General features: G+C 40.9%; 12 protein-coding genes, 1 long non-coding RNA gene and 1 other non-coding gene across 20 annotated transcripts in view; 9 read left to right on the top strand and 5 right to left on the bottom strand.

Moving 5' to 3' along the window:
- Positions 1–6079: 6079 nt before the first annotated feature.
- LOC117770472 (neurocalcin-delta B) lies at positions 6080–22179 on the top strand. 4 transcript variants are annotated; one of them, XM_034599971.1, is made up of 4 exons: positions 6080–6389; positions 17403–17835; positions 19558–19663; positions 20030–22179. In XM_034599971.1, the coding sequence occupies exons 2-4, from the start codon at positions 17458–17460 to the stop codon at positions 20122–20124; spliced, it is 579 nt and encodes a 192-aa protein (XP_034455862.1). In that variant the 5' UTR covers positions 6080–6389; positions 17403–17457; the 3' UTR covers positions 20125–22179. The 4 variants fall into 4 exon arrangements, with proteins under 4 accessions (XP_034455862.1, XP_034455861.1, XP_034455863.1 ...); XM_034599970.1 differs by having other exon boundaries at positions 6090–6389; positions 17400–17835; XM_034599972.1 differs by lacking the exon at positions 6080–6389 and adding an exon at positions 6909–6929 and having other exon boundaries at positions 17400–17835.
- A 564-nt stretch (positions 22180–22743) lies between these two features.
- Positions 22744–39794, bottom strand: grhl2b (grainyhead-like transcription factor 2b). Its single transcript, XM_034599968.1, has 16 exons — positions 39441–39794; positions 37228–37417; positions 36853–36920; positions 35744–36104; positions 34848–34906; positions 34491–34647; positions 33399–33510; positions 30097–30191; positions 27163–27321; positions 26199–26256; positions 25714–25853; positions 25387–25424; positions 25144–25235; positions 23976–24061; positions 23821–23885; positions 22744–23730 (listed from the first exon to the last, which is right to left on the bottom strand). Exons 1-16 carry the CDS (start codon positions 39458–39460, stop codon positions 23616–23618), a joined length of 1815 nt encoding a protein of 604 aa, XP_034455859.1. The 5' UTR covers positions 39461–39794; the 3' UTR covers positions 22744–23615.
- Positions 39795–47077: 7283 nt separating this feature from the next.
- On the top strand, positions 47078–50191 carry znf706 (zinc finger protein 706). 2 transcript variants are annotated; one of them, XR_004615438.1, is made up of 4 exons: positions 47078–47224; positions 48960–49105; positions 49278–49456; positions 49535–50191. XR_004615438.1 is itself a non-coding variant. In XM_034600412.1 (3 exons), the coding sequence occupies exons 2-3, from the start codon at positions 48971–48973 to the stop codon at positions 49371–49373; spliced, it is 231 nt and encodes a 76-aa protein (XP_034456303.1). In that variant the 5' UTR covers positions 47078–47224; positions 48960–48970; the 3' UTR covers positions 49374–50191. The 2 variants fall into 2 exon arrangements, 1 of the variants encoding a protein (XP_034456303.1); XM_034600412.1 differs by having other exon boundaries at positions 49278–50191.
- Positions 50192–53792: 3601 nt separating this feature from the next.
- LOC117770325 (14-3-3 protein zeta-like) lies at positions 53793–61632 on the top strand. Its single transcript, XM_034599638.1, has 6 exons — positions 53793–53951; positions 56096–56395; positions 57970–58087; positions 59146–59309; positions 59811–59906; positions 60120–61632. The coding sequence occupies exons 2-6, from the start codon at positions 56105–56107 to the stop codon at positions 60228–60230; spliced, it is 780 nt and encodes a 259-aa protein (XP_034455529.1). The 5' UTR covers positions 53793–53951; positions 56096–56104; the 3' UTR covers positions 60231–61632.
- Positions 61633–63903: 2271 nt separating this feature from the next.
- On the top strand, positions 63904–71605 carry LOC117770323 (polyadenylate-binding protein 1). Its single transcript, XM_034599635.1, has 14 exons — positions 63904–64619; positions 66322–66515; positions 67538–67653; positions 67974–68113; positions 68230–68324; positions 68413–68550; positions 68933–69028; positions 69419–69785; positions 69879–69989; positions 70110–70252; positions 70362–70446; positions 70673–70803; positions 71041–71140; positions 71271–71605. Exons 1-13 carry the CDS (start codon positions 64427–64429, stop codon positions 71131–71133), a joined length of 1902 nt encoding a protein of 633 aa, XP_034455526.1. The 5' UTR covers positions 63904–64426; the 3' UTR covers positions 71134–71140; positions 71271–71605.
- On the top strand, positions 68698–68832 carry LOC117771177. Its single transcript, XR_004615530.1, has one exon. It is a non-coding gene; the product is annotated as a small nucleolar RNA SNORA5 (small nucleolar RNA).
- Positions 71606–72834: 1229 nt separating the features above from the next.
- On the bottom strand, positions 72835–75513 carry LOC117770326 (type-4 ice-structuring protein-like). Its single transcript, XM_034599639.1, has 4 exons — positions 75432–75513; positions 74048–74116; positions 73826–73949; positions 72835–73230 (listed from the first exon to the last, which is right to left on the bottom strand). The coding sequence occupies exons 2-4, from the start codon at positions 74094–74096 to the stop codon at positions 73029–73031; spliced, it is 375 nt and encodes a 124-aa protein (XP_034455530.1). The 5' UTR covers positions 74097–74116; positions 75432–75513; the 3' UTR covers positions 72835–73028.
- LOC117770328 lies at positions 75117–89731 on the top strand. Its single transcript, XR_004615373.1, has 3 exons — positions 75117–75350; positions 79627–79641; positions 89722–89731. It is a non-coding gene; the product is annotated as an uncharacterized LOC117770328 (long non-coding RNA).
- lix1l (limb and CNS expressed 1 like) lies at positions 79417–88976 on the top strand. Of its 2 annotated transcripts, XM_034599636.1 has the most exons (8): positions 79417–79541; positions 79853–80455; positions 83318–83481; positions 84240–84380; positions 84896–84928; positions 85084–85179; positions 85440–85517; positions 86319–88976. In XM_034599636.1, the coding sequence occupies exons 2-8, from the start codon at positions 80113–80115 to the stop codon at positions 86568–86570; spliced, it is 1107 nt and encodes a 368-aa protein (XP_034455527.1). In that variant the 5' UTR covers positions 79417–79541; positions 79853–80112; the 3' UTR covers positions 86571–88976. The 2 variants fall into 2 exon arrangements, with proteins under 2 accessions (XP_034455527.1, XP_034455528.1); XM_034599637.1 differs by lacking the exon at positions 84896–84928 and having other exon boundaries at positions 79424–79541.
- Positions 89732–90210: 479 nt separating the features above from the next.
- On the top strand, positions 90211–94739 carry sf3b4 (splicing factor 3b, subunit 4). The gene is made up of 6 exons (XM_034599628.1): positions 90211–90324; positions 91231–91359; positions 91491–92033; positions 92631–92795; positions 93060–93212; positions 94417–94739. Exons 1-6 carry the CDS (start codon positions 90291–90293, stop codon positions 94566–94568), a joined length of 1176 nt encoding a protein of 391 aa, XP_034455519.1. The 5' UTR covers positions 90211–90290; the 3' UTR covers positions 94569–94739.
- Positions 94740–96380: 1641 nt separating this feature from the next.
- Positions 96381–110627, top strand: LOC117770315 (synaptic vesicle glycoprotein 2A-like). The gene is made up of 13 exons (XM_034599627.1): positions 96381–96557; positions 101751–102476; positions 102586–102766; positions 103732–103883; positions 104239–104372; positions 104501–104590; positions 104920–105027; positions 105754–105842; positions 105929–106093; positions 106182–106315; positions 108793–108999; positions 109090–109249; positions 110058–110627. Exons 2-13 carry the CDS (start codon positions 101867–101869, stop codon positions 110239–110241), a joined length of 2214 nt encoding a protein of 737 aa, XP_034455518.1. The 5' UTR covers positions 96381–96557; positions 101751–101866; the 3' UTR covers positions 110242–110627.
- A 4589-nt stretch (positions 110628–115216) lies between these two features.
- On the bottom strand, positions 115217–117481 carry LOC117770319 (cathepsin S-like). Of its 2 annotated transcripts, none has more exons than XM_034599630.1 (8): positions 117383–117481; positions 116901–117028; positions 116563–116685; positions 116236–116385; positions 115930–116154; positions 115674–115839; positions 115475–115577; positions 115217–115398 (listed from the first exon to the last, which is right to left on the bottom strand). In XM_034599630.1, exons 2-8 carry the CDS (start codon positions 117018–117020, stop codon positions 115299–115301), a joined length of 987 nt encoding a protein of 328 aa, XP_034455521.1. In that variant the 5' UTR covers positions 117021–117028; positions 117383–117481; the 3' UTR covers positions 115217–115298. The 2 variants fall into 2 exon arrangements, with proteins under 2 accessions (XP_034455521.1, XP_034455520.1); XM_034599629.1 differs by having other exon boundaries at positions 115918–116154; positions 117383–117479.
- A 715-nt stretch (positions 117482–118196) lies between these two features.
- Positions 118197–123283, bottom strand: LOC117770320 (cathepsin L1-like). The gene is made up of 8 exons (XM_034599632.1): positions 123186–123283; positions 122477–122597; positions 122270–122392; positions 120422–120574; positions 120118–120342; positions 119633–119798; positions 118745–118850; positions 118197–118621 (listed from the first exon to the last, which is right to left on the bottom strand). The coding sequence occupies exons 2-8, from the start codon at positions 122594–122596 to the stop codon at positions 118522–118524; spliced, it is 993 nt and encodes a 330-aa protein (XP_034455523.1). The 5' UTR covers position 122597; positions 123186–123283; the 3' UTR covers positions 118197–118521.
- A 2714-nt stretch (positions 123284–125997) lies between these two features.
- Positions 125998–126749, bottom strand: part of LOC117770322 (cathepsin S-like) — a 3331-nt gene continuing 2579 nt past the window's right edge. Inside the window, exon 4 of the mRNA XM_034599634.1 lies at positions 125998–126322. Within this exon, the coding sequence (XP_034455525.1) occupies positions 126257–126322 (66 nt within the window). The 3' untranslated portion in view covers positions 125998–126256. The remainder of the gene's footprint in view (positions 126323–126749) is intronic.

Below are 126749 nucleotides of genomic sequence, written 5' to 3'. Positions count from 1 at the left end.
GTGTGTGTGTGTGTGTGTGTGTGTGTGTGTGACTGTAGCATTTTGTTTGTACAAACTGACTCGCTTGCAGATTTCTGCTGGATGAGTTGATTTGTGAAGTTTCCCACAGTTTCAAGACATGAATCTGAAATATTCAAACTCATATGAGAAATGCCAGTTGAATAATTTAACCACTAGATGTCGCTAACGCATTGACCCGTGTCTTTGCAGCATGAAATCTCCTCATGTGTTTTGAATCTGAAAGTCTCCACAGCCTCCACTGAGTGTCCCAGCCCTCATGATCATTATATTCGCAGCAGCTCTTCACAAAAGAATGAGTGAACTCCATCAAATAGCTATAATGTGCTCGACAATGCCTTCTCATACTGTTTATAGAGTCTTGCAACAGGGAAGTTAAAACAAAAAGCCTGAGGCCACAACACTTTGGTGAGAACCTTTAAATTCTGCAATTAGCTAGAAGGTCGGTGGTTCGATCCCCACAGCTCCACTCTATATTTTCCGTGTTGTGATTTTTTTAATACTGGACCCAAAATTGCCCCTGGTGGCTGAACTGGCAGTGGATTAATGGTGTGTGATAGAAGAAAGGCCATGGACATGGAAGCACTGTATGAATGTGTGTGTGAATGCAACTTAAACTGTGAAAGTGGTGGATATAAGATTGGAGAAGTGCAACATGAATACCGTCTATTTATCATATTGTTTCCTGAGCTGTAGAGCTTTTAAGATTATTTTTAACTAATAGTTGTTTTGTAGACTTTTAGAGTATTATTTTAACTGTCAGAATTTTTTTGCAAAGAACATTTTTCATTCAGCTGCAAGAGTTCAGACTGGAAACCTGTTGTAGCTACTTTTCTGCCACTGTATCTTAGAACTCCCTTATATATTTAATGCAAGTGTGTGTGTGTCTGTGTGTTAGTGTGTGTTTGTGTGTTTGTGTTTGTTTCCCTGCAACAAGTCAAGGCATCAGGGACGGCCATATGTGCTACTGATCAGCAGCTTACCTGGTTTTCACTGTTGCATAACCTCGTCACCTTAACATAGGGCATCTACTCCTCCTCCTCCTCCTCCTCTCCTCCCTCTGTTCTTTGACTCTTCCTCGACACCTGCGACCGCCCATTCTCACCTCCTCCTTACCCCTCTCCCACCTGGACACTGCTGGCTCCTCTCCTGTCCTCCCCTTCTCCCTCCTCTCTCTGGATCTCCACCAGCTCTTCTCCACCCAGATATTCCTCCTTCTGCTATCTACTGTATATATGAGGCTGTAACCTTCCATCTCTGTGCTGGGCCAGGAGTCATTTAGGCCTCCATTAAGCCAGCTCCGGTCTCCAGCCAAGCTCCAGTTCCATCTGCCGCTGCGTCCGACAGCAGGTGGCCTTTTAGCAAAAGTGCTGACTCACGTGGTAGACTCGGCAATTATATCTCTGCTTCATTACACAGCATTTTGGATCTTGTCGTCAGTGCTCTTCCCTGATCAATAAATGAAAACGGAAGTGCAACCAAAGTCACATCAGGAGGTCAAGAGGGAGTTTTTTTCTATTTCAAAGACGAGTTTCGTCATTGTTTCCACTCAGTATTGTGTTGTGTTGCATGTCACACTGTCATGTTTGCACACAGGTGAGTGAAAAGGCCCAAAGTAAACTCTGGCTCGGACTCTCATAGATTACTGATGTAGGTCCACCAACTCATCCTGACTCAGCTTATTGACACCACACAGCTTCAGAGAGGAACAGGTATACCCACTCCTCTGAGGGGATCAAAAATAAAGCTCCAAAAACAATGGAGATGACTTTGCTGGTTTATAAGTGGTGTTTGTGCTGCGGTGTCACATCTACTTTCTTGTAATTTTTGACAGCAGCAAATTGCAGTGGGAAAACATGTAGTCAAGATCATGCAAGTGATGTTTAAAGACTCAAACAACAGGTTGCAACAGTTAAGATTCTGTTGAAGAAACCTGAACGGCACATTACTCATTATTAAGATCGTATCTATATAACACGGTCTGTGCTCGTAACCGTTAAAAGAAAAAACCCTGTGAAGTACAGTGCTTGAGAAAAATGAACTTTTCTGTTTGCTTTTAATTTTCTTTTATATTCAAACATTAAAACTTAGTTCTACATTTGTGTTGAAATAAAAATGTCAACACTGAAATCCTGTTTATATATATTGTTGTATTTGTGTTTGATTTTTGTGTTTAGCATGAATAATTGTGCACACATCATTGTTCCAACTTATTCCGCTTGAATCACTTTTCGGCTGAACTTTATCGGAGGATCGATAACAGGCCAGATTATGTGATAAGAACAACATGTCCCCGGTGACTCAGGCTTTCGTTTTTCTTGTGTACTGGTCCTGGACAAGTTCAGATGATTTCCCCTCCTGCAGGTGCTGTCGTGTTGCAGAAATACAGAAACAAAAGAGACCACGCATACACAGTGTTGACACCCGTGCCTCTCTCATGGTTCTGCAGAGGCTCAACACGCAACTCTCAGCATGTTCTTCTTGAGAATAAAGTCACCTGCTGGGTAATCCAGTCAGCCTGAGCATTAGTCGGCTGCTCATGACGCACAGGCCTGTGCTGGTAAGTCACAGGTCGAGTGTGGAGCTGGACTCGTTCTCTCAAGAGCTGGAAGATCACTTGCACCTCTCTGGTGTCCCCTGACCTCTGCTTTGTCTCATTACACAGGGAAGACTCACAGCAAACATGGAGACGTCTATAACCACTCGCTTAGAGGACCAACATGTCACATATTGATAGATGGTTTGAGCCAAATTGGAGAAGTAAAAGTTGTTGTGCAGGGATTAAAACATCATGGAGCATTCCCTCACAACACAGGTAACATGCACCCCTCTGTGTGTGACTCTCACTGGCTTTTTTCTCTCGATAATATCCTCGACCAGTGAATGGCTGCCAGAGAGCTTAGCTCACCTCCAAACTTTTGGCCTCGCTCCTGGGCAGGTTCAGAGCGGCACAAGGTTAGCTCTGTCAGGTTAGGTAACAGATAATCAGTAAGAAGAGGCTGTCGGTCCTCTGCTGTGTTGGCTCTGCGGCATCTCTCTCTCCCCCCCTCCCAGCGCCAGCTACTTAGCCCCTTCTCTAAAGCTGCTGTTATCTAATGACAGAGCCCGTGTAGAGCCATGGGCCGGCTGATTTAGAAGGTGGCTCCCTCAGTTCAAAGCCTCTTGGCAGTTGAGCTGTGGCAAACCAGGCCTGTGTGTGTGTGTGTGTGTGTGTGTGTGTGTGTGTGTGTGTGTGTGTGTGTGTGTGTGTGTGTGTGTGTGTGTGTGTGTGTGTGTGTGTGTGTGTGTGTGAAGAGGGAGTCAGAGATTGCTCTTCACTGGACAGCCATTCCGATCAATGTTATGCAAACCTATTAGTCAGAGGTTGCAGAGCTTGCTCCACTCGGTACTCACGGACTCTCCCTCAGGGTCAAACTCGCTGATGAGCTCTCTATTCTGTTGAGGGTAACAATGTTTGTCTGCTGGTTAAAGGCCAATAACAGAGAAGAAGAGCTTTACAACGCTACCGTGACACTGAGAAACTCACCCTCACACTGCAAAGTTTGTCAGGTTCAGCATCGCAGGCATCAGTGTTTCCTGTTGTTATGTTCAGTTTGCACCACCAGACTCATGATCTTTGTTTAATCAATAATGATCAATTTATTGATGTTCCATTGCAGTTTTCTGGTTTTGTACATTTGCATTGTTGTAAAGCCTGCATGTTTTCACATTGTTAATTCAAGGTTTTATGAAATTATTTATTATGATCACAGGTTGCATGGTTTTTTATCTTTATGTTGATTTGTTTTGTACCCGAGAATTAACATTTTATTTTATGGGTTATTTTATGTAAGATATATACATAATATTGCATGCTCAACAAAAATGTGTCCAAACCGCATCCAAATTTTATGTTATTTAATCATTGCATGCATCATCTTTGCTGTATTCAAACAAACCTGCATCATGCAAACTTTCATTTTAACCAACGTCAATATACAGCAGTGTCCACATCTGTAATCTAATTTACCATCCAAAGCACTCCCACTGAAATACAGCCTCTGTACATTTTTCATTATGAGCCATCAATTTGAAATCGTTTAAAAAAATTGCAAAGAAAAGTGCAATGTAAATTTGATCTCAGAGTGCAAGATGATGTCCTTGCAAGCCTGTGTCATTAATGCTTATCAAACATTTAAAACCAATCTTTTATATTTGCTTCTTGAGTGCAATGAATCACTGACCTTTCTATCTGTCAGTGTGGCTGGGATTCTGCTGAGTCAACCAGAGGACGGGCTCCTCTGTGTACTTTATAAGGCCATTAAGAAAAAGCTCCCAGGCACACTGGCTGTATTAGCCCCTGTGGCTTTGACTTCCACTAATCACCTTAGGCAAAGCATGGCTTTCAATGTGCCTGCATGGGAACACCTGTACTGGGCCACAGCAAATACTTGGTGGTTGTCATCATCATCATAATCTTTCTCATCATCATCATCATGCAGCACTCAGAAGTAAAGCAAGCTTATTATTTTGCCACTCTAGCAGAACATATCAAATGGTGGGCATGCAAAAGAGTGCAAAGCATGTCCACTGATTATTTGAAAGTAAAGTCTTTAAAATAAGATTTAATTTGATTCACCTCATTAAAACAGGCAAAACGGTGGTTTGAAAATGTATTTGCATGACAATAGACTTGCATTATAGCATTATCAGACGGGGATGTGGGTAGGTAAACCAAGGACAGATGCACTGCGAGGCTGCGCAAACAGCTGAGAAATATGTTTTTTCCTCTCCAACTAAAATATTTGAGATGCTTTTATTTGTTTTGTTTTTTTTAATCAGCAACATGTGTTAAAACCTTAATAAATTCTAATGACCAAAAATAGGCTGGAGGAATAAACTCCATCCTCTGGGGAGATGCTGCTGAAAGCGAGGTCAAAAAAAGCTCACTGCTTATTTTTTTGTCAAATAATGAAATGTTGTACAAATAAAACTTCATTGACTTCCCCAGGGCACAAAATGATAACAACAGAGAAGAGGCAATAACGAATTTAGATGTTCACCATTAAAGCTGCAAAGAGATAAGCGTACACATTGACTAGATAAATAAATATACAACAAAAAGCTACATCTTAAGTTTAATATTTTATTGCATATTTGGCTAGTGATTCAAAACAATAATACATTTTATAAGGGGGGGGGGGGGGGATCTGTGTTTTTTTACACTCACTGTTTGGTTTCTGAAATGCTTGAATTTCCCTCAATTATTTTCTATTACTGTAAATGTTCTGAATGTTGAAAGGAAATGATAACAACAGAAAAAAGGAAATAAAGAAATTAGATGTACACAATTAAAGCTATTAAGAGATACAAAAGTATACAGTGAACAGTGGAAAACATAAACAGCAAAAAACAAACAGATGAGCTCTATCTTATTGTTTTTATTGCAAATTTAGGATTAGGTTAGCCCTAACCCTCACATTCACTGTTTGGGTTGAAGTTTTGGGTTGAATATTGAAGCTTTGAAGAGTAAATAGAGGAGAAAATTACACAATTAAAAACAAAGATGCGATAAAAACAAATCATGAAAATCATCATCAAAATTACATGTTCCACACTCACTGGGTTTCTGAATCATAGATCTGTTTTCTTTTCTTTTACTTAATGATGCTCCGAATATTGATAGGAAACGATAACAGAGAATAGAAATTAAGAAATAAGATGTAAACCACTGAGATAGAGAAAGTTAAGAAATACTTTGGGTTTCTGACTCATAGAATTTTACATACATGAATTTCCAGATATTATTCTTTTTTCTCTCTTACTGAAATAGTGTTCTGAATGTATTGTTAATATAATTATTATATCTAAATATGGCCAGGCCAATAAAGCTAATTTAAAGCACTACAGACATAGCCCACTACCACATACCACAGTGCTAATATACAAAATAATATTGATAAGTCATAAAATAATAAATTATATAAAAATCCGTGTTTTTGAGACTTTACTCGTCAGAAAACAAACTTCGGTGTGTTTTTTTTTTTTCTTTCACACTAAATCGCCATTGAGACACCGAGTTCTTGTTGCCAGGACAACGTGGCTCCCCATTGGCCGCCGCCGCACCACGTGGCTCGGGGCCCTGACGTCACGGCTGTGGGGCTAAGCGGAGTGAGCGCCGCCGCTGGAGGAAACATCCTCCCCGGAGTTCGAACTGCGAGCAGCCGCCGGCGAACCCCCCCAAGCTCCCCGTGTGGCTCCTGCTACCTGTCGCCTCCCCTCCCTCCGTCCGTGAGAAACGTGTCCCCCCCCCCCCCACACACGGTCACCAGGAAGTAATGGGCCATTAAAGCTTCTCCTCGCCGGCCCCGTCACAGCAACTTCCCCGCGAGGTAAGTTGTCGCTGAGCGCTTCCCTCCCTCGCACTTTCTCCGCTTCCTACTTTTTTGGGGGGGTTTTGTTGTTGTTATTCCCCTCGCGTGGAGCTCAGGTGAGTTTCACACAGATTCAGTGTTTCCACACTACCAAACAAACTGAATCTGCCGGAGTTAAATTACACAGTTACTCCAGTTTTAAAAAAACGTGTCCTCCTCCGTAACTTCTACATTACAAAGTAGCACCACCACCATGATGATGCTGCTGCTGCTGCTGCTGCTGCTGCTAGCGGGCGGATGAAGCTTCAGCCGCAGTTCTCATGGGATGAAGCCGCTTCCTCTGGTTCTGCGTTGAGCCGCAGAGGAGAGGAGCTGGTTCTCTCTTTTTGTTTTACTTTCTCCATGTTTGAGCGAGGAACAGGAAATGAAAGAGGAGTTCTGAGGCAGGGCATCTCATTACCACACACACGCACGCACGCACGCACGCTCCGTCACTCAGGGGATTTAAAGCAGGAGGTGGATAGACTTCACTGAACTGCTGCTGCGTTACTCTGACAAGTGAGTGGAAATGTTTGTCCTGCTGTCAATGAATGTCTCGTGTGTGTGTGTACATTAGCAGCACACTGTAATACACAGTGTAACAGTACAGTTTTTGTTGTCGTTATCATGGGCTTCAGTGCATTTACATTTATGTACATTTATCTAGGGCTGGATGATTTGGCCAAAATGTATATCAAGTTAACCATTAATATCGACATATATCGCGATAAGTAATTATTACACATTAAATTATTATTTTCAAGTTTAAAGACTAGTTTAAAGATTTTTGCTCATTTGTGAAGGTTGTCTTTTTTTTCTCAATGAGCAGAGAATGACTAACATTTGTTAAACCGAAAGTGGAACATTTAGGTGCTGTACCTCGTCACTGCGCTTACACAACGCACAAGCAATATAACAATATATATATTGGACTTTTGTTCTGTTGCCATTGGCATGCAATAAATTGGTATGGTTTTATTGCCCAGACCTACGTGGGGAGGGAAGTAACAGTAGGAGTCAGGATTCTAGATCAGTTATGGAAGACTGCAAGAATTTGTCGATTCAGTAAATTGTCAGAAAATAGTGCAAACCAATTAGGACTGAGGTATTTAATCTATCAAGCAAGAATTTGTCAAACATTTGCCGGTTTCAGCTTCTTGGTTGAGAGGATTTGCTGCTACACCTGTTTTTTAGTGTTGAATATTTTATTTTCCGAGAATTCCAAGAACAACAGTCACATTATATATTTTGTGAGACATTTGACATTGGGGCTCAGCGATAAAACAATCTTGTTAATCATTGCAAGATGATTTTCATCTACAGCAATATAACAAAAGTTTAATACCCATCAATATAATGCTTATGCATTGTGGAAGCGCAGTGAGAAGGTGTAACACAAACTATTTACCTTAAATTTGTGTTTGTGATTCTTTGAGTTAAAACCCACAACCTTCACTCAGGAGCAGCAAGCAGCCTTGAAACGGTAAAGAAATAATGTGACATTTATTATGATATTTAATGATATCGACTGATATTAAAGTTTTTGGGCCTATTGTGCACTCCTTTTATTGTGCTATATAGAGTAGATCAATTATATCAATCAGTAAGGAAAATAGTCAGTTTTGCATTAAGTTGCCTTAACAGTGAACCCTGCTGGTTTCAGATTTCCAGCAGACGAGCAGCTAAAGTAGAACTGAGGATTATAGAGAATCAGGACAAGATTGCTGCTTCTCAAAGTGGCCTGTAGAATTAAGAGACCTGGCTTGTCCTTGTGCAAATTTACTCCTATTGGCCTGGTGGCTTGTGGTAGTTGAATGCCGTTGGCGTTGTTTGTTGTGGGACGTTAACAGGAACCTGTCATGGTTGGATTTCCTCTGTTGGTCCCAGTGAAGTGTTCAAGAGGTGATGGGGGCGTAAAAAAGACGTGAGTGGACACAGATGGAGAGAAATAAATAAAACAAATTCAGATGAAGGAGATTAGAGGAAAGAGGTTTTGCTTGCTGTTTAGGTTTTCCTGTCTTTGAATCTCTGTGGCTCGATTAGTTTTTAGGAAATGTCTGAAATGAAATACACCGTTCAGCTCCTCCTCTCTCCACGGCAAGAAACATTTAAAGACCTGTGTAGGTGCTGTCACAAGGGTGGAGTCAAGATAATAGCCCCCTTGGTGTCAAAGCCATCCCTCCAAACATTTCAAGATGCTGAGCGCTTACAAATGTTCGCTAAATTTGAACAGATGATCTATTTTCGAAGGCGTGGGTGTGTTGTGGGTTCATTCTGGGCCAGACTAGCCACACTAGCCACACTGGCAGCATCCTCTGTAGTTAGGCTCGTCTGAGATGCAGTCGATGCTCTTTCTGAATTGAATTAGACTTCTGTTGGAGGAAGCAGCCGGGGGAAAGTGGTTTGGAGAAAGCAAAAGAATGAGAGAAAGATGTTGAAAGAGCAAGAGCTTCTGAGACTGAGATATAAAGCGAGACGCACAGATAATGTCACGGAGAGAAAACCACATTTCTTGCGTGCTGCGCAGCAGATACCACTGGTGGAGTGGGTGGGAGAGAGTCATGGGAGAGATTGACATTTACATCTCTGCAGCATTTGTCTTTACAACAGGCTGTTTGTAGAGAAAGGCACATTTAGATATTCGGTGTAAAGCAAACAGCGCTCTGCCTGTGCAATCAGTGACAATTAACTGCAAGTGTCTGTGTGTGTTTGTCCAGCACTGAGTCTGTTCCGCAGCTCCGCCTGCCTTCTTGCAGTTGATGTCGGTGACACTAAAAATCTTGTTCTTTTTGCTGCCTCATAGTGGCCTCTCTGTCATGGTTGTGGTTTTGTGCAATGCGTTGACACACGAAGCTCCTCGGCTGACAGTGGCAGCTCATGTGTGCTGCGTTATGATGAAGTTGCTGCCTCAGGTCCCTCAACGACACGATGGTTGGGATTTCTAGTGAAGCTTAAAGAAATGAACAAGTGGTTTAAGACTGAATCAAAGAAAGAACACTTAAGAAAAATATCTTTAAATTTACATGAACTGTGGTTTATGTACATCCGCTGGACACGAAACACAAAAAAACTGGATTAGGGCTGCAGCTAATTCTTACTTTATTAGTTCAACCTTCTGATTTATTTATTGATTAATCATTTAGTCTACTTAAATTATCTCAGTTTACCCAGTTCACCTAAATCATATATGACAGAGGAAGCAGTAAATCCTTATGTTTGAGATACGTGTACCAGAGAAAGTTTGGCGTTGTTGTTTTAAAGATCCGTTAGTTGTAAAATATAAGTTGTGAAAATACACAATATAAGTTGGTTACTGCCAGTGGTCATTGAGCAGCGTCCGGCGGCTGAGATTCCTGTCAGAGGGCAAAGAGGGTGTTAACAAACTTGTTTTGGTAATTGTAAGCCAAGGACAGGAAGGTTTGTTGACAGTTTTAGTTACCAGTAGTATGTGACCAGCTCACAGTTTACTGGCAGAGTGAGTGAGTGTTGGTGCGGCTGCTGCCAGAGTGGAGAGAGGTTTGCTGATGATCCACAATTTGTGATTCAAAATAGATAATGCCAAAATCCTTTCATCAAATCTAATCCCTTCTCTTTTGTCGAGTAAGGAGAAGATCTTAATCACAGGATGAAGTTGAATCCATTATTATTACCAAAGAGTGAGCTTGTGGGAATCAATTAAAATATTTTATCGAGCAAGCGTTTAAAAATTTGCATCGGTGCCAGTTTTCGCAGGTTAAGTGTTTTGCATACTGTTGGTTTGGTGTGTTTTGTGTTATTTATTTGTCTCGTCCACGGTGTGTGAAAGCTTGAAGTGGTAAATCATGTGGCCTTTTAAAAAAATGGCTGAGGATCCAGATAGTTGCCAATTGCTTTTTGGCAATCAACTAATCAATTAGTCGGTGAGATATTTCAGTATTTCACCTCTAAACTCAATGATGTTTGTGCCTTGAAGCTGTCGGCATCAAACAAACCCCCAATGTTGGTGTTAACAAACAAACAGAGAATTACAAGTGTATTCGATGTGGCCCTTGTTTGTTAAAGTAGAACAAGTGTTAAGAAATTCATTGTCGCATTCGCTGTTTTTTTCATTTGGTGTAACATTAGTTCATTTTATTTACAAATCAGCAAGAACACTTCTGCTTTTACTTGTTTCACTTGTTATTTTAGCTTTAATTTAGCTTTGAGAAGCCTTTTTACCAAGATGTCTTGACTTAGTTGTAGTTCTAAGTTGTTATAACATTTTACTGACTGCCCAGTGCCCGGTGATGGTGTTTTCTTGACCGCAACAGAACGAAACCTTTAGCAGAGTTCCCTCAGACTACGGATCAAGACTGGACCAGCTCCGACCTTACACTAAATAAAACAGGAGATAGAATTGCAGCCAAATGTTCAAGGAGCCACCAAAGCACGCCACAGTGAACAGCGCTGATCATGATACTTGTAACGTGAGCATGGCTGCTCCCGGAGCAATGCCATGCTGCAGGAGCTTCGGATAGCCATCACATATTTGCAGATCAGGCATGTGATCACAACCGGAGCTGCAGCCAGAACACGAACAGAAGGAGGGAACAGGCGTACGTGGTGTGACTAGATGATGACAAGCGCTGCAGGTCATCAGTTTTAGAAATAGTCAAATTGGAGCCAAAGTGGCACAGATGAGAAAACCAGGAGGAGTCAGTTTGCAGTTCATATAGGCCACATTGCTAAAACTCAGATTATTAACCGCTTGTGTTCTGTGTTTCTATGTGTCTGTTGCACATATTGTACGACATCTAAGTTTGAGGTAGTAAGAGTTGTCTTGAGTCGAGTCTTCGATATCCTTTAAGATCTCACTCGTGTTTGTAGAAAGTTTGTCAGCCCATCAGTATCTTACTTTTTGCACGGTTCTTCAGTGTGACTGAATGACACTGATGCTTATCTTTTGAATGAAAGGTTGAAGGTCACACTTGTAGGCCGACGAGGTTGCGCTGCTAGGGTTTCATGGGACATTTTCATGCACCAAATGTCAGCACAGTTTGTCATCTACAGTAAAACAAATTGTAGAAATTGTAGCAATGGTGAAAGGCATGAAATGAGTTTATAGCGGCATTGCATCACTTTCAGCTACTTGAATGTTCTGTGTTTTCCCCTTTTTTTTTTTGGAGTATGAGCTGCTTCAACCCTCTGACGTTCACAAAATGTGGTTGAAACTTAAAATAGGTCTTTTAAAAATAAACCATTCATTACTCGCATATTTTACAGCAGAAAGTCATAACTTTCTTGACATTCTTGTAGAGGGGGAATTACAAATATATTTCAAATACAGCAAGTCCAGAGTCACAGATTTTGTTGTCTTATGTTTTTGTTACATGTACATTTCATTAAAAATGACCACATACCTTCAATGAAGATTTCTTTGCTAAAGTAACGTAAGAATTAGACTCTTAAAGTACCTCTGAAAGTTTTTCACACGTTTTGATCACGGTTTCTATAATGACTCTGATTTGAACCAACTTTATTGGCACTGACAGCATTATTGGAGAAGACCCAAGAACAACATATGAAATAGTTTTAACCAATAATAAAGCTGCAGATGTAACCCTGACTGTGGTTATAAACCAAACCCCTCTGAGGTCTTGCAAACTAAATTTCTAATGAATTACTCAGATAATCAGAGCGGCTGTGATGCTGCGATCCTCAGCATCATGTGTCTCTGAACTCTGCACTTTTTCCTCGGCCTGAACCAGTCAAATCTTATAAGGTTAAAGTTTTTAATACCGCAGCTGAAACAAAATCATTTCACTTTGCCCTCCAGGCGAATATATCATGTTACAAAACCTTTAGGTCTCATAACTGTTTGCCTGTTAGGTCGAGAATGCCCCCCCCCCCCGGTGACAGATGGATCATATTGCATTATGAATGTATCATTCATGCGTCTGTGATCGAGGCTCTTTGCAGCCATTGTGGTCCCCTGTGGGGCCTCCAGCCTCTCTTTGGCTCTCCCTGCTCTTGGATTATCTGTGGGACTTGTGTTAAGATTTACCTGCAGGATATAAATGGAGACAACTGGGTGTTATGTAAGTGGGCAACAAGATGTTCTGGAATGAACGCTGTGTGGAGGGCTTTTGATTCAAGTAGCAAGAAGGGGTCGAGTGCTGCAGTGCTGAGTTCTGTACAGAAATACTAAAGAATAAAAATATTGGCTACACAGTGTGGGATTTTACCTACTTCACTTTTTAACTTAACGTCACTAAAGTTTCATGGAAATAATCAATCAACAGCTGAACTGGTAATGAAAATAATTGTTTGTTGCAGGCTTATATATTTTCCTGAATGAAAAAAATCTTCATATTCACTCAATCCGCAGTAATGAGAAAGTATTCTTTGATATTGCCACCAAAACTCGTTCTCGAGTATTGATATATCGGTACTGGATATATTTAATATTTATTTAACTTAATATAGGTGTTGGCCTCCAATAATCCAGAACTATAGTTATTTTTTTCATGTGTTGTCAGTAGTTGTTGGATAAGAAGATGGTTTCCACTCTGAGCTTCTCTCTCTCGGTGGTTTCAGGAGTTAATTCTGTCTCAGCACTCAGCAGGTGGAATACTCAAATGGTTATGTTTGTACCTTCGGTATCATTAGAAACAGAAAGTGACAACCTGTTCTCTGCTTGTTAATACCTGACCACCCAGACGTCACCGCCTTTATCTCAGGCTTGTTCTGCTCTCAGACACGCCCAAGAGGTTAAACCAGCGTCCACTCACTTGTCCTGACCATAGGTCCTTAGGACGTGGTCAAGGTAGAAACTTGTCTCAACCACGTGACTTGTTAGCTTGTCAAAGCCTCAGTTATGTAATGGTGCCGTCACAGGTCTGCCAGCAGCAGCAGGTAATAGTCTTAGTGGTTAAATGTAGGCTGTGATCTCAAGAGAGCCAGAAATAGCTGAGTTCTTAGGGTGACTGGTCAAAGGGATGTTCAGTGGAGGTCTGAGCCCTCTTCCCATCATTTCTTATTTAATACTCTCATACCTTCTGTCAGAAAGGAGAAGAAATTGTGTGGGGATTGAATTAATTAAATTCTATTAATTTGCTGGGCATTCATTTTGGCCTAAATTGGTTTTATTTTTACCCTTGCGTAGTGTGGAGCTGGAGATCGAACGATCAAACCTATAATTAATAGACAACCTGCTCCTCAAGTGAGCTTAATATTTGGTTTAATTAAATTACAACCTTTTCCAAGATATCGCTGCAAACTATAGGGCTCAAGAAACAATCTAAAGCTTATATTGATCAGAGAACCATTTCCCTTCATATGATATCATGTAATAAGTGATGTCAGGAAGAAATCTAGAAGTCAGATAGAACGTCATGCATGGTTCAAATATTCATTTTTTCGAGGTATCTTTGCCTCCTTTGTGACTAAAGACTTAAATAGATCAAAAAATCATTTATGATCATATAGTACACCTGTTAACTGTTTACTATATTGTCAATTGTTGTCTGAGTGTACATCAACTATACATTTATAGTTACCCACCAACCATAACATATTTTCTTTATCAAAATACTGCTTCTAAATGCTAAATATGGAGACTTAAAATAAAGCGTTGGCTATTTATTAACAAAAATCCTAAACATTATTTCAATCATACTGATTTGATTTGCTGCTTTTCTTTGCTGGAGGAAACCAGGAAATGAGTCATATTGTTTTTAGAACTGAACAGTGAAGAAAAAGCAATTTTGTCGTCTTGTTCTTTTGCAAATTGCAATTGGGCATTTTTCTCAATGTCCTGAGATTTTATAGACAAAACAATTGGAAATAGATCATCCTCAGATCAATATAGATTAATATTTCCATGTTTCAAAAGTCAAACGTCTGACTAGATACATCCTGCACCTCATGTTGTTGTTGAGACCAACACTAATTAACCTTGTCTTCCTCATTTAGAATAATGGAGGAACATTTTACTCGGCTCTGTTTGTCCACACTAAACAGTCTGACTTGAGTCTGTGTGATTAAAACTGCAGCTAAAAGCAAACAAACAATTAATCAAGCCGACATGTTTTTCAGAAAAGGTTTTTGAATTCAGTTCTGACTTAAAGGGGCTATGTGAAATAATCTGTTTTTGTCAATAACAAAGCGTCTCTATAGTCCGTTGTCATGACAACGCAGCCTCAATAATCATGGAAATGCTCCAAAATCTATTAAGCACTTAAGAAGCAGTTTGCAGAGGATGTGACCGACCAGACAAAACATGAATCTATGAATGAAATAATCAATCACGTCAGCTGGTTGCTGTGGGGTTCTGTTGTTTTATATACACTTGGTAACCTCGGTGAAAACAAGGAACAGAAACAAAAACCTCCTACTCAATTGAAAGTAGCCACAGACATGTGTTTTACTGCAGAAGACAACTTCTTGTTTAATTTAAGAGACAAAGTTGTTTTAAATGATCTTTAATACTGCAGCAAATTTTGAAAAGTGTTAAAGATGCTTCGGAAGTGACACAACAAGGTCCTTTGTTGCTTCAGCAAATGTTTAGTGTTTTTGAAATGTCTTAAATTACATATTTATATTGTGGCTGTTCAATGTTGTGTCGAGTTGTTTGGGATGTGGTTTGTGGGGATGAATGTACAATGTTGTGGAACTGAATTTCTCCCCCTGGGACAAAAAAAAACGAACAAACTAAACCTAAAGTGGAGCCAGACCGAACAGATAATATTCAAACTAACCAAACTTTGAAGATAATTTACAAATGCATTGTGCCGACTCTCAGGTGACAGGCTCCGCAATTTTGTGACGTGGTAAATGGAAAGTCCCTGTGAACATTTTTTCATAGGAAAAAACTTAAAAAGTCACAATTCATATGCCTGTAACAGCTTCTTACTCCAGGATTTTACTTCGTCTATCAAATCATCAGGTCCAGACTGTTTTCATCGGTCTGATATAAAGACACACACACAGACACACACACTCTTATGGTTGGTTCACGATGGACGCTCGCTGCAGCTGCTGATGTGTTTAGTCTCAGTAGCGATGTGTGTAAACCTGTAAACATGTGTTAATCTCTTTTTCACGCTGCTCGAGTATTCACACATTAAAGTCAACTATAGGCAGCAGCATTAGAGGCAGCTGCCACATTGCTAGAGCCCATTGTTTACTCTGAGTTAATTAAAGGATTATAGCTGGCTGTTTATGGAACTTGTGCGTATGTGAGCAAAAGTAAAGGCACACGACGAGGCAGTTAGCAAAACAAATGACAACACAGGCAATTTAAAACAAACTGGATTCACTTCCTTACAAGTCTCTGTCACAGTTTCACTTAAAATGCCAAAGTTCCCTCATGACATGGATGATAATAATAATGTTAGAGTTTCCATTACCCTCCGCCTCTGTATTGATTGCATGGTTTTTGACAGTTCTGCCAAAGTGTTTCCTGAGGAATTTGCCATTGTAGCAGCACTTTTTTTATTAAAGTTGAATTAGTTTTTTATCGACAAGAAGAGCACATTTCCGCTGAAGCACCCACTTTGTTTGGAAGTAAACATGATGGCTCTTTCTTCAGTTAGCCTTGATCAGTCAATGGATCAGCTAAATGAATGAGTGATGGGTAACTGTCGACAGTTGTTATTTAAAAAGAAAAATACAAGTATGTACCTGTATGACTTTGGTATGGGTTACTAAACAAATGATTTGATCCAGGAATGCTTTGCTCAAGGATTTAGGCAATATTTAGTACATGGACCTTATAAGACAATAACAAATTAGTTTCTCTAGATTATATGAACCATCTGATCTCTTTCACATTTTCTTTGCACAAAGTAAGAGAAACTCAAGACACAGAAGTGACGGATGTCTACGTCCCTTCCTGGAACAGGCAAACACTGGTGTGATTTGCTTTGGCCTGACCTAACATTGCTGACTTTATCTGTCGTTATCCTCGGCTCATCTTAGAACAGTTTCCTTCTTGTCTTTCGCCCGGAGCGGCCGAGCAGCAGCTAGCGGTCCGACAGGGGGAGACTGCTAAGCACATTAGCTGCAGGGTTAGAAGATGAACTGCGTCCTCTGTTGAGTGTTAAGTTCAACTTTTGTTACAGAGGAATGTGATTCTTGTCAGACACAGACACACACTGTTAGATCAGCTCGAACAAACAAGGCTGAGAATTGACTATGATATAGACTCAAATGAGGTCAGTTTACCACCTTGACTATTTATACAGAGGATGTAGATGTGTGTGCATCAGTGTTCCTGCCGGAAATAGAATCTGCAGCTGCAGAGATGCACGCACAGATGATGTAGCATGCATCAGGGTTATCAACAGTGTGTGTGCTGCACTGTAGTGTAAGTGTGGGTGTGGTTGTGTGTCTTAGTTTTGCAAAAGGAAAGCATTTGGTGGTCTCCTGCTGCAGGTGTTTGAGAGACTGAGCTTCATTCTGCATTTGCACAAGACCCAACGCTCAGTTTATATCAACCTGCTTTTCCTTTATCTGGCGTATTGTCATTATTTTTATGATAATGTTTATTTGCATTTGTCATGAAACGGGAACAAACAAGATAAGAGAAGATAAGCCCAGATATTTGAATTGTCAACTAAGGTATAGCCTAGAATAAAAGAGGGTACAAAGCAATTAAATACATATTTCAAATAATTAAATATGTATGAAACAGGACTTTTTGTCTCCTAAAGTTTTTATAAATGTGTTTGTTTTTTTATGAAGTTGATTCTCCTGCAGGAACATTTCATCTAATTTCTGAAAACAAAGCGTTCCAGCTGTATTGGCGTTTTTCTTATGAACAGTAACAGCATACTAAGAAAAACAAAAGTGATTCAACAGGTATTGGTGTCCTTTATGACGGAGGTTAATCCAGCTATTTTACATGTTAAATGTGTCTGCACTTTTCCCCCCACTGTGACATCACTCTCCTTCCTTCCTTTCAAAATAACTCCGGCCGTTTCAGATGATTTCTAACAACCCTTTTCATTCTGTCATTTTCCCCCTCAGCAGTCAAAAGCCCCGCCGCTGTCGCACCTCAGTCACAGCCTCAACACAAGCAGCGACCATGGGCAAACAGAACAGCAAGCTCCGTCCTGACGTCATGCAGGACCTGATGGACAACACGGACTTCACCGAGCACGAGATCACCGAGTGGTACAAGGGCTTCTTGAGGGACTGCCCCAGTGGCGCGCTGTCCATGGAGGAGTTCAAGAAGATCTACGCCAACTTCTTCCCTTATGGAGACGCCTCCAAGTTCGCCGAACATGTCTTCCGCACGTTTGACGCCAACGGAGACGGGACTATAGACTTCAGGGAGTTCATCATTGCCCTGAGTGTGACCTCGCGTGGGCGACTGGACCAGAAGCTGAAGTGGGCATTCAGCATGTACGACCTGGATGGGAACGGTTACATTAGCAAGGCAGAGATGCTGGAGATCGTAACGGTGGGTGTGCTGTGGTGATCTCTCTTGTTCTTGCTTTCTATCTTTATTCTCCTCCATCCTCTGTTCTCTCATCCGTTCAGACTTTCTGCTCCTCCAGCTTTATGTAGCCCTCGGGCTGCCAACAGCCACTGCATGCCATCGTAGTAACACCATGCTCCCTGGTCTTTAAACTGCTCCTGCAGTGAAGCAACATTTTGCTCAGCCATCCACACCAGCTGCTCTGTCATATATCCATATGCCTCTGTGTTCTACACCATTTGACTGCCCGCAGCAGGGGGAACAGATGCCGTGTAATTTTAGAAACCAGCAGTAAGGACCTCTCGGGTCCAGAGACGTCCCTAAATAAGACTCGGCGTGTGGTGTATTTCCATCAGGGAGCGTCCCTCTTCTGATCCTCAGAGTGACTCAGCAGTACATCCAGATAACGTGTGGTTCTTGTAATAGGTCTCCTGCATAGTTTCCTCAGCAGCCACAGAATAACTAATGTTCTCACACAGGCCCCAGGCTCTTTTAGGTTGATAAATAGATTTTAATTCTACAAAAAGATTTCCCACAATCCAACATGACTTCTCAAATTTACAGATTTTGTCCAAATCTAAACAACGCTCAGATTTAATTGATTTAAAACACAGACAAGTTAATCAACTTATGTCTCCAGATACAGGATTATTTTTCTGATTGCTTAACCGACATTTCTGTGATTGTTTTCCTAATCATATCACAAACTAGTGTCAAAATATCAATAACGTCATTTTAAGATAAGCATATGTATACATGCCCCCTTACCAATATGTAAGGGGGCATGTTAAATTAAATGCAATTAAATGATTACGATTCTGTGGCTGCGGATCAGACCTTTATTTTATAGATTAAGTGATTGATCAACTACTTAAAAAATCAATACAGTAGCTAATTAGCTGATAATGAATGTAATTAATGTCTGCAGCTCCTAATGACTGTTGATGGTGGTGCTTGTGTGGTGGATGCAGATTAGCACAGTTGTTCCGGTGCGTGTGTTTGCTGTGTTGAAATAGAAAAACTTTTCAGTGTGCAAGCTGTCATCAGGGGAAATTCTGTTCTGAGGTTGGAAACTCTGGCAGACAGATTGCAGGAGATCAGTGGACGAGGAGTGAAAGCAGCGAGGAGCGATAGTACAGGAGTGACGGGGCTGAAAATGAAAAACTAGTTTTCTGTTGGTGCGGCTCGTTCGCTGTTTTTGTTTTTTTCTCACAGCCAGACATCGGGTTGAATTATAGTTCGCAGCAGCAGCTTTCATTTTGAGATTGAACACAGATGTTTACTGTAGTTATTGAATTGTAAAGCTTTTGAGTATTTATTGAATTGGATTTGAAAAATATTTGTTTAACAGCTCCACAAACACAGACCAGGAATATTCAAAAGTTCTATCCACTGCGGATGCTTTTAGACAAACTTACTTCCTGTTGGTTTCTGTGCAGTGAAACAGAAACAGTCCCTTCCTCTCAGAGGAGTCAGTAGATTAGATTAATGGATATATTATACAGTTTATATGTATATGTAGAATGTTTTTTTTGCACTTTGCCAGCTAATGGAACCTTGTATTTGTGCTTCTGTCAGAATAACTGATGTAAAACATGGTCAGAGGAAAGAAAACAACTCTGTCATGAATGGATAAATAATATTACAGTTTCCGGTAAGAGTCTGTGTCTCTGATTCCTCTGCCTCTGTTCCCTCTGTCTTCAGGCCATTTACAAGATGGTCTCCGCTGTGATGAAGATGCCTGAGGACGAGTCCACGCCTGAGAAACGCACAGATAAGATCTTCAGGCAGATGGACACAAATCGAGATGGTAGGACTTCTTATCTGCCTCTAGTAAAAGTAATCGTTACAAAGTCTAGAACTTCTGGATCCATCAGATATGCTCTGCTGCAAAATCTGGGCTCTGCAGTATTTAGTCACTATAGGTAAAGTGGCACACTTAAAATGAATCGCTATAAAAAGAATTTAAAAGAACTTTGTTGGTAAAGTGGCACTTTGCTTTTAGGAAAATATCTGCTCTTCAGCTATTCTTGATCACCTTAGATCATGTTTCTCTCTCTCTCTCTCTCTCTCTCTCTCTCTCTCTCTCTCTCTCTCTCTCTCTCTCTCTCTCTCTCTCTCTCTCTCTCTCTCTCTCTCTCTCTCTCTCTCTCTCTCTCTCTCTCTCCTCTCTCAGGTAAACTGTCTCTTGAGGAGTTTGTGGAGGGAGCGAAGAGCGACCCCTCCATCGTGCGACTGCTTCAGTGTGACCCCAGCAGTGCTGGGCAGTAGAAAACTGGACATTTACCATCACATTTTTATTATTTTAACAAAGGTTCAAAATCTCTCCCAGTTGACCAACCTGAGATTATTGACATAGTAGCTATAGAGGCACATGCACACACATAAATGCACACAGACTCACAAAACATACAGCAGTACATAATACAAATACCACTTACTCACATGCACATGATGTACATGTGCCTCTATGCCTGGTCAAAAACTGCAGACATCATGGTTCTCATATATACGGTACAAATCTAACTCAAGGGACTGAAATCCCATCAAGGACTTGTTAAACACTGAATCAGAGCTGTGCTGTCTCTGTCTGAGAGGACGGCCGGTGAGGAGGATCCACCAGATTGATGAGGTACATTGAGCCGTTTGCTGTTTCTTTTTTTATTTCTTTTATTTGATGTTTTTTTGAAAGCATTTGTCCTGATTTTAAAAGGGATTTGAAATGTTCATTTTGCTCATCTGTATCTGACTCGGTTGTTGCGTGACAACTTAAAATAGTATTCCAATCTAACTCCACGTCGACACTGGACGAAATGAAGAGCGCGAGTCTGGGACTACGAGTGTCCACAGCTTACATCATGGCTACGCGTGGCTAGGAGACCTGGGAAATGTAGTTTTTAATCAGAGGGATTATTGAAGGGATGAACGATTTCTTTATATTGTATATTCAGGAGGAACGTTACATGAAACCAAGACTCAGATTTCAAAATGAAGGGGGATATTCTGACCACAGATTCACGCCATCTGTTCTTCGAAAGTGACTTTTTATGCCAAGTTTTGTGTCCACAAAAAATACGCACACACACACACACATTTTACACAACATAGACATTCACACATTAATTTCAGTGATGAATACATGAACTTGACATATGTACGGAGCTGTGATTCTCTTTCTTCATTTATGGTTCAAACAAGTGTATAAGCAAAAACAAAAAAAGAGGTTAGATGTTATATGAATATATAGTATGTGCTTATATATTCTTTTACTCTGTGATAATATTGTGGCGTTTTGCTGCAGTGGAAGAGATTCACTTTAAAAACAGATGATTTTTGACGTATAAATTATTGCAATGTCATGATTAACATTTTCTTTTCTTTTACGTGACGATATGAAAGAAATATTGTACTGTATATTCACTCATATTTATGCTAGGGATGTTTTAAAAAGAAACGAGAGGACCACACATATTGCTATGCATTCAACTTCGAACATCATCAGCTACATTTAGTTTAAGTCTTTTTACTGTTAACAGAGAAAAAATAGCGTCTGATTTTTAAAAAAAAATCCTTCCTGAACCCCTCCCCCACCCCCCCACTGCTGACTTCATGTTTCCCTGGAAGCCATTAAAGGTTTGCAGTCGTTAAGTTTAAAAAAAAAAAAATCCTGTGTGATAAATGTCAAAACAACACAATCAGTGGTAATGTCTGAAAATCTCACGTTTCAGTGCAAATGTGACATCTCGTCTTTTTCTGCCATCTGCGGAACAATTGGACAAATTGTGTAGTTTTGTGCTACAGCGATGATAAAGACGCCAGAAATCTTTACCGACGACCACGCACAGTAACAGACACTTAACTGACAGAACTAAAACACTGCGGTTGGAGGCAAGTAACAAACCAAAACCCCCTGTGTCTGTTTCCAGGATTTACTGATAACTCTTTACTGCTTCCATCCTGTTTATTTTACACCTGCTGCTCTGAAAACAACATCAGATGCAGTCAGTTTTCACAGGTAATGGAATAACGACTTTAGGGGGAAGAAGAAGTCGCGATGAGTACTGTGGGTTTCTGCACATTTCAAGTAGGTGATCAGGGGCGTCAGTCCCACCTTTCACTTCAATAGCATCTTGTGGTCAAGTGCCAAATATAGAGGAGTAAATAAAAGAAAAAAACACAGTATTGTATCCATTTACACTGTACAGTTGTTACCTGTCGAACAAAAGAAAACTTTGTCACTGTATCATTTTGTAGATTTTGTATTGTTAACTTGCTGTGTAGGATGTCCATTTTGTTATTTAAAATAAAGACAAAATGGGAAAAATGGTTGATAGTGTTTTATTTTTATTATTGAAGCATAACGTGGATATAATTTACCACATTAACGGCGTAACTGGAGTGATGACATTGTTGGTTTGTCGGTTGGTTGATGCCATGAAATTTATGACGTTCATGATCCCCAGAGGATGAAATCTTAATGTTTTCATGGATCCCTCAACTTTTCATCTACGCCACCATGACGTTCACATTTTGTTTGATATATTACCATAAAATTGTATTCACTATTCATGTTCTCCACAGTGTGACTCGTGATAATTTAACTGAACTTTCAAAACCCTCAGCCCTGACTTTTATGAGGCCAACATTTCTCTCTCTCTTTGTCTAAGACTTTGCGTAGGAGGCCAAAATTAATTCCATGATTTGTTTTGAAAAACGCAAAATATCAAAATACAGAAATGTGGAATTTTAATGAAAAAAAGTTAGGGGCTTGGAAATTCAGTTTGATAACTAATGGAACAGTTGTTACATTTCTATCCATCTATAATTGGAATAATAACTTTCTATCAGTTTCACAGTTTGTTGCTAACTTTTATGACAGTACTCACAATCTTGTTTTACCCCAAAAATTACACCTATTATATCTTTATTCATTTTTCATCACAGCCGAGCACATGAGACATACGCAAGTGCCATTTGTCACCCCTCAGAATTTGTTTTTGACTCATTACAACGTCGTTTAAAGCTCTACAAAATAAAAACTTTGGCTATTTGCTAACATGTAAATATTACAACATGGCTGAGAAATACAGAAAAACATTTAAAAACTCATTGAGGACTCTTTTCTTTTTCTTAAAAGAGGGTGACTGTGAAAAAAGTCACTGAAATGAAAAGTACTTGAAATTCTTGGAAATGAATTGTTAAGGAAATGCAAAAATGTCCATTAAAAGCATTAATAAATAATAAAACATCGAGCGAAAGCAAAAAAGGGCTGGCATGCAAAAGAAGCTGCTAAATTACTGAGGACCAACTATTTCAAGCTGTGGCTACATATCAGGCATTTTTATGAGGCTACTCCTGATGGGGTGTTTGGCAAAAACACAATGTTAACACACTGTACAGAATGAGAATAGACATACAAATTCTTTTATACAATAAAAATATTTAAGACAAAAGGTCGAGGACAGTGATCTGTACTCGATTATTTCACCTTAAAGCACAGAAGAGGAGTAAAACGAGGAGGTAAATATAACCAGTTCATGTGAAATGTCCTTTTTTATGTATTTATGTATTGTCCGTAGAAAATGCGACTTGCTTCATTGTGTAACAGTGTGGGAGGGGGGGGGGCAGGTGGGTCTCAGAGCACCACAAACAGGCTGTCTCCATGTGTCAGTCAGCTTATCAGCCGGTCCATAGCAGCCTCCAGGATTTCAGCCAACCAGCAGTCTCTGTGCGTGTCGCCCTTCGGGGCCGCCGGCGAGCCGTCAGATCTCCGTCAGCGTGACCTTGTAGGCGTCCGTGTGGCTCTCGATGTTCAGGATGAAGGTATCCTCGTTGGAGTAATGCTCGATGATGTTGTCGTCCATGTTCACGAGGATCCTGACAACAAAAGTCACTTTTAGTTTCACATTCTAATCTAATCGGATTGGATGAAATAGGGAAAATGAAAGACGTCCTTCTGTCACTCACCCTTTTTTACTCTTCTTGTACACTTTGGTTGCTCTGTCCGTGGGCACGCTGTACTTCTCTGATATCTGCGAATGACAAATTCAAACGGTCTTTAAACGGCTGCTCTCCTCCTCCTGACGTCGCTTTCACGCACAAACGGGAAGACATTCACTCACAGCGTCCATCAGGCCTCTGAGCGTGGGAGACTTCAGCATCAGGGCGTCAAACACCTCGTCGGTTTCCTTTCTCACGTATAACAGCACTGCGGAGAAAAGAGGAGGAAGTTTATATTATTCCTAGAGGTGATTTTGGAGCATACATATATGATATATTGTGACATGACTCACAAAGCCTCAGCCGTCTTTCTGGATATTTGTCACATTTATGCTCTGAGGTATGTGGCTTTGATGGTAACTTATAAATATCTATTTTCATTATGATGTAATATTTTGATATTGGTTTCTTTTAATGGATTAGTCTTAAAACCTTCATACAGTCAGAAGTAATGAAAAATAAGCTACAAGTTCTAAACCAAACAGTTGATTCATAAATGTGCAGTTCTATTTTGAAAAAGAAAAACTTTTTTCTCATGCATGACTGAAATTAAACAGTTTTCAGCATCTTAAATGTGCAGATTTCCAATTTTCATGACTTGTGTTGAGTTTCATGCATCTTATGACTATTGATCTGAAAAACTATTAAACTTTGGGTAGTGAACAGTTGCAATTGATCACTTTTACTGATGACAAATGGGCAAACTCTACCAACTACCACATTATTTTTATGTTGCACATGTATATTGATATTGTAGCTTATACATTGTCGCTATTATCGATTCTGTTTCTAGTCTTATTTCAGTCTAACTCACATTTGAAATGTTTCTTGCAGCAGCAGATCATAAATTTGAGGCACGTTACGTGATCAGAGCAGTGCAGTTAGAGTTGACTGCCTGATTGCTCCATTTTATTTCTTATTACGTTTCCCCTTGTGCTCCGGTGTCAAAATGTAATTTCTTACAACTCACTTCCCCTAATCTCCCATAGGAATGTTGTGTTGTTGAATAAAAGTATTTGTCAATAAAGAAAATAACAGTTCTAGCCCTAATGTATAATGAAAATCTATTGGTCCTTTGTTCAGGCCTGATTTGTTACACATGATTACCATTTCACTATTGACAAATCATTAGAATTGTCAGTGTGTTGTTGTGTTCCCTTATTTCCTGACAGATCGAGGCAGGTGTTTCTCAGCTAATGGTCCCGCTCCTCTTCTACTGTTCGATTTCTTAGAAGATAAAAGAGGGGGAAAAGGGCACAGAGAGAAGAAGAGGAAGCTGCCATCTTGTACCTCTCTTGTGCGTCTCCTCTTTGATCTGTTTGTGAGGCGACGAACACAGGTCTTCGTCTGACGGCCTGAACATCCTCTTCACCAGCACGCCCCTGAAAACACACACAAACAAACATGTCGTGTGCGTTCCCTTTGCATATGCGGTCACGCGTGCTTCCTCCGCACGAGGAATTTTGCATGCTTTATATTTGTGTGACCCGATGTAAATGAAAATGCACATTTCCTCCTGAAGCACACACTCACCCATCTCTCTCTATTTCCTCCGTGTTGAAGGTAAACACCTGGAAATGAATCCAAACAAACACGTTTAAGTGTGACATTCACGCACAGATGACAAATGTTTCTGGTCACGTCAGGAAGGAAGAAAGAATCAGCTCTCGAGGAAGTTTAAAACCAGAAAAACTCGTTGAATTGCAGCAGGTCATTCTGATACTGACTCCAGTTTTACCTCAGAGCGCCTGCACTCAGCTGACAGAAAACTGGTTGTGTGTGTGGGTGTGGGTGTGGGTGTGTGTAGGTGTGTGTGTAGGTGTGTGTGTAGGTGTGTAGGTGTGTGTGGAGATGACGCACCTGTCCGGCCCTCTGCAGGTTGCCGAAGTGGACGTCAGGGATGAAGAGGACGGGCTGAGACTCCAGGTCGGTCATGGTCTTGAAATACGTGGCGTCTGACTTTTTGGGGGCAGATATCACACCCACACCTCCGTCCTTCCCTGGAGGTGAATGAATAAAGAAAAAAATTACAAAAGGTCCGATAAGTTTTCACAGCAAAAAAGAGGAAAAAAGTGATCATGTTGTCTGTTTGTTTGTTGATTTGTTGTTTGCGAGCAAGATTACGCAAAATCTATTAAACAGGTTTCCACGAAACTTGGTGGAAGGATGCAGTAAGGGTCGGGAAAAATGTACAAACATCTAACATGTGATTTGCTTTAACAACAACTTGATGCCTTCGTAGGTACAATTATTTACAGGAAGAAAATATGTATATTTAAAATGATTTTATATAAAGAACTTTTTAGACTTCGATATAAGATAAAGATTTCTCATGCAGCTCAAACCTTTTGACTTCTTACGGAAAAGTTTTCTCTCCTCGTCCCTTATTTTCCTCTCTGCGCCCTAAAAAATAAAAAATAAATAAAAACAGTTGACTAAAGCCTGTGAATAAAAACAACCAGCACACAGTAAATACAGTGAACACTGTGTATTGCGTTATGTTCAGCAGAGGCTCAATGTGCAGGTGAGACCACTAGAGGGAGGACTGATGTCATTATTTAACCGCCTCACTCCACCTCCCTGCACACACACCTACATCTGTCACACCTTTATGATTCAAAGCTGAGTGGTGACATGTGAATATCTATGGTATTTAAATAAAGGTGAAAAACGTATAAAGTGATTCTCACACATATCGCAAATAATTACAAAGTTTGTAATTGAAAATTAAACTGAGGATAAAACTGCACGCTAATAAAACTCAGCATTAAACTGTGTGTGAGGCGGAAGTTCCATGTACGAATTTTGACCCTGTTCTTTACACCTGAATCTGATTGGACGATCCATGCGGTGGTTAACGATCCAATCACAGCGTCATTAGAAGAAGCTGCGCAGCATCATAAGGTGACGGAGCCACCTGCCTTCTGATTGGTCAGTGTCCAATCAGATTCGGGTATAAAGACGGCGTCGAAATTCAAACCTTTTAGGTTCAGCATCAAAAACAATGAGTTGAGTTTCTTTGGTGCACACGTGGTTCTCAGTATTATGTTCTTGTTTGGGAAGTTTTGCTTTTCCTCGGTTTATGAATGAAACAATCCATATATTGACAAAATAATCAGGATATTAATTAAGTTCAGCTCTAGTCACAACTGAGCGTTAGTTCTTCTTTAAGATGACACATTTCAATCTGCTTTAAAAAATATCGTTTCACAAAGACAACGGAGAGCAGTAACTCTCACCACCGGAAACTCAAATGATTTACTGATAAAAAAGATTCTCCAGATCGGATCTTTCTAGGTGATTGCTCACCTTGTCACAGAAGACCTTGATCTGTGAGTACGCCCTGTGCAGCGGCTTGTTGCTGCGGTTGTTGTAGCTGTACGTGTCGATCTGGATCATCAGGGGAAGACCCTTCACCCCTTTCTGAGAGGAGAAGTCCGTACTCAGACAGTTGACGGTGATGAAGATCTGACAGAGACACACAGAGAGGGGAAGACGGTTATACAATATAAGAAATATAGTAGCTGCAGAAGAAAGTTTTCATTGTGCAGAGTACAAACAGCAGCTGGTCAGTGAACGACACTAAATCTCTTTGGATGCTTTTCAGTAGTTGAAGACTTGTTTCCTTTTGAGACACGTCTTCCTAAGTTAATGTTTCCTTTACAATCTGTATGTGTAAGACTCAATACTTCATGACTACTTTCACATAGATGAAAGTCCAAAATGAAAAATGTCCATCGAGACATTAGTGATATATCTCAAGAGATTTGAACCTTGCGTCTGCTGGAATTTGGAACGCGTTCTTTTCGATGCTTTGAGCTGCACAAACAAAATTCCTTTCACCTCTGTTGCATTCGGCTGAAGTCAAATGTTGAGATATCTGAAAGTCCTGGCAGATACAAATCAAACCGGCGTGTGAGTGCACGGTTGCATAGCTCTGTCAAAAAGAGAACATGTTTTCTTGTGATTTGTTTGAAAGATTCTTGTGATGAAACAGTGTCTGCGTTTCTCCTTCTTCTACACATCACAACACGCGTCACCATCAGTCTCTGGGTTTTACTTTGTTTGCAATGCGCTCACCCAAATGAAAGACAGGGAGGTTGGTCATTAACTTGAGCCATAAAAACTCTATTAGCCGCAGCAGCCAAGAGGAAAGCCTCATTAAAGTGTCTCTCAGACTGTGTGTGGGGGGGAGACGGCTAAAAGTACAATGTAAGAATTTAACGATGCGATCAGTGGTTAAACAAGATTTTTTTGCCTTTTATTGTTTTGCTTTGCTTTGTTTAGATGCATAAAAGTATAATCCTGCAGTTTGTAGATGAGATCAAATGGACAAACTTCTCTTTATGATGGATCTTTCCTTCCCTTTTATTAATAATATGTACGTATATGGCTATTATTTAGATTTCCTTTGTGTCTGCATTGTTTTTACAACATGTTGTCTCTGTGGGTTTTCCTGTTCTTGAGAACTACAGATGCTGTGAGCTCCATTTCCCATTTACTTGCCCAGTAAGCTTGGGTGTGGTCCACTTGGTGACACTGGGATCTCTAGGATTACCTCCATACAAAGATGTGCTTGTGATTGAAAAGCTCGACTTAATCATTTATTTAACAGTGGCCTCTTCTCTCTATGTGTGATTCTTTTGGACTTCTTGAAACTTGGTTTCCACTGCCAGGACTTATCCTTTCCACCACGTAGAAACAAAAACCACTGGTGGTGCATTAACTCAACACTTTTCTTCTATATGTACATGACGTTCTCTTTAGTTTTGTGACGATGTATCGACCATTACTCCCTGTCTACTTATATAATTTTGGGCTTTCTCTCTGAAGATAACCTCAGCCTTTCTCCATATATGTGGGATTTTTGTGAGAGTTAAAATCATTTTAGTAAAGCAGATGCAGAGTAAAGCTGTGTCTCACAGGATGTCCTTCTGTGTCCCAGATGTAACTGTCTATGACGGAAAAAAGCTGCTTCCTCAAAACACACATACAAACACAGAACATACAAACACAGAAGTTACAAACACAATAGATCGTAGAGCTGGGTGATGTGGCCAAAAATAACATCAAAATAAAAATGTTAATGTCATTAGATATTGATAATTATCATGCTAAATGTCACGGGATTTATTTCTTTTTAAGTCTAAAGACAGGTTTTTGCTCCTGAGGGAAGTATTGGTGCACTCGCTGGGAATTTAGCATTGCTCTCAATGTACTAACATTAACATTTTAGTCATCCCTGAAAACGTAATATCCTAAATTACTTCACATGTTTTTTTAAGTTGCACTTTCCCTCATATATAAAACAGACACGCACGAGCTTGTAGAAAACATGATGTTTCCCATCATATCTCTTTCAGGTGTCTTTTTCATTCTGACACTTTGCCAACGTCTAGTTTTCATTTGTAGAAATTCAAGAAGATTAAAATATCTCTTTCACCTCTTCTGTTTTTAAACCTGCCCCAGCAGCAGCAGCAGCAGACTGACTACCTGGTTGTTACACCTGCTCCTGCGCTGCCACAGGTATATTCAAGCCTAACAGTGACACGAATGAGGAGAAAGAGAGGGATAGAAAAAGAAAGAGAGAGCGAGGAAGATGTATAGAGAGAAAAAGAGTCAATATTGGCCCAGAGGAGTGCGCTTGGATTTCCTCCAGCAACGTCTTTGTCCCCAGGCTGATGGTAGAATGAAAGAGCCACACAACACACACACAGAGCGCAGACTGACTCACGCACACAGTCGCTCGCATTCACACAGAAATGAGGGCAAAACAAACAACAGAGGGTGGGGACCGGGATCGGTGTGTGTTGGCCCTTGGGGGCCTCTGGAGTTCAAACAGCGACCGGACTCCATTTAAAGGAGCGGCCACAAAAGGAGTGGGCCACACAAGGACAAAGAGGACAAACAGAGGAGAAAAGTACACAACACTCGCCCATATGTCGGACGCTCCACGACGCGACGGGTCGGCTGTGAGCGTCCAATGCTCCTGTTATGAAAACATTTGTACGATTTCATTAACTGCCGAGCTCTGCAGTGTTTGTGATGTCGACAGGCCACGGAGCTTGCATCACACTCGAGAGCCGGTTAATTTGTCGAGTGAGTGCGTTTGTTTGCCAACACCTGAATCATCACAATAAAAAAGAAAGAACCTGTCCCGCTGCTTTTTCCACCCGTACGACACACCTCCCAGAGTAAACCTGTCCCTGGGAAAATGACAAACGTAATATTTGTGCAACGAACCTTGGCCTCTTCATTCACGTCCCAGGTGAAGGAGATGGCGTTGTAGGCGATTTCTTCGATGTTCCCGATCGTGTTGAAGCTCTCCTTGTAATCGGCTGTGAGGAGAAACAAGAACATGATTTACTCACGTGATCTCGACCACCTACAGGAAGATTCTCATACATTCATCAAATCCTCTTTAGCAATTTGGGCTGATATCGCCCTCCAAATAAATCTTTAAAACCCCCTGTATATACAGCACAGATTGGTCAATAAATGACACAAGCAGGAAGCTATTGTTGGTTGAGATAAGCAATCGAATGGCACGCTTCAATTTTATGAGATAAAAGCTTATCTGCCTGAGCAAACAAACTCTCAGGCTTCAAAGACCCGGGAGGAAACACAGGAGGCTATTCTGGCTCCGAGGACTGAGGGAGTCAGAAGAGCACGAGACCTGTGTGGCTGCAGAGGTTGAGTGCTGGCATGCTGGGGAAGAGCCTCTATACAGTTTGAATGGAGGTTTTTTTTGAATGGAAAGAGGTTCAGTAGAAGAAATAAACCCCAACATCACTGTAAAGGTGAATTAACAGATTTCATTCATAAGCTGCAGTTTAGGAAAGTAAATGTAATGAGAATTTTCTGTCTAACTTATTGGATGACCCTTGTTTGTTTGTTTGTAAGCAAGATTGTACAAAAAACGACTGAAGGGATTCCCACAAAACTTGGTGGAAGGATACAGTACGCTTCAGGGAGGGGCTCATTACATCTTGGTGCAGATCCGGATCAGTGGGCAGATCCTGGATTTTTTTCTTTTCTTTTCTTTATCATTGCGAGAATTTGCATTTTCAAAATCTTCAGAGTTTTCCCGGGGAATAATTCATGGAAGAACAATCACACGCATTTAATGAACTGATATCTGTGAGTGTGTGGAATTTGGTGCAGCTTAATTGAATTTAAGGAGGAATGTAAGATATTTAAGATAAAATAAGGACTGTCCCGATTCTTGAATAAGTGAGATTAAGAAGATATATGTATTCTAAAAAAAAAATACATTTTTAACCAATATAGTACTTGCTATTCTAGGAAACTACTGGTTTACTTTTATAAAAAAGTAAACCAAATACATATTCAGTAGAATCGCTACAGACAGCAGTGGGAAGTCTTTCCTGGGATTTGCTGACAGTTAGAGAATTAAAGCTTTAAGCCATCTGACTACTTCCACTGATGACTCCAGAAGAAGCTGAATTCATGAAATCCCCCCACTCTACTTTTCACCCTGGATTAAAAATATCTCAGATGCAGATCTGATGAGACACAGACATGAACCGGACCGATTGTCTTTGCAGGAGAAACATCTCTGCTTGTGAGCGTCGTCCACTAACATCTGACCTCCTCCGTCTTCCTAACAACGCTGCAGCGACACTTCCTGGTTCTCCGGCAGGTTCACGAAGCAGCAGGACAGGCAGCAACATGCCGGTCTGCCAATACCCCCCCCCCCCTCGCTAGATAACCCCATTCAAATGATCTATTCACCAGTCCCCTCCCCCACCCTGATAAACCCTCTGCCGCTATTCAAATCAGCTCTGTGGACAGCTTCAGGTTACAGGTTACATACAGCTACAGGCCCACCTGACTCTGAGGAGACGGGTGGAGGGTGGTCTGTCATTTGACCTAAAGACATGTTTGAATGGACAACCCCCCCCCCCCCCCCCTTCACAACGCTACACACACAGACACACACATAAACTTGTCCAGTATTTGACATGCAGACAGTGAGTGTATATATAAGCACATATAGGTATCTGAGTGTACATGTGCATGATGGGAGTATTTCAAGTCCTCTGGGTCGAGCTCTAGAAACACGCTGTCCATCTACTGCATGGCACACACACACACAATCACACAATCACACACACACACACACAATCACACTCCTGCAAACACACACTCATCACAATGGGAAATGCCAAACAGGATGCCAAAACAAACCACGCTGGAGCAGATGACACACTCCCTCTTATATTATATCTTGTCAGTTTTAATACAAGATATAACCTAAGACACACATAAGCTGCCAGAGTGTCCAATTTTTTTTTAAGCACAGGTGATATGTTATTGATATGATAATACATGATAATACCTTCTCTACCTCGTGAGGCATAGCCACGATCCCAGCCTGTGACCTTGACCTTCGACTGATATGAAAAAAAATCAATAGGGCAGTTCCTGATCTTACCCTCAACCAACGTGCCCAGTTTAATCCAAGTTCAATTGAAACTTCTCACGTTATCGCTGTGACAAACAGACGGAACTTTGATTTCTCAGATTTCCAAACACAGTGTTTATCTCACAGTCTTAAATGTTGGCAGCCAGGTTGGTACCAGTTGTTCTGTACGAAATGAAGACGTGTTGTCAACTGATAAGAATTTTTCTTAGTTCAAGTAAATATAGAAATTAAAAACCCAGAGCTAAATTGGGCAAGAATCAGTTTTAACAGACCAAGACCAGCTGAGGAAACAGTGTGGCTAGCATTCCTCTCCCTGCCCCAACAAGCTGTGTATAAGTGTGTGTGTGTGTGTGTGTGTGTGTGTGTGTGTCTGTGTCCCATCCACCCCACGTCTCTCTCACATACCTCTGACTCTCTGCCTCTGTTGACAGGCCCCGGCTTGTCAAACTCAAACTGCCTACAAGCTTCTCACACACACTTGTTCCACGAGGCATAGAAAATATTTTGGTTCACATTCAAATACATCAACCGAAAAAAACAGCGACAGACAAAAGGTCAGAAGTGCTAAGATCACATTCGTGAGGCTGCAGATCGGCACACGCACACGTTCGCCCGTGGGAAATGCCGCGGGAGAGAAAGTCTGTCGGATTTTCCAGTTTTTCTTTTTCCACAAATCACTGTTTTGCGCAATCGTCCAGGCGATGTAGGGGAGATTAGAGGATTTGTGTTGAGTGTCTCAGCAACACCTAGAGGTGTGTGGGTTACTGTGTGTGTGGGTGTGTGTGTGGGTGTGTGGGTGTGTGTGTGTGTGTGTGGGTGTGTGTGTGTGGGTGTGTGTGTGTGTGTGTGTCTGATGGTAGAAGGTTGTGGACACCTGAACAACCCTCAGGCAGACAGTTGGGTGGGGGCTTGTTTGCTCTCCCTTCGGTCATGCCTTGTTTATCTCCTGAGCGCATTCCAGCGATTGCAATGACATAAATCTGTCACCGCCTTTTCTTTCATCTGTTTTCATTCATTAATTCAGCTGCTCAGCTCCGACTTTGCCGACGCTAACACGGGAACATGGAGGAAGGAGCGGGCGCGATAAAAATCTCACCGATGTCGAGGACTCTCTGCTTGGCCGTGTGCTGCCGGGAGTGCCAGTACTTCCAGTATTTGAGCTGCTCGTCTCGGTTCTTGTCCTCACTGAACACGACCATGACCACACTCTGAAAACAGGGACGAGACAGGAAGCAAGTTCAGATGAATGCAGGAGAAGATCCAGTGCTTGAATTTGGGTTAGTGTCAAATCCCAAATCCCATCAGAGGCTACGTGCATTCTAATAAGTTTCCGTCCAAATCTCCGTCCAGGCGGTGATTTTAGCTCCTTGTGAGTAATAATTTCCATCCAACCAAGAAACCTGACAACACATATCAAATGCCCCTTCACGTACATGTGCTGGTATAAACAGGAAGCAGACTGGCTTATCTGCAGTTGGTTGTGTAGTTACAGAAAATACAATGAACAAGATGCGACAGTGGTGAAAAATACGAGCTGGGATTTATTTTCTTGGACTGGTGTGGAACTGGTGGTTAAGTAGTGAGTGATACGAACCAATCAGGAAGCAGATTTATTTGTCATGCATTTCCTAATGTCTCAGTTTCTGCCCGTCTGCACTACAACCCCAGAGTTTTCAAACTAAAACGGCACCAGCTGCATTTCTAAACTTCTCCGAAAACACCGGAGTAGTGTGGACGACAGGTGTGAACATAGCAACAGTGAAGCCTTTTAGCTCTAAAACGTAGTAGCGTGGATGATCTCTTCTTCTGAGTCTTTTCATCCAGTTCCAACTTGAGTCTTATCTACGCACTTATAACCACTATTCATGTCAGTAACAATTACTCATCCAGCTAATTGCTAGGATCTGAGATATTGCGAAATAGAAGTCTGACAATCGCACACAGGTGTTAAACCAAACCCAACCATAGTCAGAACACCATGTTGAAACCATGCTATTGTGGATTTTAAAAGGAAAACAATGAGCTTAAAGAAGCTAAAATGCTCTGAGGAGATGAGGTGAAACGCTTCTTTCACGTGCATGTTCTCATCTGATCCGTTGTGAGCATGAAAACACAGGAAAAAAGCAATAAAATAATAAATCTTATTCCTAATAAGGTGAAGGAGCGGAGGTGGGACTGAAAGGCTCACCCGCACTTTGCTGATGGGGTGACGGAGGCGATTGTTGGCGCTGAGCTCATTGAGCGTCACGGCGTAGAACTGGCCTTTGTTCAGGTAGGTCATCGGGCCCTCGCCCTGCTTCTGACGCAGCGAGCGAGTGGCGTCCAGCGTGTACCGGAAACTGTCACTGTGCAAACACACACACACACAAGCTAGGGAGTGAGATGTAATTACAAATAATATGGCAGGACGGGGGGGTTTGCATTCCTTCCTAGATCACTCCCACTCGTATTATTATTTTACTGATTATTATTTTTAAATGGCAGATCGGAATCTTTACACTGTAATAAATATTGAGATGGAGTTATTGACTTTTCAGTGACTTACACTCTCTCCTGATGGAATATGAAGTCGTCTGTAGCCATAGAAGAAGGTGTGTGGTACTTCTGTTGTAAAAAAAAGAAAAAAACCACGAGTTAAGTATTTGGACACAATGAAAAGTGAATTTTCTCAGAGAGGAACTGGTTAAACAGGAAACATTCAAATGCTCAGCAGTGGCATTGTCATACACTCGGATCAGGATGACGATGGCGTTCTCAAGAAAACAGAAAAAAACCATCAACGTCCACTTGTATGTTCTTGTTCAGGTAACAAACCTTTGCACTCAGTGAATCATATTTAAACGTCTCTCTGTCTGAACGTAGCATGAAAAACGACAACTCCACCCAACACACACTGACTGTTACACTTCCCTACATTTCCCACGGTGCCCGAGCGAATGTCAGGCACCTGTGGTTTGTAGAAAGTCAATGCTGACATATTCTCTTGAAGTAAAACCTGCTTTGTGAATATTTTCGCAATTGTGCAACTGAGGGTTTGAATTTGAGGCCTTTATGATGGATTTCTTGACTTTTTATTGCTAAATATCAAAAAATAAGTTATTTATTTGTCTTATTATAATGTATATATTTGGAAAGTAATCTCCAACAATATTGTAAAATAGAAAACTGATGAAACTGACCTAGAAATGTATGGAACAAAGGTTATTTTTGAACAATACTGCTGTTTGTCTGGTTTCCCCTTGGAAACAAAGCCGTGTCTTTGTGTGACCTCAGTTTTAATATGTCTGAGTCGTTAAACCAGTTGAAATGGGATTTCTCCTTCCTGAATTCATTCATTTTAATAACTTTAATTTAGATTTCCCTCCGTCAGGTTGTGAACCACCATGTTAGTGTGTATTGTTCCTTTACAGTCACAACAGTGTCTGTTGTCTCTTTCCTCACCCCGTCTCTCTCCTCCTCATACGGGCTGTCGGGCGGACTCTGCTGGTCCTCCTTCACGTACGAGCTGTGGCTGACAGTGGTCACCTCGTACGGACTCTGTTCATATATCACCCTCGCCGGCTCCTCTGCCTCCACCCTGTAGTGAAGGCCCGGCGCCGTCGTGAAGACGGACGTATACACCTCGGCCTTCACCACGGCCCCCGACGCCACGGGCCCACCGCCGCCCGTCGAGTTAGTGAAGTGCTCCCGTTTGTTCTCCTGGTGCTCTGTGTTCAGCGAGAGGTTGACGGGGACGGACTTGAGGACCTGAACGCGATTGTCCAAGGTCACCATCTCGCTTTGGCTGCTCGGCAGCGTCGACCTGAACAAACAGGTGGATTAGAAAAGATGTATTTTGGCAATTTCTTCTCTACACACACGTATTGTAACACAAACCCTGTCAATCTTACATAAACATAAATACTGACTTGTGCATCAAATGTGTATTAATCCGCAGCTGAAAATAGTCCCCAAAAAATGCTTCAATGAATGAATGATTTTTGCTAAGGACTACTTTTGTTTAGGAAATCTATACAGCTACTATCACTTGTGTTTTTAATAATTAAAGTCCTATTAACAATAGTGAGCATGTCTGTAATTCTCACAAAAATTTGCATCTGCTATTAAGAAAGAGAAAATGTTGGCGATGTTGTTTTTTCTTACAAACTGCAAAATGGTACAGACCAGTTTCACTAACTACACATTAGTTACACTTCTTAAGAGGGAGATTCATATCATGAAATCTTCTGTCATTTATCAAGAGGATTTTTTTCTGGAGCCTGAGCCGAAACAAAAGTCACTCAGCTGTGATATTTGCCCACATACACACAAAGTGCTTGTCTTGTTATCTTCAGCTCATAGTTCTGCGTCATGATGAGGATTCTTTTTATTTCTTAGCCTTTTGTATTAAATTGTTATATAGGTCAAATACCATTGTTATTGAACTCAGTGATTTAATTCCACACACACACACACACACACACACACACACACACACACACACACACACACACACACACACACACACACACACACACTTTCCTGTCTGTGCATGTGTAACCTTGACTGACCTCTTCTCCTGTTCCTCTGTCATTTCAACAACTTTGGAAACTGGCAGGAGCCTCTTTTCTTTCGGCACCTGAAAGGACAAAAAGACGACGTCATTCAAAACTAAAACAGGAAGTAAAACATCTCTTTATTTGGTTAGATTAAGTCACAACATATTCGATCAATTAATTTCATTAAGTTGCAGTAAAAAATATAATAATGAAAGCAGATTAATTTTAACGTTTTAGATGCTCAGTTCTCATCAGAAATGCATTGCACCACAAATATTTGGAGCATCTGAGTCCATCTCTGAACCTGCTTCACTAACATGTTGCTTCTTTATACTTTTTAAACCACTGAAAACAACATATGTTCTGGTTTAGACTATGGTTCTGGACCTTGTAGTAGTCGTAGAGCAGGCCCAGGGCGTTGGCGCTGTCCTCGTCTCCGTTGATGCTCATCATGGCCTTGGTGGCGGCAGTCAGCGGGTTCTCCAGGTACGTCCGCCATGCCTCGTCCTCGCTGGTGTAGGTCCGACGCACTGCGGGGAAGGAGCTCTCGTTGGGGACCACCACCACCAGACGCTTACTAGCAATCACATATAAAAACACTTGAATTCAAAGGTGACTGTGTATAGATGTTATCACTCAATCTACTGGGTTTCATTAAAAGCTTGTTTCCTATTATGTAAAATAAGTTATCTTTTGGCCTGCTGATTGACAAGGCAGAATTATACAGTCAAAACTCTAAGATCTGTTCATTTATCATTATTTTCTATATTAAATATGCAATCAAAAATACTGCTGCCTCATTTTTCCTGCCTGACAGGTGCGGATCCTTCTCTTTACACTGTAGGCCCACTTAAGTCAAGATCACAGACCAGTTAAACACACAGTGTTGTCACAACATTTATTTAAACACAGGCGGCTCTGGATGTGTCAACTGTCACTTCGTAAATGAGTGACGCAGGTATAATGTCACACCTTTAAGAAAACAATCAAATACAATACAATACATTATGTTCATTATTATACTAATACAAGCTCCATTGTCCCCAGTTGTTTATTTGTTTGAGTTTAGATCAACTCAACAGGAAGTGAGAATATGGAATATTTTCTTGCTGTATACGTACTAGAAATTTTTTAAATAGATTCTCCGACATCAGAAAACTATTTCCTATTGCTGCCTGTCAGGTTCACCTGCCAAATAGAACACACATGTCCTGCCCCCAGTCTGTGATGTCACACTGATGCACAAGAAAAAGACGTCGTGGAGGAAAAGAGGTCGTAACAGAAAACAACACCCAGGAAATAATCTGCTCCACCGTGTCGGACTTATGGATCATCACGGCTTTTTTAAAATGCTCATCACGTCATATGTTTAAATCTCCTTCACCAGCAACTAATCAAGCTGTTTCAATATTTCATTGATCGTGTATTTATCACAAATCTTGGTCAACTTCTCTCCATGGCAACCACACAGCAGGGATATACATTTTTGTTTTAATAAGTCCACAGGCAGACAAGACATGGAGGTGATGATGTTTATGATGTGACCAACTCTACTCTGGTGGATCCGACTAAATGTTACCACCGTGTCATAACAACAGCAGACACCTGTTGTCACAGCAGAGCTGATGCAGGAAACATGAAGCAGCAACGCAGAGTCTCTGAGAAACAAGCTGCGCACATTTACACACTTACAGAATTAGATTTTGTTAATAATTTGGCAAACACAGCCCTTCTGACCCATACACAAGTATGGCTGCATTGACATTTATATACATATGACTGTATTAATGCCACATCCTCTACTGTTACTAATACTACTACTACTACAAATAAGAAGAAGAGGAAGAAGAAGAAAGCTATCACAAAGTTAGAAACCTCTAATCTAGCTTCTTATTGAAATGTCTAATCATAACTGTATTAACATCATTCAAATTAATTTATAATACTTTTAAAATAAAAATGAAATCACAAAAAAATGAAATAATAATAGAATAAAAATAAATTATAAAAGTTTAAATTTTCTACATTATTGGTTGGATTAAAATATAGCATATGCTCCTTAACATTTTGAGATGTTTTCCTCCAATGCAAACCGTGCTATTTGTAATATTTAATAAGATTAAACATGAAAAATTAAGCAGATTGGAAGTTTTGCTCCTAGATATTAAAGAAATTAAAATGATCGATTGTTAGTTGCTATAAGTACAAAGTGAGTTTCTAGTGTAACACAACATCGCAGTTCAGACCAACAAGCTGCACAAACTCCTCTGCACTTTGCAAGATCCCCCCACCCCCCCACCCCCCTCCCCATCAGTCAAAAATGGCGAATTCAGCTCGAACGAAATCCACGGAGCCAAGTTTTGCTTGACAACTTCTCCTCCAGGGCCTCAGACATTAAATGACTTCTCCTTCACTATTCAATATTACAAAAGTAATGAAACAAGAAAAAGAAAGATTTCCATCCCTGAAATAACAAGATTCTGATAATAAAAGCAGCTTTTTTCTCCCCCTTATAGGTAAAAGTCTCTATAATGAGAAGGTGGTTTGTCCTCTCATGGCAGAGATGATGGGAGATCCTCTCCTGTGGCTCGATCACTTACTTGTCTGGCTCCTGTGACATACTTCGATCCTTCCTGGAGAAACTGGACTTTCAGGTCGGAGCAGGTAACAGAGTGAGCGAGTTTCCAGAAGTTGAGCTACAGGTAAGGCGACTTTTCCTCCGCCTTCCCCCCTCGGAGCGGCGGCCTCTCCCCCGCGACACCTGGCAGGTAGATCCGCCTCAGACCTCCTCCTCCTCCTCCTTCCTCCTTCTCCTCCTCCTCCCGCTGCTCCTCCTGCGTCTCCTCTGGAGCAAGATGGCGACAAATATCAACACATCCCGCCGCTAATATCACGTTTATTTTTGCGTTGTAGTCGCTTTAATGGCCGCGCGGCAACTTTGCGCTGGAATTCCTGCGCTGTGGGTCCAGGGCGAGGGCGAGTCTGGGGACGCTGATTGGCCGCCGCGGAGCCGAGCGGAGCCGCGATTGGCTGAGGCCGGAGCGAGGCAGGTAGAGGGCCCGCCTCACCTGCGAGCGTAAAGACAGGGATGACAGAGAGAAGCAGGAAAACACAGGTGACTGCTGAGGTTCACACAAACACACCTATTGGATTTTACTTTTGACTATTATCACTATTATAGAAAAGAAGAAAAAAAAATCAATTAAATCAATTAGGATCCAAGGTTTCTAGTGATGGAGGGGAAGGAGCTCTGAGATGACCCCTGACCTCAGGTTTTCTTCACACACTTTAAATGTATCACTGACCTGTGTGTGTATGTGTGTGTGTGAGAGTGTGTGAGTGTGTGTGTGTTCCAGGTAATCTCAGAGTGAACAGACAGAAGGCAGCCAGGGAGGAGCCCTGTCATTAGCGGACGGGGCCATTGTCTCCTTAATGAAGCCATTGTATGAGGAGGAGATACCAGTGTTTGGGACTGCAGTGCCAAAGCAAACAGACAACAGTGTGTGTGTGTGTGTGTGTGTGTGTGTGTGTGTGTGTGTGTGTGTGTGTGTGTGTGTGTGTGTGACTGTCCCTAAATAGCCTTATTTGGTTACCCCCCCTTAGTCCTTTAGTTGTTTTAATTATTTTATAGATAGATACATACATACATACATACATACATACATACATACATACACAGAGAAAAATATAACATTCGACGTTAATGTATTCCAGCCGAAGTGAGATTTCCTGTCTAAACATCTTAAATAGATTAATTGTTTGAGTGGCCCAAAGATGTAAAATAATGTAATATTTTGTAAACAGCAACAAAAAAAGAACCAGAAATAATACAAATTTGTATTTTTATGATTTTATTCTTCTTTACTTTCAGATTAATCATTTAGATCATTGCACTAAAAAAAATAGTCCAGCTTCAAAAATGATATGCTACAGGAATTAACGTAAAGGTTCTGCTGCATTTCAGAGGCAAACACACTCAACGTAGAAAATATGATTTCCAAACTGGTTTGATGTCTTCTCCAAGAATTTGCATGACAAAATTAAAACATTTTGCTTAAGAATGCCTTCAGGCAGCCTCGTATGGAAATGTAAAAATGATGTTTCAGATTCAGTTTAACCGTCAGTGGTGTTTTGTCTGTGTGTGTGTGTGTGTGTGTGTGTGTGTGTGTGTGTGTGTGTGTGTGTGTGTGTGTGTGCGTGTGTGTGTGTGTGTGTGTGTGTGTGTGCGTGTGTGTTTGCGTGCACTATGGATGATGCCATCCTCCCTTTCTGTGTGTGAGTTTGTTTAAATGGAACTAGAATAAATACAGGTGGGGTCATTCTCTTCTCACAACACACAGATAGAGAGATGAACGAGAGAGACGACAGACAGGGAGGAAGAAGATTTCCTTTAAAGTCGCAGAGGAAGAATGTAGAAAAGATGATTTGCTGATGAATTTCGAGCACAGTTATATTATAACTTTATTATCCCTTTTCCCAATGAACATGGCTGTATTACTGAACAGGTCTACCTGTGTCAAAAGCCTTGAATTCAAATTTTTGTTAACATTTACAGTTGAAAAGTTGGGCAACAAAGAGACACAAAACTATCACAAAGACACACAAAACTACCACAGAGAGACAAACTACCGCAAAGATGCTCACGACTACAACAACGAGACTCAAAACTGCCACAAACAGATAAAAACTAACACAAAAGAAACAAAACAACTATTAAACATGTGCGAAGCTCCTAAATATAGTTGCAAAAACTACCACAAAGATGCTTATAACTATCACAATGAGACACAAATAGATGCAAAACCACAACAAAGCTTGTATGCTCACACACAAAGAAGAGACACAAAACTATCACTAACACACAAAACTACCACGAACATAAACTACTACTAAAAGATACAAAACTAACACAAATAGATCCAAAACTAACACACACAGAAAGACAACAAAAACAAAGAATCAGAATCAGAATCAGAATTCTTTTAATTGCCAAGTATATTTACACATACAGGAAATTGCCTTGGTGTGGTTGGTGCATTTGGACATAAAAACAACAATCGGACATAAAACAACAATATATACCGTAAGAACAATATATACAGTTAGATTCTGAAAACTACCAAACAACTACCACAATGACAAAAAAAAGTGCGCAACTACTACACAACATTTAAAAAGAGAAGTAAAACTACCACAGAGACATACAGAAAACACTTTGTGTGTCTGACAGTGTTGTGTGTTATACCCACATTATGTGTATGCAGAGGGGAGGGACTTTGTGAATGCACAGGATGTGCCAAGGGCCCCGTTGTCTCATGTAATGACTGAATCATTTATCATTGACTCAAAACAAAGTGAGAAGTGTGTTTTTCTTGCCTCCATCACAATAATGGTTATGTATAAACCTTTCTCTTATCTGTACATCTTCCGTCATGACCTGTGTCTGATGGAATGTCTGCCATGTGACGCTCTGACAGCTGAAATAGTGCGAGGGCCACTGTACAAGCTGCCACAAGCACACTGCAGAGTCAGGGGCCGAGAGCCGCAGAATGCCTGCCTGCCTCTGTGTGTGTGTGTGTGTGTGTGTGTGTGTGTGTGTGTGTGTGTGTGTGTGTGTGTGTGTGTGTGTGTGTGTGTGTGTGTGTGTGTGTGTGTGTGTGTGTGTGTGTGTGTGTGTCCCAGTCTGTGAGAGAGGTGAAAGGTGTATCCAACATACCAGGAGTTTTTCTGTGAGGAGAAGCAGCTTGTCAGGACTTGGCCAGGATTAGGTGTCTGAGTCGGAGCTGTATGAGCACAGGTTCCTCTAATTTGTCATCCAGCTGCATTAAAAACAACTGATACAGTCAAGTACATTTTAAAGATGTTAGTCAAAAACTGGGGTTCAGGACCCACCACAAAGGAAAAGATATGAGGAAGAATTTCAGTTTTTTTATGTGCATTGCTCTTGGTAAACTGCAGAGGAATATATCTTGTTTTCTGGTTATATATATAAACATAATTTTACGTGTACAGGGTTTACATTTAGCATTGTATATTTTATAGTATAATTAATATCTTTTAGTGTTAATACTGAGTATTAAGTTGACTGGGGTGAAAGGTCATTCTCGACCTTGGCTGTTATGGTCCTTGTCAGTGGATAGAGTTGCCATGGAGATAACCAAATTACCAAACTACTTACAGTAAAAGCTATATGTGGCCTTGAATAATTTTTTTTGCATATGTAGTATTTTAATAATTAGTCATCTTATTAGTATTTTCAACTTTATACCATTTGCTGTGGCTCACGAGGTGGAGCTGGTCGTACACTAACAAGAGGGTTGGTGGTGAGATCCCAGTCTCCCTAAAATCTAGTGAGCAGACATCACAGCAGCAAAAACATTCATAATATTAAGTTCAATAACAGTTGCTTTTGTTTTAAAACTGACTTTCGAGCCCGTGTTATTGATTCTCTGAAGTTGGCCCGAGTATCAGAGAGCTGCTGTTAGTGAGGTGAGTGAGCACAGTCACCACCTTCACAATCAGCCTCTGTCTGCCCGACCCCAGACCTCACCTCTCTCCTTCAGCAGCAGCAACCGTGTGTGTGTGTGTGTGTGTGTGTGTGTGTGTGTGTGTGTGTGTGTGTGTGTGTGTGTGTGTGTGTGTGTGTGTGTGTGTGTGTGTGTGTGTGTGTGTGGGTGGGTGGGTGGGTGTTTGTGTGTGTAGGTAAGAAATTAACCTTTTCTTCCCCTGAAGGCATCGTTTGCCTTCTTGATGGGATTTCTCTGAGTTTCTCGGGGTCAGTTTTAAAGAAACAATGAACAAGAGCATTTGCAAAAAAAATAAAAAATAACCCTGAACCTTTGAGTTTACTTTTAACTTTTTCTCCCTCGGAGCGTTTCACATTAGCAAGTCTGCAAGTCATAGTGGACAAACACAAGCTCTCTGATTGGTCTATTTTCCAGGCAATAGGTCAAGTGCAGAGATGTGTGGGATATTAGTGGTTTAATTATTTGTGTTATTTCATGTATTGTTCTCTAAATACACACAACCGGTACTCGCCTGTGTTGTTGTGTGCATGTCAAACAAGTCACGTGTCCTCTGGCGGCAGCAGTGAAAGTTACCACCAGCATGTGGATGTGTTGTGTGACGGTGTCGCGGCTTGTGTACAGCCCGACTGGTCCGGCAACATTGTGGCGTGTCACAGTGGAGAAGCAGCATCAGCAGTGGACTGTGGCAAAACCTGTTGGTTTGGACAAAAAAAAAAAAAAAAAAGGGAAAGTGTCGGGAGGGGTAGCCGACAGAGGAAGTGACTGATGGGGAAGATGAAAATCCAACTTCCTCTTCCCTCAACAGCCTCCAGAGAAACAAGGAGGTCACACTAACCCCCTGAGAGCTGATGTTTCATCCCACTCTGTGTGCAGTTTAGTTGCCCGGCGGGTTTTCATGAGCCAAACAAAGTCTTCACCCTGAGCTGCTTGATCAGAAATCCACCTTGACCCCTGGTTTAACATGTGGAAAAGTCTCTAATTTGTGGTTCGAGAACAAAAAGATCATAAAAAACATCGTGGCTGAGCCGAGAGTGAACCTGAAAGCCCTTGTGGCAGGAGAAAAGGACCCAAATGGCAGGGGAGGGGGTAAATCTCAGGCTGTCTGTGGCAAACCCCTGCTCATTCACATGCACAATGGACAACCAGATAATATTCTCCTCTCCTATTGAATCGCTGACACCTGGAAGATTTGCTTTCACGCAGGCCCTCGGGCAGGTCAACCCCACCCCAAACTTAAGCTAGCAAGTCCCTGCACACCATCCTCCAGGGTGGGGGGGGGAACTTGAGCAATGCATGGCTTTTGTCAACCACCGCCACCCCCTCCTCCTCTCTTTCTTTCTTTTACTTTTTGCCCCCCTTCTGAAGGCATAATCACATCCTTCTCTCTTGAGAGATATTTCCCCCCCTTTTCACAAAAGACAGGAGGGATTGTCTCTCTTTTCTTATGATGAGGAGAGGTGTAGGGGGGGGGGACACTATGGCTGGTCGGAGACTTTTCTCACAATGATAAGATTTCTCTGAAGGAAGTCGTGACGCCCGACGGAATGAGTGCTGCAGTGTCTGCTAGTGAATATAAATAGACATATATAGACGCCACCCTTGTTAGGACTTTGCATTGACTTCCATTCATCGTGAACAGCCTAACCTGATCCCTAATCTTAACCATGACCTCACACACACACACACACACACACACACACACACACACACACACACACACACACACACACACACACACACACACACACACGCACACGCACACGCACACGCACACGCACACACTACTCTCTAGAATTCTGTTTGACTTTGACCGAGTTATTCTTTCTAATAAAGACAAATAAATTAAGGCATCTCACAACCAAACTAGATTAGAAACTGTGATATCATGATTTTCTTTCGGGCGGCGCGGCGATACAGTGGTTAGCAATGTTTCCTGTTGGTTCTCGGCTCGAATCCCACTTTGGCCAGGGGCTTTTCTGTGTAGAGTTTGTGTGTTTTCCCAGTGCCTGTGTGGGTTTTACCCCAGCTTCCTCCCACAGTCCAAAGACATGCAGACTATAGGGTTATGTTAATTATAAACTCTTAACTCTGGAGGTGGACAGAAGGTGTGAATGATTGTTTGTCTCTGCATGTCAGCACCGTGATGGACGGGCAACCTGTCCAGGCTGTGACCCGCCTCTCATCCAATGTGACCAGGGATTGCCTCCATCCTCCCTCACGACCCTCAAAGAAAGGATAAGCATTACAGAAGATGGACGGAGTATTTTCTCTAGAGACTGATTAATGCTGTGGATCCATTTCTGGGTCCTGTGTTTCTATCCCGATGGAGCTGGAGTTGCATTTAATTTACATATTAGCTGAATTTAGTCAAATACCGAGCAGAGGAGAACAGCTCCACTGTTCCCACCCCTGAACCACAGTCACAGATGGGAAAGATAAGTGTCTGCTGCAGGCCCGAGAATCACATTATGGTCTGCACAGGTCACACCACTGCAGTGTTTGTAGAGCTGAGATTAAAAATAAATGTTTATCAGTGAAAATGTTGTGTTAATGGGTCAGCGGCACATAAGTAAGTCTTTGAATTGAGGTTATTATAATACAAATTGTTTTTATATTTCAACATTTATCAGTATTATAGTGTATATCAGTATCAGCTTGTGCCTGTGTGTTGCATTTGTCATCGTCACACTGTGAATCTTGACAGTGGACATATTGTGGATGCTGGTGGCACTGAGACACTAACATCAGGATTTAACACTCAGAGCACACAGGGGTCCTCCTCCACATCCTGCCACCTAGTGTTAGCTCTGAGCAAACATTTTCTTTTCTATCATTTGGTGAGATGCTGTGCATGCATTATATACAGACAGCTAGAAAATGTTCATTCAAAGAAAAAGTGCAACAGGGGAGGTGCAACGTGAGGATCTGTGAGGTGCAAAAGGTTAAAACAATAGAAATAAAGAGCACAACTAAAAAATGTAATGAGCTAACTTGATCTGGAATGCAAAGATTTTCTATGAATTGCATTGATCACAATATAAAAAATGCATGCACCGGTTAAGCCTGGCAGACTTTTGACTGCACATCATCAAATATCATACAAACAGGAATAGTGAATTATGTGGATAATTGAAAGCATATCCAGGTATTTTGCATCACAGTATCTACAGCTGTGAGGGGAAAAAAGAGAAGTGCAAATGCTCCTTAATGCTCTTTTTAAAGACACATAACCATGGTCAAAAATATATATAAATAATTATTGGACACAACTGCATTTCTCCACAGATAAAACAAATGTGTTCATACTGACATTAATAATGAAACACCATCAGCAGTGTGTTAGTATAGTAGCAAATAAAACTGAATAAAGTTGAGTTGATCATCATAATAAATAAACTAAAATATATTGTAATTTGGACCAATGTATCATCCACGTTGTAATAACATGTAATAACCAAACTCTGCCGGCTGGGGGCAACGTTGTCACCGTCGTGTATACGCAAGCATGGCGACTTACTGGTGCATTCACTGACTCCTCCTATAATCGTAAAAGCTAATATCAGTTATGCTAATAGGTGATTTGTGCTATGTTGTTATCCACTCAAATCAGAGCTCGGCACACCACCTCTTAAAATATAACCTCCATCCACTGTTGGGTTGGTTGAGTTTGAAAAACCGATTGAATTGTGTGTTTCGTTTATACGCAGGAAACTGTGTATTCTATAACGAAGCAGAGTTGTAACGACTGTGGTTAAACGCAGCATTAGCATTGGCTAGCCTCTGAACACAGCAGCTGTCACATTTGTGTGGGCACCAGGTGGACGCGCAGCTCACGACACGCACTCCCATCTGAAGAGGTGAGACTTGCTGTGGTTTCGTACGTATTGAAATGAGATATAAAAGCTACCACGCGTCGTTATCGTCAGCCACAGCCCGAAGGTCGTATTCATCAGGTTAGCTAGCCGGTTAGCCGACGAGCTAGCCACAGGGAGCTGGGGCTAGCATGTGAGCTAACCCTGTTTGAGCTCGTTGACGCTGGTGGCTGAGCTCCGGCTAACAGCTGGATTAGTTCAGGACAAATCCAACTGGCGTCGTCAGGTGGATGGTAAAGATCCAGATGTGGTGTATCATAACAGTTCAGTACACGAGAAACCGGAGAGGAGACGACGTCTGAGAGCAGAATCAGTCAATGCTAACGTGCTAATTCTGCTGTATTTGCTCCCTGACCCTTCATCTGAAGACTCACATCTCTGTAATTATTAATAACATTGAATGCTTCGGGCACCAGCACTGATAGAACAAGTGTTTGAACCAGCTGTGTGACATATGGGTCTGATACAAGCTAACCAATGCTAACAGCTGGCTATTTATAGAAGCTACTGGTGAGGAGGGCTGGATCCCCAACAGGGCAAGATGGGAAACTGCCCCAAAGTGTGTGGACCTGCAGGGGCCCAGGTTGCCTCAGGTTTAATCAGAGTGTGGCATCTTCATTAATTAAACAGATGTCCGAGTATATGCTCAATTCAACTCAAACTTAAATAAGGGCATTAGTGTGGATGCTGCATTTGTATTTAATACTCAAGTTCAAGGGGCCCAAAGCTCCAGTTGCAGTAATAAGTTTAGTTTTTTGTAGTTTCCCATTGTAATTGAAGTTTTAACCTTTAACCCAAACCTTCATTTTCATCCATTTAACCCTTCATCATGAATGGATCTTATTTTAAATGCCATCTGTGCTCTAGATGGGAGAAACTAGTATTTCTGTAAAAATGTTGTCAGTAAAACAAAGTGTGTCTCCGCTATCACCCACATTTAGGATAGTATACTGTTAATATACATTTGGAACTGGAAAAGTTCTTTAAAACAATATAATAACAATTTCTCCTTGACTTATATTGAGGTAGATGTGGTCAGAAGTCCCAGTTTCCACGAGACGTTCAAACTTCATTAGCCCAAATCTCCCTTAATTAGGATTCCCAGATACATGGTGTTTCAGTGCCACAGGTTTCCCAAATGACCAAATCATCACGCAGAATTTCATCAACATCCGAAGTCCAGATAACTCTGTAAAGCTGCTTCGTGGAGTAGGTCCACGTTCAGCCACTGCACTAAACATTTCTAATGTTGTTTTTGTTCCCTCATCCTCAACGCCTGTCACGAATTGCACAATCCCCACCCTCATGCATGTCGAGGGTTTATGAGCCTGCTTGTGTTTCACCTGCAACACATGCATTTAAGTTGAGGTAGGACTGGAGTTTTATCTTGTTTGCTCTGACTGTGACCCTGGCTGACTGGGAGTTCTTGGCTGTTTGTTTGCATTTCAGAGTCTTTGTTTCCATTTAACTACAAAAACTAACTACAGGAAACTAGCTTCAAATTTCCTGCCTCTTAAACCATAATTTGTAATTGTTGGTCTCTTTCACCATACTTTACCTTTGTTATCACAGTAATCTGGCGTAATACAACTGTTTTCTGTGATAACAAAAATAACGGTCAATAGGCTCTTTATTAACAGACTTATTCATGGTGTTGATGTGTATAAAAAGATAAGAGTGTTTATCAGTAAACATGAAGCCCTGTGTCCTCCTCCTCTAGGCTTTGCGGCCATGGCACGTGGGCATCAGAAGATTCAGTCTCAGCAGAAAAATGCCAAGAAACAGGCAGAGATGAAGAAGGCCAAGGGTCATGATCAGAAGACGGCGGCTAAAGCGGCACTCGTGTTCACCTGCGCTGTGTGCAGGGTGGGTATGATTCCAGTAGTTGGATTAACTGATGAATTCTGCTGCCATTTGTTCTTTTTTAGAATTGTTTAATAGAAAAGCCTCTAGTCACTCAGAAGTAATTTTTTTAACCTCATGCAAGACTTGTGCTTAGTTATAACAGTTTTGTCGGTTGGATCATTCTCCTCTGCAGTCCCAGATGCCCGACCCAAAGACCTTCAAGCAGCACTTCGAGAGCAAGCACCCAAAATCTCCTCTACCCCCTGAGTTAGAGGGAGTGGAGGCATAATTGCTCACCCTGGATACCGAACTGAGTTTTTCACGGCCCTGCACCAACTCTGCACTTGTCTCAGTCTGACAGCAATGGATGATCACGATGTAAACAACATGAAGCAGTTCTCTTCATTTCTGCTTTAACAGGCTGGATTGCCTTTGACGCAACCCCCCCACCCCCTTCAAGTCCTGATTTTTGCTTGTGTTTGAACACATCAGGGCCTAAACACAAATGTTGGTTTTCATTTCAGGGTCACTGACAAACTTTCTAATCCAAGTGGTGAATGAAAACGTCGCTTCAGTCTCATAGTTTCTCAGAACAAACTCCTCACTGCCCACGATGCGCTGTGCACATAAGAATATTTCTCGCTGCTAGCTCTTGTACCTCTTTAACTGAAGCTTTAATAGATCGAGTGTGTGATTAAACCTTTATAGCCAGCATGCCACATGAGGTAAACAGCGTGCTTACAAAGCACATGTCTGAAATGGATGAGAAGTAATATAATTCTAATTTTTTGTTTGTCGCAAATGTGACCTAATCTTTTTTTATTGCTAATCGAGTGTTGAATAAAATGGAGGCAGTGAGATTTTCTTTTCTGATACCAGTCCGCCCACTCTGCTGTTTGCCTGTTGTACTGCAATCTTTCGTCTACGTAATCACAACTTTATGTCGGGTCATAAAAATGTGAAATTTTCATTTCCAAGCTGCTTCATGAATTACGAGTTAATAAAGTTTCACTGGAGCTTGTCAACATTTGTACACTTGGAAAATTAATTCATGCTCCAATGATGTATTATAGCATTTTATTAAATTTTACTTTGTTGTATACCTGCTCCTTTCTTGAAAGTGTTTCTTTTAATGGTTTTATGTGATGTTTTGTTGGATGTGCATATGGTGAGGAGACAATTTTCCCATGTCAAAGTATCTGTGTGAATAATCATATTTTTATGCACAGTATTGCATTTTGCCCCTCAGGAGCCTGATTAACTGGCTGAAAGGGAGAAATTAGGACACCAGGAAGCTGTGTTAACAATCCGTGACAGTCTTGTGTGAATAAATGATTCTTTGCTAGCAGCTGATGTGACACCACACTGATCACACCAAACCAAGAAGGCCATAAGTTTCCACACTTTCTTTGCTTGGACATTCACACATCTGTTTGTCAGTTGATCATTTGAGAAAATATTCAAAACATCAAAAAACAAAACATCCTATTGACACAGTGACGGAGTTCTGAATTGTAAATGTAATTTGCCTTCCATGTTTTGTACAATTCTAGTTACTGCTGCCACCCTAGTCTGTTTCAGCTGCTGCTGTCTGGAAACAGCCTCAAGGCCTGAACCTACAGGCTGCATATCAGTTTTTTTCCACCAGACAGGCTTAAGAATTCAATAGACAACAAGGGCCTGTCATATGTCTGTCTATGATCATGCATGCACACGCTCACGTGTAGCTGTAAAGACGACATGATGGACTCAACATAAGCATTTACACACACTGTAATTATTTATTGCTGCAATGTTGAGCAGCCTAACCCTGGGATTTTACTCTTTTCACCAGTATGATAAAATGTGACTAAAGAAATAAATATCTATGGTAAACTGAACAGGGAAAATGTGTCCCACAGAAAATAGGACTTGAAGTAAACGACAACAAAATAAACGAACCTGAACTAAAGCAAGGTCACATATTACTGTTCATCTTCTTAATGCAATTACAAATAATTTTAGGAGGAATAGGATCAGTTTGTGCGGCTCAGCTGAATGAGTCACAACTCACATTGTTCTTCTGCATCCTCGCACATGATCCACCTCCTTCCTCCCCCCTTCCTTCCCATCTGTAACCTTGTGAATGAGAATGACACAAGACATATTCATTCATACGAACATACACAAACACACACACACATCTGCTAGGTCCTCTTCGTGTTACAGAATCTCTGTTTGAACCCAGGCCTTACATCACCATCATAGGTCAAGCTCACTAGTTTTTGAGAGGCCGCCCACTCGATGACCCCAGAAACTTACCTGCACTCTTCACTCACAAAGAAGTTCATATTGAACCTTTTTTTCCTTTTATATAACAAGTCAAGGGGTGTGACTCATGTGTAATTCCATCTATTCTATATAAACTCGTAGAACTAGATATACATAAATTTACGGGAACTTAAGGTGACGCATGCCTGCCAAGCCAGTCGGTTGGCTAATGGTCTTTAGCATAAGCAGAAACGTACAGATTAACTGTAAAGCCCAGTGAAGCAGACAAGAGACAGATTTAAGGTTAGGGTCAAAATGTGATGTCACGTCTCAATGGGATCAGGAGTATCATGTGGGCTATAACCTGTCACCCACTGTAGGGCTTAGTGATGAGTCAAAACCTCCTGTAACAGCACTTTCACTGGATTACTCTTCAATCTTTTGGAACTTTTCATGATAAATTTTGCATTAAATCATTGCACATTTAATAATGCAGTGTTTGTGGGAGAAAAATGGGTCATGATATATTGTTCTCTTCAGTGCACTAGTGTTTACGCCCACAGTCTGCAGAATTCAAATACATCTGCATTAAGACCTAAGTTAAACATAACTATTATTTTTATTATTTTTTATTGACATATTCATTTTTATCGTTCATTTAAATATTATCTTTCTATACACAATAGCCATGCAACTTCCCCTAGATAGATAGATAGATAAATAGATTTTAAGTAGGAGGTGATTGAAAGACACAAGTAACCGTGGCAGAGTATTGAAGCCAAATATAAATACAGATTTAAAGATAAACTAGGGCTACGTTGTAGCACTAACGGGCCCGAGCACAGGCATTTTGAAGCCTGTTGCGGTTAGTGGAGAGAGCGATCAATGACCAAGCGCACGTCTCCGCGTTGCATGTGTTTTGCGCACTGCGGCAAGGACAAACGCTTCACTTCCTGCGTCCGTCGAGCGATGCCTGCTAATTGCTCATTACGGTCCACGCTATCAATTGCACATCACACTGTGAAAATTGTATGTAAATCAAATGATAGTTGTGAAACAAAGCTTACTTCCTGTTGCCAGTAGGTGGCGCCATCACTATTATTACCTACAGACTAATAGATCTGTTCAAGTAGGGGCTCTGATGTAGCGTGAGCAATTTTGTGTCAATTGGACAATGTTACAACAACTTAATTTTCACACTGATCAGTAGGTGGCGCTATGACCCTGAACTAATATTAATATATGGATGTGTTCAGGTCAGGATTGTGATCATAGGGCAGTAGTTCGGAGCCAGTTGGATAATGCAGAGTGGATTTACAAAGTACTTCCTGTTTTATGGCTAATCAGTAGGTGGCGCTATGACACTGAGGAATTATTGACACATAGAGCTGTTCAGGCTTGGACTCTGATCATTTGACAGAAGTTTGGCGGTGATAGGACAATGCACAGTGGAGTTATGACAACATCGTCTCCTTTGGCGAAGGATGATCCTTCGCCGCACCTCAATGTTTACACATATGTCCGAGATACAGAACCTCATGTTTTGATGGCGTGTAATCAAACTTTGACGCCACGCCACGGTCACACCGTGTGACGAAAAATCAATCTTTGAGGTAGTTTTCATCTCCATCTTGTTCTGATGACACGCATCTCCATATGAAGTTGATCTGATGAAAGCCCTGGGACAAGTACATCAAAGTAAAAATGTGGAAAATGGCCAATATGAGCACTAAAGTCAAAATGGCGGGCTTCCTGTTGCTTTTTTCCAATTGCACCTTTTTTCCAATTGCACCTTTGTTTGTCTGGTCATGATACACCTGGGCTACGATTTTTGTGAAGATCGGTGAAAGCTAACTGAGGGGCTTTTCCTTAGATGGCGCTGTTTTTTTCCACGCCCATTTCAAATTACTCCAGAATACAATTACTTTTTGGGGTTTTGAATTCCCTGCAAACTTTGGTAACAATTTGAGCATGTCTAGGCCCCGAAAAAGCCCCAAAAGGGAAATACAAATCCTTCGAAATACAATAGGGCCTCCCACCATTCAGTGCTCGGGCCCTAATAACTGAAGCTATACAAAGTTGTGCATTAGACTAACATAGCCTGCAGCAGATGTAAGTGTGCAAGAGTAGAACTTAAAATACAAGACTAGAGATATAAAAAAAATGTAAAAATAAAATAAATCCAATGATGTTTCTTCCTTTGATGACAAGGATCCTAAAATTTAACGATTTTACCACATTCAAGGGGTAAAATCTCAACTTCCTCTCACCACACCCATCTCCCGTGAGTCTTTGCGGGTAGACGTGGGCGTAACTTTTTTCAGAAATTACTTCATCCAAATAAAAATAGGAGTACAAATTTGGGTTTTGTTAAATATATTTCGGAAATCTTAAAAAACTTTCATTTAACGTGGATCGATTTTACTTGGCCTTGATATATTTTTCTTGCCGTAAACTCGGTCGCCCTGGCAACAAGGCTTTGACGTCATCGGCCCCGGTGCGACCGTGCTGCTGCGTCTTTGATTGGAGGGAAACCCCGTGGATGAAGCGGGAGCGAGCATCAGCTGTGCGGCAGGGAACCAGGAGCGTCACCGTGTGAAGGAGCGACCCAACGCAGGTTAGTTCCCCGTAATTATACCGCTCACGGTCGGTTGTAGGTTCGACGGAGAACCGCTAAAATCATCTTTGTGCTCCTGGGGTCGCCTTTTTTGTTTAAAAACCGAGGTTAATGCCCGCGAGTGGGAGCCAGCAACGCTCCGCTGATCGGTCATTGTTCGGCGGCGGCTGGATGGGAAGCGCCGCTGCACTTTAACCCATCTATTGTTATTCGTTCGCCGTGTTTAGGAGACGCATCTTCGGTTAAATCAGTGAACGAAGCGGCCTCTTTAACCACCGAACGTGTAGAACCCGTGTAAACCGCAGCCACGGCTTGTTTTCCGGGAAGAGGAAAAAAAAAAAAGGGCGTTCACTGTGGAGGGAGCTACGCGAGGCTGCTTCGGTTACAGTAGGAACCGATCCGGGGACACTGTTACCGGGTCGTGTCGGCCCGTCTGCGGCGTTTTCAGACATTTCCCCGCATGGAGCCGTACGAATAATTAAAGCGAAATACCACAGGCCGACTGTCCACCGTGGGAGCTCGGCCGGTGGGGCAGGTGTGTGTGTGTGTGTGTGTGTGTGAGAGGCGTAAAACTGGGTGGCCGACATTCCTCAGAAGGGCGCAGGTGTCTGCATCGCTGGCAAATCTGAGTCACTGTGAGATTTCTCTGGGTTGGTCCGGAGGCAGCGAGCGAGGAACTGCTACTCTTTTGTTTGTTAGTGTTGTTGCATCGCTGCAGCAGCAACAGTCCTGCAGGCATCCTGAGATCTAGATGATAGAACAGACAGGAGCCTACCTCTGGATGAAAGGCAGTGAGAGGAGGAGGGGGGGATCAGCAGGGGCTGGAGCAGAACAAGAGGAAAAAGGCCATATTTGTAGTTTACATAAAAGGCATCATGATGACTGGTTAAAGCAACACCAAACAATACAAGCAAAAAATATTACAAGTTACATAGAGAATTATTAAATTTAACGATTTCTGGATTAAAAACAGTGAGGTGGGGTCCGCAGGGTTATTTGTGTAGCACATTTCAACAATTCGTCGTGCTTTACATAAAATATAAAAAGGCGTCATGATGGATTGCAAAAGCAACATCAGACAACACAAAAGAGAAATTAAAGGAAATAAATACAATCCCTGGTAAAAAGCAGCTAATTGGGAGTCAGCAGGGGTTTGATTGGAACACGGAAAGGCAAGTTTATTTGTGTGGCACAATTCAAAGTGCTTTACATCAAATATAAAAAGGCATCGTGACAAATTGTTAAAGCGAAATTAGACAATACAAAAAATGAAGCATTTAAATATACATTTAACGTTTTATAGAATACAACAATATCAAATAAGAGTGAAAGTAACAATTCAGTGTAAGAATTGAGTAACTAGTTGATTTTAATAAAAGGCTGTGGCAAACAGGAAGGTCTGCAGCATTGATTTAAAAGAACTAAAAGGTGCAGCAGGCCTGCAGGTCTCTGGGAACTTGTTCCACGTGGGGAGCATAAAAACTGGACGCTGCTTTGCCGTGTTTAGTTTTGACTCTGGAGACAGAAAGCAAAATGGTCCCAGGCGACCTGAGGGGTCTGAATGGTTTATAATGTAGCAGTACATCAGAAATGTATAACTAGACCAAGTTGACCACATGATCTGTTTTGCCTCATCTGTATTTCACTTGAGGTGTACGTCCACTCATTTGATTTTTATGAAGAGGTGTAATAAGGTCATTCATTGACAGAAAAGTAATCAAACGAGCAACTGATCATTCATGCAAAAAACATCCTTTGGTTTCAGCTTTGAAAATTTGCTGATTTTTGTCACATGATAATTAAATCTAATGTATCTGCAAGTGCTTTATTTTTGAGATTCAGAAGTTCAATATGAGGATTTCCTGCTTTTCCGTGTCAAACGCTATCTGAGTACGTTGGGGATATTGGACATTCGGTCAAACAAAAACCTGTAGTATTTTGAAGATAAATAAATCTTGTCTGTATTCCTTCTGCGTTCAAGTAAAATTATCAAATCCCTTCCCCTTCATGTTTCTCCTTTCATTCTCTCCCTGTTCCTGGCCTCCCCCAACACTGTCTCTCTTCTGTCTTCTTAATCCACCTCCTGTCCCCTTTGTTTTGTCCTTCCCATCTCCCTCTCCTCTGTCCTTCCTTCCTCACCCCAGACAGGAACCATGGAAGACAAGGAACAGCTGGTACGGAAAGCAAGGTTGGCTGAGCAGACCGAGCGATATGAAGACATGGCGGCAGCCATGAAGGGGGTTGCCGAGATGAATGAGGAGCTGGAGAGTGAGGATCGCAACCTGCTCTCTGTTGCCTACAAGAACGTGGTGGGGGCTAAGAGGTCCTCCTGGAGGGTGATATCCAGCATTGAGCAGAAAACTGAAGAAGGGAAAAACCCTGAGGTCACAAAGTACAAGGGGGTTATTGAGGAGGAGCTGAATACTACCTGCAAGGAAGTCCTGGTAAGAAACAGACAGTGGAGTGGGGTGGTTGAAGGGAAGGGAAGAGAGTAACTGCCTCAATCAAGGTTGAGGGGTGGGAAGACAATTGAAGGCACAACAAAGTAAAAGTTCAGATGGTGTAGAGAAGATGCCTGTTAATGAGAATTGGAAGAATCTGACCTGAAATTATTTTCTTAACTAGATTTTAAAATGTCAAATGTTTTAATTAGGAAATCCACATAGAAAACTACATTCCCATGGCCAGTTGCATGGAGCAGCTTCACAATAGAACAAAGAAGTGATTACAGTTTGAAATGACTTCCAAGTAATGGCATTTTTGGTCTGCAATAGCAAACTTCTGCTCTGTACATTTGTGTTCTAGTTAAAAGAAAAGAATACAAGCAAAAGGGGGGAAATTCGAAGTAGATATTTTTTACATCACCGTGTTGCCTGCTAGTTTTCCATTCATCTGTCTACATAAGACCGAGATCTTATTTTGATACAGCGAGTAACAGCAGCAATCCTAAGCAGGCTAGTTCGCTCATTAGCTGCTCAGTTTCTTTACTCTCTCTGGTTCCCTGTGGTGTAATACTGGCTTTTTCCACCTTTTTTGATGATAAAAAAGGGTTCAATGTGAAAAAAGAAAAGTCTATGTTTTACCCACAAAAAGGGGATGGCCACAGTTTATTTCAGTTGGATTTAAAGAGTGTTGGACGTGTTGTGACAAGTCGACCTTGCTGCCAGTTTGAGCCAGTGTTACTATTATTGCCTCAACCAAGGCAGTTATGTTTTCACCCATGTCTTTGTCAGCGGGTTCATGCAAAACTCTCTGAATGTGATTTTCACCAAACATGGTTCAGGGTTTAGAAGAAATTTACGAGTTTGTACCATTTAGTGCAGATCCAGATAGTGATCTAAGTCTAGTGGAAGCAAGTGTTTGGCCTTGGCTTAGGTGTGGACTCAAGTTCCAGCTTCAAGCTTGTTCATGTGACAGAGGCGGAGTCGTTAATTATGAGCGGCATCGTGAGAACCATAAACAAATTTGAGTCGAAAAGCTTTGATCTTCTGGTCGAGCTGGTAACGATATACAAAGGTGATGTTCAACAATGTGACACTTAAATGATGATCAAGTAACTAGAAATGAAACAGAAGATTTGAATTTTAAAGTGTAAGTCTAAAGATCCAATGTAATTAAGCAGAGGAATTTTATTAAGGTTATTAGTATTAGTTTTTTGTATGATGATGAACTAATTATTAGAAACATTTGGTGTTTTTACTGTGATAAACACATGAAATGAACACATGAAAAGTCTGGAACAGAAAAACAATTCAAAGAGATGTATTATTTCTCATTTTTCTGTGGCCTTTACTCTTCTTGTCCCTGTCAGGTTTCTGTAAATGGATGACTCTGGTTTTCCAGTGATCAGCAGTTTGGTCATTGACAGGTTTAAGCTGCTATCCCAAACTTAATCTTAGCTTCGTAGGACTGAAGAACCGAAGTAAAATCTGAAGTTATCCAGCAAATTCTGCTTCTTCGTACAGGCCCCTGGTGTCGTTTAGTTTCAACCCTAATGCTGCACAATTGTCATTTGCAGGATCTGCTCGACAATCATCTGATCCCAAAAGCTGTGGAGGCTGACAGCAAAGTTTTCTTCCTGAAGATGAAGGGAGACTACTACCGCTACCTGGCTGAGGTGGCATCCGATAAGACGGGTGAGTAAAGTAGACCTGCCTGTGTCCTGAACCGGCTGCAGTCATCGCACACTGCAAGTAGCCTCTCCACCTGACTTTGGTGCAATCACTCAAGGAAGTGTGACAGCAGAACCAAGGGGATCGTTTCCCCTGGGGTCCTGAGCAGTGTGCAAGACACTTCACACACAAAAAATTCAACTGTGCCATCTCCTGCGCTGCTGTGTGATTGGGCCCTTTGTTTCTATGGTAATGATCTGTTACACATCTGTTGAATGCTGATTTAAAGCCTCTTTTTTAAGATGAGGAGAGGCTTGCTTCAGGTGTTGTCTGTGGCCAGAGCATTGACAACCTCCCCGTCCTTGACCTAAAACTGCCGGCTAAAATGCAGTTGAGGCTGCGGCTGGGTTGCCATGGCAACAAGGGGAGCCATGGTGCAGGCTACTAGTTTTTTTTGTTTTGTTTCCTTTTTCAAGTGGCTGTGGCAACCCGAACCACCTGGGTGACGACCTTTTTTCCCCCTGTAATTTCAAGTTATTGTTTTTCAGCACCACTGAAAATATGATTTAGAGCATTATCTCAATAGGAAATACACAATAATCCCTTTGGGTTGTTTGTCACCTTTTGATTCTTCAGTCTTGCGTGTCTTGCCTGGACCGCAAACAACTGGTTTGCACCACAGACTATATAGAAAATGGATGACATGATGGGGCCCCCCCCCAAAGTGAAGCCATTGGTCTTGATCGTCTCCTGGTGGCTGACTGTAGAATAGGTCTTAAACCCTGCCTGTTTAAAAAATGGGAAATAGACCAAACTAAAAAGTCATAGTACACCTCAGATATTTTTCTAACCCACTGATGTTTGTCCAATTGCAAAACATTTTAATTAGTTATTTGATGATATAAAAACACCTCCACTAGACATTTTGAGCAGTTTGAATGTCACATTTAATGGAGTTGAACAGGCAGCAGGATGTAAAATTTCTGCTTTTGCATCCTTAAAATGTGTAAATATTTGCCTGGGTGATTGAAATATATCGTGTTTTCCATTTCAAATGTTTGCTTCATGTCTTCTACTTGTAGCCATTATCGAAAGCTCAAAAGAAGCCTACAATGCGGCCTTGGAAATCAGCTACGAAAAAATGCCACCAACAAATCCCATTCGCCTGGGCCTTGCTCTCAACTTCTCCGTCTTCTACTACGAGATTGCCAAATGTCCAGAATCTGCCTGCAAGCTGGCCAAGGACGTAAGAACTTGTTTTATTTCCCACTGTCTTTTCGTCTGTTTGTTTTTAACCTCCACTTTGTGTCCTCTGAAGAATTCTTTTGAAACTGGTTGAAAATATGTTTTTGGTAGTACTGATGGCTCTTTGTCTGCCCTCACATACTCCTGGGAAGGTCCCATTTCCTGGAGTTGTGACGTATCTTTTTCGACTTGGATCAAAATGAGGAAAAAACGTGGTTACTATAAACATTTGTTGTATTTATGTAGGAGCATTTAAACAAAACTGTGACAGGAATATAAATAATTTTAAATGTTTGTACATTAATCATAAAATGGCCGTATTGGCTAAAAGGTGCTTGTGAGATCTGAACATATAGTTTGCGAGTGACAAAGCTGTAACATTTGACAAGTGAAGCTACGATTTAGAGCTGATTGTAATATTTGTTTAATTGGTTTATAAGTCCTGACTTTTTGACTTGTTGAACCAACCTAATCTTTCATGTTCATTTGTTTTCTCCTCTAGGCCTTTGACCAGGCTGTTAACCAGCTGGACACAGTCAAAAATGAAACCTACAAAGACAGCACCTTGATCATGCAGCTGCTCCGTGACAATCTGACAGTACGTGCCTGTTTTATTTTCCTACTCATCAGCTGTCTTACACTTTCTACTATTCCCTCATTTCTGAACTGATGTGGATTGAATACCACATTACTCGCAAATATAAATAATATTTTTTGAAAACACACCAGGAGATCCCTCGTTCTAGCTGAGAACATACTTTTTTTCCCGTTCCAATTTGTGCTAATCCTAATATCCTTTGCTTTATTGCAGCTGTGGATGTCGGACGCCCAGGGAGAAGGAGAAGGCGAAGGTGAGGGCGAGGGCGAAGCCGAGGGTGAGGGAGAGCAGGGGGAGAAGACGGAGCAGTCCACTGAGAACTGAACTACAGAGAATAAAGAAAACAAACAAAAACACATTTTTTACCTCTCACCAGCCTAAGTTGTGTGTGTGGTTGTGTCTGCACATACATGCACAGATATGTATGGTTACACTCCACTCATGATGCGTAAAGTACAGTATGTGTGTGCATACATTAAAGTGTGTGTTAATTGTATGAGCACCTCCACAGAGAAAAGATTGGAATAGATCTGGTAGTTTTTTTTTTTTGGTTTTGTTTCTTTTGGGACATTACTCAATGTGAGTCAGTGGATGTTTATTTTGTTTGTCTGTGGTTCAGTCCAAATGAAACCCCCCCCCCCCCCCTTTAGATTTAAAATCAGCGCCGCTCTCTTTAACCTTATTTACTGTAGCAAACTGCTGCTGTCGCAGGAAAACACAATCAAAAAAAAAATAAAACCTAACTGTAATTTTGATAATGTGTGTTTTTACTTGAACTGAACATTTTCAATATTTGTGACACTTGGGCGTAGAAAAAGTACCGACTGTAAAAGTGTTCATAGCAGTCTGAATTCACCACCAATGAGTTCTCATTCTCTGGCGGGATTCACCTTGGTAAAGATCCATCACCATATTGCTTGTATTCAGCCGGGCCTGTCTGTGTCCAGTGTAGCAGGTAGTGATTGTTATGGATGGTACATGTTCTGGCTCAGTGGGTTCTATGTGCATTTGGGCGTTGGGACCTTTTTTTCTGAATGAATGGCCACTTTGGGAAAACTGTAGTTGGCATATTTATTGAGAGGATTTACATTCCAACGTTGCGGACATCATGTCACTCTCAGTGAAATGCACAGACTATAATTTTCCTGCATTTCTTTTTTTTTTTCCATACATCATGACAAGGTATAGAAAGCCTAAGACAAAGTGAACAACTTGATAAAATGGCTCAATACTGTAACTTTTGATATTTTATCTTTTCAGCAGTGCATAAGATACTTTGGCCATGTGCTTATATGTGGCTTTCTACTCTTTTCTATTCAGGTGTTTTTGTATTTTCCTTTATTTTGTGTATTTTATTCCCTTGATTTGACTCCTGGAATGTATGTGGTTCTCAGTAGTATGGTGTGAGGGTTAGGTGTGCTTTGAAACTGGCAGGTTTTGCTTAGGATTTAGCTTAAACCAGGTGGTTATACAGTAACATTTTCCTTCCTTGAAATAACATTGTGAAATGACCAACTAAAACAATTCTAAATCTAAATTGATTATAAAATATAACTTGGTAGAAAGCTACGATGTGACCATAAGTCACAAAGTAGTGCCAGTTTCTTCTAATTAAAGATCTTGGTTTTAAAAATAATGATGGGATGCCAGATTCAGAATTTGCAACTTACACTCAAGAGTACTTTATTTGGCTTTCATGTGAGTGGAATTAAAACATTAAAATCAAGTGTGGTGTTTGTGTCTTTTTTGTTTCTTCTTATGTACATGTGGAATCTTGCTTTTACAATATTAATGCATATGAGAAGCTGAGTTAGGCCTCTGTCACTATTTATATTGCAAGCTGAAGAAATCCTCAGTGACCACAGGATGTACACAGGTTAACTCGTCATTTATGCAATCAGAAATGTCATTGTTTTAAAGACACAAATCTGAAACCCCAAAAAACCCAAATATTTAGTTTTTCCCAGTAGTGTACAAACCACATTGTCGCACCTTGACAATACAAAAACCCTAACACATTAGATATCACAAAAGTAAAATTGCAGACAATAAAATAAAGACATGACAATAAAAATGTATATGAAGCTACTTAAGTAATTTAACGAAAAAACAAAAATATGACGTGTGTGTGTGTGTGTATATATATATATATATACACACTAGTCTTCCTGGCAATACTGCTATCATTACAATTGTCTTTGCTGCTCCCTTCATCTCTTATACATCTCCATCTGCATAAATACTTTAAACACTAATACCCCTCTCCATTCATGTTAGACAGTCGTTTCTCACGAATTTTGTATATATTGTTATTTTATTGACGTGCTGACACACGACGTCTATTTCATTTCACGCCCTGGGAGAGGAGTCTCTCACTCGTGACTCACATTTCTAAATTTTTTTCTGCTAATGGGAGTTTTTCCTGACAAGTTGAGTCAAGGGCAGAATCTGTCGCAACTTTCACCGACAACACTACTCTCTGCAGATGTTGATGGATTTTTGTTGTGCTGCATGTACTCCACAAAGATACAACGCAGCAATTTCCCATTTTTAGGATTAATAAATCTGTCAATCTATCCATGACTGGACCTTTGGAAAGCAGTCTGAGAAAGTATCTGTGGTGTCAGGCTTCAGGAGAGAGAAAAAAACATGTGACACATGATCTGTCCGTCTTTACAGATAATTAACTTATGTTCATTTCAAGGTGGACAGGCCCGATTATTTTGATTTGCATCTCCACACAAACACAGAAATGATTTGTTGAACCCTGCATGACTAAAAAACAAGTCTAATTTACAGGTGAAGTGACAACGCAGCAAGTTTTCATTTCATTTTTGCATTATTGTCAAATTCCAAAATCTATTCCTCTTTTCACAACCGTCACGCTGTTGTTAACCACATATTCATGAGCAATTGTGAGTCTGTCACTTTACAAGGCCCAGTCTTCCATCAGCAGGTTTCATTGCAGTGGCATTTGTGAGATATATAGATTTGATCAACAGCCTTTAAAGGCTAAAACAAATCTGGTAACTAACGAGGCTCTGTCTCACTTTGATTGATGCTGATAAGGTTCCTCAAGGCTGGATACCACATTTCTGAAGAGAAAGAGTGTGTGTGTGTGTGTGATTTCCCTGAATTAACTTACATGCATATCAAATGAGGAATGTCACGTGTGGTGCTGCAGTAAAATGTCCTAACTAAGGCATGACCAGCCCCTGACATCCCCAGGACTGACCGTTTAGGAGTGTGTGTGTGTGTCAGATTGGGGACAAAAAGCAAGTCCACAAAATCAAACAATCAATCACCTCAAATTTGGATAGGGTTAGATTAAGTTAAGGTTAAGGGTAAGGTTGAATTTATGTTAAGTTTAGGTTAGGGGTGAGGTTGGGGTTGGTTTAAGGGTCCGAAAGTCGAGACTGTACTGTATTTTGTGGATGTAGTTGAGCTATTAGCATTTGGTATCCAGGGAGAAAAGGGTAAAGATTAACCTTAGGTCAGGGTTATGTTTAGATTAAGTTTAGCTGAAGGGTAAGGTTGGTGTTGGGCAAGTCTCCTGGACATGAATATGTCAATGTAAAGTCATGGAGACACAACTCTGTGGGTGTGTGTGTGTGTGTGTGTGGTTGTGTGTGTATATGTATGTATGCCTGTGTGTGTGTGTGTGTCTGTACGTGTGTGATTGTGTATATCTGTATGTGTGTGTGATTGTGTATATATGTGGGTGTGTTTGTGTGTATATATATATATATATATGTGTGTGTGTGGTTTGTGGTAGTATATGTGAATGTGTGTGTGTGGTTGTGTGTGATTGTGTGTTTGTGTGTGTGAGTCTTTGATGTCTTTGATAACACGTTTTACAAGATTTCATCATCATGCGCACAGTTCGGAGGGTAACGCCCCTTGGCGTGACGTTTTTGCCACCGTCCTCGACGACAGTTGGCCCGCTCTCGTGACGTCACGCGTGGTATATATACCACCACTTCCTCGTTGCGTACTTTCCCTCTACCCCGGCTGTTAGCGCTGTGTGAGTGCGCGTGTGCTCCTGAGCCCGCTCGGCACACGTTCTATAAAAAATAAAAATACAAAAAAAAACTCAAAACCTTTAAAAAAGCCAAAAAATCCTTTTATTTTTTCCCCCCTTTTTTGTAACAAGTCGGTGAAGCCGGAGCAGACACCCGCGGACAGGACGGTAACGTAGAGAAGAAGGAAGCGGCTGCGGTTAAACTCGAGTGTTTCAGTCGACGTGTTCAGGCCAAGTAACGTGATTCTTGCTTTTATCGTCAGTGTGTCAGGTTGAGCCGACATTTTAACACATTGCTTTTACTTTCCACTCGAGAGACACCGCGACTCACAAGCTAGCGGCTGCTAACGTGTACCATCCCCGAACCTACGCCACGCTAGCCACCGTTAGCTTCGTTCCGTAGCCGAAACTTTTTTCTTTTAATTTTCCCGGCTACGGTAAAACTAGCATCGTCCGAGTGTTTAGCTAGTCTCCCCCTAACCCCCCCCACCAACGAGCCATGAATCCCAGTGCTCCCAGTTACCCCATGGCCTCGCTGTACGTCGGGGATCTGCATCAAGATGTGACCGAGGCCATGCTGTACGAGAAATTCAGCCCCGCCGGAGCCATCCTCTCGATCCGGGTCTGCAGGGACATGATCACCCGGCGCTCCCTCGGATACGCGTATGTGAACTTCCAGCAGCCAGCGGACGGTATGTATCACCTTTTTTAAAAGGCGTTTATGAGTAAAATGAATGGGTGCATTTGAAATGACAGTCGGTGACAAGTGAGAGCGAGCGAGCATGCTTGTGCTACACGTGACTGCGGCCGACATATTGTCAGAGGGGGTCTCCTCAGTTGAACCTCCCCAGCAGTGGCGTAGCAGACCCGGCGCCATGTCCTCCCCGGCACGGCCCACCCCAGTAATGTAGCAGAGCACTGCGGGCTGCCCACACTCGGTGGGGTCTTTTAATCGCTGATGTATCGGGACAACACCCAGACGACTGTTCGACCGGAAGTGCTGGCACTGTTAAATTCAGGCCGGGCAGGTTGCGTTGTAACGATTTGGGCATAGAGACAGTAACTTAGAAAATGGCCGATCAGAGTGGTTTTCCGAAAATGAACACCAGATAATGTCCAGGACACTTTCCTGGTCATCACTTGTCCTCATCCATTAGGACGTATAATGCATCTTTTACTTAATGTCGGATCAGAAATCCACTCTGTATAATGTCCATAAAATTAGCTCTGGGACATTTTAAGAGTTAATGTCAGCTTTGTAATAATATGTCCTTATCCATTAAGACATATGATGTATCGGTTACTTAAAAATATCAGTTTTGAGCCATTTTCAGACATTTACTCTGGATAGTGTGCTAAAAACTGGGTCTGGACATTTCCCGCAGATTGCCTTTCACATAGGTTTAGGCGGTGAATTCCACTATGTAAATCACACGTATTTGTTAACAACACGACAACCCTGAGGTCATACTTTATCGCCATTAACTCGCCAATCTCGTTGTCTTTTCAAGTTGACATATTCGTTGGCGTCTTCTACGTGTGGCACCACTTTGTCACGTTGAGATATTGTCATTCTTTTAGTTTTTCTACAGTTTGCTCGTTAGAAACATCAACATGGCCACTCGTTTGTGAATTTCCTAGAAATGTCCCTCTATTCTCATGTAGGCGCAATCTCACCTTTTCTGGACATCTAATAAGGGGGCTGGCTGGAAAAGTAACATGTCCAGAGCAGCTGACTTGGACATTTGGGATTTTACACACAACTCCTCTAAAAAATAATTAGGAAAGTTCAGTGAATGTCTGAAAGCAGATGTCAGTCCTGTGTACCGCAGAACACACGTATCAACCCTCCACATGACTTTGTCTGCATTCCAGTGATAAGAACATGGATCTGCATTGCCCTTTGGTTCTCTAGGGCGTATTTGTGTTTTCACTGAGATATATTCTGTTGAGGCCTTTGCACTAATAGCCTCTTAATATGCCCTGTATTAGATGGGTGCCATATACTGTAGATTGAGTGTGATAATACTATTATATTATTACACTGCAAACTTAGAAGTCCTACTGGTCTTAGCCAGAGTTACCAGTTTGAAATTCTACACCAGGACAAGTGGATGAATTCATTAACACCTACTGTCCAGCTGCCCTTGAGCAAGAGATTAAAAGAAAGTCGACACCTTTAGTACTTAGAAATGTAAATGTATGTAACAGCCGTGAAGCCAACGACCGTTTATCATCTTTTATTTGGGTGACCGGGGGAGAAACTCGAAGGTCCAGTTTTTTGACCTAATTCGGTTTCCCAGCAGCAACAACACCTTTAACATATGCGGCTGTATCCAGAAAATGTATGTGTCCTAAAAACCCTAACCCATGTCCCTGTGTTTCTCCCTGCAGCGGAGCGTGCCTTGGACACAATGAACTTCGATGTGATCAAGGGGCGGCCTGTGCGCATCATGTGGTCGCAGCGTGATCCATCGTTGAGAAAGAGTGGCGTTGGAAACATCTTCATCAAGAATCTCGACAAGTCCATTGACAACAAGGCTCTATATGACACCTTCTCTGCTTTTGGCAACATCCTGTCATGCAAGGTATAAAACCCATGGCCAGCTCAGCCTTGTTAACTAACCCTGAAACTGGGGGATGGTCAACTGTTCCCGCTCTGGTTTTGCATTGGGTGTTAGCATATTTTGCATGTGTGTACTATGTAAATGTCCTTGTTTTGTCTTGACTGTAGAGACATGGAAAACGGATGTTTTACAATCACACATCACCCAAGTGATACCAGTCATCAAGCTGGTACCATAAATCAGTTTTCAGACATTAACTCTGCAAAATGTTCAGAAAATTGGGTCTGGACTTTTTCTGGAGTTTGTCTTTCAGATTTGAAGAACGCTGAAGGAGGCGTTCAGGGTCACTTGTGTTTCTAACAGGAAAATGTCCAGAACATTCAGGCACGGGGTGGGTGCCTGGGTAGAGCATGTAGGAGGCAGGACATTACGTATATACTTACAGCTGCGAACAGCTCTTGAATCTTGTAGTTGACATCACCATTGGTTTGTTCCAAGTGTTACAAACCTTGACACGGCCACTCGCTTACCATGAATTTTCCAGATATTTTTCTACTGTATTCTCACATGGGCTCACAATAAAAAGTTCTGGAAAATTTCCAGAGCAACTGACTTGCACATTTGCAGTCTCACATATAGCCCCTCCGAGGAAGATGTCTGGCCTGAAAGTAGCTCCAGAGTCAGTTTTCACGCTGGTTAAAATCAATAATAGATTAGAGCTTTAGTGGTTCTGTACATGCAGACATGGCAGATGTGGGAATGCAAAAACCTGCGAGTTAAGTGCATAAAAGCTCTTGTGGAGTGGGGTCTACAGGGCATAGGAGGAATTTGTGCCCTTTCCTAAATAATGACTTTGTATGTAAATTAATATATAGTTTATGTATCTTTATATTGAGTCTCCCAGAATGACCCTGCAATCAGTCGTAATTTAATAAATCTGTCTGGAATATTTCGGATGTGGTTCAACAGAATGTTTAAGTTTAACATACTATTACTGCATGTGTGTGGAGTTTTAAAAACTGCATGTGTCTTCTCCCTCTAAGGTGGTTTGTGATGAGAATGGCTCTAAAGGCTACGGCTTTGTGCATTTTGAGACTCAGGAGGCCGCCGAACGAGCCATTGAGAAAATGAATGGCATGCTGCTCAATGACCGAAAAGTGTAAGTGAATGTCTTTAACCAGTTTTAAATTGTTTTGGTTTAGTTTGGTAACATCTGAATGAGGGTGAAGTATTCAACCTGGTCTGTTTGGTTTTCTAGTTTGGTTTTCTAATGTTTAAGTTTCTTTACAAATGTGACTGAATAACAAGATGTGTGGCAAATAAAGACTATTGTGTGCATTATTTACAATACGTCGAATAAGCTCGATGACATTAAACTAACTCATGGTCTACTCAACAATTGGATTTTCAGTTGTGATGACCAAAAAATGTTATTCCTCTTGTGCATTTTAATTTGGCTAAATGTCCATTTCAATGCAGATTCGTCGGTCGCTTCAAATCTCGCAAAGAACGCGAGGCTGAGCTTGGTGCCCGAGCCAAGGAGTTTACAAACGTCTACATAAAAAACTTTGGTGACGATATGGATGAGGAGAGCCTGAGGGAGCTCTTCAATAAATATGGTGAGTCATTTTTTTTAAATGAGTCTCCTCCTGAACAGGCATATACAGTGTTTTAGATCCTCTGAAGTAAAAGATTATGGGGATAAATAATGACGTTGGATCTCTCCGTTTTCTAGGAAATTCCATGAGTATCCGTGTCATGACTGATGACAGTGGAAAATCTCGAGGCTTCGGGTTCGTCAGCTTTGAGAGGCACGAGGACGCCCAGAAAGTAAGATGAACTAGCTTTTTTCTGACCACCAGGAAATGTTCCACCATTTCTGGCCACAAAGTTGATGTGGTTTTCTTGGTCGTTGTAGGCGGTGGATGAGATGAACGGCAGGGAGATGAACGGCAAACTGATCTACGTCGGCCGCGCCCAGAAGAAGGTCGAGCGGCAGACGGAGCTGAAGCGCAAGTTTGAGCAAATGAAACAAGATCGCATGACTCGCTACCAGGTACTGTTTCGTTTTCTAGCACAAATTGAAACCAAAGCATACAGCCTTGTTCAACACTACTGCCTTATACTGACAGTTTTGAATTCCTGAACTGATCAAATCACTTTCATATTCTTATACATTGTCTCGTCTGTCACATCGAAAAATTGCAGCTTTGTCAAATTCAGTGCTCCCTCTTCAGTAGATTGCACTGGCCAAAATAGCTGCAACAGTGACTGTAGTTCATGGGCCCCATATGTCTTCACCATAGACTCTGGGGATAAATATGTACTACAGACAAGAAAATGTATTACATTATAAAGTAATATTATTCCTGCTTCATATCTACCATTACCATAAGGAAGCAAAATGTTTGAACTCTTTTCTCGGTCTTTATTTTTAGGGTGTCAACTTGTACGTGAAGAACCTCGATGATGGACTAGATGATGAACGCCTGCGAAAGGAGTTCTCGCCATTTGGCACCATAACCAGTGCAAAGGTAAGATTTCAGCTCTTTTCTCATTTTATCCATAGACTGTAAATAAAGATGGACGACTTCACTTCCTTCCACTATCAAGAAATCAATCCCAAATATACTAGATACTAACGTGGCCGTCTTGCGTCAGTCACTCTGTGCAGTGGTGTTCATGGCATGGAGCCGCAGTATTGACGTCCCGTCGATACACAAGCTCAAACAATTTCGTGTTAGTCTATCATGACTTTTCACCCTGTTTTATAACTAAACCTACAGGAAAAGTGAACATTGGAACATGCATCAATGTGACAAGAATTACCTAAAATGACAAACACAAAAAAATATATTTGACTTTTTAGTTTGGCCCATCATAATATTTGACATGCAACCAATTTAATTGGATTCTCCACTCAGGTGATGATGGAAGGTGGGCGCAGCAAAGGCTTCGGCTTTGTCTGCTTCTCGTCTCCAGAGGAGGCCACCAAAGCTGTGACTGAAATGAACGGCCGCATCGTAGCCACCAAGCCGCTGTACGTGGCCCTGGCCCAGCGGAAAGAGGAGCGTCAAGCCCACCTGACCAACCAGTACATGCAGCGCATGGCCAGCGTGCGGGCAGTTCCAAACCCGGTCATCAATCCCTACCAGCAACCTCCGCCCTCTGGGTACTTCATGGCAGCCATACCTCAAACCCAGAACCGTGCCGCTTACTACCCAGCTGCTGGTCAGATGGCCCAGTTGCGACCAGGCCCACGCTGGACCACCCAAGGTGTCCGGCCACAGCGTAAGTATCCCTCTATCACTGTATATTTATAGTAATTTAACAAAAACTGTTTGTACTTGTACATGATGCCACTATGTTTTTGTGTTTTCATAGACTTCCAGAACATGCCAGGTGCCATGCGTCCCTCAGCACCACGGCCTCAGTCCTTCAGTACCATGCGACCTGCCTCCCAGGTGCCTCGCATGATGTCCACCCAGCGTGTCGGTCAGTCTCTTATCCTCAGTCAATAGCTTTTAAGCTGCACAGCAAATATGGTTCAACTGTATAGCTGCTTCTTGTATCTTTTATGTAAGCATGTTCCCTTGTTGGCTTTTCTCCCAGCAGCTCAGTCTATGGGGCCCAGACCAGCCTCTGCAGCAGCTGCAGCAGCCGCTCCGGTGCGTGGAGTCCCTCAGTACAAGTATGCCGCAGGAGTCCGCAATCCCCAGCAGCACATGACTGCTCAGCAACAAGTCGCCATGCAGCAGGTAGGAATGCACATTCCATAGTTCGGCCAGACTCACTCACCTATACTGCCCTCTAGTTGCAAAATTTTTTTTTAGTGTGGAGGTGCTTTAAATTCTGTGTGTCCCTCAGCCTGCAGTCCACGTTCAGGGACAGGAGCCTCTGACTGCCTCCATGCTGGCTGCTGCTCCACCACAGGAACAGAAGCAGATGCTGGGTAAGATTCAGCAGTAGCTCGAGCGTATACCGTGTTAGCATGATGTAGCATTTACTATGTGCTACTTCTATCCTCAGGTGCTGTATGTAACATGGTTTTAAATGGTATTCTTTCTATGACTTGGAAATGGTGGCACTGGATTATCCATCCAAGACTAGATTTTAGCATTTGGCCCTCATGTGTTTATTACATCCTGACTTGAGCTGTCTGTTTATCCCTCCTCTAGGTGAGCGTCTTTTCCCAATGATCTCGAACATGCATCCCAGCCTGGCCGGGAAGATCACTGGCATGCTGCTGGAAATCGACAACTCCGAGCTGCTCCACATGCTGGAGTCTCCAGAGTCTCTCCGCTCGAAGGTCAGTTCAATGATATTAGAGCTCCACTGATATCAGTCGCACGGTTTTTAGACTAATGTTGCCTGATTAAAGATATTTTTGTAACGGCGAATATGTTGATCGATGTGAAAACTTTTGTACAGAACGTAATGCAGAAACATGCTTTGTATACATAACAAATTGTGAAATAGATAAACTTATCACAAACAAGGTGAAATGACGTGATGTTTCTAACATTAGTTAATTTCATGTTTGTAGGTGGATGAGGCAGTGGCTGTGCTTCAGGCCCACCAGGCCAAGGAGACTGCCCAGAAGACTGTGACAAATTCAGCTGGTGTCCCAAGTGTCTGAACTCAAGGTACTTTACTTATATTACACTGCCACATACCTGTCAATACTAATAGTGGATTTAACTGACTACTGTGAATTTACTGTTCTCACTGTAAACGTATACAGTGTATTCACATCATATTTTTGTGTTTTTACAGGAATGGGGATCCTTGAGACTAACTTCACCGATGGGGGGAAAACAAAAATTCAAAAAAAAAGAATCCAACAGTGAAAAAGTTAAAAATACACAAAACAAAGTAAAAGAAGTCAAATAATATGTTAAAAAAACAGAAACAAGTCTCCAGCCAGGCTCATGAACACCAGGCGAGTTTCGCTGTGTTAAAAAGAGAAAATGCACAAAAAAAGAGGAAAAGTTAAAATTAAAAATGAGGATTGAGGGGTTTTAGAAGAGTTTTGATTGAAAGCATTCCTTTCTGCCATTTTATCCCTGTTGAATGTTTGTTGCTTGCTTCAATAAAACTTTACAAAATTATCAGTATGTGTCAGTTGTTGGCTGTGGGAGATGTTACTGATTAAATACTGAAGTATGAGCCTCTTCTGATGTTCACAACAGGTTTTAATGATAACATATATTTCTTTCCTCAAGTGTTAAATAGGATTTTGTGTATAAAAGGTCTACAAAATTAAAAAAGCCCAAAGTCTGGTGAAGGTTGCACAGACGACACAGAAGCTCCTGAAACACCTTGTCAGTAGTCTGGCCGATACTTGCACCATCATGATGATATACGATAATGCATGGCCAGTGGCTTTAATGCCTCGTTCCATTAACAATACCGGACACTCACAATTGCTTGCTGATGGGGTCTTTGCGGTCATGGCGTAGCCTTTGCTGATTCATTGGGCTGTTATCACATGACCCCTTTCCGGCATTAGCCTTGGTGACAAGTGTAGAACATGGATAATCCATTAGAAGCTGAAAAGGCTAGTGCAGTTAATTCTGCATTTTACAGTGATACAACCCGGTGAAACTTGTAGCAGACGAGCTATTATTCCAGCAATCTGCAACAAACAACCAAATGATTCCTGTTTCCACTGGCATGGGCTACAGTGTTCGTGAGTGTTTACTTGATGTGCATTTTCAGATGTGTTGGTGTGGATGGGATTTAATACTGATGCGGTGCCAAAATGCTTGTGCTGCCAGAAATAGTTAAAGTTTGATAAAAAGCCATTTTAGGTGTTATGTAGTGGTGTGGATGTAACTAGAGACTGAAAAGAGGAGCTACAGTATAATGACCATGATGCGTTTTGAATATTGGAGCATGTAAACCTTTCCAAGTAATATCCCAAATTTAAATTATGAACCTGAATACGAGCAAAATCTCTTAACGGTTCAGTGGTTAGAATTTAATAACATCTAGTGGTGAAGTTGCATGTTGCAGCTGAATAGCCCTCACCCCAAACATGACAGAGAACCTGTGGTATCCTTCAGTTGTCATAAAAACTCAGGTGTTTAGTTGGTCCAGTTTATACCACTGTAAAAAAACATGGCGGCCTCCCTCTAGAGGACCCGCTCCCAAGGTAAATATAAAGTATTTAAATATAAAGGGCCCATTCTACGGTTAAGAAACCTACAATTTAGATGATTAAACACGTTATGATTTTATGTTCATTGTCTTGGCCAAATCAAAATATTTCTAAACTGATACAACACTCTTCATTCACACAGGCAGATGAAAAAACCAATACAACTCAATACCATGATGTGTTCCAAGGTTTTTAATTGTGCTTCTGGACAAAGAAAATAAATATCAGTGTTACCGAGCACTGAAACACATTTTTAGCTGTGGCGCTGTCAGGCCAGCCTTGAATGCAAGCCGCTCCATGAGCTCAGTCCGTGGTGGAGAAGACGATGTTGTGGTGGCACGTTTGCATGTTTCTTTGGAAGGACGGCTTGTTTAGTTGCCGACGGGACGGGTCTGATCCATCAGCCTCTTGAGGAGGTCCTCCATCTGCTTCTGGAAGTTCTCCACCATGGGCTGTACGTTTTCAGCCAGGGGCTTCATGTGCTCCTCCAGCTTGGCGGCAGCGGTCCTCAGCTGGTCCTGGATCTGGGTGGCCAGTGGCTCCAGCTGGGTTTTCCTCTCCTCCATGAAGGTCCTGGGGAGTTAAAAAAGGAACAAAGAAGATGAACCATCATGTATACAAAACAGAAAAGCACATGTTTGACCTGTATGCGCTTCCTGAGGGCCGCTCAGCTTTTTTTACTGTGTGGAAATTAATTTTGATTTGGAAAAGTCTGAAATCTTGACTTAGTAATTTATGTAATAAAAAAAATTCAATTACCAGAAAATGTTATATATTTTATGTAATAAGCAACAAGATTTACTCTAAGTATCAAAAGAAGTGTTCATTCAGAATGGCCCTTGTCGGTGTCGTATCGATTTGTCTAATTAACATGTATTTATTGTAACTACAAATTTTCCAAATTATTTAATCTATAATGATTAATCATAAGTAAATTAATAATTGGTAAATGTAACTAATAAGTTATGTAATACTAAAGAAATATGATAGGAATAGTACTAGTATCTTGGGTTTGTGCTTGAGTAAGTGTACTCTGCACTGGTATTTAACAAAGGACAAGGTCCAGTGTGATAAGCAGGAAGAAGATGTGATCATCCTGACCGTGAGTCACAACTAAACCTTGACCTGGTGTGTGAGGGCGGTGGTACCGGGGCGTCGTTGTACTCACTGAGCCTGGCTGGTGAGGTCCTGGTTGCTAAGGAACGCGGTCACATCCGCTGTCATCTTGTTCTTCAGATTCTCAAAGTACTCACTGACCTGCTCCAGGTCGCTAGCATCTTGTGCAAAGCTTCCTGCGGGTTTCCGAAGACCGGGAAGAAGAAGGAGTCAGTAAAGGAGAGAGCTTCATAATAAACAGCACTTCCAAACAGTAACTGTGTGATGGTCGTACCTTGTGCCAGAGCAAGCAGGACGACGGCGGCGACGAGGATGAATTTCATGGCTGCTGAGTGGAGGAGATCTACAGAGACAAACACTGCTCAGTTATTATTCTGTGTGGTTGTTAATCTTCCCTTTTATTTCCCCTTGATCTCGTCACAAAGATCATTTACACGGTTTGTTTTTCAGATCTACGGAGGCCTCCTCCTCCTGTTGCTCAATCTGATGGCTCACTGATAAAAGATTCCAGGAATCCCTGTCGTGTTGTTCTATTTTGTTGTTGTCACATGGTTATAAGATAAATATATAGCTCCTGCGTGTTTGTCCACACCAAACACATTAACTTGTAATCTTTACCTGGCTTATCACAGACATGCTGCAGTTCAGTGGGAACCTTGAGTTGTAAAAAGAATTTATCACAGATAAGGTCAAGAAAAGAAAAAAACAATCCTCATGTTTATTTATTGCTTTGAGGAATGAGCAGCAAAACAAATATTGAACCTGGTGTGTGTGTGTTTTTATACATTTTGCATTTTCTTTTATTTATTATTAGATATTTTAATGTAGAAGAAAGAGTAGAAACTTCTGTTGTGGAAAATAAATGATTTCTTGTGTGTGCATATATATGTTGTATTGATGTATTTATATAATGTGTTAGCCCATATTTATTAAAGGCTTTTTGTACATAACTGAACATTATTGTTGTCTTTTCTATTACGGAATTCCTTGGTTGTTCTCTTCACAATTAAAACTATACAATTAACTTGTGTAAAAACAAATCAAACACTTCCATAGAGTTTGTGTTCCTTTACATTACAGTGGATATACATTTCATGCTTTAAATCCGTGATGAAGTTTTAATTCAGATTGAACAGGGTTAAAGGGAATTGGTCAGAATGACATGAATAACACGTAATCACTACTAGTTTCACAATAATGTTACTTTAAAAGGCGAATTAGTTAAGATTTAAAAAAAAGCCAGTACTGCATTTCAACAAGAATCATTCATGTAAACTACACAGTGCTGTTTTTAACAAATGGGCTGAAAAGTCTGTAACGGAATGATTCTTCTTTAGTGATTTTATATCCTTGACATCTGTGTGCTGCCTCCTAAAAACCTCTGTGAGACAAGACTAAACATTAAATAAAGATATTTACTATATTAATGTGATTTCAATTCGTTGGACATGATTACTTCATAACTCTGAAAGGACATTTTTCCTTTAAAATGTTTTCAAATTCCGCCCTGGCATTATTTGACATCAGCTTTCCCATTCAAAGTGACAAAGATGAATATGTTACTTTCAAAGAATCAAGTTTTTTGTAAGTACTGGAAAAGAATTGTGGGATTTTTGTTCCAGTGTCTCGTGTGGATTTTAAAATAGGAGCAGACTCACCTGTACCGCAGGAGAAGTTGGACCGGATGGTGCCTAGCTGTGGGACTCTCAGTCCTCTTATACTCCAGCTCAGTGATGCAGCTGTATCCTACTGTGAATACGATTGGACAAGATAAATAGCTGAGACACGATTGGACGTTTGTGCCAGTGAGGGAATCACAGCGCTGACCCTTGCTGCTCATGATGCCACCTGGGCAAACTGAGCCAAAGTCCAACAGTCCCTCTGCTGACTGTCCAACATCCGTCATGAGTGCTCATCTTATCACGTTGATTCAACGAAACACTTAATCATCAGCAGAAGCAGCGTCACTGTTACGACACTGAGGCCAGGTTGGTTGCTTACGTGAACAAATACAATAACAAATAAGAGAACTGACAGAATGTCTCGTGATTTGTTCGATTTCCATTATGTCCACATTGCCTTTAGACTTTTGGATTACAAGTACTTGAAAAAGTTGTAAACTTTACTTCATAATTCTATTTTCAATGGAACGCATATTGTAACTTGTTAAGAAAAGTGATCTTTAAATGAAGTTTATCATGAAGTTCTGTTTTCAGTCATTTACCATCTAAAGGAGGGACTAGTCATGTTTGTAATAATGATCGGGTTTTTCCACTTTCAAATTTTTACTGTATTTTTATCGCATTGATTAATTCTAATTCTTAGACAAAAAAAGTAAAATGTAGACTTTATATTGTGTGATTCTATGATCGCACCTCACCGACCATCATCAAGTATTAACAGTAGGACAAAGGAAAAACATTCTTACTTGTGTTATGACTTAGAATTTTATTTATATCATTAAGTGTCACTATGTCTCAGCCTTGACACATAAGTACATAAAGAATAGAGATTAAACGTTACAACACTTCAGCTGTCTTCAGGCCCAACAGTCCCCTTAGGAAACCACGTTTAAATCAACTAGATCCACAATTTTATTTGGATCCGCACCAAAATGTAATGGTTTCTCTCCTGACCCATATCACACCCTTCCACGAAGTTTCATTGAAATCGGATAAAATACAGTATAAATGTATTAAAAGTGGTATGAGTGAATTGTCATTAAGTTGCACTTTGGAGGGAGGGGTCATGAATGACAGTCAACATGTGGATGTAAACCTTCTACCTTTGCTTTACACCCAGCAGCGTGTTATTGGGACCAGTTTATCTTTATAGTCGTCATAAAGTAATTATTTCCCAACCTGACTTCACCCCAGTCACTTATAAGCAAATTCATACAGGAAGAAAAAAATTATTTTGATAAAAACATGAGGAGAAAACATAAAAAACATGAGCTGTTTGATCAAATGTGGATGATTCTTTATTAATCTAGAAGGAAATTGGATGTTTAACAGTCAGATGTAAATTAACACCAAATGTGGGGATGTTTTTGAACAAGAGAATATTTTCTCTGTCCAGAGCCTGTTCACCACGAGCCTGGACTCCATGAGAAGTTTACGTTGCAACAAATACTGAATGAAAACTTGAGAAGAGGTGAAACTAGGCCCTGATTCTTTTCCAAGATTTGACACCCAGTAAATAATAGAGAGTAAAAGTCATCCACATTTATAAGTTTTGGTTCAGGCATGAATGCAGAATGAAGACTCTTTACCAGTTATGTGTTTTTCCAAGTGTTAAAAACGAGTAAAGACAGTAAAAATACACACTAAAATACTCCAGTAAAAGTCTCAAAATCAACATTTTACCAAAGTAAAAGTTCAAATCAGCAACATTTTCACACACATTTGCTTATAGATTCAACCCATTATGTTAATACTGATACAACAAAGTCCAGTCCGGACATCAGAGCCATGACCCGTCCAAAGGTCACAAGAAAAATCTGACGCATCCTCAGATATATAATGGGGAAGGAGCGAAGGGAAAAATAAAGTTGTACTGCACAAATTCGACTTAATTTTCAAAATGAAAAATGAGGGAAAAAAGTTCCCCTTCTTACTTTCTCTTCTTATACCTGGTGCTAATACTCTAATAGTATAGACAAGTTAAGATAAAATAATATAAATGGACTTAGAAACATTAAAGACGTTTTCTCTCTCTCTCCCTCTCTCTCTCTCTCTCTCTCTCTCTCTCTCTCTCTCTCTCTCTCTCTCTCTCTCTCTCTCTCTCTCTCTCCCTCCCTCCATCCATCCATCCATCCATCCATCCATCAAAAATGTTATTTAAATATTGCACTTACGTAAATATACTTGTTTTCTTTGGTCTTCTGTTGTTTTTGTTTTGTTTACAATGGCTGCTGTTTACAATAGTGAGACTTTAACAATAAGAAGAAATGGAATACAGCCCCGCAGTACATTCATGTTTAGGTCAGATGATCCTCTGCGGCAACGATGAGCCTCGTGCACTTTAAAATAAAATGAAGCCTGGTTTATTGCTTAACTTGATTGTGAGTTCATGACTTTAACTCTGAAACAAACACACAGCAGCTCAGGCAAACTGAGCATTAGATTAGAGGAGATTAAATGACATTAGATTGGTCCGAACGTCATGTGAACGCAAAGCAGTGAAGCTGAGGTTAATCACTGATGTCATGAAATGAGAGGGCGTCCTCCAGTGAGCCTCATTATAGTTATGATATATGTCTGTTTCTTCTTCTTCTTCTTCTTCTTCTTTCTGTTGTCTGCTCACAAACACGTCAGATGGGCCTCGTCTTCGTCTGCTCGGAGGTTTTCAGTCTCACACTTTGCTGTAATTTGTTTTTTAGTGCAACCAGATGTGCAATGACTGAATGTTTATTATATTGCAGACTCAGCTTTGAAAAACAGGAAGAAAAAAAGAATACAGATTCAATCAAAAGCTCCTGAGTTCCTGCTCTGAACTTCTCTGGCTTCCTCCCAGGCCACAGCGAGGATGAAAAATTACACAAGGCCCAGAAAGTCGTAAAAACCTCTTAGGAAGCGTGAGAGGAGGTCCCATTTCCTCCTTCAACTATTTGTTTTGTACGAGGCTGGTGGTCCCACTGTCTCACAGTTAAACCCTCTAACTACTAACTAACTACTGACTCAGTTGCTGTCTGAGTGGGTTGAAGAAGTGACCTGAGTGTCTCACCCTCTCTTGACTAAACTGAGTTATTGTGGCTGCAGGTTTTAATCACATGCTTCAGGCTGCAGAGCTGGAGCCTGAGCCCACACTGTAGTTGTTCTCTGTTGGAGCCACAGGAGAGAACAGAGCAGGCTCAGATTTCTTGGCTTGATATTTCTCTGACTTTTCACTGGTGCCTTCATGCCCTGTGGAAAATGCAGGAAATATGACAACAACATGCATATAACTTCCTATCCGAGTTTGATTGCAACTGTTTGATAACGAATTTGCAGAAATTTGATGTTTACGTATATCTATTTGATATGTTATAGTTACAGCATGTTTTCCCATTTTGTTTATTATACTGTTGCAGTTTATTATAGACTCAAACAACAATAACAAGAAGTCAAACAAACAAGCATCCAGGGCAAATTTACATTTGGATGTTGGCCACCTCAAGCAATGATTTGGCACATCTGGCCTTCTTGTGGCCCGGACAAAATGTATGTGAACCTGAAGTGGCCCAGTTGTAAAGTAGCAAATTTTTGAAAAACATGCGGTGCTCTGGACAAGGTGTCATCTGGATGAGAACCTAAAGTGGCCCATGTGGCAACAGGGAATATGGTCTAAATAGCACCAAACAAAATTGGGCCACCTTTGGTTGACATGCGGTAATGCTGTGGCTTATTGTGACCCAGATCTGGCAAACAGTAGTGACCCCCCTAAGGGCCATCATACCATGTGGGTATGTGGGCACAACTGAATTAGTTGAAAACCTGAGTGAGGAATCAGAATGAACTTTATTTGCCATGTATGTGTACACATACTAGGACTTTGACTCCAGTGTTATTTGCTCTCAGTGTTCTTATAGTTAATAGACATTCAGCAAAAACAGACTCCAAAATAAACACAACTATTGTACAAATAGAGTGAATCTGTACAAGACAGTAGTGCAACGAGACAACAAGCTGAGCAAGGGGTGGACACAAACATTTGACTACTGTGCAGATATGATTGAATTGTGACCAGAGGACAGTGTCAAGATGCTGGAAGAAATGTGGATTAATAATGTACGGGTTGCTTATATACATTAAGTAGGTGAATCATACAACAGTAGTGAATTTGTATAATGTACGGTATATACGGTCCGCTTAGATTAATATCAGAAGTGTGTGTATGTAAACCTGAATTGAGCAACATAATAATAAACAATTGGGATTTGTAGTGGCTGACTAATGTTTCAGTGTCGTGGAATTGTTCCTGATACTTTATGAAAGGTATATTTAACAGTGTGTATACAATTAATGACATTAGGAGACATTAGTTTCAGATTAAAGATTTTAAAAAGACAGTCTGAACATGTAGAGGTTCTGGTGTGCAGCTGTTGTCAGTGAGTGTGGGGAATCCCAGGGGTCATTGAACGCCTCCTGTGTCTGGGGCAGCCTGGCAGTGAGGATGAGGAGCTGCGGTGAAATGTGTCGAAGACTCGGCTGTGTATGCTCCATGAGGCGGTGACTGTCTCCAGCCTGATCCCGCCCTGCTCCGCCGGCTCTCACACACCGTGTCCGAACCCGAACCCGTCCCGCAGATCGCCGCACATTCCCCGCACAGCCCGGACTCCGCAGACGCTACGTGTGGACAATGGAATCTCACCTTATCCCGGACAGTATCCGCCCTCAGCGGCTGCAGCCGGGTATCGGATTCGGTTCGGGACCCACCGGGACCCTCCGCTCCTCGTCGCTCCGGCCCGGGGTCACGGTCCCCATCGCGCCGCTGCTGCCGTCCCCGGCCTCCCTGGCCGCGTCCTGCGGGCCTCCCCCGCCTCCGCCTCCGCTGCAGTTCCACAGCCTGTACGGCGGCATCGGGGCCGGGCTGGGGCCGGGGGCTGCCGGCCACTGTAACCCGGGGAACCCGGCGGTGCTGAAGGAGGCGGTGGAGGCTGTGGTCCGCAGCTTCGCCAAACACACACAGGGCTACGGCAGAGGTAACGTCCCGCGGCGCTAACGTCCCGTTAACCGCGTCAATAAGCATGTTTTTATCGGATGTTTCAGGCTGAGTTGGGGAGGGGAGCTGGAGCAGAAAACCACTTTTAGCTGCGCCATTTGTTTGGGAATAGACCAGCAACGTAAAAACACACACACACACTACATTCCTGTGTTTAGTTCCACAGCGTCAAATATCACACGTATCCAGTTTTACCTTGTAGATAAAACATTTCCACTTAATATAACATCACCTTAATGTTTTTCTTCTGATATTTACACAGCCTCACTTCATTACAGGATTAACTACCACGGCTCCGGTTTACATCTGCGAACAATAAACTATTATACATATACATGAGCCACAATACAATACTGATCCTGCACCGTTAAATGGGATAAGTGTTATTATAGTAAGGTTAAATAACAAAAGAAAGTTGTAAAATCAGGTTTTCAGCTCTTTTAATTGAGAAAAATTAAGTTTATTCATCTTTCAATATGTAGCCAGAATATTTAAATCCAAACCATTCATCACAGTGTAAGTAAAACCAGATGGATGAGAGCCTCCTACTCAGAACAGCTTGAGTTTTGAATTTTCGGAAAACATAAAAACTTTTTTAGGAACGAATAGGCGTGGGAATCACAGGGTACCTCGTGGTACACGATACAGGGCCCACGATAATATCACGATACAGCGATTCTGCAATAATTGATGTATTGCAAGACAATCATGCAACGATACATCATGATGTCTGTCAAACTGAAGAAGAAAATACAAAAAGTGCAGGATTTGTGTATTTATTCATTACACTTTGGTGTCAGTTTCGCAGAGTTTGACTCAAACTGAGATGAAACATAACCTTAAACTTGCAAAAGTTCAAACTATATTTATATATATATTACAAAATATAGATATTTGCTGTCAGCATATCGATAATTGTGTCTCATGGGTAGTTGTGTATCATTCATGTCATGAGAACAATCACAAAAACAAAACCATAAAAAAAAACAGTGCACAAACAAAACTATAGAAAAAAACAAGCACAATTAACAAACAACTTCACAACAAACATATTTCATTGCATCATATATCAATATTATATGGAAACATGTTTAAGGCCCCACTAGATAATAATACTAATAATGATAAGGGGAAATGTTGATCACCTAATGATCCTTGTTCACTTATCTGTATTTAACATGTTGTTTTTCACTGTAACACATTGGCAGGAGGCTTAACACCAACTATTAGACCAAATGCAATAATGTTGGCAGTCACAGCTAATACAAGTGTTCCTGTCTCGCGCTAATAGGATTTATTCCCAAAAGATTGTCCCTCCCGTCTTTCCCTCCATTTAGGCTACTTAACACCACGTCAACATTGGCAGCACCTTAAAGACGCCACACTGGCTTTATTTGTGCCTTAATGCTCCAATTTCTCTTGTTACTCTTGGGAGGAAAATGTTGATGTTAGGTAAATTGTTGCAAACATTACAAAATAAACAAACACATCTGTCATATTTTGGGATTTCGGGAACCAAAAGTGCAGCCACATGGGGTTTATCTACACTTTTTATTTCATACAGTCATCAGTGTGCCGGGACCAGGGATTTAACAGGCATTCATTTTCAGTCAAAACACAATTAAGATGGATGAATAATTATTTAAGGTGTAATTCAGAAAAGCCCATTTCAGATTTTTGCCCCTAGCTGTGAATGTGGGAATGGTAACTGCTGCTCTGTGGGTGTGAGCCTGGAGCAGAACCATTGTCACTTTGTAATATATCATCCTCCACTATCTCCTGGTGTTTCCTGAGTCTTTGTCCTTTTAGATTTAAGGAAATGATCAAAACCTGATATAAAAAACAGACTGAAATGCAGTCTTGCAAGTCTTAATACAGCCATGAACCATTTAGATGCTCAAAAGGATCAGGACTTTGCTCATTGGGTTCAGCCTCTGTTTGGAGGAAACTAATGTGCATGTACAACATATGCAATAGCTCATCTGTTGTGAAGGTAACTTACTTCATATTTGGCTGAAAACAAGAGAAACAGTTTATAGTGAGCATTTCACTTTCACACGGTTAAAGCAATAACAGCTTTGGATTGCACATTAGTGATTTAACGTGCGAAGTCCGGATATGTTTTCTATTTCTATGTTCGTCAAGGCTGCAGCTTTGAAAACAACTGATACTGATCAGGCTCCAGATTCTGTGTGTGTGTGTGTGTGTGTGTGTGTGTGTGTGTGTGTGTGTGTGTGTGTGTGTGTGTGTGTGTGTGTGTGTGTGTGTGTGTGTGTGTGTGTGTGTGTGTGTGTGTGTGTGTGTGTGTGTGTGTGTGTGTGTGTGTGGGGGAGACTCAGTTTGTCTGTGTCCGTATCAAACAGCGAGAGCTCGGTAGCAAAGAGCCGAGAGGTGACAGAAGTGATAGAGACCTGGATAATGTTGGCTGCGCTCACATCTCCCCGCAGAAGCGAGCCCAAATCGTTATTTACGGCTCAGTTTCTTTGTTGCCGTTTCCTCTTGGAGGAACACATGAATGCAACTTTTGCTTATGAAAGTTCCGCGGATGAGGGTGTGTTTCTTTAAGCGAGCAGCTCTTCTGAGCTGATGCAGAATTTCCTTTAGGCAAGCACATAAATATTTTCAGGAAAATCCCCTGGCATCCTTGAAATGACCTTCCCCCCAGCCCATCCATCTTAGAGAGGATGTTACAGAGCATGGCCAGAGACTGACGGCACTTAAGCTCAGCACAAATAGCATTTAGATTTCCAGCTAAAACATTTTACTTCTAAATAGGGCTAATAATAAAAGTCAGATTTGTTATATCTCAGTGTGACGGTTTATTTATATCTGTTCCCTGCAGTAAACGTGGTGGAGGCTTTACAGGAGTTCTGGCAGATGAAGCTGACCAGAGGGGCCGATCTGCGCAACGGAGCTTTAGTTGTTTATGAAATGGTCCCGTCCAACAGCCCGCCATATGTCTGCTATGTTAGCCTTCCAGGAGGCAGCTGCTTCGGAAGTTTCCAGGTACAGTAACTGCACTGTTTCTTTACTGTGTGATGGAGAAACATGGTCATTCCAGGTTCATGTCACAAGGTTACAGAATCCAAACATGCTTGCAAACATAACATTCTAAACATGGATCCAAACTCAAGACGAGGAAACATTAAGATACGTCCACATTGAAACTAACTATAACTATACATAGACTGTATATAAAGATGGATGACGTATCTCCACAACCTCCCGGCTATAAATGCTGCCATCTTGTGTCTATGATGTCATTTGGAGCCAGAGTCTAAGCAGTAGCTATTGAGGGATGGAGCCTCGGTATCAAGGTTCCACCCATACACATGCCTGACCAATCACGGGTCAGTCTCAGCGGTCAATCATGATATTTCATTCCATTTTTATAGCATCAAAAATTTAATTGAAACCAAACTTTTTATGAAAACTGTGCATTTATACATACATCAATGTGATAAGAACTACATAAAAGGACAGAAACCAACTTTGAGAAAAAATTTACTTGTGTTTTGAATTTTTTTGTTTGATCCATATCCCATCCACCAACATGGAGGAGATTGGGTTTATGACCTATACTGCAGCCAGCCAACAGGGGGCAATCAAGACCCCTTATCTTCACATTTCGGGAACCGACATCTTTATAAACAGTCAATCTATGATATAAACACTGTTGTTCTCCAGCCTTCTTCACTGTGCAGTACATCTGTATTTCTGCTTGTATCTGACCGCTGATGCTCGTTTTCTCCACTGTTTGACAGTTCTGTCCCACCAAGGCCGAGGCCAGACGCAGCGCTGCCAAGATCGCCCTCATGAACTCTGTTTTCAATGAACATCCGTCCCGTCGCATCACAGACGACTTCATCGAGAAGAGCGTGAGCGAGGCTCTGGCCTCCTTCAATGTAAGTTACGGTAACAAGCTGAAAGTTGTTGTTTAGGTATCAAGCTTTTGGTAAGTGGGAAAGTCACATACAGTTTCCTGGACTTCCATACTGGTACCATAGAGGGGCTCCATGTGAGAATGCAAATGTCTGAGCCAGTTGCTTTGAGTGCCTGACCACGACGATCTCCTTCGGCCTTCTTCATATCTAGTTCATGTCTGAAAAAGTCTTATGTGACTTGGACGAGCTCCCATTAAGACTCGCTTGTGTCAAGATGGCTCTGATTAAGTTGTATGAAAAACAGATGCAACGGATCTCTGGAGGAAGAAAACGGATTTACGGAAAATACAATTTTTGAAAGCAAAATATTGAGGATGTCACAGAGACGTTAACAAGATACTTTGAACAAAGTTGCTCGCTGCAAACATGGAGTTGATCTTTACGTCTCAGACAACGTGTGGATCTCATTTTCTTGCTCACAAAACATTTGCCAAACTTTTAAAATTTGAATCTGCATTTCTCACCAACATCCGTAGATCAGAAGAAGAAACGACTGGGAGGACTACAGGGTAAATTAACAATATCAATGTGCATCTGAACTTGTGGTTATCCTCCTCATTGTGTGACGCTGACATCAAAGTCCAAGTATATATGTGAGCCATGAAACCCTATATGAGTCAAGCATCACACCATATGCTCATTAACTGCTTGCTGTGCTTCACAGGGAAACAGAGAGGAGGCCGACAATCCCAACACAGGAATTGGAGCGTTTCGCTTCATGCTCGAGTCCAACAAAGGAAAATCCATGCTGGAGTTTCAGGTGCATATAAATCAGGAATGTCTGAGTCGTGTTAGGTCACATTTTATGCTCCTCAGACACAGCTACGCAGCTCGTGGGCGTCTGGTGTGCACATACATGTAGTGGTAGCCCACACGTGACCTTAGCTAGAACACGTTGACCTCGTTTCTAACTGGAAAGGAGCAGTCTGAAGGCATGGTTTGAATAACTGAATTACTACATGTTGTGTGCTGTGAAGAGAGTTGGGTCTCACGCTGGCTCTGCTGTGTTTGTGTCTCCAGGAGCTGATGACTGTGTTTCAGCTACTGCACTGGAATGGAAGCCTCAAAGCCATGAGAGAGCGACAGTGTTCCCGACAGGTACTGAATGTGATCCTCGCCCACTTCCCAGATGGGTTCATTATCCAAGTACAGTGGTGGTTTTCAGTGAAGTAATTACACGACAGGTCTGTACTGTTCCACATAGATCATCTCAGCATGTGAGCAGTGGCAGGCTGGAAAATAAGTAAACCAGAGAGGAAGTTCTTTGTTAATTCTAACCTTCCTGAACTAGAATTAAACTCACCAGAGCCCATACCGCTGCCAAGGCCCAACCTCTCCTTAAAGTCAATCAGGCTGCACCAAATTACACACACTCATAGATATCAGTCCTCTAAATATGCCTTATTGTTTCATTACTTTACATTCACTGTACATTTACTTGCTCCTTGCAAGGACCCGTTCACCGAGTTGGGAATTCGTCCCAATTTCTGATTGTGTGTAACAACATTTCTGCCGACCTTTCGAGTTGTTGTACTTGAGGTGGTGTTTACGGGAATTTTCTCTGTCGGGAACTCTTATTCCGACACTATGTGAATGCACTGTTATTCCCTGGCAAATTAAATTCCACTATAACTAGTTTAATTCCAACTTTAAAATATATCTTTTATTTACCTGAGAGTTTAACTTCTAGGTTGGTTATCTGACATGTGAAGCATCAGAGACAATACTTCAACTAAGAGACATTATTCTTTACCTCTAAAGTAAATAATATAAATCACAATGCTTATTTCCACTGGCAGATGAACTTGACTCTTTCAAGACCCTTTGTTGAATATTTCATCAAGGAAAAAGCCTTCACACCCTCAAACTTTGACTCTTTGATATGACTGAACTTTGCAGGAGGTGCTGGCTCACTATTCCCACCGGGCTCTGGATGACGACATGCGCACCCAGATGGCGGCCGACTGGGTGAACCGAGAGCAGAGCGTGGCGAGCACCATTGCGCAGGAGCTGGCCTCCACAGATCGGGAACTGGAGGACGCCAGACTGGCGGGCAGAGAACTGCGTTTTTACAAAGAGAAGAAAGACATCCTGATGTTAGCCGTGGGTCAGCTCAACGCGGCCAACACCGCCACCCTGCCGTCACGCTAAACCCGGCCCATGGAATCATGCCTTCACACTCCGCAGGATTCCTGGTAACAGTATTGAACATTTCATAGAGATAAAGATGAGTCGTCTGATTTCTTAAATCCCTTTGTATCATATGTTTCTTCACGAGGACCAGGTAATCAGCACTTGATTTTACAGTATGCACATCCCACCATCAAACAAACACCTGCCACTATAGCTGTTACCTCTTTGTGCCTAGTGATTACAGGAAAACGACTTTTCTATAAACTACCTGTAAACTTGGCGAACCAGCTTACGGGGTAATACATGTTTTTATTCTTTATTCCAGACTGTAACAAACAAAACCTGCCTTTCATCTGTGAATGTACAGGTCATGAGGTAAAATGACCAACAAACCAAACACGTAGGAGGTGAAGATCATTTGTAAATCAGATCAAAGAGTTTCTTTAATGTTATTGGGTGCGTTCACTTACACTACTCAGAGTCACAGTGGTAAAAAAGCAGCAAAAGAGAATACAAACCAGAATCTTAAAGCCCTGAGGGCAAGTAACTTGTGACCACTAAGAAAAAGATCATTCTAAAACAGCAATTTAAGGGATAAAAAAAATCCCTTTCTAATGTAAGCACATGAGATTTTCTTTAAGTGTAAGATCGCAACAGTTACATTATTGAAAAAATACTTCAGCAGCTCAGGTTTTTAAAACATCCAATAGCGAACCATCGCTTTGTTTGAACTATTCTAGCGTTCATTGACACCAGCTGAATGTTTATTCTCAGTGCGCTCTCAACTACTGCAGCTATCCAGGCGATAGAATTGCTCCATGACAGAGTTTGTGTTTGTCATCAGAAGAGCTGGTGAGAGTCTCATCGACGTCAGCAAACAGCCACACACAAAAACGAGTCAAAGGATCCTTTTTAACAAGAGGATTTACAATGTGTGAGTCACGTGTGAGTCATTGTCGTCAATACTAAACAGCACCAGTGCTTGTGGTTGATGGTTTTCATGATATTGGAAGCAGAGTTCGGTTCTTAGCTGTGCTGGTGAACGTCCACGAGCTGAAATGTAACTCGCACTTAATCACCTTTTTACATAGAAGGACCTGATCTCTTTTTTATACTGTAAATGTGATATCCTTTTATTTCCCTGTATGACATATCTAAAAATGTATTTTTTATTACATTATAAGAATGAAGGCATTTCAAAGAGTCCCTTTTTAAAGACCCCGTGGAAGGGGAATGAGAGTTTAATTGATAATGTTCGGCTCTGGTTTGAAAGAAAAATGTGGGCAGTGAGTTATGCGAGTTAAACAGCGGGAGGGCTCGTGCTTCTGCTCAATGCTGGATTGTCAACAGCAGAAACTGATTACATGAAATTCAGGCAGCCTGCAAATTAAAAACAAAGGGGGCAGGAATGTTTGTACGATTAAAGCCAGATCTGTTTTAATATTCTATTGCCGTATTTCTCTCTGGGACCATTGTGCCTTTAAGTAAATTGGTAGCCTGTTGCGGTTAGACTCATTAAACTCCATTTAACTGGGTCTTTAAAAGTTAAAGCTACTCTACTTTACGTCTTTTGTCTTACATGTAAAGGTGATGTTACATTACATGTTGTAGTGTGCAGATTACACGCTATATTACTGTTACAATACCTTAATATGTTCTTATGAAGGATTTTTTAAATCTCACTACGTTTGTTATACATTTATAACCATTATATATTGTTGGTTTGGTACTGGGCTCGCAAAATATGGAGTCAGCTCCACCAAGAGAAAAAAGTTTTGTCCTCTTGCAACACACGTCAGTAAATACTGAAATGTTTAAAGAGACAGTTGAACTCTATTCTGCAGCTTGAATCCAGCCTCGTTCATCTCACATTCGATCCAAGAATCTCAGCAAAAGATTGATTTTCAGTGATTGTATCGTCCCGTGAAGCGATTTCAAGTCCGACTTCATGCTTTAGTGCTGGTGCACTCGCATCGAACGTTTTCAAATGAGCTGGTTACAGGAATGAGGCTGGAGATCTTGAATTATGTGTTTTTGCATTTTTCCTCTAATTAAGATGCTTATTATTATTGTGTGTTTTGATTTCTGACAACAAGCCATTAATCTCAGAGCTCCATTCTTCTTACAAATGCCTTTGACCTTTCTTTGTGATCATTATCAATGAAGACCTTTCAAAAAACAGTATATTTTTTGCTATCCACCTTTATAAAAAACAAACAAACGTGGGCTTTTCATCTTTTGGCTTTAATGCATGATGTTGTTGATTAATTTCTGTTTTTCTATGTTTCATATTCGATACAGTATTGTTTTTGAAGTGTTCCTGAAGACCCTTATTGTATGTATTTTCTATGAACATTTTGTATTTCATGTTTATAATTTTAGTAGATTTATATGATGTAATAAATTGGCTGATACAAATCTTTACTGGTTTGTCGTGTCACTTGTTATGCTGCTTACTACAAAGATTAGAATCATTTATAACCAGGATTAAGTAATGAGATTGCATTTGGTTTAATGGGATAAAGTGTATTTCGTACTAGTTATAAAAAGCTTTTCCAGACATTTTAGAAGAAGTTCTGGGAATTACATATTATTGTTATGACCACACATTAATTCAAAATCTATTTTAAAGAATATAATTGTCTAAAGACTGCAATAAAATAGTCTACCTTTTCCATTGATGGGTAGATAAGGCAGAGTCCAAATTACAAAAAGATTATGTCTTGATTTAATCCGTATTTAATCTCTCTTCTTCAGTGTTACCAAAAGTTACTCACAGCAAACTAAATGGACCCTAGCCTAATAATTATATCACAATCAATCTCTTGCAGTACAGTGTACTGTTGCTCTACTCACTCCACACCACTGTACAAATATTCTAAGCACTCAAGATTCAAATTCTTATCCATGACAACAACCACAAGCAGCCTGAGTCACATAGGAGAATGATCACCAGCCACACAAAGAACAAAAAGTCCTGCAGCAGATGGTGGAGCCCCCCACAGTCTGATCTCAACTTCATGGAATCAGTGTGGGATTACATGAGACTTCCTACATCACACAAGAACTTTGGCAAGACGCTTGAGACCACGTACTGTAACGTGTACCCAAAGAAACAATGTGTGCAGTGTTTGCTTCACCATGAATGATGTGATGAACCGTTCATTAGTTTTTGAAACCATCCTCACTTTACTTTAACAGGCAAACTCCTTATTCTCTTATATTTCAGTTAAAGGCCCATTTTTATAAGTGAGCATTCTCAAGGCTTGAGGAATTCAACTTTCATTTTAATCTAATTTTACCAACTCTTTTCAATGATTTCCTAATGTTTTTTTTTAATTTTTTTATCTCATCTGTAACATTTTTTATCTTGTATTTGTGCCAAAATGTTGTCTATTACTGTGTTATCTTTAAATTGCTTTAATTAAAAAAAAAAATTGTTTTCCTTCTATTATTTATTTTTAAGTTGTAAAACAACTTGGAACTGTTTGTGCTATTTGACTTTTATGATTATTATTATTATTATTATTATTATTATTACTATTAGTATCACTAGTAGTAGTATTACTATAATTATTAGTATTATTACTTGAGGTATCTTCCTGTATATGGTAAAATGTGTTTCCTGCACCAAAATAAAAAAATGTTTTAATTTATATTTAGTTCCGTTTCCGGTAGGCGGCGCAGGAAGAGGCGGGACCTCAGTTTAACACGCTCGTCCTCCGTTGTTCATTCAACATGGCAGCGGGACCAATCTCAGAAAGAAACCAAGGTAACTTCTGCATTTAAATCCACGTTTCATTCCGTGGTGCAGCTCGTGTATGAACCTGATCGTGCGCCACACTGTAAAACCTCCAGCCCGGTGGGTTTAGCGTCGTTAGCCGCCGGGTTAGCGAACATTTATCAGCGGCTCGATCACATGGAAGTGTCCAGTTGTCGTTAGCTTGGTTTGCCGCTAATTTAACCATTTAAGTCGAATAACTTTAATTAAAATAATCTCACATACTTGCTGCTGAGGAAGTCAGACGTGGCGATGGTCTTTCTAATTGATTTGTTAACTGTGGCGGTTCTTGTTGTTAGCACATCAGAAGCAGTGCTACGCTGTGGTGGCTAGCAGTTAGCCTATCAAGCTAACTCAACATAGTTGGAGCTGACGCCTCCTTCTGTTTAACTGACTAAACAAATGATCAAACCTTGATTATCATTGTACTTAGATGTTGTTTTGTCTCGTGTGCTTCTACGTAGTATGTGTTGAAGCTGGGGCTGGAGATATGCAGTCATCAGTGTTATTATGGGTGTTAGGCCAGACTCTTTCCATTGTCATTTTCATGAGCTAGTGTCAGAAAAAATTGTATTATCTATTTCATCCTTAATAAATACTATAAAAACTCATCTTATTATAATATTAAAACGTGACAATATGTTTAAGTTCTATGAGACTGCAAAAGTCCAATTAGTAGTTAATAACTTTACTAAAATGTAGTTGTTTACTCTGTTAAATGCTAACATTAAGTACAAAGTACACGGTTTACCTGAGTTCAAAGTTATTCCTTGCACTGTATTAATTTGAGAGAAGAAAGAATAACTAAGATCTCGTATGCATCTGAATTGACTTGTATTTTAACTTTTCTCAGAAATACTTACACCAAGTTTAATTTCAAATTGTAAATTTTTTCAGACGCCACTGTTTATGTGGGCGGCTTGGATGAGAAAGTATCGGAGCCGTTACTATGGGAGCTTTTCCTGCAGGCTGGTCCTGTGGTCAACACACACATGCCCAAAGACAGAGTCACAGGCCAACATCAGGGTGAGTATCGACCATTAATTAATAAACCTTGTTGTTGTGGAGATGGCAACATGTCTGACGTGGAAGAAAAAAATACTCATTTAGCCAAATATATAACAAATATGGGGCTGAACGTTTTTCTTTCTCCTCAGGCTATGGCTTTGTGGAGTTCCTCAGTGAAGAGGATGCTGACTATGCCATCAAAATTATGAATATGATAAAGCTCTATGGCAAACCAATTCGAGTTAATAAGGCATCGGCGCACAACAAAAACTTGGATGTGGGAGCAAACATCTTCATTGGCAACCTGGATCCAGAGATTGACGAGAAACTGCTCTACGACACATTCAGTGCCTTTGGCGTGATCCTCCAGACGCCAAAGATCATGCGAGACCCAGACACTGGCAACTCCAAGGGTTATGCTTTCATCAATTTCGCCAGCTTTGACGCATCAGATGCCGCCATTGAGGCAATGAACGGCCAGTACCTCTGCAACAGGCCCATCACTGTGTCCTACGCCTTCAAGAAGGATTCGAAAGGAGAGCGACACGGCTCGGCTGCAGAGCGACTCCTGGCTGCACAGAACCCTCTCTCCCAGGCAGACAGGCCTCACCAGCTGTTCGCAGACGCTCCCCCGCCACTGACTGCTCCGACACCGGTCCTGACCTCAATGGGAGCTGGGATGTCCATGCAAGGTATGGCTGAACGAGAGTTGTTATACAGGGTAGATGTCAACGAGTGGAAGATGTCCTTCGTTTCCATCCTTTTCAGTTGGACTTAATTTACCTGCACTGTTCATGTCATGTGGAACATTTTAAATTATCATCTAAGAATGAGAAAGCCACTACTTGACAATATCAGGGCACAGCCTTTAGAAAATATTATATGGTGAGGTGTGTAGTAGTAGTATCTGTATACTATAATATGTATATGTAAGGTGTCCTACCATCTTTGTTCGCGTTGTGTCAAGTCACATTTCCTCCTGTTGTCCAGTCCTAATTTCCTCTTAGATACAAAGGTTGTTGCTGGACTCTCAACCAGTCAGATCCAACATATTTTATGTATAACAAAGGATAACATTTCTGCTGCAAAACTATTCCCACCTTGGTACAAAGACACAATGTGGTGTCAAAGTCTTACATCTAAATCTTGAGCGTGCGTTTATTTTCTTTGGTTACGTTTCTTCGGGCTGTAACCAGCAATATTTGTATTTTTATATGTCAATGAGTCAAACAGCTTGTTGTAATATGAAATTATAACTTACATTGTACATACAACTTGTGTCTGTGCAGGCATGCCACCCCCTGGGTCTTTCCCTCCTGTTCCACCTCCGGGATCGATGCCTCCATCAATGCCCCCGTCTATGTCCATGTCTCTAAACGCAGGGGGCCAACAGGGTGGTGGCGGTGGACCTCCACCCGGACCACCACCCTTCCCTCCAGGCAGCATGCATCCAGGTAATGGCTTGTTAACTTAAAAGATGTGTTTGCCAATGGAAAGTTAACGAACTGCATTTTGAAAACGTTTACAGTGGAGCAATTTGTCTGTAATTTTACATAATGAATGTACTCAAATCTGGGGATAGGGAAGGAGGGTATGAACTTGTGGTTTAGAGGAGTTAGATGCCATCTAAAGGCCACTACTGGGTCATACTGAATTCATAGCTGGATATTCCATCAAATGTTGTAAACACCACCCACTTCATTGTTTCTGTCAATCAGGTATGCCTCAGATGCCCATGCCTCCTCCCGCTCCTCCTGGCATGGTGCCTCCTGCTCCTCCAGGATCAAACCAACGGGCACCGCTCCCCCCTGGCATGCCACCTCCCCCGCCTATGGGCATGCCACCAAGAGCTCCATATGGACCTCCCATGGGTGAGCGTTGCGTTTCTTCGTATTTAAATAAAAGTGTCTTAAACCTCACTAACAGAGAATGGAAATTTGAAGGAAAAATCCATTTGATTAAAAAACGACTCAGTTCAGTTTCTGTAAAAGAACTGAGGGTCAATAACCTTCCTTCCTTGTATCTGTATTATGCAGCCAAATAGCATTACGGATTTGTAGTATTGATGCATACCCATGTTACCATGACTACCATGACAAATTGGCTACTGTGGATAAGCCTTCTATTGATGAACCAAATTGTGTTGCTCAGCCGTTGAACAGCTGAAAAGACAGATGACAATAGTGAGGAATAGTCTTGTGTCCTCTATCAGAATAGGTAACAAGAGACATGAGACACCAATGAGTTATTTATGGCTGATGTGGAGCTTTTAAATGTCCTGAATTTCTGTAAAAGATAAACAGTCTGGTACAAAATGATCCCAATTCAATGTTGTAACAATTTTTTTTTACCACAACTCTCTTTGTAAAATCCTAATTCCATTTTCTTTCTTCCCTGGTGGCTCCTCCTCGTCTCACCATCTCCTCGTAAGTTTTTACATCACATTTAAATGTCAAGAGTATTGAAAAAGCTTGTTTAGAATTTATACTAATCTTTAAAACGTTTAAGTAGCGAAGAGGAAAGCTGCTACTTGATATAGTTTCTGTGCTTTCGTCTCATCTTTGGTCATAAATTGTAATCTTAAGATTCAGCAGGCCCTCATTGCACCATCTGACACATCTCACAGTTGATATCATATCATTCAGCCCGACACAGATTCTCACACAGTGTGAAATGGAGGCATATTTGATCTGCAATATCCGTTGAGAGCTTTGTGTAACATTAATGTAAATAAGATGTTTAATGTATGATATTGTCAGACCTGAAGTAATGAGTCAAAATTTGATCATGGTTCAGAATATGATTTTGAGAATGTGCCACCACATACAACCCTGTTTAAGCAAGGAGAAAAAATGTATGGAAAACCTTAGTTTACCTGAATTGGATGGGAATTTACTATAATTAATAATTATACAATAGCTGAAGGTTTTCTGATGGTTTTCGGCATCATAATGAATTGTTCCCTGGACTGTTTCTTAACGTAGAATCTCTAAACTGACCATTATTCACCATAGGCAGGTTTTTTCTCTCGTTGTGACCCCTCTTTGTCTTTCCCAGGTCCTCCTGTGCCTCCAGGTATGAGAGGTCCTCCTCCCATGCCTCCACCCGGCTACGGAGCCGGTCCTCCACGTCCACCTCCGTTTGGCTTCCAGAGAGGACCCCCGATGCCACCAAGACCCCCTGGTGTCCCACCACGCATTCCTATGAGAGCACCCATGCCACCCTAGTCCTCTGCCGACGGCAGAAAAAGGAGTCTCTTTTTGCTTTTTTATTTTTAACATCTTCAGATCTACTCAAATTTGTTATCGCCAGAATAATTTAACCACCTGTTTGTATTTCTTTGGTCGTTGTACAGATGAAAGACCTTTTGGTGAATAAAGTTTTTAGTACAAGTTTTGGATCATTGGACTTTTTGTTTTATTTCTGTAAAACAGTAGGGCTCAAATTCCCTCTTCAATAAATGTAAAAAATATTTGATTTCATCTTTATGCACTTTACAAAGGATGATGCAGCAGAAATTTAGCAGAGTGCGCAGGTGGGCTGCTTTGTGTGGGTCCATCCTAACCAGTAGTTCTATCTTTGTGCTCATTTTCATCTGCGTTTGTTACTTTGTTAGCAGGATTACACAAAAACTACTCAACCAAATTCCATGATATTGTGTAGGCATGGGGCATGGCTGTAGATACATTTTCTTAAGCATTGCAAGATGGGGTATTTTTCAACATTTTTGTTGATTTCTCAATGATTCATGGATCGTGATGAAAAACATCTGGCAAATGTAGAGGACTAATATTTGGTGGAGATTCTCTGGATCTAGTGAATTTCAATGTGGTTTATTAAGGGAACTGTTTGGCCTCGGTGGAGGTATGAGCTCTCTTGAGTCTTCTCGTTATAGTTATTTTAATATACTGACTATTGCTCTAAAAAGTACTCACCTGGATGTACTACTAGTACATTTTTTGGTAGGCCAGCAATTCTCAGTAAAACGTCATGCTACTTGATTGTGTTGGTAAACTGAGTAGCACGAGGTTTTGCTGTCAAAACACAACAGATCACAACACACAGATCAGATAGTGTTTTGGACTCATCAACAATAAGGAAACATGATCATGTTTGTAACACTGAGCTAAAATGAGCTATATTAGGTTAATATGTTAAGTTTATAACGCACCTCCTTAGGAAACAATATCAATGGGTTTGAACACTCTGCAATTAACTCTTACTTTTATGTTCACGACTGGCACAAGAAGCTGAATCCTGAGCAATTTGTCTTGCTCCATTATTTATGACATTGCTCCGCCAAGACGACATGAACACACATTACAAGAGTTTCTTCATCTCACACCATCCAATGAAACCTGCAGCTTATTAACAACCACAGGAATTTGTCTCAGGCTTTTTCTTGCCATGAGTATTGGTGAATTTTTAAAATACATCTTCACAGTTTCCATCATATTCCTCCCAGCTGGGGCCGTAAAGACAAAGATCCTGCTACACATTATATATAAACGGTACGTGAGAGGTGCTTATCTCTGTGTCAGGGAAGCCTCGTGTGTCTTGTTGGCAAAGACTTGATGCAGTGAGAGGGATCAAGAAGATGGCAAGTGGTTGGCATGGCAACCGGAGTCAGGTGTGCTGGCACGTGTGTGTGTGTGCTGCCTGTGCGCACGATTTTATTTCTAACGTGCGTTATAATCGTGAATTGGTAAAAATCAGATGAAGGGGAAATTGAGGTGTTTGGGTGCGCATGCGTGAGAGGATGCACATATATATATATATATATATATGTAATTGATGAGAAATGCGTTTGCAGTCATTTGATGCGCAAACCTCACATGAGCCCTTGGATGCGGAAAAAGCGTATAATTAGCTAAAAAGGGCTTTTGGCGCAGATCTGCACACAATCTGCGCAAAACCCCTCCAGATATGAAGGCGTTTATGTGCTCGTGAGTGTTTTTTATGCATGGGGGGAGGGGACCCCTGCGCATCACTGAGTGTGTGTGGATGGATGGATGGCGTGGTCTTCTCTCTCTCTCTCTCTCTCTCGCTCTCTCTCTCTCTCTCTCTCTCTCTCTCTCTCTCTCTCTCTCGCCCGCACAGCATCATCACTCGCTTCGCAGCAACAGCCTCTTACGGCTTCATCCTCCTCCTCATCCTCATTCTTCATCACCACCATCTCCGCGCGGAGGAGGCACCGAGCGTCGCAGGAACTGAAGGTGAGATACAAAAACCCAAATGTGGGGACCGATGGCGGCTGGGATTCTGTTTGTCTCTTTTATTATTTTCTTCTCCGGTATTAAGACATCATCACGAGGAAGAGGTGATGGGCGTGTTCTCCTGTCGTTCGGCTTCACACAGCAAACGGGATCGATTTTGTGAATCGAGGCTATATGTGATTTAATCCGAGTCGTGACCAGATGCTGATGTTGGCTGAGATTTCTAAGAACGAGGGACAGACGTGAGGGAGCGAGCACACAAACCGGCTATTTATCATCAGGTTCCTGTTTTTAATGCTGTCGGATATTTGTGGTGCTGTGTAATCGACGAGGCCTCCCCCCCCCCCCCCCCCCCCCTCCTCTGATCATCATTGAAGACAATTGTGAGCCGACTGGATCCTTCAATTCATTCATCTTCAATCAGACTCCTGCTTTCACATTTTCATGCTATACCCACATAATTGCCATTTATGAGAAATAATCCATACATGAAGCTCATATTAAAACAGGCCTGTTAAAGCAGAATAAAAGCTCATATTAATGTTTTCCTTTTTGGGGCTGGGGGTTGTTTGCCTCTCTTGATGCGATGCTATCTTCAGGTGTCCCTGTTATTCAGCACGACATTTGACTCATAGAAACCTCCCCTTGCTTTAATAAGCTCTCGTGCATGTGATGTGATGGCTATCTGCTCCGCTCGGCCTTGGAAGCAAGTGGTAAACTGACGCTGATTGATTTTTGAACGAGGGTGAAAAGAAAAGAGAAAATGTTTTTTTTTTTTAAACAGAGACCAGGGAGCAATCATTCTCCATCCTCCATCCTCCTCATCCTCAGGCCTTCCTCTCTCCCCTCCACTGACAGGGCTGTGTGTGTGTTGCAGGCGGCGTGGGGCCGTGGAGATGCTGTCAACATGACAGCGAAATGGGAATGGATGGGATGAGAAAGTGTGGAAAGTGGGCTCTAGGCTTTTTTCTTCGAGGCTGACGAGTCTTTATCTCTGTGGGATGCACGGGTGTAAGAAACCAAGCCTCTGCATGCACGACTAATGTTTGCACTCCTGTTTAAGGGTTAAAATTAAAGATCCATTACGAGCGTTGTATAAGATACATTAAAATGACACAAGGGCATTTGTACCATGTAAAAAACCAGAATGTACAATAAGTTGTTACTTCAGCATATATGTTTTTAATCTCTATAAACAGATTCTGCATGTGAATATGGAGAATCGGAAGCTTTCTGGTTAACATATCTAGTTTGACCAATCACGTTTGAGCAGGCTTTGCAGGTAAATAGTCCCTGTGGAGAGGAAAAGAGGTGGAACACATTGACGGGAATGCATCGACTATGAGCTTTTATATTGATCTGCATTTATATTTAAGATAGCCGTTAATAGAGATGAGCCCAAATGCCGTCTGGACCTAAAACATCTTCAAAAAGTGTCACTGCTTTTGTTATTTGTGGAGAAACGTTGGACTTGTGTTATGAAAGAAACTAGTCAGGCTGTAAAAGAGTCTTGGTCCAGAAATCCGCTGTCTACACCCAAAAAAACCAAATATGCCCTCAGGGGCTAATTCATGGTCAGACGATAGCCGAAGACTGACATGTTTTCAGTCACTGTCTTATCCTTTTCTCTGTTTTTATTACATTATTTCTAAATCTCTCCATCTAAAGGGATGTGTAGTGTGTCTGTAATATGAATTAAACGGCCTTAAATGTCTATTGATTTACTGTGGTTGGTATTTAAGATTGTTCCTACAGAGACTCATTATTTTTCACTTAATGATGAATATGGACCTCGAGCTTTGGTTTGTATGTTGTGCATCTCACAGTGTTAAACAAAGTGATCCGCATCCTTTCACTAAGTTTCTTGGAAGTCTGTCTAGTTGTTTTTCTGTAATCTTGCTTATAAACAAACACATCAACCAACCAACAAATGGACAGTAGTGAAAACCTTGGTGGAGGTAATGACACATGGGGCATTAGTACAATTTAAAACAGTTGTAGGTGCACTGGGATGTAGCTTCATCCGAGTCACTTACTTTTTTTTTATTGAATCACAACTTATATTTTGACACGTTGCAGCAAGTGTTAAATAATAAAATTAAAGATTGGCTGAATTCCATTTAGCTGCTTCAGTTTTATGGGCCCTGCATTCGTATACTGAGAGATTTAAATAGAACTGAACCGTGGTTAATAATGTTAGTTACACCTGTGCTTTCTCCACCATTTTGCCATCAGGCAAAGTGAAAGAACAGGTTGAATATGAGTGTGTGTGTGTGTGAGTGTGTGTGAGTGTGAGTGTGTGTTTTATGGCTTTAAAACCAAACGGCTCTGACGTGTTTTCTCGTTCGCTCACGGCTCCATATGCTGGTATTATTTTACACAGGCTCGTGTGCCTGTGTTTTGGGAGCGATGGTGATTACAGGCCTGTAAGTGGCTCCATCTGAGACATCATTAGTTTAGGCTCCCACAGTTTAGCCCGGGCCGACCAGACCTGGTGGGGCTCCGCCGGTCTGTGCCAGTAAATCTGCTCGTCCCGCTGACACTGAAGGATCTGCGGCCTCATGATGAGACTTGATACCCCAGTTAAAATTTAATGCAATACAAATGAACCATGTGTTTGTATTGAGCAGGATACGGATGGTGGCGTACGTCTAAGTAGATCTAGAGTTGAAGCAAGGACTGACGACTATTTCAGTCCAACATTTACTTCCTGTTTTTGAGGATAGACGCCAAATATTTTCTGTTAATGTTTAACAAAGTGAGTATCTTTAGGTTTTAGACAAAATGGGTGATTTTAGGCTCTGAAATAGTGGGATGGACCTCTATCACTATTTCCTCACATTTTACAAGATGAATGACTAATTGTTGAGGAATAATTGGTTAAATACCCCCAAAAATCAATGATCTTAACTCCCTTAAACATTGGCACTTCTTAAATTAGATCTCTATTTTATAAAAACTGTGTGAATCCCATACTACTTTTGACTCACTCATTTACAGACACTAGTTTTTCCTTTATCTGCACCTTCAAGCAAACAAGGATGCAATTTTACTGGTGTCACCGATTGAATTCATTGCAGAGCTGAAGCCCTGAAGACAAACGTTCCAATTCACTGTGGAGGACAAGACGGTTTTAGTTTCTTTTATATCTTCTTTAATCTTTCTTTAAGGAGCTGATTAACATTAACATTTTCTCTCCCTGCTCAATATTTAATGCTGAAACTCCCACGGAGGACACTCAGTCGCCTATTTGTCCTAATTTGGAGATTTTAACAACTTCAAACTTAAGAGCCGTGTTGTCCTGTTATTACTCATGGCCAAACTTACTGTCTAGTGTTAGTCCAAAAATCCATAAATAAATAAAAAGATAATGACGGAGTTCAGTAATTCTCCATTGGAATTATATGCTTGGAGTGTAGAGATAACATTTACAGGGAATAAAAGGTTGACATTTGAATGCAGGGAGAAAATGAGTAAACCCCGTATCTGTGGACTTGTATTAAATGCTTCGTATCAACCTTTAAACATGTAAAGCTTCGTCATCTCTGTTAGAACCTGTCAGACCGTGTTCTGGCCACAGTGAGCTCTGCAGAGATGTTTCTCATAATCCCCTGTCTGTTGTTTCCCTGCGCCGCAAATTCAAAGTGACATGTTGTTTTATTCCACGCTGACCCGAGGCTCACAGAGTCTTAATACACAAACATATTGATGTGGGTCTCACCACTGAACTGTACCAGTCAGGGGATTTTTATAAGTGTTCTTCAGGATAAGTGTTTTTTTTTCCAAAGGGGAGACGTGACACTGCAGCAGACACGTAAAATGGACATCAATTTGTAGCGTCTTCTCAATTTCAAGCTTCAGTCGTTTTTAGTGCACATCGCCTCTCCACCCGCAGTTGTTCACTTTTTCAATTAAGGAATGTTTCGTTTGATTAATCCACGACGTGAACTTCTTTCCATAATGTTAGTGTAATATTTTTCAAACCTGACATGTAATGCCTCGGAACAGTCACAGATTTACAGTGTAGTGCAGGATCCTGTGAGCAGCCTTTAAACGACTTAATGAAGAGACGTCAACGTGCTTTATCGGATGAAAACATAAACAGCAAAGACCTTACAGTGATTTCATCATGAGCTAGTGTCTCATCCTCTGCATCATTATCTCAGTAACATTAGATCCGAGTCATGGTGATGTGCTGTAGCTCTTTACCGTAAAACAAGGCATTCGAGGCACCTACGCAACAAGAGCATTAAAAATCAGCCTTACTGTGAAAGCCTCGATGTCTCTTCCTGTTCATAAGTTACTGCTCTGTCCTTCTGTGACTCAGCAGAGAGCACATGCCGGGCAGATATGGAAATGCAACAGGTGTAGTGTGGAAAGGCTTGTTTGGTTAGCTCGACGAAAAAAGAAATATCAGTTCAAAGACCAATTGGATGAGACATGAGGCCGCAATAATATTAACATATATAGTGCTTTAGCAGTTTTAGGGGGGGGAGACAATTTTGTCTTGGAGATGCTGTGAGGGACGTTTTTTTCCCACAATCAATCAGTCAATCAGTAAAATATCCCAGGCTGTGTTAATCCTCCAAAATATCCCATTCTCATGTAGTGTATGAACATTTAAATGTGGTACTATTTAATCAAACTGGCATGTTAATGGGTTTAAGTGGAATTACGTTTTAAATAATTGCATTTAAAGAGTCAAAAAACCCGAATGATCAGTTCAAACAAGACAATAGGGATGGACGTCAGGCTCCTTGCTGGAGACCTGTTAACTCCCACCCCTTCTCATCGATATGTACAAGAAACCTGGATGTTTCTTTGGGGAAGTTGTTTCTCTGTGCTGTCGTTTTGGGGTTTTGTGTGTTTTCATTGACGTTTTGCATCCCTTCCTAGTCATTTTGTATCACTGCAGTCACTTTGTGTTTCTTCGTTGTCCTTTTGTGATTGTTTTGCATCTCTTTGTGTCTTTCTTTCTGTGTTTTGCAGTAATTTTCAATCAATTTCTTTGTGATTGTTTTGTATCTCTTTGGGTACTTTGTGTCTTTTTCTGGATGTTTGATCAGCTCTCCAACAAGAAGTGTTCACAGGTCACCAGTAATGTGTAGTGTTGCTTTTCCTCCACATGCCTGGATGATTTCAGAAAAAAATTCAAGGTTAATTGACAACTTTCTATTTCCACTTTCTCTCTAGAAAAGAAAAGCCTGTTGTCAGCCGAGCTCTTCAGATCTCTGAGGTGTATCCTGAACGTTCAGGAGGCCTCTTCACACAACGTTTGACCACCTTTGCGTCAACTGAACCTTTTTGAAATGGAGGAAGGCTACCAAAACCGGACTGCCTTCATTAAAGGTGCCAAAGACATTGCCAAAGAGGTCAAGCGGCAAGCCTCTAAGAAGGTTGGGCGTTCAGTGGATCGGGTGACCGATGAATACAGCAAGCGCTCCTACAGTCGCTTTGAAGAGGACGATGACGACGACTTCCCAAGGCAGGGCAGCCAGGATGGAGGTTACTACCGCGGAGACAGCCAGGCGGCCAATGACGATGAGGCCGGCCACAGTGACTCCACAGAGGGTCATGATGAGGACGATGAGATCTACGAGGGCGAGTACCAAGGAATCCCCAGGGCCGAGTCGGGCAAAGGCAGCCTGGCCGGTGGGCCGGGCTCCGTGGATGCCGGCTCTCAGCAGTTCAGAGATATCGGGGCGTCCGAGGCCGAGAGGAGGAAGGACCAGGAGGTTCTGGCTCAACAGTACGAGACCATTTTACAAGAATGCGGTCACGGGAAGTTCCAGTGGACCCTGTACTTTGTGCTGGGGCTCGCTCTCATGGCCGATGGCGTTGAGATCTTTGTGGTTGGCTTTGTCCTCCCCAGCGCTGAGAAGGATATGTGCCTGTCTGAACCTAACAAGAGCATGCTGGGTAAGACACTTACAGGTTACTGTGTGATCATGGAGTTTTATATGAAAGATACAGCTTTTATACTGCATTTAGATGAGTAACTCATATTTTATTTGCTCTTTCTCCTCAGGTCTGATCGTATATTTCGGGATGATGGTGGGGGCTTTCCTCTGGGGGGCTCTGGCTGACCGGATAGGCCGTCGGCAGTCTCTTCTCATCTCGCTCTCCATCAACAGCATCTTCTCCTTCTTCTCCTCCTTCGTCCAGGGCTACAGCACCTTTCTGTTTTGCCGGCTCCTCTCGGGTGTCGGGTAATTGGAAAAATTAATTCTTCTTCCATCTGGGCCGGTTTACTCTCGTCTGACCTGTCAGCTGCGTCACTCTTCACTCTTTATTTAAAGTATTCTGTATTGTATAGTATACTACACAATCTAGTCGGAAAACACAAAAATACAAAACTTAGAAATTCATTTGACGTGATAACTTAACTATATAAATGTAAAATATATTTAAAAAAAATTATGGAATTTTATATAGATTACCAGATTACTAAAGTAAACACAAATAAGTGGTGTAAGACTATGGTATAAAAAATGTATCAGCGAAATATCTATTTCAAGAATATATATCACAAAATCAATATACTAATCTTCCAAATGATACAATATTTTTTTGGGATTGATCTGATGCATCAAATTAAATCATTTTAGGGTTAGCAGAGGAAGGATGTTACTTTTAAATGTATTATAAGTTTTCAATCTTCACTCTCTTCAGTCTTTACATTATTAAAAACAGCAGCTTCTCTGGTGGAGCCAAGTGACAAATTGAGATTCTGAAGTCGTTTCCCTCCGCGCTTAAATCAATCCCCTTCCCACCGAGCCTCTGGGAGTTAGTTTTCCACCACAGTGATGGAGAAACACAAGTGAGGAGAAATCGAAAGTAACTTTAAAGCTTCGGTGACCAAACAAAACAAACCAGTGGAGTAAATTATAGTTTGGAGGTTGGTGACTCAAGCGATGGTGCCTCCACTAAACCCTTGATTTGCTCTGACTCAGAAGGAGTAATAGGCTCTCCCCTGTGGTATGTGTCTGTCATGTCCATCATACAGTTATTTAAAGTAAACCAGTACCTGAGGTTCTCAGCCTATCTGGAAAACTTCAGGAAAAATGTCTGGGGTTCAGTGCATGTCTGAAAGCAGATCAATGTGACAACCTGAACTCTGTATGCATGTCAGGATTTTTCTGCTCCTGGCTCAGTTGGTTTCTGATCTTTGCAGGATCGGTGGATCGATTCCCATCGTGTTTTCCTACTATTCCGAATTCCTGTCCCAAGAAAAGCGCGGCGAGCACCTCAGTTGGCTCTGCATGTTCTGGATGATCGGGGGAATATACGCATCGGCAATGGCCTGGGCTATTATCCCACATTACGGTGAGTCCAGTCACATGTCGCTGAAATGATAAGGTTTATGGTTGGCTACTTCTGCACTGATCCAAACTAGCTGATCATCCTTTAACACTTAAATCACAGACATGGAAGTGGTGTCAATCTTAAAGAATATGACTAATAGGCATATTTCCCAGAATGTCAGAGTATATTCTTTGAAATGTATCTTTATTATCTCTGGTTTTGGCAGCAGATGGTAGGAAAATGCAGGTTCGAGTTCATTTGTGGGCAAACGTCTGTCCACAGACACGGTGCTTCATGAAGATCGGCAGTCTGACCTTCTCCGTTATTGACTGAGGTGTAATAAGTTCTGAGAGTTGCTTTGTTTTTGTCTCCCCAGGATGGAGTTTCCAGATGGGCTCAGCATATCAGTTCCATAGCTGGCGTGTGTTTGTGTTAGTGTGCGCATTTCCGTCTGTTGCTGCCATCGCCACCCTCAGCGTCGTGCCAGAGAGCCCACGCTTCTACTTGGAGGTCAGCGAATGTGTTCGCTAGGAGTTAGCCCCTTGCTGACAGTTGTGGCCGCCTGTGCTCATATAACATGGCTCCTAAAAAAAAATCAATAAAATGTGCTGTATGACCTTTATTTTTTCCTCAAACAGAACGGCAAACACGACGAAGGCTGGATGATTCTGAAGCAAGTTCACGACACAAACATGAGAGCAAAGGGACACCCAGAGAAGGTGTTTTCTGTAAGTATACCACAGCAGACATGAAACTACTCTCCTGGAACCTACCTAATGTACTTTCCTTAAAATCACTGAACAATAATGGACCCTCACAGCAGGAAATCCAAACAGAGTTTTCCGGACTGTACATTTATGGGGGAATAAAACAGAATAGCTAAACAGAGTTTATGATTAAATGGCTCATGTGTAACCTTATTATAAGGTACATGAGAAAATTTCTCCTTTACTCTGATGCCCAAACAAAAAAAGCAGCAGGGGAGCAAACCTCTGGAAAGCTCAGTGGCTAGAAAACCATGACATCTGGTTGATGGACTTTTTCTCCTTCATCCCAGGTCACCACCATCAAGACGGTGAAACAGATTGACGAGTTGGTGGACACTGGCACCGACACTCCGGTTTGGAAACGCTACAGACTGAAGATTATTAGCCTCTCCCAACAGGTGACTGAGGCTGAGGGAGGAAAACAAATACAACGTCATATTTTTGCATTACCTGTAGATTCTCCCTACGCTATTGGAAAGGAAGGGGTATTTATTTAGATGCAATGTACAACCTCACCACTAGTTGCTTCTTAATCCAACCCACATGGTCCTTTAATACGGAATTAGGTCAAACTAACTGAAACAAATACCTTTATGTTTTCTGATAATTGTTAGTATTTATATGTGTGACTAAATCAATGGCATTGATTTTACCTTTGCATTTGGTTTTCATGCGTTTAAACTTGTTCCTTTTTATTGTATTGTACATTTCTGCAGCACCTTAGTGCCTGATTTTAATTTGCATCCAGCCTACATTGTGCTACACACACATCTACAGCCTCCATCTTCTTCTGAATCTGCTACTGCACCGCCTACCTAACGCCTACTGAGAAAAGCCTTGACAATAAGTACATAGTTTATCGAAGACAGAGACATTTGTTAGTAGGAAATTATAAAAAAAAACCTGCATGGCTATTATGTTGCATTTAAATGTTAACTTATATTCATAAAGATAATTCTAGCTTTGCAAGTTACATATTCCTGCTCAGGAATATCAAAGGAATATCATATCATATAATTAAAGTAAGAGCTTAGCACTGTGCGTCAAAATTGTCATTGGATCAACCATAAATTTATTTATAGTTTGAATCAGGTCTTCCTCACCTTCCTGTTCACATGTTTCAGATCCGGCAAAACATCCTCGCCTGCTTCAGCCCTGAATACAAACGGACTACCTTCATGCTCATGGCTGTGTGGTTCACCATGTCTTTCAGGTAAACTTAAGACTCATAGAATCTTTGCTGTTGCATGTTCACTATTGATTCTTACTCAATTCCGTTCTCGACCCACAACTCTGCAGCTATTACGGCCTGACGGTGTGGTTCCCAGACATGATCAAGTACATCCAGAAGCAGGAGTATGAATCAAAGACAAAGACCTTCACCAAGGAACGAGTGGAGCATGTCACCTTTAATTTTACACTGGAAAACCAAGTGCATAGCCAGGGACACTACTTCAATGACAAGTGAGTGCGGTATTATTAGATGTAATACCACTACATATAAAATGTGCAGATATGAGACTAAAGCTGAAAAATGTTTCCTGTTCACCAGGTTCCTCAACCTGAAAATGAAATCCATGGTGTTTGAAGACTCTGTGTTTGAGGAGTGCTACTTCGAGGACATCACCTCCACACACACCTTATTCAAAAACTGCACCTTCGTTGCAAGTTTGTTCTACAACACAGGTAAATATCCATGGAAATACATCATTAATTAGAACTTTAAATCAATTAATGGTTACGTTTTCGATTAATTTTTTATTTTTTATTCAGGAATTTAATTTAATTTGAGCTCAAGTTTTAAATACAGATTCTAATTATCACAACTTAAATTTATTTCAGCTTGAGTATGAATTTCAAACCATTTCATTTTAGCTTAAGGTAAAAAAAAAAAAAAAAACTCACAGCAGCTCAGCAGGACTGTCACCATAGTAACACTCTGATGCTAGTATCCCCTGGTTACGCTGCTGCAGAGCTGTTACCGTAGCAACGTAAACAAATTCAGGCCATATTTTTGGAAGGCAGAGTGATTGGATTGGATGTGAAACAGTGCTTTGAAAAACAGATGTGAAGAATATATCAACTGGATACTCAGATCCAAAGCTCTTTATGATACTAAACAGACAAATTTGTTTTCTTATATTATGTCTTTTATTCTGGGTCTCAGCATCAGTGTCCTCTACACGGTACCTGTTGATGTAACAATATTTTTATTCTAATATATCAAAAATAGCAATAAGTAAGAGCTTTATCCTACAGTGTTGTTTTGTATCTTCTCTTTCTTCTTGAACGTGCCTGCGTTTTTGTGTTTGCTGTTGTTTTTATCCCTTAGTTAGACCTTCTTAAGTATCCATAGTTCATTTACACGTGATCTGCCCCTGTACCCAAACATGCACAAGATGGATGTATTGACAGAAGCCCTGAATCTAATTTTGTTATGCCCAAGCTGTATTCAAAGGGGCAAATGGACTGCTTTTATTAAGTGCTTCTAGTCTTGACAACCACTCAAAGCACTTGAAGTCATATTCACCCACTCACACACAAACAGCTTCTATACTCAGCACTTTTCTACCGCACATTATTCACTCTCCGACGGAACAGTTGCAATTTAGGGTTTAATGTCTTGCCCAAGGACACTGGCATATGGACTGGAGGAGCTGGAGATCAAACCCTCTACCTCCTGATCCACGGCCGTGGTCGATGGTGTGTTTTTGGTGTGTGGTCTTGATTACTGCTTATGAGCCTTTAAATCGACATGTCAGATTCCAATCTGGGAAAGACATCTGAGAAACTGGAAAACTCTTCCACGTAGCTCTCCCTCCAGTTCTAAGCTTTCACAGATTTAGTTTTTGAACATCTCTGGTCCAACAATCACAGCAGCACTAACTTCTCATCCCTGAAGCCACAGATACATTATTCTGCATCCAAACTTTTATGATTGTTCAGCACTTTTTTTTAATGCCAGACTCTCTTTAATGAAACCAGCTTTGGTTATTGGAAGCAGTTTCAGTAGAGAATGTAATCAGGCTGTTTTCAGCAGCAGCAGACAGTGAGGTATAAACAGAATGTAACAGGCTTCGTAAGCTCGAGGAGAAGTTGTTTGACCTCTCCTGACATTTTCAGTTGTTTTCCTGATTCACTGTATATTTAAAGAAGTCTGGAGGAACAAAAAGGATGAAGTAGTTTAATCTGTTTTTATGTTTTGAACTTTGATGAGAAACAGATGCTGACAGAAGATTTGGTTGTGTGGTGGCTGTATGTCCTGGCTGCTTTTGCAGGGAGATGATTTGTATGCCGTCTCTTTGCCCTTTAGGAAAAGTAGTCATTGATGGTTTCAGAAGTTGGGGGGAAAAGCAGTGAAGTCACAAAATAAACCACAAAACCAGCAGATTCCAAGTGAATTTTTAAAGGAGACTTATCATGCTCAAATTCAGTTTCATAAATTAACTTTGGGTTGTTACTTGCATAGGTTTACATGCTCTAATGTTCAGAAAACACATCACTTCCCTCATAATGTCAGTTACTGCAGCTCCTCTTTTCATCATCTGTCAACCACTTCCAGCATGTGAAGGAAATATCTGCCTCCACTTTACCCTGTTGGGGGGAGTGCCAGAATAGATGCTACTCCTGCATTGGGCAAATGTGGGGAATCCCCTGAAGTATCGCTGATGTTTTCCTGTATCTCAGACTCTGGGCTTTTTAACTTTTCAGACTTTTTACACAAATAAACTTATTCAACACTCTAGAGGAAAGAAAAACTGAAAAAGCATCACATGTCTCCTGCAATGTTCCAGCTTCAATTCATATGAAGTTACACGGATGGAAACCTGATATGATTAAGAGCATTGTCTTTTTTAGAAGAACGGTAACTGTAAATAAAGACCTACTTAATTGTTTTAATTCTTGAAAACATGCAGAGGTGGTAGAAGTATATTTTCAGCCCTGAGCAGTGTCTGCAACAGCCTCCATAAATAAGACCTGAGGCGAAACACACACAGGCAACTTCTACACGAGTAGAATTTAGACATTTCCTCCTCTTCCCCAGTAGAAATTATACCCTTACATTTATTTATCAGCTTCCTCAAAGATTTATACACATTTCTAATCCTTGGATTTAATATTTCAAAGTAATAACACATGTTTTTATCCCTTTCTTTCATCAGATTTGTTCAAATACAGGTTTGTCAACTGCAAACTGCTCAACAGCACGTTCCTCCACAACAAGGAGGGCTGCATGCTCGACTTCAGCGACGACTTCAACAATGCCTACATGATATACTTTGTCAACTTCCTCGGCACACTGGCAGTGTTGCCTGGCAACATTGTGTCGGCTCTATTAATGGACAAAATTGGTCGTTTACGGATGTTGGGTGAGTAAATCTAATCCCTGCAGGATCATTCACTCTGCGCCCATAGAGGCCATTTAACTTAATGTCACTGTGCTTCCTCTCCCCGAACAGCGGGATCCAGCGTCATTTCTTGTATCAGCTGTTTCTTCCTGATGTTCGGCAACAGTGAGTCGGGGATGATCGCTCTCCTGTGTCTGTTCGGTGGCATCAGCATCGCCTCGTGGAACGCCCTGGATGTGATCACAGTGGAGCTCTACCCCTCGGATAAAAGGTGACGTGACAGCGGCTTTTCCCTCAGAGAAGATCTTATTCTGTGTTGTCTCATGAAGAGACCGCACAGCTGACGGTTACACAGCAGCTACCTGTCTGTAATTCTCATTTAAACAATAGATATAGCAATTATTTAATTATGTTTTCATTTTGAATTATGAAAATTTAACGTAGGTTTTTATTAGTCATGCTGATGTTTTCCTACCAATATATATATATATATATATACATTTCTTTTTAATGTATTTCTATTTCTGTTATATTGAATATATATTATTGAGTTATTTTATGATTTGCCACATGAGTAGCATTTAAGTCCATTCGAGTCTGGTTTGTAAACCTACTTTTGGATTAATAACTCACATGTTATGTTAATATGCATATCTTTACAACATGGAAACTGACAGATTTAATTGTCGGTCTGAATAAGACTGAGGCTTTGCTTTTAATTAGATTAGCTTCAGACTGAAGCCAGAGTCCATTTCTGCTCTTGAGTAAAATATCCCTCGGTGATGGTATTTACTGTCTGACATTTTTACCACTACAACAACACCATCTAACGTATTGCTTTTAACACATCGTTTTATTTGACTACATGGCTACACACTTCTTATATTATTGCTCTGAATATTGAGGTCATAAGTTTATGTGATTTAATTAATTTGACCACAAAGAGGTTGTAGCAGTAGAAATGTAGTAAAATCCTCTTCAAACACACACTGAGGACAGATCAGTTGAAAGTAATTAATCAGTATTGTTAAAACATTTCCCCTGTGTTTCTCCCTCTCTTCCTGTCTTCTTGTCTGTAGGTGCACGGCCTTTGGCTTCCTGAATGCTCTCTGCAAGCTGGCGGCCGTCCTGGGCATCAGCATCTTCCAGTCATTCGTCGGCATCACCAAGGCCGTGCCCATCATCTTTGCTGCCGGCGCGCTCGCTGCAGGTAGTTTCCTTGCAACCAAGTTGCCTGAAACGCGAGGCCAAGTGTTGCAGTAAAGCAGGTGACCAGCAGTGGGCAGGAGAGTACAGCTGGAGTGTGTTTTGACCACTAGAGCCCAAACATTCCTGAGAGCTTCAGCTGCTGCCCATCACACACCAACAGACTGCCCCGCCCCCCCACCCCCCATTGTAAGCCCAGAATCCTCTGAAATATGGATCGCGTCTTTCAAAGTCCCAACAGACCCACAGAGATTAACAGACGTAGAGATAAACACCGGTGTCATGGTGACACGACTACATCACTTTATTTCAGCCACCAGGTAAAAAGAAAACTGATCCTTTACGGACGTGTAATACTCACAGGCTGATGTGGTAGAGGTGGAAACGTGCTGTTATGATTTAAAATGCCCATAGATCTCCCCTGAAAAGACAGAGTGGTCAAATGAAACAGAAAAAAGGCAGATTTGGGGGAACGTGTGCAAAGATTTCCAGATGTATGTGATTGTGTTTTTATTTCTCATCCGTCCACAGCCTCAGTGACTAGTTTTCAGTGCTGCTTGTTTATTAGAATTTCCTATTCAGATGCTCATAGACGTGTGTGATGAATAGTTTTTTATTTTAAAAAAGCCCTCAAAATTAATTTCAGGTTGATTTAAATCCCTCTAAAAGCCACAATGACCCCCCTCGCCAACTGCTGAGCACAAGTAGAAGATTCACTCATAAACAAAGAGTTGAACTCTTCCTGTATAAATCCAGTCTGTTCCTCTTTGTAAAGCCTCCCAACACTGGTGAAGTTACATTTCACAGGATTCTCAGTTGTAAATGGGAAAAGTTTGATCCAGTTCCTGAGTGTTCAGTGTTAAACGTCAAGTGCTAAATGTGAGAGCCGATACAAAAGCATAATAATTGATGAATTATTTGCGTGTGTGTGTGTGTGTGTGTTGTATGTGAGTGTGTGCGATTGCTTATGTACACGTGTGATTTATTCCTTTAAGCACCAACATTTCCTGCGATTCAGTGCAGCCACACTCTTCAGTCATTTGATCCAACAGCAGAATGTACGGGACAGCGGTTTCATAATTTTAGGCTAATTTCAAAATATTATATATTTAATATTTCTCATGCAGTAGCTGAGGTGTGGTGAAATGCTTGATTATGTTTTCAGCTAGTAGTATCTTTTAGCATCACTGCACTGACTTACTGTACATGCAGGATCATTTTTCCATCCCTCATGCATTGCAGAATTAATCAGCCTTAAAATGACACTAAACAAGGATTTAGTTCATTTTGACCTTGGAAATAGTAGTTATGCAAAATCAAAATTTTAATCAAAGTCCTTTCACCAGGCCTTTTCCCAAAGCTTTTCAACTTTACCTTGCATAGTTGTTTTACGAGAAAGAAAAGCTCTGAGAAAAATTAATCATGGAATTTGATGTAAGATTTTTTTTGTTGTCATTAGTCATTAAATTATTTTGTCTTTTTCTGTTTGGCCTCAAAACAACAAAAACATTTTTTTAATGCTCCTCAGACATCATGACATGATGTCATTGGCCTCATAAGCACATATCAAATGGGACCAAAAGAAGAATAAGTTGTTTAAAGGAGTCGGCTTGATCAGGCAGAGAAACAAAGATTACAAAGTCACTCGTCCAATTTATTTTAAGGGCTTAATTGAAGGTGTTCAGTCATTCCTCCACTCAAGTTATCAAACGTGCTCCTGCATGATACTGTTCAACCATCTTTAATAGTATCACAGCTACTTTACAGATTGTCTGTTGGAAATTTGATCTCAATTGGACACGATTACTCCAGAAGAGAAGATAATTGAGATGTTTATACATATCACTACTTCGGTATTATTTCTCCAAAGGTGTACATCAATATGTGTGCTGACAATCAGTGATTGAGTACATGAGTGGTGGTGGTGCTGCCGCCTGGTGGAGAGAAATGTTCTGCCCTAAAGACGTCCTCTGGATTGTGTGTGTGTGTGTGTGTGTGTGTGTGTGTGTGTGTGTGTGTGTGTGTGTGTGTGTGTGTGTGTGTGTGTGTTGTGTGTGTGTGTGTGTGTGTGTTTGAGGGAGCCTTTGAAGGATGAGTTGGACTTTTTGGGAGTACACTTATTCACTTTGGTTAGTGTAGCTTAGCACAAAGACTGAAAGCGGAGGGAAACAGCTAGCCTGGCACCTAGTCAAACACATAATCTGCCATAAAACCACAACTTGTTATTTTTACTCTTTTATATTCTTTGTACAGAATAAAGAGACGTGATATAACATCTGTTATGTATCTTTTATGATGTTAATTTCTGATAGAGCTGGGCTAACAGTTTCCCCCTGATTCCAGTCATTATGCTAAGCTATGCTAACTGACTGCTGGCTATAGCTTCATATTTACCGAGTGGTAGCGATAGTATTTCCCAAAATGTTGAACTCTTCCTTTAGTATTTGCAAATGTGGATCACATTCTGAGGATCACATCTCTTCTTTGCTGTTTGTGAGTCTTCAGTGAACAACGTTGTTCCATGTTGTGTGTCGTCTGAGAGGCAGTTTGGATGTTGTTGTTGTCGTTGTTGTTAATGTGCGGGTGTGTGCATGAGACTTAAATCGTCTGTCACGTATTTTTCTACTTTTTCTGTTGCGGTATTTTCATCCCTGGGATGAATACAGCTCAGCTGGGGACCACAGAAATATATTTACAATAAGAGAAGATAAAGAAAAAACTTAATGCAATATATGCAGTGTCGAATTTATTTGTGTTGTTCTTCATAATAGACTCTGGTGCTCTTTTGCTGAAACAGTTCAGTCTTTAAAACGAACCCTGTCAAAGGAAACCAGTCTCGGAGAAAACGCACGTGACCTGTTCCTCTGTTGGGAAACACGGTGGAAGGATCACATCTTAAATCAAGACAACTTCACCCTCCGCTCCTTCTGTATTCAACCGAGTGTGACGCATGTTTGTATCGTATTGTCTGACTTCTTGGACGTCCTGTATGCCAGCCGTTATTTTGTCTAAAAGCAAGAACTTGTGTTTTCATTGTTGTATGATGACATAGATTTGTTGCTTGCAGTGATTGTTCTTAATCAAAGTGGGGTTCAAAATTGGTAAAACTTGAGTATGTGTTTCTGAAAGTCAGTTAGTGGTGACTGTGCTCCTTGTTTACCTTGGACCCAGGTAACTCTTTAATATAAATATATATATAAACTGTATATGCCTGAATTTTGTGGAGGAGGATGCTTTTACTCGTGCAATTCATCTTGTCACAGAGCTGGAGAAATGGCTTTGCTGCTGCTGAAGTGAAGGGAGCTGAAAAATGTGCACAAATTAAGAGCAAAAAGTACAATTTGACACAAGCTCAATTGTCCGAATGAGTCTATTTAAGAGGAGGAAGTGAAGTGGAAGTGAAGGGGAAACAGGAAGTGAGCGTTTAACTCAAAACTCATCAAAAGAGCATCCTCTGTCAAGAGCTCCTGTCCAAAATGTTAAAGTTTACTATTTAATGTTGACTATGTGTAAAATTTACATTATGTATATATATAATATAATATATAATATATATATACATACATTAACACACACACATATATATATATATATAAACTCTGCAAAGGGCGGTCTGATAAACGGACAGGGGACTTTTCATGGCACGGCCTCTGGTCTCCTCTCAAGAGCACACGGATCAGTCCTGAACGAATCCCGACAAAAGAAAAAAACAGGACCGGCCCGATGCCAGAAAACAACTCCTTCCTCTGCAAAGAATTCTTCACCGTCGCTTGGACTGAAGGAGTGTCTGTTTTTTTCTTTTCTTTAGTTTGACTCAGATCTGTTTATTCAATGATAGAAGTTCTACTCTAAATGTGAGTTCAATTCAGAAATCAATGTACTGTGTGTAGAAACTGTAGATGTTTGTACGTGCAAGTATGGAATTTGTGGAACAAAGATTCAATTCAAAAAAAAAAAAAAAAGGAAGAGAAAAATCTATCGTGTGTTGTCTTTGTGTTTTGTAAAATGAAGACTGAACATCTTGGTAAATTCAATATTTATTACTTCTGGATATTGAGAATATTTTAGTGATGCTAAAAAGGTGCCGTATTTATTTTATGTGCGAGTTGTTCATCACGCTGGGATTTGCACTTTTGTGCCATTTGCCCAGATCTATGAAGAAAATGATAAAATCATAATGGAAATAAAACTTGAATAAAAAAAATGTCATTGTTTGCATTACAGGGCATGAAATCAATTCAATGTGGAGTTCAGATTTTCTCCTCACTTTAGAATATCAGTAGGATGTTGTTCTTGTACCTTGACCCACTGACTGGAAAGACAGTGGTCTCAGACTTCTGCCCTGTTTCAGCTGTGTGGTGGTAATGGAAATGTCCCATTAATTAGTAAAATAACTATTTTAATGTTTTTAGGATCCGGCAGGAATGTCAGAAACAAAGAGCCTATTCTTACTCTATAGTAGTTTTCTTGTGATGCAATCTGTGCCCTTCTTTTACTAACTGCACCGAGGATGTTAAGTTTTCATCCCAGTCTGTTTCCAATTGTGCAAAAACTACTGGGCTGATGTCAGAAAACATTTTTAGCTGTTAAACATTGAGAGAGCATTCATGGATCTAGATGAAAAAAAAATTAACACATTTAGGAGTGTGAAATTTGATGCAGCTTGATAGAATTCAAATTCTTTGGATCTATGAACTTGACTGAAAGCCAGTCCAGGAGGAGAAGTTCACTACTGAAGATGTTCCCAACCCCCTCGTCAAATGAACTCAAATTCCGTGAGCTCTATTCATCCATTCAATTCTCTCTGCCCACTTGTTATCTCGTTTCCATGCTCTTTATTTGTAGTAGCTGGTTCTCAGTTTGTCTTTTTTGATGATAATGAATAAAATCACATCTGCCAAAACATACATGCTGCATCAAACCTATTCTAATCATGTGCTTCGCTCCTAAACAGTCAGTTTGAATATGTATTTGTGACATAAAAGCAGTAGCCAGTAGTTTCCCCTCAAAAGTCTTCTTTGACAAGGAGTCATTGCAGATGTTGACAGTTATAGAAATTTTATTTATTTTCAGCTTTTAAGTTGCATAAAAGAAACAGTTTGGCCCTCTGCTGGTCACATGACGGGGTAGCAAGCATAGCGAGCGATGCCACACTGGTTGTGTCTGTTCCGAGCCATCTTGATGTAGCCTTCCTCTCCGTAGTTCACACCCCAACTGAAACATTTCAAAACAAGTCAAAACATGGAAACTTACAAATGTCCTAAAATTACACGAGAAAAACACTTGAGACCTGTTTTTAACCAGCCAGTAGTCATGTCCTCCCTCACTGCCGTAGCCCACAGCCAGCACCCCGTGGTTCACATTGCGAGAGCATCTGTGGTCAATGTACACACCTGGTAGTTCACACAAAAGCACAGGAAGCAGCTCAGTTTGAAACAAGGGCAATAACTTGCTTCTTTTGTAGATTAAACAAACAGACATAACCTCACCGTGACGGTAGAAGACAAATTTCGACCTGGAAGCATCAATAGCAACAGAGACGGGGCCGATTTCAGCCAAAGCTGCTTGTAGCTGAATCTCATTCCCCTCTGGTAGCAACACAAAGCTGGAGCAGTTAGCAGCTCGACCATTTAGGACATACCTGCACCCACCTCGCTGAAAGGAAAGACACGTGAAGAGGAATTACTCCCACAAGTTTAACCACAGTATCTGAGAAATCGGACATTGGCTGACCATTGGACTCACTCTGCCGACATAGGGGTAGGCTGCTTCAGAATCAATGCCCTGGTTTTTAATGACGTACTGGAAGGCATTCGTCATGAAGCCACCGTTGCACCCTTGGTTGCCATATTTCACAGAGCAGTCCACCAGATTCTGAGGACTGAGGGACATCAGGACACCTGTGGACTTCTTGAGTTGCCCTTCCAGAGCTCCAACTGCACTGAAGGCCCAGCAAGAACCACAGGAACCCTGGGAATGGGTAAAGTTGTCAATGAATGAAATGTGGATGCAAGATTATTTTTTAAATGTTAGAACCTACTAGGATCTTACCTGCATTTTCACCCCCGTCACAAGGCCTTTTTCCCTCCAGTCCAGGGATTTCGGCATAGAAGCACTGACCACGATGAAGTCGGCGGAGTCCCTCTCCAGGTCAGAAGGCACTACTGTGCCGGTTAGTGTTTCTGTGATCTCCTTACTGGTCTACAACATAACACCGGTAAATTATTTTTGCATCTTTGTCAGCATTCAGACAAACATTTGTGATTTTTCCCCAGGCACTTGCAAAAATGTATGAACCCAAAACCGTTAAAAATAATTAATAAAAATCAGCCACGTAAATCAATCTGCGTTTCGTAAAACCAACTGTGGTCTAGTTACCAGGTCTCCCAAGTGATTCATCGCCAGCTCGTAGGTGTGCAAACCCAGAGATGCCTCCAGGTTATGGACATTAATCATTTCCAGGTTCTGTTCCCAAACCCGCCTGCGACCCAACTCTTCAATCTGGAACCCAGAGCATAAAAATGTGTTCTACATGAATAGTTCTCCACATGACAGACAAGCCTTGGAATTAGAAATAATAAAAATAGTCACAACTTTAGACTTGACTTATTTAACCAGATAAAACCTCGACCAAATCTGGATTTGTTGGCTAATCAAGACCTTCACAACAAAAGTCACTGACCCAACAAAAGAATATATACATAAGTGACAGTCACCTGTTGAGAATACACTTTTTTATGGATCTCTTTCCATAGCTCCCAGTGTCCATCAAGTTGTGAATCAATGTTGGCCGCTGCAAATCCACACAGGACGGTGAGGAGCAGGCTCCGAAACATTTTCTGATCTGGGAAAGGAAGAATTTGTCAAAATGTTTGTAACAGACTGCAGGCCTGTGTCATGCTTGTTTGATTGGACATCTGCAGCAAGGCTCCAACGCCTCCAGGTGATAACAACCAGCATTTAGAACTCAAAATCAATGCATTAGTGAAGTTGATGCTAAAGATATTGATCCATGCATGGCAGTCAGAGAGGTAAGCAAAACTAAGCAAAATATCCCAAAGATTTTCAGTTTGCTTATACAACTTTACGATCAATGTTTGGCTCCATAAATCTGACACTAGGCCATAATTCAATTAAAATGGTTTAAAAACTAAAAGCAGCATTTTCGCACTTGAATGACAGAGACGATAAAACTTACCTGAGCAGGTGAGCTTGGGAAAATTCAAAGTGAATCCAAGAGAGTCTCTATTTATAATCCTCCCACTCACTGCACCTGCAACTCATTAACCTGGAAATCACTGAGGGGCTTGTGTGTCCGTGTGTGTTTGTGTGTGTTCATGTGTTCAAGTGTTCATGTGGAGAAAGTTGTGTTTGTGGCCTCCTGGTGAATACGAGTTCAACGTTCACTCTCTTTTGGCTCCATTGTCTTCACCAGCTTCTAAGGTGAAATGAAGCTGTTGATTGCTTCTTTACATTTATCAGCCCGTTGTAATGTTTTTACTATTCTTATCATTATCACCTCGACCAAGGCTGTTATGTTTGTTAGCAGGATTATGCCAAAACTACTGAATTGATTTAATTAAAAGTGTTTTTTACTTTCATTAACATTACGAGATAGGGCATTATTTTGTTAATTTTAATTTCTCAAGGGACAATGCAGAGATCTTTATGAAGAAATCTGGAATCTTTAGAGGACTGATATCTATGAGTGTGTGGAGGTTACACTCTCTAGCTCTTCATGGAGGCTTCTACAGCTTTACAGAAATACTACTGGTACATTTAACTGCTACCTCTAATAATAATACTAGTGCCACTGCTGGTGACACTGCTATTAATAGTACAACACAGCTCCTCCTCCTCCTCCTCCTCTATTTGTTTCAGTAGATGAATTACACCCTGTGGGAATTTTCTGTTCTCAATTGATTCAATATGAGTCTGAAGTTTTACAACAATCAAACATGAAATTAAATGCAACAAATACAAAAACAATTTCGATCTTTTTATCTTTTCTTTAATATCAAGAGGGTTATTTAATCAATTTGGTACATTTGACATCATGTACATTGTAATTTAAAAAACACATAAAATCAAAAATACACTTAAAACTTATGAGATATACAAAAGAGTACAAAGCAAGTTTTTTCTTGATTATCATCCAAGAATTAAAATCATCTGTGAGAAAGGCCACCATGGCAGAAACCATAATTTTGTGAATTTTGCTTTTTTTGTGATATTTTCTTTATTATTTAACGTTCAGGACAGCACCAGCAATTTAAAGAGAAAAAAACATCTTGTCTCTGAAAAGAAATCTTCTGAGAGATGATTCCGGTGACGTTTTCACAGAATTGGATAAATTGCAAAGCTGGCGATGCCGCAGAGGTTATTCTTGTTCCTCGCCATTCGGATGTAGCCTTGCTCTCCCCATCCAGTTCCCCAACTGAAACCATAAGAAAAGAGTCGGATTCAACATTGATCATACACGTGGATCCACATGTTTCTTTTCACATATGAGTGAAGGTGGCAGGATTTCAACTATCCAGTCATAAGAGGCAGCAGTCACCTGTTTTTCACCAGCCAGTAGTCTTGTCCGTTGTCGGTGCCGTAGCCCACAACCAGGACGGCGTGATTTATAGACCTCGGGTTGCAGTTCGGATCGTTGTATAAACCTGAAAGGTTCATAAGTTTAGTAACATGACGCTGTAGATGAGAAAATGATCAAGTGTCACAAACCCTCTTGAAGTTTGAAGATTGACTGAAGCCTCAGAAGTTATTTACTAAGGATGTAAATGTAAGAGATGAGTTCATAAACTGTAAACTTACTGTTGTTCTGATAACTTCCAGTGCCAAGACATTATATTTGATTTGCCAAACTAAACTAACAGAGGCCTTGTTAAAATAACCCAAATCCTCCTAACTTAAAATACATCTATCTATAGATAGAGGACCTTAAAGGGGACATAGCATGCAAATTCCACTTTGTTAGTGCTTCTACACGTTAATGTGGGTATCTGGCATGTCTACCAACCCAAAAACTCTGGGAAAAAAACACTCGCGCGTTTTGTTATGGTTCCTCTAAGTCAGAAACGTCATGCTTGAGTGACTCGATTAAGCTTCCTGGGTTTTGTGTCGTAACAAGGCACTGGAAGTCTCCCTACATGGTCTATTCCATTTATCAAACAGAAATATTGAGAGTATTTGTATTTTACAAGTACCAATCATACTCCTCATTTGACAGATTGCCTAATATAGTGGATACTTCCGCAAATCTGAAATCAACATAGGATAAATGAAAACATCAAATGTTTTTAAAAAAGCTAAATGTCAATTTGAAATAACTATACATGTTATATAATCGTTATATATTTGCACAGAAACCTCATGTTCAGTGACCAATTTACTTCACTACAAATAAAGGGTTTTAGTTTTCTCAGATGAGAACCAGCCTCACCTCCTCTGTACTGGTGGAACGACGGCAACATGGCGTTCACAGCCACAGAGACAGGTCCCACTGATGCTGTCACTTCCTGCAGAGCGCGCTCGTCTCTTTGTGGAAGGACGTGAAAATTAGAGCAGAATCCAGCTTTTCCTTTTTCAGAGTAACGACATTTCCCGTTCTACAAAGAGAAATGAGACGAATGAAATCAGAAATTTTATGAATATAGAGTTAAAACATATATAACATCACAATATTACACAGTAAATTACACACATTATGCAACTACATTATGTTCAGTGGATTATTATTCACTTTACACATCAAAACAGATTTGCAGCTCTAAAAAATAACAACTGGTTATAAGTGTTATTCCCATTGTGTAAAAAATGATCAAACATTTGAAAAATACTGCCAGAAAACAAAAAAACTAACAAAAACTAAAAATCCAGCATTTCAGGAGGAAATAAAATGTGGCCCTGGTGTTTTCTGAGGACAACCTGGTATTCGTAGGGGTAAGATATCTCGGAGTCGACGCCCCCGTTGCGGATTACGTAGTTGAAGGCTTTGGAGAGGTATCCTCCTCTGCAGCCATGGTTACCGTCGGTGGTGCTGCAGTCCAGCAGGTTCTGTGGACTCAGGGGGACGAGGACTTTGGTTCGCTTCGCTATCTGCCCCTCGAGAGCCCCCATAGAGCTGAAGGCCCAGCACGACCCACATAAGCCCTTTTGAAGAGAGGAAAATATAATGACCACGTTTCTCATCGTAGGTTCTTCAACAGATTGTGCTCAGCTGATTTCTTACTTGGTTCTGCACAGGACTGACCAGGCCCGACTTCCTCCAGTCAACACTCGGAGGCGCTGCTGAGCCGCTCGCTCTCTTGAATGTCTCGTTTCTGAGAAGATCCACCTCCTCCGGCCTCGCACCGTTCAGCCTCTCGTTGATCTCCTCGGTTGTCTTAACAGAAAAAGGACTGTAAAACACTAGAAAGGAAATAATACAGAAATGTAATATATATCTCTATTTAAGTCTGGACCCATTTTTTTCTTGGAATATTGTGTATCAGCAGGTTAAATGTATTTACTGTATTTTTACAGCACTTCTCATCGACCTCTCTAAGTGCTTCACAGTACAAGTCACATCCACCCATTCAAACACAAATTCATTCAGCGTTACTATACACAGCGCTTTTTCTACAACACGTCGTTCACACACTGTCGGCACAACTGTCAGTTGCAATCTGCGGTTTCTATGCACTTCGGAATGCAGACTGGTGAAACCGGGGATCGAATATATAATAATATATATAAATATTTGACTTTTTATATGAATTTATGTAACTTCATTGCCTCCCCTCATGATCTGTAGGTCATATAACGCTACTGATTGTCCAGATTGGCCCAGCAGCCTCTTCTGGATTAATTTAATCAGATTGTATAAAGTCAGATTAGAGCTGTTCTATAGGTTGAGCTTTAAATCAAGCCTTTAAATTAAGCCCACATGGTGCAGGTTTAAATGCAGATTAACAGTGTTGCTCTGCCTTGTACCAGTGAAGGTCAATGGATTCACTTTAGCTTATGAGTCAGTGTGGTGATACAGTGTGTGAAGAATTGTGTCTTCTGGCTAAATGTTTGTCATGAAGTTTGTATCCACCAGAGGTCTCACACACACATTTCTGTCCTGAACAAACTCTGGTTCTGTTATTTGACCATTGTTTGGCTGCAAATTCCTTTATATTGAATATATGAAGTTATGGATTATTAGTTTTCCTTAGTTATATAACTGTTGGATCCTAAGCTGTTACCATAAAGCCATGTGAGTCGTAGGATGTGCACAGTACTGCAGCCAGTAAACTCGGATTATTACCTCCACCACGGAAGTTATGTTTCCACCCGGCTGTTTGATTTGTTTGTTTCAGCAGGATTACGCAAAAACTGCAAAACAGATTTCCATGAAACTTGGTGGATGTTTGGGACGAAGGCCAAGAAACTAACCCGTTCAATTTAGACACAGATTCAGGATTCAAACAGACTGTTGGGCCTCGGTGGAGGTTTGTGCTCCACTGAGATCCCTTCTAGTATTGAAGCAGTTATTCAGTTCACTGTTGTTAAGTAAGTAGATGAACAGAGCAAAAATAGACAGTTAACTACACAAAGTTGTACAAGAAAAAAAGTGAAAAATAGATAAATCAAAGTACAATAGTATTAGATTTTACTGTGTGCAGGTATTTCATTTGTAGCTCAAGCAAAAAAAAAATATGAGTGTAAGATTTTGTCCAGATTTTACATTTGATTTTGCAATTTGATTTGTATTGATCAGAATTTTTTTTAAAATTTGATTAATGTTTATTTTCTGTTCTCTTTGTCTTGAGGTCAGTTTTTCTAAGTTCACCCCTGAATTTCAACACATCACACCCACATTAATACAGAGCAAAAGTTGATGTGCTGCACTTGTCATTTAACACTTACTTGATTATTATAAATCATCTGTAATACAACACACAAGCTTTCTTTCCAGACAATAATAAGCTCATTATCTGTAAGTCTATGAATTATCCACATTAACACACGTCTTTCTGTCATGATCCAAAACTAAGAAGTTGAAAGTTCCTCTTGTCAAAACATCAGTGTTTGTGTTGGAGCAGAATCGTACCATGTCCGACAGGTGGTTCAGTCCCAAAGTGTAGCTGTGTTTTCCTTCTGAAGCCTCCTGGTTGTGTTTCAGCACCAGGTTCATGTTCTTCTCCCACACCGCTCTCCTGAAGCTGTTCTCCGTCTGAAACATCAGCACTGACTGTGTGAACTACTAGTCTACCAGTGGGAGTTGTTATGTGTGTATATCGATAAAGAAAAGTCCCACCTCGTTGTCATAAAATCTGCGATTATTGACTTTCCACTCCTCCCACGTGTTATCTACAGCAGGTGAAGAGTGGCCAAGGACCAGAAAGGCCAAAAGCAACACCACATGCGGAATGTGCATCCTGCGAAGGAAAATTGCCAAAATATTATTTTGTTACAGGCTTTAAATTCCGAGGGTTTATGGTTTTTCTCAAAAAACATCACTTCAAACGTCACTTTACTGGGAATTTGTGAAGGACCATTAACAGATGAGCAGATAACCAGGATTCTAGACAAAAATGTCATGATTTGGACCAAGCGCCAAAAATACACTTTAAAGTTTTTAGTAATTTGGCATCTTCTAGCGAAGAGTGAATTTTATTTCCCATCCCGACAGTAAAAAACTAAACTCCCCCACTCTCTAGAGTAGAAACATTCACAAGTACACATCAACAGTCATGAAAGCACTACGTACATGCTCGGCTCAGTTAACAGAGTCTGAAACCTCAACATCCTGCAAAACAATCGAATATAGTCAAAGCTGCTGTAAGATGGAGCTTTACAGTTCAATAAGAATCAGAAACACACATTGATCCTCCGCACAATAGACGACACACAAATATTCTTCTCCTCAAACAGGAGGAATTCAAACCTGTGATCTCTCAACGTCTTTCTCTGCAGCACAAACAAGCCAAACAACGTCGTGTCATTACATCATATAAACCGTCTACCTTGTTGCAGAATAATCAGCAGGATATTTAGCCACAAGAAGAAAGTGCAGCCGTGTTAAAACGGACAAGAACACCTACACACTTTAAAGAGGAAGTTCATTTTTCTTACACAGTGTTTTTCTTGTTTGTTTTTTTCCCACTGGCTCGTCTTGTGATTCTAATTCTCAACCAGCTGCAGCAGTGGCCCAAAATATCTCTCCAGTCCGAGAAGTGCAAGCGACAGAGGTTGAATGATAGGAAAAGGCCAGTAGATAAATGAAACTGCTCGTGGAAGACATGCAAGTGAATGTGAAGAGGAATCGTTTAGCAAATGAGGAGGATTTGTGCAAAGGAAACAGTGAAAATGAATCTAATGTTAAATAGATCAGATAATCTGTCTCTTGTTTTCTCACTCACAGTCAAGCACTTTGACATTTCACTTGGTTAAAGTGAGAAATGAGAAAACCACAAGACACATTTAGTGCTGATGATGCTGATAATATCCTTTTCAGACAGAGGCTGTGATGTGAGTTCAGTCAGTTTTGAAGCCCTTTATTGACTTTATTTGTTTTGATCCACTGAATGTGCTTGATTTCCTGGCCTGGATCATTGTTTTTCTGCCACTGCCAAGTTGTCAGGCAACGTAAACCACCATAAAACCACAACATATCATTTTTACACATTTTTTCTTGTGCAGATTTAATAAATAAATAATAATAATAATAATAATATACTCGATTGTGAGTTTAATAGATGCTGGCAGGCTAATTTTGTTTATCTTATTTTAAGCCATGTCTGTGTTGTGAGCAGACAAAACATCAAGATTCACAGTTTAATTTACACCTGTTCTGTTCATGAGGTAAATTATTCAAGTCTTTTACAGACCTGGGATGATTCCAGAAATGTCAGCACATGTTGAATTCATAAGAGATGTTAACACCCACATCTTCTCACTGAAACTCCACATAGATTTACTGTGAGACACATTTAAAAAAAGAAGCAGCTGATAATAGCTGTTAATAAGGTAACTGAAAAAGATTCATACATGGAAAGAGGACTGTTTCTTTCACTGATACAGTTTTTAAAATATATATTCATCAATAGTAAATATGTGGTAATTCCATGAATATAATGATAGAGATACCATGTGTTGTGTCTCCCCCCCTGATCTCAGTGCTTTGTCGGTCTGTGACCCCAAACTTGTATTTAACCTGTTGTTGTTTAGTTTTTATATTGGATCTGCAGAAATATAATTATTGACTAATGATAAGATAAGATGAAACTTTATTGATCCCTCACTGGGGAAATCCACTTGTTACAGCAGCAGAGTCAGTACGAGATAGACAAGAGAATAAAAGTGAAAAAGGCAATTTAATAAAAAATAAAATAAAAATAATACAGAATATGTACATAATATACACATCTCAGCTTGTATAGAAAAGTGCTTGAGTAATGTTAATTTGCTAATCACTGATCAATGATATAACTGTAGCCTCAGACCTTGTGTCCACTACATTTTGGTTTGATTTAAATACTTAACGTTCATCTCACTCATTATCTGTCCAGCAGCTAGTGCATATAATCCCCCAGCATGCACTTGCACGTCCAGAGCCAGATTGTTGTTGTTGCCATGAGGACAGCAGAGCAACAGGGGAACTGAGCTGCAGCATCACAGCGCCTCCAGTTGGAAAATATCACAATGGGAGGATGAGGCGTTTTTCTCACCGTGCGTGTGTTTCTCTCACGTTGCAGGTTTCATCTGGATGTTTTTCTGAGGCAGGGAAAAGTGACATACTGCAAACACAACAAGAAGCCCTCCACAGTGAAGAGACGGTGAGTCACAGTACTTGATTTTCCTCCTTCTTTACTTGAAAATTGCTGCAATTTTGTGTTGTTTTTTTGTGTGACATAATTTGAGTTATTGAGCTTCAGCTGTAAAGCCACAGCAAGTGACTGCAATTCAACCGTTGTGATCCCGGAGGAGTTCAGGAGCAGTCAGCCTCCATCACTCCAGCTTCTTTCATCAGCAGCAGTCAGACTGTAATACACAGGGTCCATTCAAATATCAGGACAAACCTGAAAACGGGGGACTTACAGTTTGTCTGCTGCCTCAGATTCTTGTTTCCACATGAGAATAAATCAACTGTTTACGTATTTCCTGTGACGTGACCATCGCTGGAATTCATTACTTGTGATGGTCATGAAATATGTGACGGTAACGTTTGAACAGTCACAGTCGACTTTGATGCAGTGACAGAAAAATCCTGCAGATGGTCAACATCCCTGCATTTCTCCAAACTTGGACACTGATGTATTTCTGCGTTTGCTGCCCCCTAGTGTTTGGTTTAGAAACTGTTTAAATAAAATTAGTTGATTGGATGAGTAGTAAATACTATTATTGTTATTTTTATTCAATATAATTTAATCTGTTTAAAGTTTTTACTATTTGTACACACTCAGTTCCTCTAGATCTGAGCATATACCTGAAATATAAAATTTAAATGTTTTATCTTAAATCAATTTTTTTCTGAGGTTTTATTTTATTTTACGTGTTTGAGTAAATATAACATATTGAAAAAGCCTGAAATTAAACAAAAATGTTTGATGAGGCCACATTTGGAGCAGAAATAAATATGAAAAGATTTATGTGAAATATGACACTTTTAAAACACTATTAAATATGAGTCATGAAAATGTTTGTCTTGTCCTTCTCCTCTCCTTAAATGGAAGCTTAATATATTTTGCGTAATAAAAATAATAGTAATGATAATTAACATTTATTTCTATGGAACCTTTCAAAACCAGAGTTGCAAGGTGGTTCACAAAAAAATTATATAATTGGAAAGACAAATCATAGAAAAGCCAGATCACACTCAGCAATGCAGTAACAAAACAGATATAAGAACAACAATAAAACAATAACAAAAACTAAGAGGAATAATCAATTCTAAATGAAACAGAAAAATAGACCAAAATGCAATTTTGATTATTTATTAACCCATCAACACATACAAGCAAAATCCTACACAGTTGATGTTTGTATGTTTAAGCTGTGAGTGATATTTAGCCTTAAATGCCACCACACGTCCTCATCAGTATGTTGCTGCCACCTCCTCCGGCCTCGCACCGTTCAGCCTCTCGTTGATCTCCTCGGTTGTCTTAACAGAAAAAGGACTGTAAAACACTTGAAAGGAAATAATACAGAAATGTAATATATATCTCTATTTAAGTCTGGACCCATTGTTTTCTTGGAATATTGTGTATCAGCAGGTTAAATGTATTTACTGTATTTTTACAGCACTTCTCATCGACCTCTCTAAGTGCTTCACAGTACAAGTCACATCCACCCATTCAAACACAAATTCATTCAGCGTTACTATACACAGCGCTTTTTCTACAACACGTCATTCACACACTGTCGGCACAACTGTCAGTTGCAATCTGCAAAAATGCAAAAATGCAGACCTATAGTAAATATATATATAAATATTTGACTTTTTATATGAATTTATGTAACTTCATTGCCTCCCCTCATGATCTGTAGGTCATATAACGGACTGATTGTCCAGATTGGCCCAGCAGCCT

Source organism: Hippoglossus hippoglossus, chromosome 11 (assembly GCF_009819705.1).
Source record: "Hippoglossus hippoglossus isolate fHipHip1 chromosome 11, fHipHip1.pri, whole genome shotgun sequence".
NCBI classification, from domain to species: Eukaryota; Metazoa; Chordata; class Actinopteri; order Pleuronectiformes; family Pleuronectidae; genus Hippoglossus; species Hippoglossus hippoglossus.
This window is presented reverse-complemented; position numbering and strand designations above follow the sequence as displayed.

What these genes read in the sequence shown, in the direction of transcription:
- LOC117770326 (XM_034599639.1), bottom strand. Translation starts at nt 74,096, where the DNA reads ATGAAATTCATCCTCGTCGCCGCCGTCGTCCTGCTTGCTCTGGCACAA. An exon ending in CCTGCTTGCTCTGGCACAAG is followed by an intron (nt 73,950 to 74,047) that starts GTACGACCATCA and finishes GGAAACCCGCAG; the next exon opens with GAAGCTTTGCACAAGATGCT. An exon ending in GACCTCACCAGCCAGGCTCA is followed by an intron (nt 73,231 to 73,825) that starts GTGAGTACAACG and finishes TTAACTCCCCAG; the next exon opens with GACCTTCATGGAGGAGAGGA.
- lix1l (XM_034599636.1), top strand. Translation starts at nt 80,113, where the DNA reads ATGGAATCTCACCTTATCCCGGACAGTATCCGCCCTCAGCGGCTGCAG. An exon ending in GCTGCTTCGGAAGTTTCCAG is followed by an intron (nt 83,482 to 84,239) that starts GTACAGTAACTG and finishes ACTGTTTGACAG; the next exon opens with TTCTGTCCCACCAAGGCCGA. An exon ending in ACGACTGGGAGGACTACAGG is followed by an intron (nt 84,929 to 85,083) that starts GTAAATTAACAA and finishes TGTGCTTCACAG; the next exon opens with GGAAACAGAGAGGAGGCCGA.
- LOC117770472 (XM_034599969.1), top strand. Translation starts at nt 12,493, where the DNA reads ATGAACGCTGTGTGGAGGGCTTTTGATTCAAGTAGCAAGAAGGGGTCG. An exon ending in AGATGCTGGAGATCGTAACG is followed by an intron (nt 17,836 to 19,557) that starts GTGGGTGTGCTG and finishes CTCTGTCTTCAG; the next exon opens with GCCATTTACAAGATGGTCTC. An exon ending in GATGGACACAAATCGAGATG is followed by an intron (nt 19,664 to 20,029) that starts GTAGGACTTCTT and finishes CTCCTCTCTCAG; the next exon opens with GTAAACTGTCTCTTGAGGAG.
- grhl2b (XM_034599968.1), bottom strand. Translation starts at nt 39,460, where the DNA reads ATGTCACAGGAGCCAGACAA. An exon ending in AGAGGAGACGCACAAGAGAG is followed by an intron (nt 24,062 to 25,143) that starts GTACAAGATGGC and finishes TTTTCTCCGCAG; the next exon opens with TGCTGTTATACGTGAGAAAG. An exon ending in TCAGAGGCCTGATGGACGCT is followed by an intron (nt 23,886 to 23,975) that starts GTGAGTGAATGT and finishes TGTCATTCGCAG; the next exon opens with ATATCAGAGAAGTACAGCGT.
- LOC117770323 (XM_034599635.1), top strand. Translation starts at nt 64,427, where the DNA reads ATGAATCCCAGTGCTCCCAGTTACCCCATGGCCTCGCTGTACGTCGGG. An exon ending in CTTCCAGCAGCCAGCGGACG is followed by an intron (nt 64,620 to 66,321) that starts GTATGTATCACC and finishes TTCTCCCTGCAG; the next exon opens with CGGAGCGTGCCTTGGACACA. An exon ending in GGAACAGAAGCAGATGCTGG is followed by an intron (nt 70,447 to 70,672) that starts GTAAGATTCAGC and finishes TCCCTCCTCTAG; the next exon opens with GTGAGCGTCTTTTCCCAATG.
- LOC117770325 (XM_034599638.1), top strand. Translation starts at nt 56,105, where the DNA reads ATGGAAGACAAGGAACAGCTGGTACGGAAAGCAAGGTTGGCTGAGCAG. An exon ending in CTACCTGCAAGGAAGTCCTG is followed by an intron (nt 56,396 to 57,969) that starts GTAAGAAACAGA and finishes TGTCATTTGCAG; the next exon opens with GATCTGCTCGACAATCATCT. An exon ending in CCTGCAAGCTGGCCAAGGAC is followed by an intron (nt 59,310 to 59,810) that starts GTAAGAACTTGT and finishes TTTCTCCTCTAG; the next exon opens with GCCTTTGACCAGGCTGTTAA.
- LOC117770319 (XM_034599629.1), bottom strand. Translation starts at nt 117,020, where the DNA reads ATGTTTCGGAGCCTGCTCCTCACCGTCCTGTGTGGATTTGCAGCGGCC. An exon ending in TGACGGGGGTGAAAATGCAG is followed by an intron (nt 116,155 to 116,235) that starts GTAAGATCCTAG and finishes ACCCATTCCCAG; the next exon opens with GGTTCCTGTGGTTCTTGCTG. An exon ending in TACTGGCTGGTTAAAAACAG is followed by an intron (nt 115,399 to 115,474) that starts GTCTCAAGTGTT and finishes GAAATGTTTCAG; the next exon opens with TTGGGGTGTGAACTACGGAG.
- LOC117770315 (XM_034599627.1), top strand. Translation starts at nt 101,867, where the DNA reads ATGGAGGAAGGCTACCAAAACCGGACTGCCTTCATTAAAGGTGCCAAA. An exon ending in TGGTCGTTTACGGATGTTGG is followed by an intron (nt 109,000 to 109,089) that starts GTGAGTAAATCT and finishes CTCCCCGAACAG; the next exon opens with CGGGATCCAGCGTCATTTCT. An exon ending in CTCTACCCCTCGGATAAAAG is followed by an intron (nt 109,250 to 110,057) that starts GTGACGTGACAG and finishes TCTTGTCTGTAG; the next exon opens with GTGCACGGCCTTTGGCTTCC.
- znf706 (XM_034600412.1), top strand. Translation starts at nt 48,971, where the DNA reads ATGGCACGTGGGCATCAGAAGATTCAGTCTCAGCAGAAAAATGCCAAG. An exon ending in TCACCTGCGCTGTGTGCAGG is followed by an intron (nt 49,106 to 49,277) that starts GTGGGTATGATT and finishes TCTCCTCTGCAG; the next exon opens with TCCCAGATGCCCGACCCAAA.
- LOC117770320 (XM_034599632.1), bottom strand. Translation starts at nt 122,596, where the DNA reads ATGCACATTCCGCATGTGGTGTTGCTTTTGGCCTTTCTGGTCCTTGGC. An exon ending in CTTACCCCTACGAATACCAG is followed by an intron (nt 119,799 to 120,117) that starts GTTGTCCTCAGA and finishes TTCTCTTTGTAG; the next exon opens with AACGGGAAATGTCGTTACTC. An exon ending in GTTCCACCAGTACAGAGGAG is followed by an intron (nt 118,851 to 119,632) that starts GTGAGGCTGGTT and finishes TGAACCTTTCAG; the next exon opens with GTTTATACAACGATCCGAAC.
- sf3b4 (XM_034599628.1), top strand. Translation starts at nt 90,291, where the DNA reads ATGGCAGCGGGACCAATCTCAGAAAGAAACCAAG. An exon ending in AGCTGGGATGTCCATGCAAG is followed by an intron (nt 92,034 to 92,630) that starts GTATGGCTGAAC and finishes GTGTCTGTGCAG; the next exon opens with GCATGCCACCCCCTGGGTCT. An exon ending in TCCATATGGACCTCCCATGG is followed by an intron (nt 93,213 to 94,416) that starts GTGAGCGTTGCG and finishes CTGTGCCTCCAG; the next exon opens with GTATGAGAGGTCCTCCTCCC.